General features: G+C 42.5%; 7 protein-coding genes, 2 long non-coding RNA genes and 3 pseudogenes across 29 annotated transcripts in view; 6 read left to right on the top strand and 6 right to left on the bottom strand.

Moving 5' to 3' along the window:
- LOC106578934 (C-X-C chemokine receptor type 3) overlaps nucleotides 1-2,304 on the top strand; it is a 5,377-nt gene extending 3,073 nt beyond the window's left edge. Inside the window, exons 2-3 of the mRNA XM_014158215.2 lie at nucleotides 1,288-1,671; nucleotides 1,846-2,304. Of these exons, the coding sequence (XP_014013690.2) occupies nucleotides 1,288-1,671; nucleotides 1,846-2,022 (561 nt within the window). The 3' untranslated portion in view covers nucleotides 2,023-2,304. The remainder of the gene's footprint in view (nucleotides 1-1,287; nucleotides 1,672-1,845) is intronic.
- Nucleotides 2,305-5,954: 3,650 nt separating this feature from the next.
- LOC106578808 (C-X-C chemokine receptor type 3) lies at nucleotides 5,955-9,106 on the bottom strand. 5 transcript variants are annotated; one of them, XM_014157995.2, is made up of 4 exons: nucleotides 8,907-9,104; nucleotides 8,523-8,598; nucleotides 7,417-7,776; nucleotides 5,955-7,105 (listed from the first exon to the last, which is right to left on the bottom strand). In XM_014157995.2, the coding sequence occupies exons 2-4, from the start codon at nucleotides 8,532-8,534 to the stop codon at nucleotides 6,329-6,331; spliced, it is 1,149 nt and encodes a 382-aa protein (XP_014013470.1). In that variant the 5' UTR covers nucleotides 8,535-8,598; nucleotides 8,907-9,104; the 3' UTR covers nucleotides 5,955-6,328. The 5 variants fall into 5 exon arrangements, with proteins under 5 accessions (XP_014013470.1, XP_014013489.1, XP_014013510.1 ...); XM_014158014.2 differs by having other exon boundaries at nucleotides 8,815-8,911; XM_014158035.2 differs by lacking the exon at nucleotides 8,523-8,598 and having other exon boundaries at nucleotides 7,417-7,772; nucleotides 8,907-9,106.
- Nucleotides 9,107-21,436: 12,330 nt separating this feature from the next.
- Nucleotides 21,437-25,984, bottom strand: LOC106578794 (C-X-C chemokine receptor type 3-2). The gene is made up of 2 exons (XM_014157958.2): nucleotides 25,533-25,984; nucleotides 21,437-24,555 (listed from the first exon to the last, which is right to left on the bottom strand). The coding sequence occupies exons 1-2, from the start codon at nucleotides 25,563-25,565 to the stop codon at nucleotides 23,446-23,448; spliced, it is 1,143 nt and encodes a 380-aa protein (XP_014013433.1). The 5' UTR covers nucleotides 25,566-25,984; the 3' UTR covers nucleotides 21,437-23,445.
- Nucleotides 25,985-51,747: 25,763 nt separating this feature from the next.
- LOC106578661 (toll-like receptor 13) lies at nucleotides 51,748-66,001 on the top strand (annotated as a pseudogene).
- Nucleotides 66,002-66,267: 266 nt separating this feature from the next.
- Nucleotides 66,268-71,837, bottom strand: prr19 (proline rich 19). 2 transcript variants are annotated; one of them, XM_045700752.1, is made up of 4 exons: nucleotides 71,736-71,837; nucleotides 69,331-70,773; nucleotides 68,904-69,055; nucleotides 66,268-68,626 (listed from the first exon to the last, which is right to left on the bottom strand). In XM_045700752.1, exons 2-4 carry the CDS (start codon nucleotides 70,760-70,762, stop codon nucleotides 67,937-67,939), a joined length of 2,274 nt encoding a protein of 757 aa, XP_045556708.1. In that variant the 5' UTR covers nucleotides 70,763-70,773; nucleotides 71,736-71,837; the 3' UTR covers nucleotides 66,268-67,936. The 2 variants fall into 2 exon arrangements, with proteins under 2 accessions (XP_045556708.1, XP_014013356.2); XM_014157881.2 differs by having other exon boundaries at nucleotides 71,092-71,774.
- Nucleotides 71,249-75,862, top strand: LOC106578751 (platelet-activating factor acetylhydrolase IB subunit alpha1). 6 transcript variants are annotated; one of them, XM_014157889.2, is made up of 7 exons: nucleotides 71,908-71,930; nucleotides 72,143-72,236; nucleotides 72,631-72,723; nucleotides 72,891-72,980; nucleotides 73,175-73,291; nucleotides 73,514-73,636; nucleotides 74,413-75,862. In XM_014157889.2, the coding sequence occupies exons 1-7, from the start codon at nucleotides 71,923-71,925 to the stop codon at nucleotides 74,671-74,673; spliced, it is 786 nt and encodes a 261-aa protein (XP_014013364.1). In that variant the 5' UTR covers nucleotides 71,908-71,922; the 3' UTR covers nucleotides 74,674-75,862. The 6 variants fall into 6 exon arrangements, with proteins under 6 accessions (XP_014013401.1, XP_014013364.1, XP_014013410.1 ...); XM_014157935.2 differs by having other exon boundaries at nucleotides 71,911-71,930; nucleotides 72,143-72,172; XM_014157926.2 differs by lacking the exons at nucleotides 71,908-71,930; nucleotides 72,143-72,236 and adding an exon at nucleotides 71,249-71,275.
- Nucleotides 75,863-90,973: 15,111 nt separating this feature from the next.
- Nucleotides 90,974-94,940, bottom strand: LOC106578929 (uncharacterized). 2 transcript variants are annotated; one of them, XM_045700749.1, is made up of 4 exons: nucleotides 94,722-94,940; nucleotides 92,021-92,140; nucleotides 91,733-91,810; nucleotides 90,974-91,591 (listed from the first exon to the last, which is right to left on the bottom strand). In XM_045700749.1, the coding sequence occupies exons 1-4, from the start codon at nucleotides 94,777-94,779 to the stop codon at nucleotides 91,473-91,475; spliced, it is 375 nt and encodes a 124-aa protein (XP_045556705.1). In that variant the 5' UTR covers nucleotides 94,780-94,940; the 3' UTR covers nucleotides 90,974-91,472. The 2 variants fall into 2 exon arrangements, with proteins under 2 accessions (XP_045556705.1, XP_014013678.1); XM_014158203.2 differs by having other exon boundaries at nucleotides 91,322-91,591; nucleotides 92,015-92,140.
- A 1,414-nt stretch (nucleotides 94,941-96,354) lies between these two features.
- LOC106578657 (platelet-activating factor acetylhydrolase IB subunit alpha1-like) lies at nucleotides 96,355-98,412 on the bottom strand (annotated as a pseudogene).
- Nucleotides 98,413-118,885: 20,473 nt separating this feature from the next.
- On the top strand, nucleotides 118,886-119,803 carry LOC123728695 (uncharacterized). Its single transcript, XR_006760315.1, has 2 exons — nucleotides 118,886-119,055; nucleotides 119,278-119,803. It is a non-coding gene; the product is annotated as an uncharacterized lncRNA (long non-coding RNA).
- A 307-nt stretch (nucleotides 119,804-120,110) lies between these two features.
- LOC106578736 (platelet-activating factor acetylhydrolase IB subunit alpha2-like) lies at nucleotides 120,111-120,874 on the top strand (annotated as a pseudogene).
- A 5,564-nt stretch (nucleotides 120,875-126,438) lies between these two features.
- LOC106578730 (uncharacterized) lies at nucleotides 126,439-127,040 on the top strand. Its single transcript, XR_001322513.2, has 3 exons — nucleotides 126,439-126,518; nucleotides 126,688-126,765; nucleotides 126,903-127,040. It is a non-coding gene; the product is annotated as an uncharacterized lncRNA (long non-coding RNA).
- A 750-nt stretch (nucleotides 127,041-127,790) lies between these two features.
- Nucleotides 127,791-142,476, bottom strand: ceacam1 (CEA cell adhesion molecule 1). 10 transcript variants are annotated; one of them, XM_045700711.1, is made up of 23 exons: nucleotides 142,182-142,476; nucleotides 141,474-141,773; nucleotides 140,454-140,735; nucleotides 139,911-140,186; nucleotides 139,508-139,783; nucleotides 137,483-137,734; nucleotides 137,094-137,369; nucleotides 136,596-136,847; nucleotides 136,156-136,431; nucleotides 135,443-135,694; nucleotides 135,054-135,329; nucleotides 134,556-134,807; nucleotides 134,167-134,442; nucleotides 133,669-133,920; nucleotides 133,229-133,504; nucleotides 132,516-132,767; nucleotides 132,127-132,402; nucleotides 131,629-131,880; nucleotides 131,189-131,464; nucleotides 130,474-130,725; nucleotides 129,638-129,916; nucleotides 129,081-129,338; nucleotides 127,791-128,600 (listed from the first exon to the last, which is right to left on the bottom strand). In XM_045700711.1, exons 1-23 carry the CDS (start codon nucleotides 142,234-142,236, stop codon nucleotides 128,521-128,523), a joined length of 5,754 nt encoding a protein of 1,917 aa, XP_045556667.1. In that variant the 5' UTR covers nucleotides 142,237-142,476; the 3' UTR covers nucleotides 127,791-128,520. The 10 variants fall into 10 exon arrangements, with proteins under 10 accessions (XP_045556667.1, XP_045556683.1, XP_045556689.1 ...); XM_045700727.1 differs by lacking the exon at nucleotides 131,189-131,464 and having other exon boundaries at nucleotides 130,474-130,619; nucleotides 131,775-131,880; XM_045700733.1 differs by lacking the exon at nucleotides 131,189-131,464 and having other exon boundaries at nucleotides 130,474-130,672; nucleotides 131,828-131,880.
- Nucleotides 142,477-143,690: the final 1,214 nt, after the last annotated feature.

Below are 143,690 nucleotides of genomic sequence, written 5' to 3'. Positions count from 1 at the left end.
CGTTACCTGTATAAAAGACACCTGGGAGCCAGAAATCTTTCTGATTGATAGGGGGTCAAATACTTATTTCCCTCATTAAAATGCAAATCAATTTCTAACATTTTTGACATGCATTTTTCTGGATTTTTTGTTGTTGTTATTCTGTCTCTCACTGTTCAAATAAACCTACCATTAAAATTATAGACTGATCATTTCTTTGTCAGTGGGCAAACGTACAAAATCAACAGGGGGTCAAATACTTATTTCCTTCATTAAAATGCAAATCAATTTATAACATTTTTGACATGCATTTTTCTGGATTTTTTTGTTGTTATTCTGTCTCTCACTGTTCAAATAAACCTACCATTAAAATTATAGACTGATCATTTCTTTGTCAGTGGGCAAACGTACAACATCAGCAGGGGATCAAATACTTTTTTCCCTCACTGTAGCACTACCTAGCCTGCTTGCTAGCACCAACATGAGGGGCGAAGCTAGCATGGTTATCCAAATGATTGTGTTATGTGTAAATTCACTGTAAGACCTAGATTCTATCAGATCAAGAGTTAACCAGACATAACCGACACCCGCATAGCTGTTGTTTTGGCTTCATAATTCATAAAGGTCATGTTAACTGCCTGATATTATCACAGAGAGCAAAACATATAAAATCTCCTAAGCCTGTGTTAACCTCAGACCTAATTTTCAGCGTTTATCCCTAAACCCCATTCTTTCTCCATTCATTTCCCCAATAGAGCCCCACAGTGGAGGTGTCATAATACCCATAAAACCTAGCGGTCAAACAGGGAAATGATTCCAATAGTTTTTAAACCATACATTTTTCCCATAGGGAATTTTAGAAACCCTTAAAATAAGGGCTGTGTTTCGCTTAGGCTTACCCTAGCGTAACAGTCACCTTGTCCTAGAGAGATTTACACAGTTATCAAAACATCATACTGTGGTAGTCTATAGGAATGGCTGAACGACACCAACTCCTTTCAGGTCTTTAGGACTACAAACTGGTGAGCTCTATTACCTCTGTGTCAGTGAGTAGACAGCGCCCCCTTGGGTGCACAATAGAGCAGTCTGTATGATCAATTGGCATAAGGATATCATCATCTGAATTACAATCCGTCATCTGAAAATCAACCATTCAAAATGTAAAATAGCCACATATATCACACATAGAAATCATACAGGTGAAAAACACTACATTTTCCACTTTTTTTGCCATTGCATTTTACTCACACACTGTGATGCATTATTATGCTTAAATGTCAAAGACAATTAGTTCTGTTTCACTTACAGGATTCCCTCATGGCCGGCGGTGAAAAGTTAACATTTACCGAAGTTGACCTCTCTGGTGATTATGATGGGGATTATAATGAGACCTACAGTGACATGTGCTGTTCTACTGCTGGTGTGTGCAGCATGGAGGGCATGCGTTTTGACGCTGTGTTCCTCCCCATATTCTACTCCCTGACACTGGTTCTTGGGCTGCTGGGCAATGGGCTGGTACTTTTGGTTCTGGTACAGAGGAGACGGAGCTGGAGCGTGACAGACACCTTCATCCTGCACCTGGGCATGGCCGACACTCTGCTGCTGCTTACGCTGCCCCTCTGGGCTGTTCAGGCCGCTGGGGAATGGAGCTTCGGGACCCCCCTCTGCAAGATCACTGGAGCCATGTTCACAGTAAGGACTATACACATTAAATAAATAAACTGTTGGGTTTAGTTTACATTTCTGAGGAATACAATAGCGAATGGAATACAATTGTCGTCAATATGTTTTACCCAATTACAAACTTACTCTTTGTCAACTTTGTAGCAGTTTTATAACAGTCTGATTTTCTCTAACTCTCCTCAGATCAACTTTTACTGTGGCATCTTCCTGCTGGCCTGCATCAGTCTGGACCGCTACCTGTCCGTGGTCCACGCGGTCCAGATGTACTCTCGCAGGAAGCCCTGGATGGTGCAGGCCAGCTGCATGTCTGTGTGGCTCCTCTCACTCCTCCGCTCCATCCCCGACTGGCACTTCCTGTAGTCTGTGAGGGACGCCAGACGAGACAAAGTGGAGTGTGTCCACAACTACCCGTCCCTCTCCCAGTCTGGGTTTGACTGGCGCCTGGCCTCCCGCCTGCTCTACCACACGGTGGGCTTCCTCCTCCCATCTGCAGTGCTACTCTTCTGCTACTCCTGCATCCTGCTGCAGCTGCAACGCGGCTCCCAGAGCCTCCAGAAGCAGAGGGCCGTCCGGGTCATCCTGGCCCTGGTGCTGGTCTTCTTCCTCTGCTGGACGCCCTACAACATCACCCTCATGGTGGACACCCTCTACTCCAACAACACCCTGGTGGACACCTGCGGGAGCCATAAAGCCCTGGACATCTCCCTGACGACCACCTCCTCTCTGGGCTACCTGCACTGCAGCCTCAACCCCGTGCTCTACGCCTTCGTGGGGGTGAAGTTCCGGCGCCACCTGCTGGACAAGCTGAAATCCCGGGACTGCAAGCTGAAGAGTGGAGTCAGGCTGCAGACTGCCAGACGGAGGAGCTCCATGTGGTCTGAGTCTGGAGACACCTCCCACACCTCTGCCATCTATTAAGGACTTTTCTCTCTATCCCAAGATTTCCAAAACTAGGTCCTAAACTAGGTCCTAAGGACCCCAAAGGGTGCATGTTTTGTTTTTTGCCCTAGCAATACACATCTTACACAAATAATCTGCTAATTGTCAAGCTTTGATAATGTGAATCAGCTGTGCAGTGTTAGGGCAATAACCAAAACATGCACCCCTTGGTGTCCCGAGGACCGAGTTCAGGAAACACTGCTCTATCCTGTTGCTCTTGAGTTGTCGTTGACTCAATAAGTGGAATATCAATGTGACCTTTAGTCCACTCTAGCTTCCCCTCCAGTAGATTTGAGCTGGAGGAAAGGTTGTTAGAGCCGTCGTGTTTCACCATCATCTTTTCCCAATAGAGCGCGTAGAATTATTTCCTATTAAAGAAACTTTTTGTAAAGAATGGAGCCTATAATGAAGTTACACATAAGTAAATCAATCAGTTGTACATACTTAACCTCTCTAGGGTAGGTGGCACCAAATCGTCCCACCTACGTAACAGCCAGTGTAATCCCGTGGCGCGTTATTCAAAAACCTAAAAAATGCAAAAACTTACATTTTTCAAACATATGACTATTTTACACCATTTTAAAGACAAGACTCTCGTTAATCTAACCACACTGTCCGATTTCAAAAAGGCTTTACAACGAAAGCAAAACATTAGATTATGTCAGCAGAGTACCCAGCCAGAAATAATCAGACACCCATTTTTCAAGCTAGCATATAATGTCACATAAACCCAAACCACAGCTAAATGCAGCACTAACCTTTGATGATCTTCATCAGATGACAACCCTAGGACATTATGTTATACAATACATGCATGTTTTGTTCAATCAAGTTCATATTTATATCAAAAACCAGCTTTTTACATTAGCATGTGACTAGCATGTGACTAGCATTCCCACCGAACACTGCCGGTGAATTTACTAAATTACTCACGATAAACGTTCACAAAAAGCATAACAATTATTTTAAGAATTATAGATACAGAACTCCTCTATGCACTCGATATGTCCGATTTTAAAATAGCTTTTCGGTGAAAGCACATTTTGCAATATTCTCAGTAGATAGCCCGGCATCACAGGGCTAGCTATTTAGACACCCAGCAAGTTTAGCACTCACCAAAGTCAGATTTACTATAAGAAAAATGTTATTACCTTTGCTGTCTTCGTCAGAATGCACTCCCAGGACTTCTACTTCAATAACAAATGTTGGTTTGGTTCAAAATAATCCATAGTTATATCCAAACAGCGGCGTTTTGTTCGTGCGTTCAAGACAATATCCGAAAGGGTAAATAAGGGTGACGAGCATGGCGCAATTCATGACAAAACAATTCTAAATATTCCATTACCGTACTTCGAAGCATGTCAACCGCTGTTTAAAATCAATTTTTATGCAATTTTTCTCATAAAAAAGCGATAATATTCCGACCGGGAATCTGCGTTTAGGTAAACAGACGAAAGAAAATAAAGCATTCGGTCGACTCGGGCACGCGCCTAAGCCCATAGTATTCTGATCGGCCACTTGCCAAAAGCGATAATGTGTTTCAGCCAGAGGCTGCCTCGATATCGTTCAGCTTTTTCCCGGGCTCTGAGAGCCTATGGGAGCCGTAGGAAGTGTCACGTTAGAGCAAAGATCCTCAGTCTTCAATAAAAAGAGCCAAGATGAAACACAACTTGTCAGACAGGCCACTTCCTGCATGGAATCTTCTCAGGTTTTGGCCTGCCATTTGAGTTCTGTTATACTCACAGACACCATTCAAACAGTTTTAGAAACTTTAGGGTGTTTTCTATCCAAAGCCAATAATTATATGCATATTCTAGTTACTGGGCAGGAGTAGTAACCAGATTAAATCGGGTACGTTTTTTATCCGGCCGTGTCAATACTGCCCCCTAGCCCTAACAGGTAAAAAAATAATATTAACGTGATTACAAAATTATATTTCCACTATAATTTTTTTAAAATCTAAAACAGTTCTGAGTATGAAAATATCTTTTTAAATTTTAAGTTTGTAATTTATCATTTTACTTACCTGCTTCAGGTTTTGTTAAATGATAACTGGCATATGTGCTCTGTTATAGTTAATGCATTTGGTATTACTGACACATGCAATAATTTGAGATATATTTTGTTCATAACAAAAATGCACAGTATCCTATGACAGGTTTGCATTTCAAGGAACCATAGGGAAATACTGAATAAAGTTATATTTTTTATACTATCGTTCAGAATCTCTGTCTTTTAATGGTTGGTTAATAGATGCTTGTACACCAAAAATGAAAACCCCTAGAGGCAGCAAGACTCAGATCAGCATAAGTGATGTAGACACACCGCCACCAAAGGCCTTTTCAGGATGATTCAATATCACAGAACAATCATAGACATGTATTGATATCTATGATTGTCTGGCATGTAGAATGGCGAATTGTGTCAGCTCTATACATCACATTTTTATCTGCAAACATTCCGAACATTCCACCTCACTGAACACAACATGGTAGGCCTGCTGGTAGCCTAGCGGTTAATAGTGTTGCACAGGTAACCTGAAAGTCGCTGGTTTGAAGGTACATTTTTTGGGGGCAGATGTGCCCTTGAGCAAGGCACATAATTGCTCTGGATAAGAGTGTCCGCAAAAAGATAACATAATTACCCAAGTTCTCTGTGGTTTCAGCTGAAAAATACATACTTTTACTGTGGCAGGAAGCCAAGTAAAGCTTACCAACATGGGGTGACAAAGCTTTGCACCAAAGGGCTTTGCACACAAAAAACGTTTTTTGATTTTTTAAAAATATAACACAGGAGTGAAGAGCGATATGAGAAGTCCCCACCCAAGATGACGATGAGACAGTCTGCCTCTCTTCCTGTCCCTTCTCTGCTTTACTACAGCATATATGCACCTAAAGGTTTATTCTAGAAGGACATACAGCAGCAACAAAAACTTTCTCTAATCTTTCTCTCATTACTTGTTCCATTCAAGAGCTTCATAAGCACTTCAGCCTTGAGTTAGCTTTACTTAATCATCAATAATGTTGAGTGACAAGACTTAATGGACAGCATCACTCAGTCCAACTGAACAGCTTGCCTCTACCACCTTTTAGCAAGAAGAGAAAAGTATAATCCACTTTAGCTGAAACAGGAAGAGAAACAGGAAGCAGGTCATATCTTGAGTTTGGTGTGTTGCTGCTACTGACACATGATTTCTCTGTCCTCCATATCTCATAGAAAACAAAAGGTGAAATATCACACAGTGAAACAAAACCAAAACAAGTATGTTCATGAGCAAAAACAGGAAGGAGGAAAAGTGGTTAACCAAAATACAAATAGGGTCAAGTTCTGGCATGAATATTCCAGGTCAGTTCTTCCATTCCATTCCATGTCACATTTATTCCAAATCACAAATATATATAGATGTAGGTTTGAATAATGAATGCATGATTCTTTCCAACAGATTCTACAGAGCCGGACGACATTGATAGGTAAAACGTGAAGAGCAGACAACCCGCTGACTTTATACAAATATATAAATATACATTTAGTCTGAGAGTTTTCCATGAAAGTGCAATTCAAAGAAAGCAGTCCTCATAAGGGGCTTTCTACTATGCATGTCTTCCTCTCATGACCCAGTTTACAGTCATCCACCAGTCCCCAGACCCAAACCCATGACCCATACATCAACTTCCCCTCAAGACAGGAAGACATACTATATTAATCATTAGGATCCTCTTCCTACCCATCAGCTCTGGGTGGACTGTACCTGTCCCATGGTTGTCATTGGGTTCAACGTCCCCTTCTCCTCTGCTTGGTCAGGTGAGTCTTCAACCACACCTGAATCCCACAGTGAGAGTTTCGGATCGTCCTGCACCCCCTCAACACACCTCACCATATCCAGCACGCGTCGCCGGAAGTTTCTACACAGGCCGAGATGGAGCACTGGGTTGAGGCAAGCGTGCAGGCAGGCTAGAGCGAACGTGACAATCAGACTTTTCTCCACAGCTGTCCTCCCGTTCTCACAGGAAACAGAAACAGGCTCCCCAGGTCTCCCCTGAAAAGTGTCCACCATGAGGGTGATGTTGTAGGGCGTCCAGCAGAGGAAGAAGACCAGCACCAGGGCCAGGATGACTCGGACGGCCCTCTGCTTCTGGAGGCCCTGGGAGCCACGTTGCAGCTGCAGCAGGATGCAGGAGTAGCAGAAGAGTAGCACTGCAGAGGGGAGGAGGAAGCCCACCGTGTGATAGAGCAGGCGGGAGGCCAGGCGCCAGTCAAACCCAGACTGGGAGAGGGACAAGTAGTTGTGGACACACTCCACTTTGTCTCGTCTGGCGTCCCTCACAGACTCCAAGAAATGCCAGTCGGGGATGGAAAGGAGGAGGGAGAGGAGCCACACGGACAGGCAGCTGGCCTGCACCATCCAGGTCTTCCTGAGAGAGTACATCTGGACCTCGTGGACCACGGACAGGTAGCGGTCCAGACTGATGCAGGCCAGCAGGAAGATGCTACAGTAAAAGTTGATCTGAGGAGAGAGAGAGCGAGAGACAGAGAGACAGAGAGATATAAACTTGAGAAACCTCTTGGCTGGAATGAACATTAAGTTGACACAACTGTGTTCCTCTTTTGTACTTCCTCTTTTCCCAGAAATGTTGAGAGTTTATTAATGGACTCAGAGGAAGAGCCCATTAAGAGTACCCCCCATCATATACCACACCACTCCACACTAGTCCAAATCCTTTTCATTTACCCTCTCTCCCCATCCCCAACCCCCAGTTTACGTTTTCATACAAGTATATACACTTGCTTGACCAGTCCCGTCTCCCCAGTCCTTACTGTGAACATGGCTCCAGTGATCTTGCAGAGGGGGGTCCCGAAGCTCCATTCCCCAGTGGCCTGAACAGCCCAGAGGGGCAGCGTAAGCAGCAGCAGAGTGTCAGCCAAGCCCAGGTGCAGGATGAAGGTGTCCGTCACCCTCCAGCTCCGCCTCTTCTGGACCAGAACCACCAGGACCAGCCCATTACCCACTAGCCCCAGGACCAGTGTCAGAGAGTAGAGCATCGGGAGGAACACAGTGCCAAAACGCACCCCAACGCCATCTTCAGGGGAGCATTCCTCTTTATAAACATAGTCCTCATCGTAGTTATAGGTGCTATTCTCTAGAAATATCCCTCCCAGGTCCAAATCCATGTCTGTCTGTGGAGAAGTCAAGAATCAGTTGATCATTTGGGTAATACAGGCCAATCTATTGGGTTTAAGATAAAAACAATGCAGGCAGAATGTGTGTTGGCGAGAACAACAATTTCCTCTTTCACCAAGTTATACCTAGAGAGATCTGTCTTTAGTCTCCGGTCCTCTGCTCTAACACGGACAAGTTGTGTGGGTGTGAGAAAGAGAGGTATCCCCTGAAGTGTCTCATCTGACAAGGGCCAGATCAGGTTATATTCACGCTGCTCACATGATTCCGATGTCACCAGATGAGGCAACACCACACACAGCATAGTAAGAGCGGAAAGTACTGTTCTCCTTACGGGGGCTGTCCACTGCACTGCAGACCATCTGACTTGTGCCATTGACACACTATGGGAGCTTGTCTCGTTGTGCTCTAACCACACTCTCTAACCTCTTTGTAGGTATTCTATACTTATCTGATTTTCTGTTAAACCAGAAAGACTGGTGGGAGTCGGCAAGAGAGAGGGGGAGACAGAGAGAAAGAGAAAGAGAGAGAGAGAGAGAGAGAGAGAGAGAGAGAGAGCATATCCTGGGAAATATGGGCGTATGGATGCACGGACATATGCATACAAACACACACAAAGGAATTCGAACAGCATGAAAGACTTAAGCGGAGTAAAGACAACTTGTGTAGGACAAAGACCACAGACGAGGAGAAAAGAGAAAACACATAGACAGTAGAAGGGGTTTGAAATGAGAAATGTACTTACCACATTAGCCATGTTCTATAACCAATAATTTAGTAGTCCCAGTAGCATTGGAGACAAACACTGCTGTTTGCTTACACTATAAATAAGACAGGAGAGAACAGGCTGTTTGTTTGAATGGCTTCATCCCCTGAGCACTTAAAGAAGCAGAACAGAAAAGAGCTTAAAGGAAGAGGGGAAAGAGAGACAACAATTTCAACTAACAGTTCACACAAAACAAAAGTGAAGGAGGTCATAGGGATGATGCAGGACTTTTAGAAGAGAGGAAGTATAGTAATTTCAGTCCTCTACTCACAACGTGAGCAGAGTTGTACAGTACACACGTCACACACCCAGAGAACCAGCGCCTGTATTTTGGGAGCTTTGCAGAAGAGAGGTAACACCTACCGCAGCTGCCGATTGTTGGTCAATAACATGTACTTGGCAGGGCTTGCGCTCACTAAAGCTGTGCTGTGCGCAGTGTGAACATAGTCGCATCTGGCGAGAGTGGAATTGTTGGAAGTGTTGTTTTGATGTTGCAGCCTGGTCTCATAGACAAGACACAACATAGTAAATGTAAATCCGGATCCGTGAAACAAAAATGTGTATGATATGTTACGTTTGGTATGGTTAGATAAGACAGACGGTTACTTAAGGAAAAACAAAAGTATGGTGGTTGGTTGGGTTTGGCATATAACGTGAAAGTCTAGCCACCCAAAGGTTGTGAATTCAAATCTCATCATGGACAAATTTAGCCTTTTAGCTAATTAGCAACTTTTCAACTGCTTACTACTTTTGAGCTACTTTGCAACGACTTAGCATGTTAGCTAACCCTAACCTTTGCCCTTTTAGCTAACCCCTCCCCTAACCTTAACCCTTTAATCTAACTCCTAACCCTAACCTGTAGCCTAGCTAACGTTGCAATTGGTAACATATCATAAGAAATGGGTGATGGACATCCACAAATGAATACATACCATACGAAACGTAACGTACAGTATCATCCGGCTGTGATTGGGAGTCCCATAGGGCTGCGCACAATTGGCCCAGCATTGTCCGGGTTTGGCTGAGGTAGCCGTCATTGTAAATAAGAATTTGTTCTTAACTGACTTGCCTAGTTACATGGTTAAATAAAAATAAAATAAATAAAAATCATAATAAATAGAGTGCTTCGGTACATACAGAATAATACGAAATGCTCTGAGACCAGGTTGGCAGATATAGTGCTGGTATGAGCAGCTGTGGTTACTTCGAGGGAAACTTTTATCCACTTCTGTATTGGTAGGTGCCGCTGCTATACATATGAGCTCCAAGGTCCAAACATGAAGTGTTGGAGACAGTTCTAGTTTGCATGCATATCTTAGGCTTCAACCGCAGTAGTTGTGCTACATCGGGGCCTGACAAAATAGTGCTTCAGTTATATTAAATTCGTGGTGCAAGTCCATCTCAATAGTTTAGACTAACAACACCTCCTGCCCTAATCTCATCTCATATCCTCTCCTCCTTCACTGATCTGAAGACACAAGATTACCCTACTAAAAGCACTAGGGTTATGCATACATACATTACATTTCCTAAGTTGGCAAACAAACACACACTGGGCCACGAACGATGTGTTTACAATACCGCATTGGTGAAAATAGACCAACGACTCATTGTTGAATTTGCAATTTCCAACTTGTTGTGTAATCTTTATGTCCAATGGCCGATGAGCACTGATACATTTTATCTATAATTTCTCTTAATTATTTATCTTTATATGACAAGGATTAAAAGGATTTGCCAGTAGATTGTCGACTTGATTCATGATGATGACTGCTTGTAAGACTTTGAAAGTAAGATGTTAACATGAGCAGTCCAATCAAAGCTACTGTACATATAACGTGATTTGACATGATTTTTTAAACTTTTTATTTGACCTTTATTTAATCAGGAATTTGGTTTATCTGTGGCCTATGACCTTGAGCCTTCTTGGAAGGGCACTTGTAATATAACTCTATGGCAGGACCCAAAGGGCTGAAATTTTGGATGTCTACCCTTACTAAGGACTTAAACTTGGTGATGACGTACTGTCCCCATGAGTGACAGAACACTGAGCCAATCATGGCACAATGCTCCTATTTTCTGCTGGCTCGCCCCACCACCACAGAAAGCACTGAGCTAGGCTGAAACACCTGCATTTTGGAGCTGCCTTACTCAAGAAAACAAAAAAGAGACCGTGTGTATGCAGCTTTATTAACTGAATGACATATATATATTTTTACATTGTTTGCAAACTGATATGCGACACGTATTAATGCCAAAATAAAATTCAAAACAGGCAAGCCCCACCCCCCAATTATTTTTATATACACACTACTGTTAAAAAGTTTGGGGTCAATTTCCTTGTTTTTGAAAGAAAATCACATTTTTTGTCTATTAAAATAACATCAAATTGATAAGAAATACAGTGTAGACATTGTTAATGTTGTAAATGACTATTGTAGCTGGAAACTGCAGTTTTCTTTTGAATATCTTCATAGGCGTACAGATGCCCATGATCAGCAACCATCACTCTTGCGTTCCAATGGCACGTTGTGTTAGCTAATCCAAGTTTATCATTTTAAAAGGCTAATTGATCATTAGAAAACCCTTTTACAATTATGTTAGCACAGCTGAAAACTGATGTTCTGATTAAATAAGCAATTAAACTGGCCTTCTTTAAACTAGTTGAGTATCTGGAGCATCAGCATTTGTGGGTTCGATTACAGGCTCAAAATGGCCAGAAATAAAGAACTTTCTTCTGAAACTCGTCAATCTATTCTTGTTCTGAGAAATGAAGGCTATTCCGTGCGAGAAATTGCCAAGAAACTGAAGATCTCGTACAACGCTGTGTTCTACTCCCTTCACAGAACAGAGCAAACTGGCTCTAACCAGAATAGAAAGAGGAGTGGGAGGCTCCGGTGCACAACTGAGCAAGAGGACAAGTACATTAAAGTGTCTAGTTTGAGAAACAGATGCCTCACAAGTCCTCAACTGGCAGCTTCATTAACTAGTACCCGCAAAACACCAGTCTCAACATCAACAGTGAAGAGGCGACTCCGGGATGCTGGCCTTCTAGACAGAGTTGCAAAGAAAAAGCCACATCTCAGACTGGCCAATAAAAATAAAAGATTAAGATGGGCAAAAGAACACAGACACTGGACAGAGGAAGATTGGAATAAAGTGTTATGGACAGACAAATCTAAGTTTGAGGTGTTCAGATCACAAAGAAGAACATTTGTGAGACGCAGAGAAAATTAAAAAGTGCTGGAAGAGTGCTTGACGACATCTGTTAATCATGGTGGAGGCAATGTGATGGTCTGGGGGTTCTTTGGTGGTGGTAAAGTGGGAGATTTGTACAGGGTAAAAGGGATCTTGAAGAAGGAAGGCTATCACTCCATTTTGCAACACCATACCCTGTTGACGGTACTTAATTGGAGCCAATTTCCTCCTACAACAGGACAATGACCCAAAGCACAGCTCCAAACTATGCAATAACTATTTAGGAAAGAAGCAGTCAGCTGGTATTCTGTCTATAATGGAGTGGTCTGCACAGTCACCGGATCTCAATCCTATTGAGCTGTTGTGGGAGCCGATTGACCGTATGGTATGTAAGAAGTGCCCATCAAGCCAATCCAACTTGTGGGAGGTGCTTCAGGAAGCATGGGTGAAATCTCTTCAGATTACCTCAACAAATTGCTGATTTTGTACGTTTGCCCACTTACAAATCAATGATCAGTCTATAATTTTAATAGTAGGTTTATTTGAACAGTGAGAGACAGAATAACAACAAAAAAATCCTGAAAAACGCATGTCAAAAATTTTATAAAATGATTTGCATTTTAATGAGGGAAATAAGTATTTGACCCCTCTGCAAAACATGACTTAGTACTTGGTGGCAAAACCCTTGTTGGCAATCACAGAGGTCAGACGTTTCTTGTAGTTGGCCACCAGGCTTGCACACATCTCAGGAGGGATTTTGTCCCACTCTTCTTTGCAGATCTTCTCCAAGTCATTAAGGTTTCGAGGCTGACGTTTGGCAACTCGAACCTTCAGCTCCCTCCACAGATTTTCTATGGGATTAAGGTCTGGAGACTGGCTAGGCCACTCCAGGACCTTAATGTGCTTCTTCTTGAGCCACTCCTTTGTTGCCTTGGCCGTGTGTTTGGGTCATTGTCATGCTGGAATACCCATCCACGACCCATTTTCAATGCCCTGGCTGAGAGAAGGAGGTTGTCACCCAAGATTTGACGGTACATGGCCCTGTCCATCGTCCCTTTGATGCGGTGAAGTTGTCCTGTCCCCTTAGCAGAAAAACACCCCCAAAGCATAATGTTTCCACCTCCATGTTTGACGGTGGAGATGGTGTTCTTAGGGTCATAGGTAGCATTCCTCCTGCTCCAAACACAGCGAGTTGAGTTGATGTCAAAGAGCTCCATCTGACCACAACACTTTCACCAGTTGTCCTCTGAGTCATTCAGATGTTCATTGGCAAACTTCAGACGGGCATGTATATGTATTCTTGAGCAGGGGGACCTTGCGGGCGCTGCAGGATTTCAGTCCTTCACGGCGTAGTGTGTTACCAATTGTTTTCTTGGTGACTATGGTCCCAGCTGCCTTGAGATCATTGACAAGATCCTCCCGTGTAGTTCTGGGCTGATTCCTCACTCTTCTCATGATCATTGCAACTCCACGAGGTGAGATCTTGCATGGAGCCCCAGGCCGAGGGATATTGACAGTTATTTTGTATTTCTTCCATTTGCGAATAATCACACCAAATGTTGTCACCTTCTCACCAAGCTGCTTGGTGATGGTCTTGTAGCCCATTCCAGCCTTGTGTAGGTCTACAATCTTGTCCCTGACACCCTTGGAGAGCTCTTTGGTCTTGGCCATGGTGGAGAGTTTGGAATCCGATTGATTGATTGCTTCTGTGGACAGGTGTCTTTTTTACAGGTAACAAGCTGCAGTTAGGAGCACTCCCTTTAAGAGTGTGGTCCTAATCTCAGCTTGTTACCTGTATAAAAGACACCTGGGAGCCAGAAATCTTTCTGATTGAGAGGGTTTAAATACTTATTTCCCTCATTAAAATGCAAATCAATTTATAACATTTTTGACATTTGTTTTTCTGGATATTTTTGTTGTTATTCTGTCTCTCACTGTTCAAATAAACCTACCATTAAAATTATAGACTGATCCTTTCTTTATCAGTGGGCAAACGTACAAATACTTTTTTCCCCCACTGTATATATATATATATATTTTTTTTTTTGCTGCCCCACCTGCACTGAATGACAGGTCGCCACTGAGTATGGTATTTATGAATTTGTGGATGTCCATCTCCCATTTTGTATGATATGTTACGAATCACAATTCCTATTATATGTTACGAATTTGCAAAATGTAAAGTAAGCTATGATATGTTACGAATTCTAGCTAGGTGGCTAATGTAAGCTTGCTTTCAAATGTTAGCTAGGTTAGGGGTTAGTGTTTGGGTTAAGGTTAGACTTAAGTTTAAGTTTAGGAGTTAGGTTAAAGGGTTAAGGTTAGGGGAACAGTTAGCTAGCATGCTAAGTAATTGCAAAGTAGCTAAAAAGTAGTTGAAAAGTTGCTTATTAGCTAAAATGCTAAAGTTGGCCATGATGAGATACAAACTCGCAACTTTTGGTTGCTAGACATTTGCGTTATTCATAGTTACAAAGTAGCTAAAAAGTAGTATGTCGTTGAAAAATTGCTAATTAACCCTCCTGCTGTGTTCCGGTCGAATTGGACCGATTTACAAGTTCGCTCTGAAAAATGTAGCTCATTTAATCTGATTGTCATAAGGTTCCATGACTTTGTCCACACAGGGCATCTGAACACAGAAAATACATGTTGATGATTTTCATTACATTATGGGTGTTTTATTTAACTTTTGTACACCTGTGGTGTTCCCGGTCAAAAATAACCGGTCACTAGAAATGAATGGGTGAGACTACAATTAGTGTATAAAATTGAGTTCAGGCACATGCCCATTCATCAGATGGACACATTTCCTCTCCCAGACCCCCACAAGCATTGTGTTTGAGCACACACACAAACACACACACACACACACACACACACACACACACACACACACACACACACACACACACACACACACACACACACACACACACACACACACACACACACACACACACACACACACACCTCACTCCCCTTCTTGGCTTCCATGGCAAACCCCACAGGAACCTTTTCCCAATAGAATCTTTCCCCCACCAGAACCACACCTGTTGGCATTCTCACAAACAATTGCAACATAGTTTCAATAATATATAGAACTTTTCTTGCAGCTCTGGTATATGAAGCTTTTTTGAGGCCTTGCTCACAATTCATTCTTTGGCACCACAATGACCAAACGATATACTGTATGTGAGGCTCTTGATCATATCTTTGATCATGACGCTGGTGAGGAGGAGAGAGTCTGTTAAACTTTGACACAAAGTAGTCTATGATAAATAGAGTATTTGTTATAGTCAAAAGAATCCATACATTATGCTTTTTTTTACTCAAAAATTAGTTATATGAGCTCAGGCCAATGAGGCCTACAGGCCATAAATAGCAAATAGAAGTTCAAAACTTGTAATGTTCACAAGAACTTAAGTTGATAGAAAGATCTAACACAACATTAGGCGATAATATATGTATTACTATGGATTTATAATCAGATACAATGGGCGGTCTTTTGGACAGGGAACACAGAATGAATTAACATGAAACGAACACAAAAGGAGGGTTAACTAAAATACTAAAGTTGTCTGTGATGAATTTCGAACTCGCTCACCCATCCACCCTGACCAACCACCCTAAAGTTACCATCTGTCTTATGTACCCATCAGTTGCGGTCGGTGCCGTTTAAGATGAGGGAGGACAATTTTTACTTTTCATGGGAATAGCTTATTAATATTACAGTACATTGGATGACTGCCATTCATAGTCCATTCATCCAGTTCAATGTGACAGTGATAGGTTTAGGCTACTACATGATTCTCGAATTTTCACTATACCAATCATGGGGTTGCTCAACCTAGCCTATGAATGAAAGTTTACAACATAGGTGCACACAGGTCGGAGATATTTTTTTATAGGTGTCAGACAGTGACACATGGACAGACAGTGACACATTCAATATCGCCTTGCACACTCTTCTTGCCTGCATCTTGCTGATCTAGGGTGTAATCATTAGTCCAACAGTTGCAAACAGCAGTTTCTAAGACAAATTCAGGTATGTTTATCCCCGTTTTGTTCCTTTTGCTTTCGTTTAATAAACTTTTTTTCCACAGAATCGGCAGAATGAATACACCCCCAGATCACAAGGTTAACAAGGTTAACTTTTATAGCAGCCACTTTGTATTCCTTTTCGCATCTAAGCGCTCCCCACCTCTCACTGTTTCCCTTCCCTTATGGACTTCAATGCACTACACATCAGCTGTATGTGACCAGGTGAAAAAACCTTTACAAGCCAAACAATTTCATAACCCTTACATACAGCCTACATCCTTGTCACCATATTGGCTAAAATAACGTCATAGTCAGCGTAGGTAATACTAGAACTAACACATTAAACCTGCTACAAAGCAGTTTAGCACTTATACCAGCAAACCCCAGTGGCAATAAATTAGTAAAACCAAAAGCTTACCTTGACTTGGAAGAGTTCCAGTGTTGTGTTGGATAGTCATTGCCAGCTAGCTAACATAGGATCTCTCTATTTGAACAGGGTGATTGAGTAGGCTAAACTAGCTAGCTGCATTTTCTAGCTAAGTAAGTGAAACAGAAAATGAAAAAAAAACATATGGAAATCTATCTTTCTCTTGCTTCTCCTCCATTTTCATTTTTGAAGATCGGAAGAAATATTATATAAAGTGGTACCAGCAGATGTGTTGTAACACTTTTTGCTTAATGCTATATTTGAGACAAGCTACTGATATTGTTGCAGTGAACAACATACTTGTTATGTATGTCATGTACTGTTAAAATTGTGTTATAACTTTGTAATTATATTATTTCATTGAGCATATATATACAGTTACTACCTATCTTGATTTATAATGCTATTTACTTTCCTCATGAGAATGGAGACAGACTATACCATATAGACATACTGACAAGCTGAATGTGCTTTGTACATTAAGTTATACCAGCTCCGGTAAAGAGATCAGAGACTCGGGTGACTTCTATGTCATCTTTACTAAACAACATAACATAATTAACAATTGAAACAATTAGCACAGCATACAAAAACAAGGTTTGACCACTCCTCAAAAATGGCTTCACTCCTGCTCCTCAAAAGAGATAAAGACAGTAATTGTCTTGTTGTCAACTGCCTCCAAATAGAACATCTCATAATCTCTCTGTAACTGGAACATGAATGGTTCCTTGAGGAGAATATTGATCCAGTCCATCATACAACCGTAGTTCTTTAAGGGTTGTAATGCGTCTTCCCCCTCCATCTCAATTACACTAGGGAGGGAAACAGTGCCTTTAAATGTTTGGAGTTCACACCACCTTGCTGCCTCTAGGGTGTCCCTTAGAAGAACATCTGCATCCTTGAAGAAAAAATAAGAATACATATTAAGAGTAGTGCCTCATTGGGTGATCAAGTCAAATTACACCCCACTTTCACAACACCACCATGCAAACGAAAGCCACTATTACTAAAGGGGTTTTCAGTGATATCTATCACTACTCAACAAGTCATCACAACTATTATATATTGCCATGCATCAAGTCATCAGCATTACACAGTAGACTACATACCCAGTTCACTGCTCCCAGTTCACCATGCATCAAGCCTTCAGCATTACACACAGTAGACTACATACCCAGTTCACAGCTCCCAGTTCGCCGTGCATTTTGTTTTCAGTATCGTCTAGAACGACAACAGATTGTGGTCATTAAGTAATGTAAGGGAACCTCTAGGGATGTGTGTACAAGAATGCACCTTATTTTAGCTAATAGCCTACACAGCACCTGATCCTGCAGAGCTGGATGCAGATGTGGCATGCTGTGACTTCTTGGGGGGGAAGTTTTCTACGTCCTGAAATATATTGGAGAGGGGGGGTTTAAGTCTTTAAACATTGGCTTAAGACTATACCACTCATCATATGAGAGGGGGGGTTAAGTCTTTAAACATTGGCTTAAGACTATACCACTCATCATATGAGAGGGGGGTTAAGTCTTTAAACATTGGTTTAAGACTATACCACTCATCATATGAGAGGGGGGTTAAGTCTTTAAACATTGGCTTAAGACCATACCACTCATCATACATTTTGACCTACCTGTAGTGTGTTTTGTTTTCGCTGCCTTTTTCAATCTTTCAACCTCTCTTCTTCAGACCTTAGTGAGTGAACAACATACACTACATACATACAATATGAAGATATACTCAGGTCAGTCTGGCTACAGTAAAACAAGTGATTTTAAGGATGCAAATAAAAAGTTTTCATAATGTTCAAGACTTACGGCATGGGAAAGTTCTGCAGGAGAACCAGCACCACCATCGCCTGATTTGCTGCATGTTTTCTTTTGAAAAAGAAAATCACACAATCGGATGGGTATCCCCAAAAACTTTATATCCACTAGTGATGAGAATTTCATACATACCTCAGTAAAATCACACTGTGCTTCCATTGCAAATGTACAGAGCGTACTGTAAGTTAAGAAATAGTAGGTTGTTAAGTTTGATAGTTATGATAATATTAAATAATAATACCTCCCCAGGAATATATTTCAGGATGTAGAAGACGTCCCCCCCAAGAAGTCACAGCATGTCGCATCAACATCCAGCTCTGTATGAATAGTGTATGTAGTGTAAAAACTGTAGGAAACAGGTCCCAAAAAGTGTCAAGAATAATAAACAAGAAAAAGTATGAGCAATAACAATAGTGTGCTTTGCATGTTGCAAGTATAGAAATAATAATAACTTTTCATATGTTATAACAGAAAGTAGGACTAATATATATACTGAATAGCCAGCATCTTAGCATCAAAACAAACACCCCACAGTTTGAGAAACCTTGCTCTGTGGTGTGAACAAGGTTCAATTTTCAATAAAGGAATGACAATGAAATGGTACAGTTCAGTGGAATAATTTAATGGAATATCTAACCTGACCATCATCCACACCAAAAGTCCTCCAAGGTCCAGGGGACAAGATCCGAGCAATGTTTCTGTGAACACAGTGTAAGTGAAAATAAAGAAAATGTACAATTCAACAGCTTTTTATACTCCAGCATGCATAACAGTTATGAACACAGTTGGAACTGAAGTTGCCCAAGTATTTTTCACAACATGTATGGGTGTTGCTGGACCAGAAAATGTATTTCGACTGCAAACACACCATTTCTCACATCAGTGCACTCACATGCCAAAAATCTTTCCTTGGACACTGTTTCAAAGCAATGTGTATGCTTTCTTCGTAAATGTGTTTAGAAGTTTTTCTTATTTAACTTCAGTTTGCAGTGTGGACAAGTTACAATGACTTTTCTTGACTTGCTATGTATGTTGGGACCAGGTGATTTCATTATTGTATAAACTATGTGTAGACTGTGTAGACTCGCTATGTGTAACTTACAGGCTGACTACACCGCTCGCGTTGCAAAATACATTTCGAAATCTATATTATTCAATTATTGCACCCACACTGTTTGCGCGCGCCAACGAGCGTCTGCGTTGCCAAGGGCTAAAATAGAAATCAGTTCTATTTGTGAAGCAGATCGCGCTGCAAGTCCTGCCTCTCCCATCTCCTTATTGGTTTATAGAAGCAGGTACCCACGTGCCATCTCCTCATTGGTTATACCCACGTGTGACTGAAAGACGAACGAGGTCAGTGGCGGTAATGCACCTAATTTATGAAAGTTGCCAATCGCAATATAAAGTCAAGAGAAGAAAAAGCCTAGAAGGACGAGAGATGACTAGAAACGATTCGGTTGACCGTTTTATGTGTGGATTAATTGTCGGAGTAGAGGACCTTGTGCATTTCAGGTAAAATAACAACTCAATGTTTATATACCAGGACAAATTAGTTAGCAACAGAAAGCTAGCTAAATAGGACAAATTAGCTAGCAAGTGCAAGCTAGCTAGCTAAATTGCCATAAATGTTTAAAGCTTTTACATTACATTTTAGTCATTTAGCAGACACTCTTATCCAGAGCGACTTACAGTAGTGAATACATACATTTCATACAATTTCATATTTTTTATTATTATTTTTTCTGTGCTGGCCCCCTGTGGGAATCAAACCCACAACCCTGGTGCTGCAAACACCATGCTCTACCAACTGAGCTACAGGGAAGGCCTAAACCTGTCCCCAAATTAATGAAATTGGTTCAGAGTTTGTTTTGATATTTTAACCTGCAAGTCATGATCGCGTTTGGTGTGGGGGGGACAAAATAAATGTATGCACGATGGCGTACTCGTTAACCTAGGCTTACTGCTCATGTAGGCAAATTTGTCCAAACAAGATTCCCTCATTGTGAGCAATTAGCTAGCTCACGTGCAAATGGGTGCTAATTAACGCTATGCTAATATCAGTGTGGTAGTTGGTCATATAAAAATATACCACTGCACTGGTATACATGAATATTACAAAGTACATTATGTATAATGACAGTCTCACTTACTTCCATGGTTTATAATTTTATCCATGTTGGTTAGGTTCGATTAAGGTTCGCTTTCGTTGACGTTGATACCGTCGACCGACGTTTACCTCAACTTGGGTGACCTTGATGGAGACAGGAAGGTTTCAGGTTAAATGTGTTTGACTCCGCCCACATTGAGCCCGGCCCCGAACTGCACACTGCAGTTAGGGGCTTCTCATTCATGCAGCAAGAGCTCTGATAGGTTGGAGGACGTCCTCCATTAGTTGTCATGATTACTGTGTAAGTCTATGGAAGACGGAAGCTCGCTGTCCTCCGGCTACACGATGGTGCTACCCTACAGAGTGCTGTTGAGGATACTGTAGACCTTCATTGCAAAAGTGTGTTTTAATAAATTATTTGGTGACGTGAATATATTTAGTATAGTTTTATCTAAAAAGGACAATTTTTGAAATGTTTTATTTGTATGAAATTCACTGCGGAGGATGCTCCCCCCCTTCCTCCTCTGAGGAGCCTCCACTGGTACCCATACCAAACATAACATACTAAATGGAGTGTCTCTGATTTACATACAGAATACATCTAAATGCTCTGAGACCAGGTTAAATAGCCTGGGAATTTGTTTTCACCTGCCAGGTTGTTTCAAAGTAGAGATAAAGTATCCTACTGTCACGTCCTGACCAGTAAAGGGGTTATTTGTAATTAGAGTTTGGTCAGGACGTGGCAGGGGGTATTTGTTTTATATGGTTTTGAGTGTGTGTTTATGTAGAGGGGCGTTTGATTTATGTTTCCGGGGTTTTTGGTTTAGTTCTATGTCTGTTTCTAGGGTGTTTATTTCTGTTTAGTAATTGGGATTGGGGCCTTCAATTAGAGGCAGCTGATTATCGTTGCCTCTGATTGAAGGTCCTATAATTAGGAGTATGTTTGTTTTGGGTATTGTGGGAGGTTGTTTTGCACTGCTAGGGTTAGCCTGAAAACTGTTATGTTGTCCGTTTGCTTGTTTTTGTGAAGTGTTTGTGGTTATTTAAAATAAACATGAAATTGAGCACTCAACCCACTGCGCCTTGGTCCAATTCATACGACGGCCGTTACACCTACAGATTAAGAGAATAAGGAAAGGAATAAAACACATTTTTTATACATTGTCTACCAGATGGCAAGCTTGGCCTTTTTTTGTAAGTGCTTCTTGAATGTTTCCTGATACTGGCTACATTAATGCAGATAAATTAACCTTGAAATGTTGTATTGACAAAAATATCTAGAGACGTAACAAGATATTTGCACATCATTTATTGATATATCAAAAGTGTTTTATTCTACTTCCTCAAATTTCTACAACATAGAAATACATGTATACAATCCCATGTACATATCTGTTGTGCTGACTGATGTATAACAATCTCATCTAAAGAAGTAAATTACAAAATGTTGAATAACAGTCTGGTACCAAAGGACACGTGGACATTTGCAATAGGTAAAGCTGCATGAGTCTGTCATGATTTAACATCTTTGTTTCCCCTCTTCAACAAGTGACAAAATGAAGCAATCAACCAAAGAAAAAACAATTGCTGCGAGGATTTGAAATGTATAAGTATTTGCTGCCTTCAAAAACACAAGGCAACATATGAGTAACACATATAGTGATGACTTGGCCCTTTTGAGAAAGTGGGTTTCATACATTTAAAAAATATATATTTTGCAAGAGATTATCCAGTTCCTTGAAATTATAGTCATCAATTTATCAGGAAACCAAACAGCTTGAGAAACTCGTCACTGCTCAACTTCATATTATGCAGTCTTTGCTGCTCACACTAGAGGCAGATGGGGTTAACATGGTCACACTACTAGAGGCAGATGGGGTTTTAACTTGGAAGGCTATGCGATTGGATGGACAGTAGAATCTCATGAACAAAAATTACAAGATAGAGAAAATAGGCTACTATATGAAAAATGCCCTCCCTGAGAATGTGTTGTCTTTAAAAGCACCATAATTTTGAGCTATTACAGTAGGACCAGGGCCACTATCAGGAAGCACCAGAGGAACGAATCACAACAAACTAACATACATTTTTTCCTCACTTTGACACAATGTGCACATCTGTATTTCTTCCCCATTTTGTCATTTTCACAATCAACAATTTGTGTTCCCTCTTTTCAGCACCCACTTGTTCATGATTTCCTGTCCCCCTTTTGTCTTGTATTCTCTCTTCCTCTCTCTTTTTCTGTCACTCTCTCTCCCTCCCTCTCTCCAGGCTCTCACCGGGGCCGTGACGCACAGACCTTTCACGATCGTCACTAGTTACCAGAGCCACAGTCATAATTATGGCTAGACCCCGCCTATTTCTACAATTTCTCTTCAAGTCTGATTTTAAACCTAACCTTACCCCTAACCACACTGCTAACCTTATGCCTAACCCTAACCTTAAATTAAGACAAAAGCGAATATTTGTTTTCATGAATTTTTACATTAGAGACAATTTTGACTTTGTGGCTGTGGTAACTAGTGACAACCACCTTAAAAAAAATGATATCTCTAAATGTATAACATTTACCTGCCTTTGTAGGGATAAAAAAATATATATATTTCTGCAACAACACAATCACTCATCAAAAATTGTAAGCACGCTAGTTACAGTGCCTCCTAAACACATGATTGACATCGGATAAAGAGGATAGGCTATCAGCTGATCATTGTGTTGATGATTGATGTAAACCTGATAGTTAACTAGCATTTTTTGAGATTTCTCTTCAATGCTCTTAAATAATAACTTCATTATATACAATAATATTCATACTCTTCTAACTCATGCTACAGTATATGGTTGGCTGGCTGGTGGCTTGTGTGGTTAGCTAAAGTCTAGACTACCTGTGTTGCTGCTGCCCTGACACACATGTGCAACACCCGACTGATGAAGTGATGGAGTTGGGTCAGAGGGTCGTAGAGCATGAATGCAGCTGCTCCTCTCTATGTCTTCTGCCTCTCTGCTGCGCAAAGGCTATGTAGGCCAAACCAAATATTGATGATGTAGATCAAATGTTATGCTGCTGTGGCAGTACTGTTGATATTTAAACTAGGTAGCTTGCTACACAGACTCGACTGGTGACTGCATCTCAAGCCATGCATGTTTGGATACCGGGCACACGCAAGCTCTGTACAGGGCAGACCAATGGGATGGGGTGCGGGGGGTGGTGAACTTGACGACTTTATGATGACTTGTGGGTTCAGAACAACAACAAAAAGGTGCTCGGGCACAGGTAGACCCCTATCTGTGCACTTGGCTTGCTCAAGCCATGACAGAGAAGTGGGAGGTGTTCTCGCTCTCTGCTGAGCTGAAGGACCCAGTGGGCCTCCGTGTTCTCCTCTGTCCTCCCCATCCCTTCATCCCTGGATAGAACCTCTGTCCCAGCAGCCCCTTACACATTCTGGTCAGCTCACTCCTAAATTTCACCCCCACAAAGCCGTACAGCAGCGGGTTTAGGGCACAGTGTGACAGCCCCATGCTCTCAGACACCAGGATCCCGATGTCCACCGTGCGGCCAAACTGGCAGCCTCCACTAATCACTCCCAGCTTCTTCAGGCTTTCGGCCAATTGGAAGGAGTTGTAGGGCGCCCAGCAGAGCACAAACATGGACACCAGGGAGACGATGAGGTGAAGGGACTTCCTCTTCTGGCGGCGCGAGGCGTTGCAAAGGGAGCGGAAGATACGGATGTAGCAGTAGAGCATGACCAGCAGGGGCAGCCCAAAACCCAGCACCAAGTTGACTAGCGGCATCCCCACCTGCCACTGCACTGAGCTGTGGGTGAACACCGCCTGGCACACCAGCAGGCCCTGATGATCCCCCGAGCGCCCCACTTCCACCACCTGTCTAAAGGCGATGTCCACCCCACTCAGGCCCAAGCACACTGTCCAGATCAGGGCGCAGGCAATCTGGGCATGGCAGGTGTTGCGTTTCCAGCTGGTGCTGACGGCGTGGACAATGGCCAGGTAGCGGTCGAAGCTGATGCAGGCCAGGAACAGGATGCCGCTGTAGCGGTTCAGAGAGAACAGGGCTCCGGAAATCTTGCAGGCGGCCACGCCGAACACCCACTGGCGGGCCCACTGGACGGCGAACAGGGGCAGCGTGAGGGCCAGCAGGAGGTCGGACACGGCCAGGTGGAGCAGGAAGGTGTCGGTGAGGGAGAAGGAGCAGGCCCCGCCTGTCTGAGAGGTGCGGTAGCGCATCAGCACACACAGCACCAGGATGTTACCCACCAGCGCCAGCACAAACACCAGGCTGTAGACCACAGGGGAGTAGCTCTGGGTGAAGTCCATGATGCCATCCTTATAGCAGGGCACACTGGATTGGCTACTGCCTGTTTCAGAAGAAGAGCTGTTGTAGATGTCTTCATAGATCTGGAGACATAGAAGAGGAAAAGAGAGTGAGAGGAAGGAAAATTAGCTAACTACAACAATGTTCTGGGTCCTTATGCATAAAGCATTCCCCCCTGCCCATATAATCTTTTTCATTATGATCTAAAAGGTAAGACTGATCCTAGATCAGCACTGCTACTCTGAGACACTTTATGGATACAGGCCCTAGATTCGCCTCATAGCACAGAATGCATTTGTATTACATTTAAGTCATTTAGCAGATGCTCTTATCCAGAGCGACTTACAGTAGTGAGTGCATACATTTCATTTCATGCATTTTTTATTTGGTACTGGCCCCCCGTGGGAATTGAACCCACAACCCTGGCGTTGCACACACCATGCTCTCCCAACTGAGCCACAGGGAAGGTATCTCTAAGTAATCTCAAGATGATGCAGTGCTAAATTCATCCAGATGTGTGTACCTGTTACAGATCTTAATTTGACCTATATGGTCACAGCAAAATAGTCCTGAAGAGATCGGATATGAACATTTAGTCCATAATGTTGCTTGATCGGTGGTTAGGCTATTAGCTGGACAAAAGAAGTCTACATGAAAAGTAATGTTAATATAACCGTTTGTTAGTGTAAGTTCAGTGAATTTATGTAAATTCAAAAGCTTATCTGCATTTCCTGTGGTACAGGAAAATTCTCAGCAACAAAAGCATGATCAAATTAAGATCCTACGCTTGTAGCTTCTATGATTTTGAACAATATTTTAAATGGCCTCAGACTCTCTAATCATTGTTTTAAAATTAAAGTATTCATGTACAGATTGTTTTTCATTGTGATTTATTTTTTTATTCTGTTAATTTCTTGACTAACCATGTTGTAAAATATAATTTCTTATTTGACAATTTTTTTTGTCTGCTACTCCCAATTATTTCTTGCAGCATCTATAGCTCTTGTAGTCATAAAGAACTACATTCATCAGTATGTGGCATAACAAGACCGTTACTCACATAGTAATCTGTGGTTGCATTGACGTGATCCATTGTTACCAACGAAACAGCGGAACACCTGAAACACCTTCACAGACTCAGGACACTCTCCTCGTAGTCTCACCCGCGTTCCTCTCTTCTTTTGCCACTCTGAACCAAATAAAAAGGAGAAGTTAGCAATTCAGGAACTGAATCCTCTCATATTTTAGGCCAAGCACATCTATTCAAAGACAGCTGTTAGGAACCGGTGACTGTGTCCAAAGGGGATTGTGACATATCGAAGGTAAAAAACTAAATGTATGTGGCTGACTCAGAGATAGACAGTGCATAACCAGAAAAACATTTCTCTGTCTAACTGTTATTCCTGGCTTATATTGGCGATACATTGCACACGTACAGTACATACAGTGCATACGGAAAGTATTCAGACCCCTTAACTTTAACATTTTGTTAAGTTACAGCCTTATTCTAAAATGGATTTTAAAAAAATCCTCAGCAATCTACACACAATACCCCATAATGACAATGCAAAAACAGGTTTTTAGAAATGTTTGCAAATGAATACAAAATAACAAATAGAAATACCTTATTTGCATAAGTATTCAGACCCTTTTCTATGAGACTTGAAATTGAGCTCAGGTGCATCCTGTTTCCATTGATGATCCTTGAGATGTTTCTACAACTTGGAGTCCACCTGTGGTAAATTCAATTGATTTGACATGATTTGGAAAGGCACACACCTATCTATATAAGGTCCCACAGTTGACAGTGCATGTCAGAGCAAAAGACAGGATTGTATCGAGGCACAGATCTGGGGAAGGGTACCAAAACATTTCTGCAGCATTGAAGGTCCCCAGGAACACAGTGGGCTCTACCAAACTTCTTCCACCAAGACTCTTCCTAGAGCTGGCCGATCTGGCCAAACTGAGCAATTGGGGGAGAAGGGCCTTGGTCAGAACACGATGGTCACTCTGACAGAGCTCCAGAGTTCCTCTGTGGAGATGGGAGAACCTTCCAGAAGGACAACCATCTCTGCAGCACTCCACCAATCAGGCCTTTATGGTAGAGTGACCAGATGGAAGCCACACTTAAGTAAAAGGTACAGTGGGGGAAAAAAGTATTTGATCCCCTGCTGATTTTGTACGTTTGCCCACTGATAAAGAAAGGATCAGTCTATAATTTTAATGGTAGGTTTATTTGAACAGTGAGAGACAGAATAACAACAAAAATATCCAGAAAAATGCATGTCAAAAATTGTATAAATTGATTTGCATTTTAATGAGGGAAATAAATATTTGACCCCCTCTCAATCAGAAAGATTTCTGGCTCCCAGGTGTCTTTTATACAGGTAACGAGCTGAGATTAGGAGCACACTCTTAAAGGGAGTGTTTCTAACCGCAGCTTGTTACCTGTAAAAAAGACACATGTCCACAGAAGCAATCAATCAATCAGTTTCAATCTCTCCACCATGGCCAAGACCAAAGATTGTAGACCTACACAATGCTGGAATGGGCTACAAGACCATCGCCAAGCAGCTTGGTGAGAAGGTGACAACATTTGGTGCGATTATTCGCAAATGGAAGAAACACAAAAGAACTGTCAATATCCCTCGGCCTGGGGCTCCATGCAGGATCTCACCTCGTGGGGTTGCAATGATCATGAGAGCGGTGAGGAATCAGCCCAGAACTACACGGGAGGATCTTGTCAATGATCTCAAGGCAGCTGGGACCATTGTCACCAAGAAAACAATTGGTAACACACTACGCCGTGAAGGACTGAAATCCTGCAGCGCCCGTAAGGTCCCCCTGCTCAAGAATACATATACATGCCCGTCTGAAGTTTGCCAATGAACATCTGAATGATTCAGAGGACAACTGGTGAAAGTGTTGTGGTTAGATGAGACCAAAATGGAACTCTTTTTCATCAACTCAACTCGCTGTGTTTGGAGGAGGAGGAATGCCTATGACCCCAAGAACACCATCTCCACCGTCAAACATGGAGGTGGAAACATTATGCTTTGGGGTTGTTTTTCTGCTAAGGGGACAGGACAACTTCACCGCATCATTTGACGGGGCCATGTACTGTCAAATCGTGGGTGAGAACCTCCTTCCCTCAGCCAGGGCCTTGAAAATGGGTCATGGATGGGTATTCCAGCCTGACAATGACCCAAAACCCACGGCCAAGGCAACAAAGGAGTGGCTCAAGAAGAAGCACATTAAGGTCCTGGAGTGGCCTAGCCAGTCTCTAGATCTTAATCCCATAGAAAATCTGTGGAGGGAGCTGAAGGTTCGAGTTGCCAAACATCAGCCTCGAAACCTTAATGACTTGGAGAAGATCTGCAAAGAGGAGTGGGACAAAATCCCTCCTGAGATGTGTGCAAACCTGGTGGCCAACTACAAGAAACGTCTGACCTCTGTGATTGCCAACAAGGGTTTTGCCATCAAGTACTAAGTCATGTTTTGCAGAAGGGTCAAATACTTATTTCCCTCATTAACCTGTTATGGATAGGCGGCAGTATTTTCACGGCCGGATAAAAAACGTACCCGATTTAATCTGATTATTACTCCTGCCCAGAAACTAGAATATGCATATAATTATTAGCTTTGGATAGAAAACACTCCAAAGTTTCTAGAACTGTTTGAATGGTATCTGTTAGTATAACAGAACTCATTTGGCAGGCCAAAACCTGAGAAGATTCCTTACAGGAAGTACCCTGTCTGACCATTTCTTGGCCTTCTTGATCATCTCTAACCAAAACAGGGGATCTCTGCTGTAACGTGACACTTCCTACGGCTCCCATAGGCTCTCAGAAGGCGGCAAAAAGCTGAATGGTGGCTTTGCAGGCCCTGGCTGAAAAACACTAGCGCATTTAGATAGTGGTCGATCAGAGAACAGAGACTGGAGGCGCGTGCACGAGGCGACCCCATGTTTTTATTCTTTCGTCTTTGAACGAAAACAACGACTCCCGGTCAGAATATTATCGCTTTTTTTACGTGAAAAATAGCATAAAAATAGATTTTAAACAGCGGTTGACATGCTTCGAAGTACGGTAATGGAATATTTAGAATTTTTTTGACACAAACGCGTCGGGCGCGTAACCCTTCGTCACCCTTGGATAGTGTCTTGAACGCACGAACAAAACGCCGCTATTTGGATATAACTATGGATTATTTTGAACCAAACCAACATTTGTTATTGAAGTAGAAGTCCTGGGAGTGCATTCTGACGAAGAACAGCAAAGGTAATCCAATTTTTCGGAACACCTGCTCCAATATCCAATGATGGGCGTGGCGCGAAATACAAAGTCCTCAAAAATCCGAAAACTTCCATTTTTCAAACATATGACTATTTTACACCATTTTAAAGACAAGACTCTCCTTTATCTAACCACACTGTCCGATTTCAAAAAGGATTTACAGCGAAAGCAAAACATTAGATTATGTCAGCACAGTACCAAGCCAGAAATAATCAGACACCCATTTTTCAAGCTAGCATATAATGTCACAAAAAACAAAACCACAGCTAAATGCAGCACTAACCTTTGATGATCTTCATCAGATGACACTCCTAGGACATTATGTTATGCAATACATGCATGTTTTGTTCAATGAAGTTCATATTTATATAAAAAAACAGCTTTTTACATTAGCATGTGACGTTCAGAACTAGCCTACCCACCGAAACTTCCGGTGAATTTACTAAATTACTCACGATAAACGTTCACAAAAAACATAACAATTATTTTAAGAATTATAGATACAGAACTCCTTTATGCAATCGCTATGTCCGATTTTAAAATAGCTTTTCGGTGAAAGCACATTTTGCAATATTCTGAGTAGATAGCTCGCCATCACGGGCTAGCTATTTTGACACCCACCAAGTTTAGCCCTCACCAAACTCAGATTTACTATAAGAAAAATTGGATTACCTTTGCTGTTCTTCGTCAGAATGCACTCCCGGGACTTCTACTTCAATAACAAATGTTGGTTTGGTTCCAAATAATCCATAGTTATATCCAAATAGCGGCGTTTTGTTGTGACACTATCCGAAGGGTAAAGAAGGGTGATGCGCCCGACGTGTTTCGGGACAAAAAAATTCAAAATATTCTATTACCGTACTTCGAAGCATGTCAAACGCTTTTTAAAATCAATTTTTATGCGATTTTTCTCGTAAAAAAGCGATAATATTCCGACCGGGAGTCGTTGTTTTCATTCAAAGTCAGAAAATAAAAACATGGAGTCTCCTCGTGCACGCGCCCCCAGTCTCATTGTTCTCAGATCGATCATGTTTTTCAGCCATGGGCTACAAAGGCATCATTCAACGTTTTGACGCCTTCTGAGAGCCTATGGGAGCCGTAGGAAGTGTCACGTTACAGCAGAGATCCTCAGTTTTCAATAAAGAGAGTGTAGAAGGCCAAGGAATGGTCAGAGAGGGCACTTCCTGTAAGGAATCTTCTCAGGTTTTGGCCTGCCAAATGAGTTCTGTTATACTCACAGACACCATTCAAACAGTTTTAGAAACTTTGGAGTGTTTTCTATCCAAAGCTAATAATTATATGCATATTCTAGTTTCTGGGCAGGAGTAATAATCAGATTAAATCGGGTACGTTTTTTATCCGGCCGTGAAAATACTGCCCCCTAGCCATAACAGGTTAAACTCCATCATCATTATCAGTTATACAAATGTCCTTAAAATTAGTATTACAAATGACCTTAAATTCACTATCCAAATGGCTTTTCAATGAGGCTGATCAGACCGCAAAGGAAAAGTCACCAGAGTGGTCAAAAGTCATACCACCCTTTCAGAACTGTGTTTCTTACTACATTAGACAAATGAAAGCTAAGAACTTTATCTACATTTTGTATCCTGGGTTCCCAGAACATTCCCTATCAAAAGAATTTCACGTGTTTAATTAAAACTCAGAAAACAATACTTAAACGATTCCATGTGTGTATAACTTCTAAGATTCCATATGTGTGTATAACTTCTAAGATTCCATATGTGTGTATACCCCTTTAAGATATCGTGGCTTCTAGGTGTACAGAAGGAACACTATTAGCTCTCCAATTTAGCTTCTTGCGATACCTATCGGTTGAGGGACTGTGTTGATCTCCACTAATCGTGTCTACCCAGTCTGTGATTTTCCTCCCCTGTGACACCCACTGGCCCATGTCCTCCCACCTTTCTGAGGGCTCCCTGGTGAGAGATACATAGGGGCTCCACCTTTCTCTGAACAATGTCGGGTTCTGTGGAAGTAGCTCCACTTCCACAGCAACATGAGTGCTGTCATAGCGTAACCACTTTAACCCTATAGTTTTCTCTGGGGTTTTAAGTAATGCTTCCTCATAGACAGGATCTGGACCTGGGTGTTTGTTATACCAGAGAGTACAGTGTAAGTCATCGGGAGACATTTTAACGAGTCTTGGTACTAGTTGTTCTGAGAGTTCCATCAAGGTTTTAGGAATATCTGTTATTCCCCCCCCCTCAGCAAATCCTGACTGTACCAATAACATGGTTCCCCGTCCCCACAGACGACCATATTTAGTTTCGTCATCACATTTACATTTACATTTAAGTCATTTAGCAGACGCTCTTATCCAGAGCGACTTACAAAATGGTGCATTCACCTTATGATATCCAGTGGAACAACCACTTTACAATAGTGCATCTAAATCTTTTAAGGGGGGGGGTTAGAAGGATTACTTTATCCTATCCTAGGTATTCCTTAAAGAGGTGGGGTTTCAGGTGTCTCCGGAAGGTGGTGATTGACTCCGCTGTCCTGGCGTCGTGAGGGAGCTTGTTCCACCATTGGGGTGCCAGAGCAGCGAACAGTTTTGACTGGGCTGAGCGGGAACTGTGCTTCCTCAGAGGTAGGAGGGCCAGCAGGCCAGTGGTGGATGAACGCAGTGCCCTTGTTTGGGTGTAGGGCCTGATCAGAGCCTGAAGGTATGGAGGTGCCGTTCCCTTCACAGCTCCGTAGGCAATCACCATGGTCTTGTAGCGGATGCGAGCTTCAACTGGAAGCCAGTGGAGAGAGCGGAGGAGCGGGGTGACGTGAGAGAACTTGGGAAGGTTGAACACCAGACGGGCTGCGGCGTTCTGGATGAGTTGTAGGGGTTTAATGGCACAGGCAGGGAGCCCAGCCAACAGCGAGTTGCAGTAATCCAGACGGGAGATGACAAGTGCCTGGATTAGGACCTGCGCCGCTTCCTGTGTGAGGCAGGGTCGTACTCTGCGAATGTTGTAGAGCATGAACCTACAGGATCGGGTCACCGCCTTGATGTTAGTGGAGAACGACAGGGTGTTGTCCAGGATCACGCCAAGGTTCTTAGCACTCTGGGAGGAGGACACAAGGGAGTTGTCAACCGTGATGGCGAGATCATGGAAGGGGCAGTCCTTCCCCGGGAGGAAGAGCAGCTCCGTCTTGCCGAGGTTCAGCTTGAGCTGGTGATCCGTCATCCACACTGATATGTCTGACAGACATGCAGAGATGCGATTCGCCGCCTGGTTATCAGAAGGGGGAAAGGAGAAGATTAATTGTGTGTCGTCTGCATAGCAATGATAGGAGAGACCATGTGAGGATATGACAGAGCCAAGTGACTTGGTGTATAGCGAGAATAGGAGAGGGCCTAGAACAGAGCCCTGGGGGACACCAGTGGTGAGAGCGCATGGTGCGGAGACAGATTCTCGCCACGCCACCTGGTAGGAGCGACCTGTCAGGTAGGATGCAATCCAAGCGTGGGCCGCGCCGGAGATGCCCAACTCGGAGAGGGTGGAGAGGAGGATCTGATGGTTCACATCTCTGCCCAACAAGTTTACTGGGCATAGTTTAGATATTAGAACAGGGACAGTGGCTTCTCCCCCAGATGACTCATGTTTCAGGGTTATAGGAGCAGATAATGTTCCATGTATTGATGTCCTGATGCTGACCGTACTATTATCTGTTCCCCATTACTTTTTATCCCTTTGGGAGCCTCGTCTGCACAGATTGCTGTGCGACATGCCCCAGTATCACACAGACATTTGATTATCTTTCCCATTACTATTAGTGTCAAATAGGGTTTCTGTTCCTGTTGTAATGCCAAATCAATCGTAGCCAATTCAAAAACTTCACAATCACTGTTTATAACTAAATCCTGAAAATCCTCCTTTGAGTCTGGCTGTGGGCGCCTGACCTTCTTCTCTCTGTATTTGTCTCAACCCCCTCTCTGGCCTCTCTTGTCTCTGTTATTATTACAATCTTTATGAGAATGGCCTCCCTCCTTGCAGTGGGTATATGGTGATTTACAATTTCTAGCAAAATGTCCTATCTTGTGACAATTGAAACATTTGTATTCCTCTTTCTCTCCTGTCCTGCTTTTCCGTTCTTTTCTGTCACCTCTACCCTTCCCTGCAATCTCTCCTAGAGTGGTCATCAAATAATCCGCTCAATACCGTTCCTTCTTTTCTTTCTCACTTTTCTTATACTGCTCATAGTGAACTGCATATCTCTTCACTTCTCTCAGCTCTGCTAGCCCCCACCCTACGAGGTTCTGTTTGATGGCACGACTTATCTCGGGACGCATTCCACTGAGGAAAGCAATTGTTAATGGCTGATAATACGGGGCATCAAATCCATCCACTACCGGGGGTTCTATTAACCCACTTTTTGCGTTGAACACGTCCTTTAATCTCTATAGGTATTGGCTTATAGTCTCACTGTCTTCTTGTTTGCACTTATGAACCTTAGAGAAATCTGCATGTCGGTGATAGTGGTCCCTCAGATTATTACACAGCTGTGTGATTTTCTCGACATGCTGTCCATCTATTGCCCAGGGCACTACTGTCAAATCACCATGTCCTGGTACCCAATTTCCCCCTTTCTTTTGACTGTCTATCCACTTTTCTCAATAAAGTTGCTAAATTCTGTCCTCCTTTCTGTGTCTCTTTTTATTTTGTATTTTATTTTTTAAACTCTGATTCAATTACAATCTGTGTCTACTTGCTATTAATCTTTATGTGTATGCTATTTACCGTTGTTAATCTAGAATTGAAGAATAATTATTCGTATGGACCCTGACACATTGCTTATATCTCACGCGTAGACGAACCTGTCTTTTCTCGCGACTGTTGACTGAACAATATATTCACCTCTCACGCAACCAATTATCTTCCAATTCTATGTGTGTGTTTTTAAGTCAATTTAAAACTTCTATATGTATCATTACCCGATGTATTCCCTTCTCACAATATAGAATTTTGTTTTTAGAATGATCATTCATACGGACCCTGACACACTGTTTATATCTCACGCATAGAGGAACCTGTCTTTCCCCGCGACTGTTGACTGAACAATATATTCACCTCACACGCGACCAATCATCCCAGCATAATCATTCTATCTCTCTCGAAACTTTTTCTATAGAGTTGTTTGATCGGACATTAGGTCGCATAGGTATGCAATTATAAGCTACTTTCCAGGGGCCGTAAAGCCCTAGTTAATGGCCTATTTATCTATTGCTCCCTTATAACAATAATATCTCTTATCTCACTCCGCCATATTAGGTTTCCCTTCTCCCATGGATATCAGACTTAAATGGACTCCCCCTTAAAGATCTGACTATCACCTTATAGTCTGTTGACCCTTTTTTACGTTATCAGGTTTCACCATAAGCGCTAGTTTAGTTTTATGCAGTGGCCACAGTTGCCCAGGGTCATTACGGACCCTGTTTCGCCGTTTTTGAATTTACAACTAATTCCTGTCTTCCATTCGCACAGAATACTTGGTTGCCTTTAAAACATTTTTCTCTATGCGAACTCATAAAGACAGGTCACCAGCTATAAACTTCCCCGATTTCAGCGTCTATCACCCAGAGTACATTAAAATCCTCTAATCGCTCCTGCCTTTCACTCTCACATCAATCGCTTTTGCCTTTCACTCTCACATCAATCGTTTCATCATTTAATGCCAACATACAGGTGTACTACTCATTTCATCATGTAATGCAGACATACAGGTGTATTGCTCATTTCATCATATAATGCAGACATACAGGTGCTAGCACTCATTTATCATTTAATGTAATCATACAGGTGCTATTCCCCAAAACAATGAATAAAGCGCACTGACCTTGTTATTTGCAGCTGAGGTTTTAATGTTGGTAAAATCTCGTCACCGCCTCTGTCGCATACCAGTTTGCCACCGGCCTGTAAAGAACCCTCAGCAAGGGGCCAGGTCTTTGATCTACGGATATTTCATCCGCCCGTGCACGGTTTCGGTGTCTTCCTGGACCGACAGGGGCAGATATTGAGATCCGAGCTCGAAGGACCAATTGTTAACGGAATTTTATATCTTAATGATAATAATTAGCAATCAATAAGCCTTGACTAATCCCCAGGGTTTGTAAGACACTGGGTTTAAGAATAATTAGGCAAGGACTCAGCTTTCTGCAAAAGGTCCATTCGGCTTTATTCAGAGAACGTTCTGAGGTCCAAATAACAAAACATCATTATATACCAGGCTCCTCATTTACGCACACTCCTCCACACACAAACAGTAGATAACCTACGCACATACATACACACAAATATTAGATGTATGATTCACTCCCCGGATTTCTCACAACCGTTAATCACTATCCAGCGCTGCCCGTTCCTTTCCCCCGAGATTAGAGAAACCTTGGAGATACCTCCCTGCTAAAAACACACACACATTTTGTCCTGGCCTTCTACTAGACCTTATGGGACTAACCATTCAGTACATGAATTATTCATTATCCATGCTACATAACTACTAATGAATAATGGATTATTGATTAATTTACCTTTATTAGATAATTATCTTATCAATAATGTACAAAGTATGTTTTGGTAAACTATTAAAGGTATATGGGGAAATAACTTTCTTATTAAATTCATGTGTCACGTAGTTTGGTCAGGACGTGGCAGAGGGTATTTTGTTTATGTGGTTCGGGGTGGTGATTTTTGTAGTAGGGTGTTTGATGTATTATTTCTGGGTTTTGGTCTATGTTCTATGTTTTGTATTTCTATGTTCTTTCTGGTTTGTGGTATTTCTATGTGTAGGTTAATGGGGGGTTGGACTCTCAATTGGAGGCAGGTGCTTTCTCGTTGCCTCTGATTGAGAGTCCTATATATGGGTAAATGTTTGGTGTAGTGTTGTGGGAGAATGTTTCAAGACTGTTTTGTTGTTCGTGTGTTCGTTATTTTGGTGTTCTCTTTATTTAAAAATAAATAACAAGATGAGCATTCACATCCCGCTTGCATTTTGGTCTCATGTTGACGACAATCGTTACATCATGGGTAATTAGTTGGTGTTAGTCATAAGTAAAGTTTTTAAAAGGGATTATGTAAATATTGTTTGAAAATCTTTAAAGCTCTCAGACTGGGTGTTTCTTTTCTATCCAATTGAGGGAAACCTTTTCGCTTGATCTAATAGTGTATCACTACTATCACTACTATTACTATTTGTTTAAGGAAACCAACCGGAAAGCAACTACATTGCACACACAAGAGTGTAAGATTTCACATCCTTAATAACCTCTTACATCTAGACGTTCCGCTAGCGGAACACCTGCTCCAGTATCCAATGATAGGCGTGGCGCGAATTACAAATTCCTCAAAAATACAAAAACTTCAATTTTTCAAACATATGACTATTTCACAGCATTTTAAAGACAAGACTCTCCTTTATCTAACCACACTGTCCGATTTCAAAAAGGCTTTACAGCGAAAGCAAAACATTAGATTATGTCAGCAGAGCACCCAGCCAGAAATAATCAGACACCCATTTTTCAAGCTAGCATATAATGTCACAAAAACCCAGAAGACAGCTAAATGCAGCACTAACCTTTGATGATCTTCATCAGATGACACACCTAGGACATTATGTTATACAATACAAGTTCATATTTATATAAAAAAAACAAGTTTAGCCTTCACCAAAATCAGATTTACTATAACAAAAATGTTATTACCTTTGTTGTCTTCGTCAGAATGCACTCCCAGGACTTGTACTTCAATAACAAATGTTGGTTTGGTTCAAAATAATCCATCGTTATATCCAAATAGCGGTGTTTTGTTCGTGCGTTCTAGACACTATCCGAAATGGTAAATCAGGGTTACAAGCATGGCGCAATTCATGACAAAAAAAATCGAAATATTCCATTACCGTACTTCGAAGCATGTCAACCGCTGTTTAAAATCAATTTTTATGCAATTTATCTCGTAAAAAAGCGATAATATTCCGACCGGGAATCTCCTTTTCGGTAAACAGAGGAAAAAACTGAAAGACGGGGGCAGCCAGTGCACGTGCCTAAGCCCACTGTCCCTTGATCGGCCACTTGAGAAAGGCGATAATGTGTTTCAGCCTGGGGCTGGAATGACGACATTCAGGTTTTTCCCGGGCTCTGAGAGCCTATTGGAGCCGTGGGAAGTGTCACGTTACCGCAGAGATCCTAAGTTTTGGAATGAGATGTCAAAGAAAGACAATAAATGGTCAGACAGGCCACTTCCTGTAAAGGAATCTCTCAGGTTTTGACCTGCCATTTGAGTTCTGTTATACTCACAGACACCATTCAAACAGTTTTAGAAACTTTGGAGTGTTTTATATCCAAAGCCAATAATTATATGCATATTCTAGTTACTGGGCAGGAGTAGAAACCAGATTAAATCGGGTACGTTTTTTTATCCGGCCGTGTCAATACTGCCCCCTAGCCCTAACAGGTTAACTTTTTCCAAACTTAACTTAGATGAAGCAAAGCTCTCAGGTTAATTGAAAGTTAATTCCCAGATAGCCTATACAGGTTTGATTTATCATAAATAGATTAATCAGTAAAATCTGCTTTAGCAAAGCACATTCAGTAAAACCCATTACTGACGGGGGTGAATCCCATGTGGCTTCGGCCCCAGGGAGGAGTGTACCCTAGTGGTGAAGGTTCCCAACATTTGACCTACGGTTTACACTTATGATATCCAATCAATGGAGATTGTATGGATTATCGTCTCATTCAATTAATAAGTTAAATTGTCGAACATACCTTTCTATGTTCTTCCAATTCAACGAGACAACTTAAACTTTACATATTAACCTGGATGAAGCAACCTCTCAGGTAATTCAAGTTTAATACCCAGATAGCCTACCCAGGTAGGACTAATCATTGGCATTGATTAATTCAATTTGCTTTTGCAAATTCATTCACGTCCAACTTCCACAGTACTGTATAGTACTGATAGTTCATTAACGTCTATAAATAGATTAAAATCGTCTTTGCAGCTCCCAACATTCCAAAACCAAATTTTGGAAAATTAGGAAAAACATTTTTCCTTTCAAATGTTCTAATAATGTGCAAGCTATCAGAGGGGGTGGTCCCCACTCCCCCACTAATTAGTGAACCTCCACCCGTAAATGGATTGATCTCTGACCTCAGCAGCGAGAACAATCCTAATTATGCCATTAGTGGAAAAGCAGACAACAATGCTTTCCAAAATCAACCATCGGGAGCAGGCCTCGTAAAGGTTCTCTCCAGTCTAGCTCTGATGTCTTGCCATCCGAGATTGGCATCTGTCCAATACCACAGTGCACAGCTGAAGCACGAGCAGGTAACGGTAGACATAAAGGGACAGGTGGAGAGAACCGGGAAACCAATGACAAATGCAGAAAAGGGAAAATTTCTGCTAGCTATGGAACTGCGTTTGAAAACTGAACAATTAAATGTAATTGCAAAAACGTATGACGATGAACAAGCACAAGCTCTTCAACAAAATCGTTTTCTACAGGAGCAAAATCATATGCTACAGGAACAACTCGATTTAGCCAAAACTAAATACGATGATGTCCACGCCAAACTAGATAAATCTGAAGAGTTATCTACAAACAGGAGCGCTCAACTTGACAACATGCATGCTGTTTTGTTGAATGTTACTCAAAATAACACGGTTCGCCTCAAAGCGCTGCAGACCAAAGACGATCAGTTAATGAACACAATGACAAAGTTGGATGACAAATCAGCAGAACTTATTGAAGTCGCTGACCAAATGAATGATGAGAGAACTCAGGTGATGAGGTTGGAAATATTGATTTCTAAGCAAGGAGAGGAAATCTCATCACTGAATCTCTCCCTCCGTACTCAAGACCTCTATCTGCAAACCATGACAGATAAGTAAGAGACCGAAAGGAGCAGGTGTGACACTCACGTGTCCAAAATCAGTACTCTAAGTGCTCAAGTGGACTCTGCAAGGCAGCAGAATACCACCCTTAGGTACCATCTGGAGGAAATCCAGAATGGTCACGCTCTACAGTGCGACTACCCATCCAAGCAACCGGAGCCCTGTACTCACAGGAGTGAAGACAATAGGTTTCAGACCTTGCCTCCCTCATGTGTCCCTCAGTCTTCTCCTCTTGGCCCTTCGGCACTGAGTAATATGGTGCCTCTTGGCCAACAACAACAAGGCTTGGCTTCTTCTCTTGGCCTTTCGGCCCCAATCTCTCCACAGGATGAAGCCAACCCTCTCCGCCCGCTTGGCGCGGAATACCTTGACAAACTCATCAACAATTTCCCCACCTTTGACCCTGTTCCAGGTCAACCAAACGATACTGAGACGTTCCTAGCTGACATAGAGGACGCGTTGGATGGCTACCCGAACGCTACGGGTTCTGACAGGGTTTACCTGTTGAAGCGAACGTCGAATAGACACGTGACGAGGTTCATTCGTCTACAACAGCAACACGTGCTAAATGACTACGCTAAACTTGCCACAGCTTTGAAATTAGAATTCAGTGGTTCAGCGACTCGCAAACATGATAGCTCACTGGCTAACACCGTCAAACAAGCTCGGAACGAACACCCACAAGCTTACTATCATAGGCTTCGTTCAGCTTACTTTGGCCTACTCACTGAAACAGGAATGGAAGAGCTGTTACCATTCAAACAAATGTTTCTGTCGAACATGTATCCCACCTTCATTACCTACTTGGGCCCTGCCGCCCACGTTGGCTTGCCTATCTTACAACTCAGAGAGCTTGCAAGCACAGCTTTTGAGGCATCAAAAGTTCACAACGCTAAGAGCCCTGACCACTCGGTTTTGAAGTTTGACCAGGAGCACTCACTCCAGTTAGAGGGTGCATTATCAGGTATTGGAGCGTCGAGAGATGACGCACAACAACAGTTTCTACCACGAAACCGGGGAATTACCGGACACCAGGTCCGCAAAAATTAACACCCATAGCAAGGACGTTAAAGTTCAAATTTCTCCCGCTCTCATTCAAGACCCTATCCAGGGCCCGCTTGATCAAGAAACAAGCCCCCGGGCTTTGTCTATAGACTCTGATACAACGGTTGCGAAGAAAAATGTCAAACGCTTTGAGTATACTCTGCTTCCGATGATACACCTTCCGCTGTGTTGGGGACTGTCACCCCTTACAATGACACTAATGGCGTCAGTCCAGCAACTGACCCGATGACTCCCACTGGTGAAACACTTTGCGATATCACAGACCGATATCCTCGTCTCAGTTCACAGGTACTGAAGAGGTTGCCACACGTGGACGCGGTGGTGACTGACATGCCTCGACAGCCACCGAGCGTTTTGAAACACAAACACCAGGAGATTTGGTTGAAAGGTTACAGCCATTCTCATAGAAACGCGGCCGCTGACAACTCGTACATAGGGTCCGATCTTTTCGTTTGCGCATCGGACACCAACACCACCCGCTGGTGGGGGGGTCCCGAGACACAAAGGGGGGGAATAGTAGCCCAGACCCATGATGAGCCTCATCGAGGCCGGTGGGGGGGTCGAGACTATGGACAACACCGTACGAGGCCGCCAGAGCATAACTCAAATCTAGTTGTAAACTCCCCTATGAGAACAGTGAGGAGCAGACAGGCCCCTAGATGGGGTTTATCTTAGAATACATCTAAGATAGTACTGAGGTGTACCACACTGGTCATAAAGGAAGTCCAGTGGACTTGTCCACCTCCAAAACAAATGGCATCAATAATCATTCTTTGCCATGTGTAGGTTCAACTACAATACAACTAGTAAAATGCTCCAATCATGTGTTCCGGTAGATAATATTTCAGAATAAATCGGTAGGATAACTGGTCCCCTTGAGTACCAGTACCAATACTAGCAACAGTCAGTCCAGCTACAATCAGTAAGAAGGTTAGAGACCTAACCAATCAAATTACCATTGACAACAGTGACATAGGAGTCACTCAGAGTGCAACACGTGGAGGGGAATCTCCAGTGCACTCTTCCAATGGTTAACACACATGTCACTAATAAATAGGACCCTGCATTCAGGAGGAAAATTATTAGAAGTCATGAACCATGATCACACCACGTACGACTGGTCCAATACTTAAAGAGTACTTCCGTCATGAGTTTAGCTCCTCCGTGGATAACATAGCTATGAAATAGACTTCATACCTATCGCTACTACAATAGTGGAAGACACAGTGACTTGTAGAAAAACTACTACAGACTCCCTTGACACCAATTCTGACTGACCTCCAGGCATTGACCTGAAAATTACCTGACTACGTCAGACTCATTCTGAACAAGTTGTAATCTGCCAGGATACTTGGTTTTCTTCCCTTGACTTATGCGATTGTGTTAGCATAAATGCATATGCACAACGGAACATCCAATTAGGATTTATGCTAGGACCACTTAAGGGCCCAAGCAATATACCAGCCTTAGTAAAGTTGAACATTTACTTCTAGGCCTTTGACTCTACAGCACTCACCAGTTTTCTTCCCAGAAGTCCATAGGTAATCCCTGTAGACTGCCCAAAACTAGTGCATTACAGCTGTGGACTTATCATATAGTTATCAACTTAGGATAGTGCCTAAGCAACACACCAAGTAGGAAAACCCTAGATATGGCATTAGAGATAATGCCATGATAATCATTTTGCCAGAACATTGGACAGAATACAGTCCAATTAGATGATTTTTGTGTGAGAACTATATTTTGTATATCTTTTGTTTATGCTTTCATTCCTTTTCGGTTCAGTTCCTTTGACACTTAGGAAGTGATAGAGCCATAAACAAAGTCCCCATACAACCATCACTTAGTGCCACAACACCGCTCATTGGGGAATGAATGTAATTATATATATTTCATGAGTGTGTGTGCGTTGTTAACATCTGCCTAAGTTACTGCCCAGATCTTCCAGTCTGGACGACAGGTCCGGAACGGCGACCCCAAATCCGGACACCCAAGGCCTATCCTTGTGGCGGCATGCCCGCTGTGAGAGAGCCTACCAAGGTAAACCACCAGAGGGGGGGACCGCAACAGCGATCACCGACCAGGACATTCCCTGGCCCTTCCTGGGGTACTTTGCAGCTTCCAGGGAACCTACCAAGGTACACCACTAGCGGGGACCGCAACAGCGACCACCAACCGGACATCACTGCCCATCCTTGTGGTGGACTGCTTCGCTTTCAGAGAGCATACCAAGTTCAACCACCAGAGGGGACTGCAACGATGATCTTCAAACGGGATTTTATGTTGATTTGTAACTTGCAGGATAAACAAGATCCAAACCACCAGGGGGGGTATGTCATGACGTTGCCCTCTGGGTTTTCTATGCACCATCCCCCGACCTCTATACTTCTGACACGGCTGTGTGAAGGCGGTCATAAAATTCCAAAGGAGAATGTCCTGCCTCATGGCCCCAGTATAAAGAGACAGAGTGGTTTCATGGAGAGAACAAAGGATTCTTCCACCTCACAGAATTGGAGAACCAAACGGCATTTATGTTCTGGAGAAGGTATAAAAGATCGGTGAAGAATCCAGCTACGAACTGGTCCGCTTGGTACAATTTTGTGAGGCTCATTAGAGACAATATGGCCATATTACCATACTAAGGTTTATATACTAGCCTCAGCGATGAGACTTACATCTAATGGTTGTATAAAATGATTTAATAAGATAAAAGCTATTTGGAATATGTTGCGATGCTATTTACTGCTGTTAATGTGAGAGAATTGTATTTCTGTACAAAGCTTATCTCAGTCATCGGCACGCCCCCAGGGACACAGACAGGACAAGGTGTCATGTGACAGCTTTTCTATGTTCAGCACAAAACCCCCACCCAGAATTTCTTTCTTCAGACCAGCTTACCTCAGAAGAGAGAGCCAAGGTTTGACCATGCATCCCTCTACTGAACTTTAACCATACGACGTGGTTAAACTTTTAGACTATCGATACCGACAGAATAATAACAAGTCTTTGATATTAGCTACTAGTCTGCAGCTAGAAATTCGGTATCATTGAACGCGAAGACCGACAAAACATCCATCCATTTGTTGGTTTGTATGTCAAAGCTTCGCAACAATGTTGCTACTAATCCATGCGATCCATAACCGGCGCGGTCCCAAACGATAACACCCACGACCTAGAGCGGTCACACCGATGATTGAGTTAAATACTTTATAAACTTCCCATGCTGAATGTAAACAAGGACATCTGCAGCATAGAGCACACAATCAAACTGTCGCGCCAACCAAGAGCTCCTCCCCTAGAGAGCTTTTAAAAAAATGTATTTTGTATTATGAACACAACAAATACAACAACAAAAAAACAGAAATATACAAACAAGAGTACATAAACCTAACAGACAGAGGTATTACATGTCAAGATTCATTTTCAATTTGTTAAATACTTTTATGGTGCGTATTGCTTTTTTGTTTTTACATTTACTGATCATTTCAAAATAATATTTCAATTCTATCTTAAATAATGTGAAAAGGGGTTTGTACTCTGCCCACTTCATTTTATGGACAAAGAATCTTCCATGAAAGATTAACAAATTAACAATGAAAGTTAAATCAGGGTCCATATCATTTGGATCAAAATAAAGCATAATATCAGAGTCTTTCAAATGAACATTAATAGTTGTTTCTTTTAAAATAAAATCTTATAACTCACACCAAAATCTTCTGACATAAGAGCAGTCGCAAAATAAATGGTCAAGAGTCTCTGGGTCACAATCACAAAATACACATTTGTTATCAATAGCAATATATATGTTATTACATTTATAGTTTAAAATGTAAATTCCTTCTAATTGTATTGAGGCTACAAAGTCCTCAACAGCTGCACTTGGAGTATTGTTATATTCTCCTAAAAGAAGAATAGCACCTTTAGGAACATCTCTAACAACAATATGATACTCCTCAGGAGTGAATGTAACATTGTGTGTTCTAATAAATTCTGGATAATCATATAGTTGTCCATCATTGTTCAGTAATTGTTTAACCCAAATAATGTTGTTGTCAAACCAGTTCTGGAAAAACAAAGACTTGTTTTTGTATTTCTTGTCTTTATTATTCCAGATTGTATACCTATGAGGGGCAAAATTGTGTTTGTACACGAGGTTCCAAGTTAGAAGTACTTGTTTATGAAAGCTTAATAGGGATTTTACCCTTATCAAAGTTGGTCATAATGACCATCGTTATGTTTGGAGGAAAAAGGGGGAGGCTTGCAAGCCGAAGAACACCATCCCAACCGTGAAGAACGGGGGTGGCAGTATCATGTTGTGTGGGTGCTTTGATGCAGGAGGGATTGGTGCACTTCACAAAAATAGATGGCATCATAAGGGAGGAAAATTATGTGGATATATTGAAGCAACATCTCAAGACATCAGTCAGGAAGTTAAAGCTTGGTTGCAAATGGGTCTTACAAATGGACAATGACCCCAAGAATACTTACAAATTGTGGCAAAATGACTACCAATTTGTTGGAATATTAAATTAGGTATGATATTCCAGATGCAATCCTTATTTCTTAAATAGTTTTGCATCCATTTAATTTAAAATATTATATTAGAGGTTTTAAAATCCAGAGCATTGGGCCCTCACCTTGGGTGCTACATATTACTGCTTTTCTTAAATAATGTGTTTTATTCCTCCATATGAAGTTAAATAATTTGGTATCAACCATTTTAGTTACTGACAGAGGAACATCCAAGGCAAGGGACGTATAAACTAATCTGGACAGATCTTCAGATTTTGATAAAAGTACACGTCCAGATAAAGAAAGTTAAATCTCAGGAGTTAAATCTCTTTCCAATTTTCTCTACAATAGGAGAGAAATTTAAGTTGGCCCTTTCTTTTTGATCTTTGCTAACTGTAATACCAAGATATGTGATCACATCTTTTACAGGGATATTACATACTGAGTTTAAGTCACATCTTTTCCTGTGGTCCCGTGTGGCTCAGTTGGTAGAGCATGGTGTTTGCAACACCAGGGTTGTGGGTTCAATTCCCACGGGGGACCAGTACGGAGAAAAAATGTAGCAAATGTATGCATTCACTAGTGTAAGTCGCTCTGGATAAGAGTGTCTGCTAAATGACTAAAATGCAAATCTTCTCAATGCAAATAATTCACATTTCCTAATATTCAGAGAGAAACCTGATACATGTGTGAAGGCATTAATACACTCAATAGCTTTCTTGACTTCATTATGATATTTCAAAATAATGGTGGTGTCGTCAGCTAATTGAGAGCTGAAAGAGCTGTCTTTAATTCCTCCTTTCTTACTGCTGATGCGCTCTTAAAGTGGCAGTGCACAGTGAAGGCTCCGTGCAGGATTTCGCCTCAAGTTTTAAGAAAAATAGAGTTAAGATAATATTTACTAAATAAACTAAAGTAACACATATAAAACAACAATAACGAGGCTACAGTATATACAGTGGGTACAGGTACCGAGTCAATGTGCTGGGGAACAGGTTCGTCGAGGTAATTGAGGTAATATGTACATGTAGGAAAGGGTAAAGGGGCAAAGCAGACGGCACCATTTTCTTGTTTTTAAAATGTATGGATAGCCAGGGCCACACTATAACACTCAGACATTATTTACAAAAGATGCATTTGTGTTTAGTGAGTCCGCCAGAGGCAGTAGGGATTTCTACATGGTCTCTTGATAAGTGCATGAATTTGACAATTTTCCTGTCCTGCTAAGCATTCAAATGTAACGACTACTTTTGGTTGTCATGGAAAATGTATGGAGTAAAAGGTACAATATTTTCTTTAGGAATGTAGTGAATTAAAAATAAAAATTGTCCAAGATATAAATAGTAAAGTACAGAAAACCCCCCAAAAATTACTTAAGCATTACTTTAAAGTATTTTTACTTAAGTACTTTACACCACTGAATATCTGTGATAAAAATGTCAATTATGGGCAATGTTTTTATTCAAATCAATTATAGCAGTTGCAAGCTTACCACTGGTCCTCCTTCTCGTCTCCACACTCTCCCTCTCAGAAGGCCTAATCCACACACAGATACATAATGTGTGGGACAAATACTAAATTATTTTCAGAAGAAGCCTTTGACTCGCCTCCTGAAGTGCCACCGTACACAGCACAGTCGTTGGTTAGGCAGCACAAAAGGGTTCACATCAGCAAGAGCAGGGCAGGCCGGGGCTCATGATTGGGAACGCCTATCCATTGCAGTGTGTAATACATGATAAAAGAGACATGCCATACAACATTTTATCTGGAATGACAAAAAGTCTCATTAAACTCTATTCACAATATTTCTATACATAAATGAACTGCCTCCAGCCTGCCTAACTTTAATACTCAAATTATATTTAAAAAATGTTTCCCTAGACATGTCTTTGAAGTAAAAAAAAAAAAAAAAGTCTGGCATTTTCAGTATCTGCACCTGTATAAATTTGAAAGTACAGTCACACTTTGGGTACAGTAGCCAAAATATGTCATATGAAAATTATAATGCTGCAATAGCATACACAAAATAACGCAGAGCAAGTACTGCTTTGTTTTCCACCACCAAGTAGAAACGTGTTGAAGAATGGACTGAGCCAATACTCGCAACATAGGGAGTTAGAGGTCCTGTGGTGACATCAGATGGTGTGGAAGTCTCCTTAAATTAATAAAAAACAATATATTATAAAATTGAATGAAAAAGAATGTAGCATACACCAATACATTAAATACCGTAAATAGTCACTTAATGAAAACTCCCAAGGAGATGGGGAAGCATCAGGAGTCTAGCTATAAAACTCCTTCACAAACAGTGTGCTGTCTTCCCCAAGGAGATGGGGAAGCATCAGGATGCCAGCAATTGTATGGTGGCGTGTTACCATCCAACTTGTGTCGTTATGTCTTCATCCAGGACAATGTTTATTCTCTCCACAATGTCTTTGAGGACTGCTTGCTTTGAATTGTTCCTTAGCTGTTGGTTGCACTCCATTCTTTCTATTTTGGCTCAATCCATATCCAATAACTTCACCGCCGGAGTGCCAGCATGTCTGTGAAAGTATCTGAGAGTATTTGTTGAGTTAGTGAGTAGCTCAAAGTCTTGAACAAAAAGGGATGTTCCTCCAGTATTTCATCTTTATTTTCACATGTTAAGTAACTCTCTCCATTGTGTGAATGTTTCCTCAAGAATACTTTCTAGCTTGTTCAAATCCCTCTCAAATCAAATCAAATTGTATTGGTCACATACACATGGTTAGCAGACATACACATGGTTAATGCGAGTGTAGCGAAATGCTTGTGCTTCTAGTTCCGACCATGCAGTAATATCTAACAAGTAATCTAACAATTTCACAACAACTACCTTATACACACAAGTGTAAAGGAATGAATAAGAATATGTACATATAAATATATGGATCAGTGATAGCCGAACGGCATAGGCAAGATGCAGTAGATGGTATAGAGTACAGTATATACATATGAGATGAGTAATTTAGGGTATGTAAACATTATATAAAGTGGCATTGTTTATAGTGACTAGTGATACATTTACTGCATACAATTTTTTATTATTAAGTGGCTAGAGATTTGAGTCAGTATGTTGGCAGCAGCCCCTCAATGTTAGTGATGGCTGTTTAACAGTCTGATGGCCTTGAGATAGAAAGAAGCTCTTTTTCAGTTTCTCGGTCCCAGCTTTGATGCACCTGTACTGGCCTCGCCTTCTGAATGATAGTGGGGTGAACAGGCAGTGGCTTGGGTGGTTGTTGTCCTTGATGATCTTTTTGGCCTTCCTGTGACATCGGGTGGTGTAGGTGTCCTGGAGGGCAGGTAGTTTGCCCCCGGTGATGCATTGTGTAGACCTCACTACTCTCTGGAGAGCCTTACGGTTGTGGGCGGAGCAGTTGCCGTACCAGGCGGTGATACAGCCCGACAGGATGCTCTCGATTGTGCATCTGTAAAAGTTTGTGAGGGTTTTTGGTGACAAGCCACATTTTTTCAGCCTCCTGAGGTTGAAGAGGCGCTGTTACGCCTTCTTCACCACACTATCTGTGTGGGTGGACCATTTCAGTTTGTCCGTGATGTGTTTACCGAGGAACTTAACACTTTCCACCTTCTCCACTACTGTCCCGTCGATGTGGATAGGGGGGTGCTCCCTCTGCTGTTTCCTGAAGTCCACAATCATCTCCTTTGTTTTGTTAACGTTGAGCGTGAGGTTATTTTCCTGACACCACACTCCGAGGGCCCTCACTAACTCCCTGTAGGCCGTCTCGTCATTGTTGGTAATCAAGCCTACCACTGTAGTGTCGCCTGCAAACTTGATGATTGAGTTGGAGGCGTGCATGGCCACGCAGTCATGGGTGAACAAGGAGTACAGGAGAGGGCTGAGAACGCACCCTTGTGGGGCTCCAGTATTGAGGATCAGTGGAGATGTTGTTTCCTACCCTCACCACCTGTGGGCGTCCCGTCAGAAAGTCCAGGACCCAGTTGCACAGGGCGGGGTCGGGACCCAGGGTCTCAAGCTTAATGACGAGTTTGGAGGGTACTATGGTGTTAAATGCTGAGCTTTAGTCGATGAACAGCATTCTTACATAGGTATTCCTCTTGTCCAGATGGGTTAGGGCAATGTGCAGTGTGATTGCGATTGCGTCGTCTGTGGACCTATAGGGGAGGTAAGCAAATTGGAGTGGGTCTAGGGTGTCAGGTAGTGTGGAGGTGATATGGTCCTTGACTAGTCTCTCAAAGCACTTCATGATGACGGAAGTGAGTGCTTTGGGGCGATAGTCGTTTAGCTCAGTTACCTTAGCTTTCTTGGGAACAGGAACAATGGTGGCCCTCTTGAAGCATGTGGGAACAGCAGACTGGGATAGGGATTGATTGAATATGTCCGTAAACACACCAGCCAGCTGGTCTGCGCATGCTCTGAGGATGCGGCTAGGGATGCCGTCTAGGCCAGCAGCCTTGCGAGGGTTAACATGTTTAAATGTTTTACTCACGTTGGCTGCGGTGAAGGAGAGCCCGCAGGTTTTGGTAGCGGGCTGTGTCGGTGGCACTGTACTGTCCTCAAAGCAAGCAAAGAAGCTGTTTAGTTTGTCTGGGAGCAAGACATCGGGGTCTGTGACGGGGCTGGTTTTCTTTTTGTAGTCCGTGATTGACTGTAGACCCTGCCACATACCTCTCGTGTCTGAGCCGTTGAATTGCGACTCTACTTTGTCTCTATACTGACGCTTAGCTTGTTTGATTGCCTTGCAGAGGGAATAGGTACACTGTTTGTATTCGGTCATGTTTCCGGTCGCCTTGCCCTGATTAACCTCTCTGGGAAATGTGGGACGCTAGCGTCCCACCCGCGGGACACACTATTCAACAGCCAGTGAAATAGCAGGGCGCCTAATTTAAAACAACAAAAATCTCATAATTCAAATTTCTCAAACATACACTTCTCGTTAATCCAACCACATTGTCTGATTACAAAAAGGCTTTACGGCGAAAGCATAACATTAGATTATGTTAGGACAGCGCCGAGACAAGAAAACCCCACAGCCATTTTCCAAGCAAGGAGAGGCGTCACAAAAACCAGAAATACAGCTAAAATGAATCACTAACCTTTGATGATCTTCATCAGATGACACTCATAGGACTACATGTTACACAATACATGTATGTTTTGCTCGATAAAGTTCATATTTATATCCAAAAACCCCATTTTACATTGGCGTGTAATGTTCAGAAATGTTTTGCCTCCCAAAACTCCCGGTGAATGAGCACATCAATTTACAGAAATACTCATCATAAACGTTGATAAAATATTAAACTGTCATTCAAAGAATTATAGATACACTTCTCCTTAATGCAACCGCTGTGTCAGATTTCAAAAAAACTTTACAGCGAAAGCACACTTTACAATAATCTGAGTACAGCGCTCAGACAACAACAAGCAATACAGATACCCGCCATTTTGGAGTCAATTAAAATCAGAAATAGCATTATAAATATTCACTTACCTTAGATGATCTTCATCAGAATGCACTCCCAGGAATCCCAGTTCCACAATAAATGTTTGTTTTGTTCGATAAAGTCCATAATTTATGTCCAAATACCTCCTTTTTGTTCGCGCATTTAGTCCACTACTCCAAATGCAGGATTCTCAGGTTTTTGCCTGCCATATGAGTTCTGTTATACTCACATACATCATTCAAACAGTTTTAGAAACTTCAGAGTGTTTTCTATCCAAATCTAATAATATGCATATCCTACCTTCTGGGCCCGAGTAGCAGGCAGTTTAATTTGTGCACATTATTCATCTGAATTTCCGAATACTGCCCCCTGTTACCAAAAAGTTAAAAGCAGTGGTTTGCGCTTTCAGTTTTGCGCGAATGCAGCCATCAATCCACGGTTTCTGGTTGGGGAAGGTTTTAATAGTCGCCGTGGGTACAACATCACCGATGTACTTGCTAATAAACTCACTCACCGAATCAGCGTATACATCAATGTTGTTGTTCAATGCTATCTGCAACATATCCCAGTCCATGTGATCGAAGCAATCTTGAAGCGTGGAATCAGATTGGTCGGACCAGCTTTGAACAGACCTGAGCATGAGCGTTTCCTGTTTTAGTTTCTGTCTATAGGCTGGGAGCAACAAAATGGAGTCATGGTCAGATTTGCCAAAAGGAGTGTGAGGGAGGGCTTTGTATGTGTCGCGGAAGTTAGAGTAACAATGATCCAGGATTTTGCCAACCTGGGTCGCGCATTCGATATGCTGATAAAATTTAGGGAGCCTTGTTTTCAGATTAGCCTTGTTAAAATCCCCAGCTACAATAAATGCAGCCTCGGGATATGTGGTTTCCAGTTTACATAGAGTCCAATGAAGTACTTTCAGGGCCATCGAGGTGTCTGCTTGGGGGGGATATACAAGACTGTGATTATAATCGAAGAGAATTCTCTTGGTAGATAATGCGGTCGGCATTTGATTGTAAGGGATTCTAGGTCAGGTGAACAAAAGGACTTGAGTTCCTGTATGTTGTTATGATCACACCCCGATTAGTTAATCATAAGGCATACACCCCCGCCCTTCTTCTTACCAGAGAGATGTTTGTTTCTGTCGGCGCGATATGTGAAGAAACCAGGTGGCTGTACCGACTCTGATAAAGTATCCCGAGTGAGCCATGTTTCCGTGAAGCAGAGAATGTTGCAATCTCTGAAAGGCAACCCTTGCTCGGATTTTGTCTACCTTGTTGTCAAGAGACTGGACATTGGCAAGTAGTATACTTGGGAGCGGTGGGCGATGTGCCCATCTACTGAGCCTGACCAGAAGACCGCGGCCCCTTCTGCGGCGCCGTTGTTTTGGGTCGCCTACTGGGATCCAATCCATTGTCCTGGGTGGTGGACCAAACTGAGGATCCGCTTCGGGAAAGTCATATTCCTGGTGATAATGTTGGTGAGTTGACGTTGCTCTTATATCCAATAGTTCCTCCCGACTGCATGTAATAAGACTTAAGATTTCCTGGGGTAACAGTGTAAGAAATAATACATAAAAAAATACTGCATAGTTTCCTAAGAACGCGGCCATCTCTGTCGCCGTCCTCTATCTTCCTAATTTCTTCTTTCATTAGTAATACTTCATCTGATGGGATCTGGCATGGCGGTAGCTCCAAGTTCACACTGGTTGGAGTGTCAGTCCTCCTTTTTGCTTTTGATGTCTGGGACTCTCCCTCACCCCCTGCTGCTCTCCTAAAATGTGGGACTATGCCCCACCGTCTGTGCATTTTAGCTAGGTAGCCTAGGACAACAAAATCTAAAAGCGTGTACTGTATGACAAAGTCATAGACCTTTTTGTCAACATGAAAGAGAGGAGGATGGCACTGGCGTTTGTGAAAATTGTGGGAAAATATAACAGCTCTGTATCTAAATCTTTTTAGATTTTTTTGTGTAGAATATTTATAAAAAATCAGTATCAATCAATAGTTAGCTGTAAACTATTTGTATTTTAAATAATAACTCACTGATTATGCTCCCTCTCCACTTATTTTCTCCATGCTCTACAATCATATTACGGCAGAACTACCAGAACAACTTCTCTGTGGTGGCAGAATCTGTGACTCACTTGCAGAAGCTGACAAAACTAGACCTGTGCAATAACAATCTAACATCCCTCCATCATTCTAACCATACAGACCTACCAGAGTCCCTCGCCACCCTCTATCTCTGTAAAAACAATCTGGTCATTTTAGCATGTGAATGGGGCTTCCTCAGCCATGTACTACTGCTGGATCTCTCCTACAATGACCAGATCCCTTCAAGGGCTTTCCAAGGTGTTGACTTGCGGAAGCTAAACTACATGCGTTTGCGTTCAACCAATGTCACAGTGCCAGAGCTTTTGAATGTCAGCAATGTTACAGATGGGAACATAAACGTATCTGGTATGGGGTTGAAGACTGACAATCTGCTCATGGAGTTATGCAGCCTTTTGAGTACAAAGATCACATTTTAAAAAATCTGTGTCTGGAAACCATTGGGATACCGTCATTGCGGAAGAACACACTTTCCAACTGTCCACCAATCCAAGGTTTATTGGACCTTTTCTTCAACAAGTTGAGGAAGGTAAGGCCTCCAGGATCAAATCAAGAAATTCACAGCAGAGAAAAAACACCTCACCTCCATAATGTCCTGCAACAGACAGAACCTTTCTTTCCCAAATCTAACAGATCTGAGCTACCGTTACAATCGCATACTCAATGTCAACTCTTTTGCTTTCCACCACACACCAAATGCGAAGACCCTACAACTCGCAGCAGACACTTTTGACAATCTGACCAACTTGACTTTCCTCTCCTTGGACCAGTCCTGTGCCTGGGTGATGCAGCTGCAGCCAGGCGTCTTCAAAAACCTGCGGAAATTGAGCAAGGAACATTGGCATTCAGTCCTGCTCAAAGGAGGTTTTCGGGAATCTGACAAAGCTGCAGATCTTGCCTCTCAACCAATACGTAATGCAATCCTTAGATGTGAATGTGCTGGAGGCTCTCCCTAAACTGCGCAACATTCCTCTTAGTTGCACCTGCCTCAACAGTGACCTGCAGAACTGGACTTTGACAAACCAGATAGTCCAGTTAGTCTTACTCTAATGTCCACAGTGCCCAGAAAAAACCTCCAACCTCCAACCTTTGACACCAAACCTCCAACCTCCAACCTTTGACACCAAAGTTTTCTACCTGGACCTGGGAGAGTACCTTTTAGCCACCACTGTGATTTTACTGCTGACTATAATCCCGCTTAGTAGACCAGCTACTTCCCAACCTGGAGGGCAACGGAGCCTCTGCCCGGCTGTGCCTACACCAGCGTAAACATCATGGACAACATCGTCTCCTCCGTGTACAGCAGCCGCAAGACCATCTGCGTGGTTAGTAAGCACTTCCTGTGCAGCGAGTGGTGCTCCCTGGAGATCCAGCTGGCCAGCTACAGGCTCTTCCACAAGCTCCAGGATGTGCTCCTGCTCTACTTCCTGGAACCCATCCCTGAAAGGCAGCTGTATGAGAAAGGTAATGTTGAAAAAGACCTACCTGCAGTGGCCGGGGTCAGACTGCATGGACCCGGTCAAGGCTCAGGAACTGTTTTGGAACCATCTGAGGAGGACGCTGAGGAGCGGGAGCAGCAGGTTTGAAGAGGAAGATGAGGAAGAGGGGAGGGAAGAATACTTAATTCAGCCACCGACCGATGATGCTAACTATTACATAGCCTCCCTGTGGCTCAGTTGGTAGAGCATGGTGTTTGCAATGGTGTTTGCAATGCCAGGGTTGTGGGTTTGATTCCCACGGGGGGCCAGTACGAGAAAAAAAAAATGTATGAAATGAATTGAAATGTATGCATTCACTACTGTAAGTCGCTCTGGATAAGAGCGTCTGCTAAATGACTAAAATGTTTAAAAAAAAGAAAGTCTTTAGCAAAGGGTTAGAGGACACGCTTTGCCCTGGCAACAGCCTGATTCCTGGATATGAAACAAAGTTCAATGTTGTAAAAGTACTAAAATGAGGCACACATATGCTGAGAGAGGAACTGAGTATTTTGTAAATGTGCCCTCGGTACAATGATGTTCTACTTGCTTTGATCGATTGCTATAATAAACTAGTCATAATTTGTTTCCTTTTTTAATTTGCTTTCATGGAAAACAAACTTAATCCTGTTGTGATCAGTACTAAATAATATTGTAATACTGTATGTACATTTAAAAGATGTAGAGGGAAATGGAAATAGATATACCCTGACAAATCATGTTGCAAAGTTAATATAAATATTCAATAATAATTATTGTTGGTAAATACACCGAGAGATGAGACCTATTATTTAATGACGTAAGGAAATGGTTAGAGGACACACTTTGCCCTGGCAACAGCCTGATTCCAGGATATGAAACTAAGTTCAATGTAGAAAAGTACTGAAATTATGCCTACCCACACACATAGAAAGACAGAGAGGAACTGAATCTCTTGTAAAAGTTCCTTCATTACCATAACGTTCTACTTGATTGAAATCCAGCATTGTTTATGCTTTGATCGACTGCAATAATAAGCAAGTCATCAATTGTTTGCTTTTGTAATTTTCTGTCATGGAAAAAACTAACTTAATCCTGTTGTGATCAAATCAAATGTATTAATATAGCCCTTCTTACATCAGCTGATATCTCAAAGTGCTGTACAGAAACCCAGCCTAAAACCCCAACCAGCAAGCAATGCAGGTGTAGAAGCACGGTGGCTAGGAAAAACTCCCTAGAAAGGCCAAAACCTAGGAAGAAACCTAGAGAGGAACCAGGCTATGAGGGGTGGCCAGTCCTCTTCTGGCTCTGCCGGGTGGAGATTATAACAGAACATAGCCAAGATGTTCAAATGTTCATAAATGACCAGCATGGTCAAATAATAATAATCACAGTAGTTGTCGAGGGTGCAACAAGTCAGCACCTCAAGAGTAAATGTCAGTTGGCTTTTCATAGCCGATCATTGAGAGTATCTCTACCACGCCTGCTGTCTCTAGAGAGTTGAAAACAGCAGGTCTGGGACAGGTAGCACGTCCGGTGAAAAGGTCAGGGTTCCATAGCCGCAGGCAGAACAGTTGAAACTGGAGCAGCAGCACGGCCAGGTGGACTGGAGACAGCATGGAGTCATCATGCCAGGTAGTCCTGAGGCATGGTTCTAGGGCTCAGGTCCTCCAAGAGAGAGAAAGAAAGAAAGAGAGAAAGAGAGAATTAGAGAGAGCATACTTAAATTCACACAGGACACCGGATAAGACAGGAGAAATACTCCAGATATAACAGACTGACCCTAGCCCCCCGACACATAAACTACTGCAGCATAAATACTGGAGGCTGAGACAGGAGGGGTCAGGAGACACTGTGCCCCCATCCGATGATACCCCCGGACAGGGCCAACCAGGAAGGATATAACCCCACCCACTTTGCCAAAGCACAGCCTACACACCACTCGAGGGATATCTTCAACCCCCAACTTACCATCCTGAGACAAGACCGAGTATAGCCCACAAAGATCTCCGCCACGGCACAACCCAAGGGGGGGCGCTAACCCAGACAGGAAGACCACGTCAGTAACTCAACCCACTCAAGTGACGGACCCCTCCTAGGGACGGCATGGAAGAACACCAGTAAGTCATTGACTCAGCCCCTGTAATAGGGTTAGAGGCAGAGAATCCCAGTGGAGAGAGGGGAACCGGCCAGGCAGAGACAGCAAGGGTGGTTCGTTGTTCCAGAGCCTTTCCGTTCACCTTCACACTCCTGGGCCAGACTACACTCAATCATAGGACCTACTGAAGAGATGAGTCTTCAGTAGACTTAAAGGTTGAGACCGAGTCTGCATCTCTCACATGGGTAGGCAGACCATTCCATATGGAGCTCTTTAGGAGAAAGCCCTGCCTCCAGCTGTTTGCTTAGAAATTCTAGGGACATTAGGAGGCCTGCGTCTTGTGACCATAGCGTACGTGTAGGTATGTACGGCAGGACCAAATCAGAAAGATAGGTAGGAGCAAGCCCATGTAATGCTTTGGAGGTTTGCAGTAAAACCTTGAAATCAGCCCTTGCCTTAACAGGAAGCCAGTGTAGGGAGGCTAGCACTGGAGTAATATGATCAAATTTTTTGGTTCTAGTCAGGATTCTAGCAGCCATATTTAACACTAACTGCAGTTTATTTAGTGCTTTATCCGGGTAGCCGGAAAGTAGAGCATTGCAGTAGTCCAACCTAGAAGTAACAAAAGCATGGATACATTTTTCTGCATCATTTCTGGACAGAAAGTTTCTGATTTTGCAATGTTACGTAGATGGAAAAAAGCTGTCCTTGAAACGGTCTTGATATGTTCGTCAAAAGAGAGATCAGGGTCCAGAGTAATGCCGAGGTCCTTCACAGTTTTATTTGAGACGACTGTACAACCATCAAGATTAATTGTCAGATTCAACAGAAGATCTCTTTGTTTCTTGGGACCTAGAACAAGCATCTCTGTTTTGTCCGAGTTTAAAAGTAGAAAGTTTGCAGCCATCCACTTCCTTATGTCTGAAACACAGGCTTCTAGCGAAGGCAATTTTGGGGCTTCACCATGTTTCATTGAAATGTACAGCTGTGTGTCATCCGCATAGCAGTGAAGTTTAACATTATGTTTTCGAATGACATCCCCAAGAGGTAAAATATATAGTGAAAACAATAGTGGTCCTAAAACGGAACCTTTAGGAACACCGAAATTTACAGCTGATTTGTCAGAGGACAAACCATTCACAGAGACAAACTGATATTTACATTTACATTTACGTCATTTAGCAGACGCTCTTATCCAGAGCGACTTACAAATTGGTGCATTCACCTTAAGATATCCAGTGTAAGAATATCTTTCCGACAGATAAGATCTAAACCAGGCCAGAACTTGTCCGTGTAGACCAATTTGGGTTTCCAATCTCTCCAAAAGAATGTGGTGATCGATGATCAAAATATCTTTCAGTAAAACCTTGCAGTAAAACCTTGAAAGACCACTAAGATCTAGGATCACGAGGACAGATGCAGAGCCTCGGTCTGACACCATTAAAAAGTAATTTACCACCTTCACAAGTGCAGTCTCAGTGCTATGATGGGGTCTAAAACCAGACTGAAGCATTTCGTATACATTGTTTGTCTTCAGGAAGGCAGTGAGTTGCTGTGCAACAGCTTTTTGTTAACTTTTTGAGAGAAATGGAAGATTCGATATAGGCCGATCATTTTTTGTATTTTCTGGGTCAAGATTCGGCTTTTTCAAGAGAGGCTTTATTACTGCCACTTTTAGTGAGCTTGGTACACATCCGGTGGATAGAGAGCCGTTTATGTTCAACATAGGAGGGTCAAGCACAGGAAGCAGCTCTTTCAGTAGTTTAGTTGGAATAGGGTCCAGTATGCAGCTTGAAGGTTTAGAGGCCATGATTATTTTCATCATTGTGGCAAGAGATATAGTACTAAAACTCTTGAGTGTCTCCCTTGATCCTAGGTCCTGGCAGAGTTGTGCAGACTCAGGACAATGGAGCTTTGGAGGAATACGCAGATTTAAAGAGGAGTCCGTAATTTGCTTTCTAATGATCATGATCTTTTCCTCAAAGAAGTTCATGAATTTATTACTGCTGAAGTGAAAGCCATCCTCTCTTGGGGAATGCTGCTTTTTAGTTAGCTTTGCGACAGTATCAAAAATAAATTTCGTATTGTTCTTATTTTCCTCAATTAGGTTGGAAAAATAGGATGATCGAGCAGCAGTGAGGGCTCTTCGATACTGCACGGTACTGTCTTTCCAAGCTAGTCGGAAGACTTCCAGTTTGGTATGGCGCCATTACTTAATAATAGTGTAATACTGTATGAACATTTAAAAGATGCAGAGTAAAATGGAAATGGACATGGGAAATAAGATGATCAGATAAATCATGTTGCAAAGTTAATTTACATATTCTATAAGTATACTTCTTGTTGGTAAATATCACTTTCTCAATTAGGAATGCACAAAATAAAACAAATACATTAATGATCTATTATTAGATTTTAATATAAAACAGTGCGTTACTATGCACAGTATTATTTTCACAGGTTTCATTTTATTTGGTCCATCTTCAATGGGGAGAATCTCAATTACATACTCACATCCTCTCTCCTCCTCAAAACCCAGAGGAAAAGGTCAGAGGGGAGGGACCTCTGAAGGGAAGATGTGAGTATGAAATTGAGATCTTCCCATGGACAGCAGACAATCCTCTGCATAATGCATTCATGCTGATTTATGTCTTTGATCATCTGTGCTAAAGAATTCTGCTTGTCAAACAGCATACTGTATAAGTTATGCAATGCATTTTATTTTATAGTGCTTCTATGTTTTTGCATGCACATGTTTCAATTAGAAGTATTCATGCAATAAAAAATACATTCTGCTGCTGTTACTTTTCCACAGCATTATTGTGTTTTCATTGTCCAGGCTCTAAGTAGTTTTAGAGTATGGAAAAAATATGAAAGAAAATATTTAAAAATATTTGTAAAAATGCAAACAACATTTCCAGGCTGGCACTTTGTATTCCTGCCCATCATATGGCCTTACAATATTCAACAGAGAAATAAAACATCAGTCAGTTGTAATTGTAAACAATTAGACTTGATGGCATGCATTTGGAAAATACTCAACAACATAGCATTGTGCTTATGCATGTCTCTACTACACAAAGGATCAGTACAGTCTCATCCGGGGGAAAGACCAGCGTTCAGGGCTGGGGAAAGCAGGTAGGGACCCATAGGGCATAGGAGGGGACAGGCCACTCTCCAGCATGTGGGAGGGGGGATAGTAGGCCATGTCAGGAAGGTGGGACCTGGAGATTACAGGGCTGGTTGGGGGGCGACGGTTGAAGTGATAGAAAGGGTGGAGCTGATGACTGTCTAGTAGATAGTGGGTAGGAGCAGATGAGGATGAGGAAAATGGCTCCTTTAAATGTCATATGGATCTTGCCGCTGTGGCAAGTGTCTGTCTCTGTGTCTTCACCCTCCTTTATAGACTTCCTTTATCTTCGGGCCAGGAAATTTCCCGACAACATGACCTGACCAAGAAAATTCTGACTTTATTTATAGCCTAAAACTGCAGACTGGCTGAGATGTCCCTCTTTAAGGTCACTTAGTCAAGAAAAAGTCAAGGCCCTACCTGTAAGTGTTTTCATAGTGTGTGATGTCATGATTCATGTTAACCTGTTTGTTTTTACCCAGGGTTCCGTGCGTGATGACTAGGTAGCAGTGGTGTTAAGTACTTAAGTAAAAATACTTTAAAGTACTACTTAAGTAGTTGTTTAGGGTATCTGTATTTTACTATTTATATTTTTACTTCACTACATTCCTAAAGAAAATATTGTACTTTTTACTCCATACATTTTTACCCAAAGTACCCATTACATTTTGAATGCTAAGCAGGACTGGAAAATTGTGAAATTCATGCAGTTATCAAGAGAACACATGGTCATCCCTACTGCCTATGGTCTGGCGGACTCACTAAACACAAATGCATATTTTGTAAATAATGTTGGAGTGTGCCCCTGGCTATCCGTACATTTTAAAAACATGAAATTGGTGCAGTTTGCTTTGCATAATATAAGGAATTTGAAATGATTTATACTTTCACTTCTACTTTTGATACTTAAGTATATTTAAAACAAATACTTTGACTTTTACTCAAGTACTATTTTACTGTGTGACTTTCACTTTTACTTGAGTAACTTTCTATTAAGGTATCTATAATTTTTCTCAAGTACTGTATGACAACTGGATACTTCTTCCAACACTGCTGGGTTGTCATGGCCTGCCTGACTGCAGAATCTGTCAGATGGCCTGTTTACAGTTTACTCATATGATGTACTTTATATAGTGTTGTTTTATATCATGACTCAATTAAGTAATGTGTGTATTTGCTTGTCTGAAAATTACCTGATTACCTGAGTGAATAAAGCTTCTACCAAAGTTTCTTTTGGCAATTATTTCTTTGTTAAAGTTTGCTTAAGGTTCATGGTCCCCCAGACTACCCGCCACACCCTCTTCAGCCAACTACCTTGGTGTGGTGGACACAATTAATCCAACCAACTACAAAAGCACAAACAGGAATTACGTTAAAAAATATATAGATATAAAAAAAACATTTTAGAAATACGACAAACGAAACTTGAATTGTCATATAAGTGGTGACCAGGAACACCTTTCCTTTTTATATGAAATAAGACCCATCCCTCTCAATGCGTTATTTGGTCCTACTTATCAGTAAAATATTGAGACCTCCCACTTTCTTTTGCAATCAATCCTTCTAGTGTATAATAGTGTTTCAGTTATTTTGAAATTACTCAATACACAAATATCTGTTTTGAGTTTTAAAAATGAAAACCTTCCCCCAGCAGAATAAAGAGATTGTATATAGTGTTGCATCTGTGTATTTTGTGTTTGGCACATTGCTGACTGGAGTACCTGGGTTTTCCTCTCCCTCGCCATGTACATGAAGAACAATAAATGGAGAACAACTTTCATTTGATCGTGCACCATGACTCCATGTCCGTTGTCCCTTTCCTTCCTCTTTCTGTACAACCAAAGAGAGGCAGTCATTAAACAGGGATTAAGAGACAAGCTTTCATAATGTAGCAGAAAGGACATGATACAGGCATGTTACAGCCCCCAGAACTGAGGTGAGGCTGGACTCGAGGCTTTTAATTAAAGATCAAATGGGACTTGAGATATGATTTTGCTTTATTTGAATGTGATTTGTAAAATAACTCTTGAAACGTGTTTGATAACCCATTATAAAATTATGTTATGATGGATTATGATAGGTAAATGAAAGATGTAGAATTTGCTATGGATTATGATGAGTGAAATGAAATTGAACAACTCATTTGTCAGATTAGGAAAATTGCTGCATGCAGCAGTACAAAAGTCAATGCTTTGATTTCTCACAGTGGTTGAGGGTCTTTCTATAAACTAGAGTACAAGCTGTTTAATTAGCCTACATTTTGATATTTTCCCACATCATCAGGAAGAACATTTCTGAATGATAGTCAAGTGACGAGCAACTGTTGCGATAGCGCATGCAGTGTTCACAAGTTACAGTGCCTTCGGAAAGTATACTGACCCCTTGACTTTTTCCACATTTTGTTAGGTTACAGACTTATTCTAAAATTGTTTAATACTTTTTTCCTCAATCTATACACAATTCCCCATAATGATGAAGCAAAAACAGGTTTAGAAATGTTTAGAAGTATTCAGACCCTTTACTCAGTACTTTGTTGAAGCACCTTTGGCAGCAATTACAGTCTCCAGTCTTCCTGGGTATGACACTACAAGCTTGGCACACCTGTATTTGGGGAGTTTCTCCCATTCTTCTCTGCAGATCCTCCCAAGCTCTGTCAGGTTGGATGGGGAGCGTTGCTGCTCGGCTATTTTCAGGTCTCTCCAGAGATGTTCGATCAGGTTTAAGTCTGGCTGGACATTGAGACTTGTCCCGAAGCCACTCCTGCGTTGTCTTGGCTGTGTGCTTAAGGCCGTTGTCCTGTTGGAAGGTGACCCTTCACCCCAGTCTGAGGTCCCGAGAGCTCTGGAGCAGGTTTTCATCAAGGATCATGATTATGCCACCACCATGCTTCACCGTAGGGATGGTGCCAGGTTTCCTCCAATCTTGGTTTCATCAGACTAGAGAATCTTGTTTCTCATGGTCTGAGAGTCTTTACTGTAGGTGCCTTTTTGCAAACTCCAAGCAGGCTGTCATATGTCTTATTGAGGAGTGGCTTCCGTCTGGCCACTACCATAAAGGCCTGATTGGTGGAGTGCTGCAGAGATGGTTGTCCTTCTGGAAGATTCTCCCATCTCCACAGAGGAACTCTGGAGCTCTGTCAGAGTGACCATCGGGATTTTGGTCAACTCCGTGACCAAGGCCCTTCTCCCCCGATTGCTCAGTTTTGCGGGGCGGTCAGCTCTAGGAACAGTTGGTGATTCCAAACATCTTCCATTTAAGAATGATGGAGGCCTCTGTATTCTTGGGGAACTTCAATAAACATTTAAATAAATAAGTATTTAGACCCCTTGACTAAAGTGTACCAACATTTTTTTGTACCCTTCCCCAGATCTGTGCCTCGACACAATCCTGTCTTGGCACTCTACGGACAATTCCTTCGACCTCGTGGCTTGGTTTTTGCTCTGACATGCACTATCAATTGTGGGACCTTATATAAAACAGGTGTGTGCCTTTCCAAATCATATCCAATCAATAGAATTTATCACAGGTGGACTCCAATCAAGTTGTAGAAACATCTCAAGGATGATCAATAGAAACAGGATGCACCTGAGCTCAATTCCAAGTCTCATAGCAAATGGTCTGAATACTTACGTAAATAAGGTATGTTTATTATTTGTAATATATTAGCAACATTTCAAAAAACCTGTTTTCGCTTTGTCATGGGGTATTGCTGAGGATTTTAAACATTTTATTTAATCATTTTTACAATAACTCTAACGTAACAAAATGTGGGAAAAAGTCAAGGGGTCTAAATACTTTCCGAAGGCACTGTATGTCCAGAATATTTATTTTTATTTAATTTAACTAGGCAAGTCAGTTAAGAACAAATTCTTTTATACAATGACGGCCTACCAAAAGGCCTCCTGCAGGGACGGGGGCTGGGATATATATATATATATATATATATATACACTGCTCAAAAAAATAAAGGGATCACTAAAATAACACATCCTAGATCTGAATGAATGAAATAATCTTATTGAATACTTTTTTCTTTACATAGTTGAATGTGCTGACAACAAAACAACATAAAGATAATCAATGGAAATCCAATTTATCAACCCATGGAGGTCTGGATTTGGAGTCACACTCAATATTAAAGTGGAAAACCACACTACAGGCTGATCCAACTTTGATGTAATGTCCTTAAAACAAGTCAAAATGAGGCTCAGTAGTGTGTGTGGCCTCCACGTGCCTGTATGACCTCCCTACAACACCTGGGCATGCTCCTGATGAGGTGGCGGATGGTCTCCTGAGGGATCTCCTCCCAGACCTGGACTAAAGCATCCGCCAACTCCTGGACAGTCTGTGGTGCAACGTGGCGTTGGTGGATGGAGCGAGACATGATGTCCCAGATGTGCTCAATTGGATTCAGGTCTGGGGAACGGGCGGGCCAGTCCATAGCATCAATGCCTTCCTCTTGCAGGAACTGCTGACACACTCCAGCCACATGAGGTCTAGCATTGTTTGCATTAGGAGGAACCCAGGGCCAACCGCACCAGCATATGGTCTCACAAGGGGTCTGAGGATCTCATCTTGGTACCTAATGGCAGTCAGGCTACCTCTGGCATGCACATGGAGGGCTGTGCGGCCCCCCAAAGAAATGCCACCCCACACCATGACTGACCCACCACCAAACCGGTCATGCTGGAGGATGTTGCAGGCAGCAGAACGTTCTCCACGGCGTCTCCAGACTCTGTCACGTCTGTCACATGTGCTCAGTGTGAACCTGCTTCATCTGTGAAGAGCACAGGGCACCAGTAGCGAATTTGCCAATCTTGGTGTTCTCTGGCAAATGCCAAACGTCCTGCACGGTGTTGGGCTGTAAGCACAACCCCCACCTGTGGACTTCGGGCCCTCATACCACCCTCATGGAGTCTGTTTCTGACCGTTTGAGCAGACACATGCACATTTGTGGCCTGCTGGAGGTCATTTTGCAGGGCTCTGGCAGTGCTCTTCCTGCTCCTCCTTGCACAAAGGCGGAGGTAGCGGTCCTGCTGCTGGGCTGTTGCCCTCCTACGGCCTCCTCCACATCTCCTGATGTACTGGCCTGTCTCCTGGTAGTGCCTCCATGCTCTGGACACTACGCTGACAGACACAGCAAACCTTCTTGCCATAGCTCACATTGATGTGCCATCCTGGATGAGCTGCACTACCTGAGCCACTTGTGTGGGTTGTAGACTCCGTCTCATGCTACCACTAGAGTGAAAGCACCGCCAGCATTCAAAAGTGACCAAAACATCAGCCAGGAAGCATAGGAACTGAGAAGTGGTCTGTGGTCACCACCTGCCGAACCACTCCTTTATTGGGGGTGTCTTGCTAATTGCCTATAATTTCCAACTGTTGTCTATTCCATTTGCACAACAGCATGTGACATTTATTGTCAATCAGTGTTGCTTCCTTAGTGGACAGTTTGATTTCACAGAAGTGCGATTGACTTGGAGTTACATTGTGTTGTTTAAGTGTTCCCTTTATTTTTTTGAGCAGTATATGTATATATATATATATATATATATATATATATATGAAGAGATTGAGATAAAACTGTCCAGTTTGAGTGTTTGTTAGTCAAGGGGTCCTGCAACAGACAGAACCTCTCTTTCCCAAATCTGACAGATCTGAGCTACCGTTACAATCGCATACTCATTGTCAACTCTTTTGCTTTCCACCACACACCAAATGTGAAGACCCTACAACTCAACATAATCGCCCATATTGACCATAAGGCTTTCAGTGGACTGCCTAATCTTGTCACACTGCGTCTGGACAACAACCTCCTGACCGATCTGTACAAGGATAGCTTTGAAGATCTGCAGAGCCTGGAAATACTTAACCTACGTAACAATCAGATAGCTGCTATTTTCAACAAGACTTTCCATTCACTCAAACACCTGCACATTTTGGATCTTGGAGGGAACAAAATCACTCATTTTAAAGAGTTAGCCTTGTGGGGCTCGATAACCTGGCCAATTTTTACCTCGATGGAAACAATCTCAAACAGATTGACAGCTCCAAGTTTAAACCATTCCACGCCACACTTGAAGTTCTTGATCTACATGGGAATCAGGTTAGCTTCTCCTCTAAACGTACCAACTCTCCTTTTGTGAATCTAACAAAACTTCGCAACCTCAAACTAGATGCGCAGATGCCCCACGGCCTCAACGTGCTGCCTTATGCCTTTTTCCGTGGTCTCAACTCCGTCCAATCGCTCTACCTCACCGACAATCACATCTTCAGCTTCGCAGCAGACACTTTTGACGATCTGACCAACTTCACTTTCCTCTCCTTGGACAACTCCTGTGCCGGGGTGATGCAGCTGCAGCCAGGCGTCTTCAAAAACCTGCGGAAATTGAGCAAGCTCAGTGCAAGGAACATGGGCATCCAGTCCTTCTCAAAGGAGGTTTTTGGGAATCTGACAGAGCTGCAGATCTTGCTTCTCCACAAAAACATAATGCAATCCTTAGATGTGAATGTGCTGGAGGCTCTCCCTAAACTGCGCTACCTGGACCTGTGCAACATTCCTCTTAGTTGCACCTGCCTCAACAGTGACCTGCAGAACTGGACTTTGACTAACCAGAGTCCAGTTTGTAGACTGTATAGTAAGACTGTGCCAAGATAAAAAACTCCAAAAAAGCTTCCACAACTTTGACACCAATGTTTGCTACCTGGACCTGGGAGAGTACCTTTTAGCTACCACAACCACTGTGATTTTACTGCTGACTATAGTCCCGCTTCTCTACAACAAGCTGTATTGGAAACTGAAGTATAGCTATTATGTGTTCCGCTCCTGGTTCGGCCAACACTGGCGCAGGCTGAGGGAGAAAGAGGAGCGCTGCAAATACGATGCTTTCATCTCCTATAACTCGGCGGACGAGCCCTGGGTACTAGACCAGCTGCTTCCCAACCTGGAGGGCAACGGAGCCTCTTTCAGGCTGTGCCTGCACCACCGTGAATTTGAGCTGGGCCGCAACATCGTGGACAACATCGTCTCCGCCGTGTACAGCAGCCGCAAGACCATCTGCATGGTTAGTAGGCACTTCCTGTGCAGCGAGTGGTGTTCCCTGGAGCTCCAGCTGGCCAGCTACAGGCTCTTCCATGAGCTCCGGGATGGGCTCCTGCTCATCTTCCTGGAACCCATCCCTGAAAGACAGCTGTCGGCTTACCACCGTATGAGAAAGGTCATGGTGAAGAAGACCTACCTTCAGTGGCCGGGGTCAGACTGCATGGACCTGGTCAAGGCTCAGGAACTGTTTTGGAACTATCTGAGGAGGGCGCTGAGGAGTGGGAGCAGCAGGTTTGAAGAGGAGGATGTGGGGAGGGAGGAATACTTCAATCAGCCACCAACAGATGATGATAACTATTACTTAATGCCTTCAGGAAAGGGTTATAGGACACACTTTGCCCTAGCAGCAGTCTGATTCCTGGATACAAAACAAAGGTCAATGTAGTAAAAGTACAGAAATTATGCACACACACAGACACATACAAAGACAGAGAGAGGAACTGAATCTCTTGTAAATGTGCCCTCCGTGCCATGATTTCTACTTGCTTGAAATCTAGCATTGTCTATGCTTTGATTGAGAGCTATAATAAGCTTAATTCATTTGGGGGGGGGGCTTTTGTAATAAAAACAAATTTAATCCTGTTCTCTACTAAATAATATTGTAATACTGTTTGTACATTTAAAAGATGAAAAGGAAAATGGAAAAAAGATGACCAGACATACCCTGACAAATCATGTTGCAAAGTTAATTTTAATACTCTTTAAGTATACATCTTGTTGGTAAATATCACTGTCTCAAATCAGCAATACATCGACAGATGAGACCTATTACTTAATGACTTAAGGAAAGGGTTAGAGGACACGCTTTTCCCTGGCAGCAGCCTGTTTCCAGGACATTAAACAAAGTTCAATGTAGTAAAAGTACTGAAATTATGCACACCCACACACATAGAAACAGAGAGAGGAACTGAATCTCTTGTAAATGTGCCCTCCGTGTCATGACTCTGTCCGGTACCCTCTGTATATAGCCTCGCTATTGTTATTTTACTGCTGCTCTTTAATTATTTGTTACTTTTATTTTTAAGGGCTTTGTTGGTTAAGGGCTTGTAAATAAACATTTCACAGTAAGGTTAAAGGACACGCTTTGCCCTGGCAGCAGCCTGTTTCCAGGACATTAAACAAAGTTCAATGTAGTAAAAGTACTGAAATGATGCACACCTGTTGTATTCGGCGCATGTGAGAAATAACATTTTATTTGATGTTCTACTTTCTTGAAATCCAGCATTGTTTATGCTTTGATTGACTGCTATAAGCTAAAGCCATCATTTGTTTGCTTTTGTAATTTGCTCTCATGGAAAAAACGAACTCAATCCTGTTGTGATCAGTACTTAATAATATTGTAATACTGTATGTGCATTTAAAAGATGCAAAATGGAAATAAGATGATCAGACGTACCTTGACAAATCATGTTGCAAAGTGAATTTAAATATTGTATAAGTATACTTCTTGTTGTAAAATATCACTGTCTCAATCAGTAGTACACAAACTAAAACAAGTAAATTAATGATCTATTATTAGATTTTAATATAAGATACAGTGTGTGACTATGTACAGTATTTTACTCACAGGTTCATTTTATTCAGTCCATCTTACAGGGGGAGAATTGTATACTCCTCGTGTCCTCGCTCCTTCTCAAAACCAATTGGAGAAAAAGGTCAGAGGGGAGGGACCTCTGGCTTTCTCATCCAATGGGTTTTGAGAAGGAGACGAGGCGAGGAATATGCAATTGGGATCTACCCATGGACAGCAGACAATCCTCTGCATAATGCATTCGTGCTGATTCATGTCTTTGATAATCTGTGCTAAAGCATTCTGCTTGTCAAAAATAATGAAGTATAGTTTAAGTAGGCCCATTGGCCCCCAAAAAAAACAAGGGCCACATTCTTGGATATTTTGTACTGCCATAGTTGACAACATACTGCATAAGTTCCGCAATGCATTTTCTCTTACAGTGTTTCTGTATGTTTTTGCATGCACATGTTTCAATTAGAAGTATTCATGCAATAAAAAAATACATTTTGCTGCTGTTACCTTTCTACAGCATAATTGTGTTTTTACTGTCCAGGCTGTAAGTAGTTTTAGAGAATGTGAAATGTATGAAAGAACACATTTTAAAAATAGTAATGTTTTCTCACACATTTAACTTATATTTGTAAATATACAAACAACATTTCCTGGATGGCACTTTGTCTTCCTGCCCATCATATGATGGTATTCAATAACAATAAATAAATAAATCAAGTCAGTTGTAATTGTAAACAATTAGACTTGATGGTATGCATTTGGAAAATATTCAACAACATAGCATTGTGCTTATGCATGTCTCTACTACACAAAGGATCAGTACAGTCTCATCCGGGGGAAAGACCAGCATTCAGGGCTGGGGAAAGCAGGTAGGGACCCAGGGGGCATAGGAGGGGACAGGCCACTCTCCAGCATGTGGGAGGGGGGATAGTAGGCCATGTCAGGAAGGTGGGACCTGGAGATTACAGGGCTGGTTGGGGGGCGGCGGTTGAAGCGATAGAAAGGGTGGAGCTGATGACTGTCTAGTGGATAGTGGGTAAGAGCAGAAAAGGATGAGGAAGAACCACCAAAATGGCTTCTTTCAATGTCGTATGGATCTTGCTGCTGTGGCAAGTGTCTGTCTCTGTGTCCCTCTGGTGGCCCTGTGGGATACTGTAGGAAACACTGCATACTCTTCTCATGATAGAAAGGCCCACTGATCCGCTCTCTCACTGTTTCTGTCTGGTTTAGAAAACTCAAATCTGGGTCATCCCTCCAGTTCTCAAAGTGATCCACCCTGGTTGACTCTCTCATGCTTCCCCTGTCGAATACGTCATCCCAGGACTGACGCAGACCGGATTGAGCTGCCCAAGGTGAGGCAGGAGGGGGGGCAAAGACGTGGTGGCGAGAGGGGGAACCAGAGGGCTGGAGGTCCATGAGGAAGTGCGAGGAGGAAGCGGGCCTAAGTAGTTCTCCGATCAGTTCCCCAACCTGCTCCACACTGGGGTTGGGGTTCCATGCAGCAGCCTAAAGAGAAGCAAGTGTGGCAGCAATTGGTTTGTTATCATACAGTATATCTAAGTATTGCAAAGAAGACTGTCATTTAGAACATTCTGTGACAATTTCACTAACAAAATGTACTGTAGCATTATAGTAGCACGTTCTACTGCAAATTTGTTTAGGAAATCCTATCTCAATAAACCTACAATTACCAATTATATATTAGACGTAAATTCACAATTTTTATTTACTATTACGCTATATGGCTGATGATGACTGATAGTTCAATGTCTTATGCTCGTACCGTGTCCAGGCTGTTTTGCGACCCAATGAGGGGCTGAGGGGTCATTCTGTTGGGGCATAGCTGCTTCCTCCTCCTCTTGCTGGGGGCTGACCTCTGGGAGTCCAGGCACGGATGTTCCACCATGCTGTCTTCAAAACCACCATCCAATGGAGCTGTGATAGGAAGACATAGTTGGCAAATCATTCAACTACACTACACCACTGAAGATATTTTCGAAGTCCCCACTTTGGTGTACAATAGTATCGATATCCAAATGCAGTTAGGCTACAATAAAACATTTGACAAATAATACAGATAGGCCAACATTACAATCAATATGATCTGATTAGTTACAGTATGATTATATGATCAAGAGTACAGAGGATTCCATTTCTTATTGCGGTCCTCAACCCAACACTCACAACCGCAAGCACATTATATACCGTACCTGCAGGCCAGCCTCCATATGCATCCACGCCGGCCAGGATTGTGCTCTGCCCCAGGCCGGCCCTGGTTGTGGTGGGTCCTGTACTGAAGCTGAGACGTCGCTGCACGTTGAGTAGGTTCTCCTGCAGCTGGAGCCCGTGCCTCTCCCGTAGGGCCTGCAGCAGCACCTCCCTACTTTCCGCCACCAGGTGTCTCCTGTGGAGCAGTGGCAGCTGCAGAGACCTGCACAGACGCGCAGCTACCACACTGACAGGGTTGGTGACAGTTTGCTGCATCTGATTGTCTGAGCTCTCACTGCTTCCACCTCTTGCTGGGAAGGAAGACACTGTGATGTTTGGACTGGGCCTGAATGGCTGTGTGTGTGGGAGAATAGGTCCATGGTTTTTGGGGGTCTGCTCCAAGGTAAGGACAACAGGCTTAACCTCAGCCCTTGTGTCAGGTGGTCTCTTATTTTCATTCTTTCCACTGGGTGACAACAGTGTTTCACAGACTACAGGCCTGGGCCCCTTGCTCTTGTTTCGTACCACACGTGAGGGACTCTCTGTGGATAATAGGGTAACTATGCCGCCCTCTGATGATGTCAGACCGCTGTGATGTGTCTGTCCTGGTGTGATACCAGACTCCTGGCTGTTAGAGTGACTGGCTACATTCTTCTCCAGAGAAACCTGAATAGATGTGAATTTTCTTCTGAAATCCTCTTGTGTATCCCCATGAGAACACTTAAAAAGTCTGCTTTCTGAATTAGACCTATACTCATAACGCTTGTTGGCCTTAGTACTACTCTTTGCTACTACTCTTTCTACTCTCCCTTTATCTGGATCCTCCTCAACATTGTCAGGAACAGCAACTTCACCCACATCTGAATCAGGCCCAGGAGAGGAGAAAGGAAGAGAAGATGAGGGTGGAAGGGGAGGAAGAGTAGCAGTGGTTTTGCCTCGCCCCCCGCGCTGCCCAAGCTTCTCCAACTTCCTCTGCTCACTCAGCAGGCGCTCGATGTCGATGGACTTCACCTCATGGTTGAACAGGCCATGGTGGCCGATGAGACGGTTGTTTGTGATGTTTGTGATGCTGGGCTCTTGCCCAGCGGGGAAGACGCGGGCTAATGGGGCATCTCTCCGTGGAGGAGGGCGAGAGCTACTTTGGCAGCAACCATGACAGTGGTCTTTCTCTTTGCTGCTTTGGTGCTGGTGGGATCTGCTAATAGATCCTCCTCTGCTTACCTGGCTCCTCTCCTTGCGTGTTTTCAGTCGTTTAGTCTTGTTCGTCTGGCTGTTTTGTGCTTCTGTGTTCTTGGTATGGCTTGAAGAGCAGCAGTGTGGAGTGGATCTGTTGGTTGGGCTACAGGTTTTATCTGTAGACTTGAAGTGCTTGCTAAAAACATGCAGGACATTCTGCTTCTCTGTTAAGGCTCTGCCATGTAGATGGCTCATCATGAGGTGGAATGCTAGGGGCACAAAAGAGACTCAATAATTAAAAAAAAAATCTAAATGGCTGTTGGGTCACATGCAGAAGTATTATTTGAAACAGAACACTTTTGATCATTAACACAAATTAATGAAACCTGGAACATTTGCTAACGTTGTCAGAAAAAGAACTCCATCTAGCAAACCTAGTAGCTAGATCTGGCCAACATTATCAAGCTAGCAAGACAAAACAGTTCACAATAACAAAAAGTGCTCAATCAGCACACATGAGCAAAATAATGTTGTTGATTAGCTAGCTAGCTTACGTTAGCTAACGTTAGTAAACTGCAGTCACTCACCAGCAATTTTTGTTCTGGATAAATTAGGCACACGTGCAGGAAATCAAGGCGAAATTTAATAAAGACAAGAAAGATACCCTGATACAGTATTGCATGTACCAGTGATATTATGTAACGTAAGCTAGCAAGACACAGAAAACGTGTAATCTACAATTTCGCAAACTATCCAAAAATGGAAGTTGGGGTAAACATTCTAGTTTTGAAAATGTTTGGTTGCCCAGCAACGTTCCGTACGAGCCGCCAATATCACATCGGAAAGGTGATGTGCTATCAATGTAGCTGCGCGTGTTTGCGTAGGGTATATTCAACAATATCACCAAACTGAGTAAAACTGCACATTTCATTTGCATCATTTCCTCATCATGTGGCAAATGCAGTTTTAGCTGGCTGGTGCGAACTAACTGTAATATACAGAGTAACGTAATAGATAACTAAACTTTCCTAAACAATTTTTCAATTTACGTCAAGTTCAATGAAACAACCGTAGACCTTTGTGAAATTGGCGAGACGTAAAACGAACATAACTTGATTAATGACATGACGCGGGAGAGTTCGGCAATAATCGCAGTCTTTTGTAAAGTTATACGTTTGAATGAAGAAACTGAGAAGCTCTTGTGGTATGTAAGTTAGTTGGTCCCGTGTACCTCAGTTGGTAACGCATGGCGCTTACAACGCCAAGGTTGTTGGTTCGATTCCCGGGGGGGGTATGAAAATTTAAGCAATCTATTGCTCTGGATAACAGCGTCTGCTAAATGACTAAAATGTAAAATTTGCGCAACGGCGGCGCGCCTTTCCCTAATGAACAAACACCGGACGATTCCAAAGCTAGAAATGAGGAGGTAGGTTATATTTATCCGCAACTATAATTCCCTTTGGCAGTCACTTTGATAGCCTTTAATATAGTGAAAATAGGTGTTTTATGAAAGTATTCCTACACATTACTACTTGTATACATATCACTAGACTGGGGAAAAAACAATATTTTATTTAAGTTGCTCACCTATGAGTGGTCAATGGTACATCCTATAGTGACTTGAAATTTTACTTTCAGGAACTATCAGGCAGCCGAACCACAATTACGGTATTGTAAAACAATAATACCTGTTAGCTGTTCAGCAACCTCACCTATTAATCTGAAAAAGTCTGTACGTTGATGCACCACATTGCTAATGCATCATTGGTTCGTAGCACTTTATGCTAATCTTATGATTAGCTAGCTAGCTACTGTATAGCTAGCTGACTATTCCTGTAGCCTGGCTTGACATATGACTAACGAATCCTCGTGTTTTTGGTGTATTTGTGTTAAAGTATTAGTTACTGCAATCGTTATTATTATTAGGCCCCATAATATGTGCCAGTGCACGCCCATTTGTGAATAGGGTTACACATTTCACTTGGAATTGTTTTGCACTACTCTACTGTAGTGACCCAGCTAGCTACCCGTGGTTAGTTGCTTTTTGATTCACACACAGTAAGCATCCAACCATCTGCTCTAATCTACCAAGCCTTGATTTTCACTTTGTTTCTTTCTGACACTAGACAGACAAAGTGATGAGCTCAGGAGACTCCAACCCCGCCGCCACACCCACACCTTGTGTGGACATCCAGGGAGATGGCCGATGGATGTCTTTGGTGTGTATCCTGCTGCCATTTCAGAATAACAGTAGCATATATTGTCAATTTCCTCTCGTGTCCTGATTCAGAGGGGTTGGGTTAAATGCGGAAGACACATTTCGGTTGAATGCTTTCAGTTGTGCAACTGACTAGGTATCCCCTTTCCTCTCTCCTTCTGCCTACAGCATAACCACTTTGTGTCTAACAGCAAGGACAAGGAACCAGATGTCCTGTTTGTAGGAGACTCTCTTGTCCAGCTCTTGCACCAGTTTGAGGTAATCTCTCTATCCTGACAGCTGTAATGGGACTGCAAACATTGGTATCATTTGTTGGTTGGAACTTTAGCCAACATAATTTGCCACATTTGAAAATGTTCTGATTACAAGTCTTGTCATTTCAGAAGAAGACATGCTAGCTACTAAGTTATGCAAGTTGACATACTGGTATTGTGTTCATTTGTTTTTGTCAGGTGTGGCGAGAGCTGTTCTCCCCTCTCCACGCTCTCAACTTTGGGGTGGGTGGTGACGAAACACAGCATGTCTTGTGGAGATTGAGCAATGGAGAGTTGGCCCACATCAGCCCAAAGGTATGTATACACAAAGACAACATGTTAGTACATTACATTAGAGTTGATCATACACTACTCATTGTTCAGATTTAAACCCTAATGTCTGCACAGACCCATGGTCCCAAGCTTGTTCTCGGGCCAAAAAGCACTTTCAGAATCAATCATTGAAAATGCTTTTAAATCAAGTGGTATGAATGAAACTGCCCACCAAGCTGATGTTTGTGCCTCTGCCTCCACCAGGTTGTGGTGCTGTGGGTGGGCACCCATAATCACGGTCACACTGCAGAACAGATCTGTGGAGGCATTATGGCCATAGTCCAACTCATCAAGGACAAGCTGCCGAAGGCTTACACTCTTGTACTGGTGGGTTTTTCTTCGTCTTTTCTACCACGTGACTTAAACCATTGTAATGGGAAAGGTTTGATTAATAATTTTCCTGTATTTGATTTACTGTTACTAAGTACTGATGTTCCTTCCTTTGACCTGTTTAACTGCCAGAATCAAATGTCTGCCAGTGTTGAATGTTATGGTTAAAGTTTGCTGAAAGACTTTGCAGAGGACACACTGATAATGTATCTGTGACACTGTGATTCTGTAGCAGCTGATGTTGTGACTTCCTACAAGCCTCTCGGGCTGTTGTTTACTCAACACTCGGTGCAGTGGGATTAATATATAAGTTCCCTCTCAGAGAAGCCCGTTAGACATTTCTCTTGGCTTCTGCTCTGGAGATGTTCTCCCTGAATTCTTGTAATAAACTGAAATAATTTAAATTAATGTGATTGACTGCTCTCCCTTTTATTCACCTGGAAAATCCCCTTTACAACCATTAACCTTCATGATAACCCAAACCTAAATGATGAACTGCATGCTTTATGGACTCCATTATCATTGCAAACTATATTGGCACGTTTGTCCTTTCTAGCATGACAACAATGTGACTATCATGCACAGGAGGTTGGTGGGACCTTAATTGGGGAGAATGGGCTCGTGGTAATGGCTGAAGCTGAATCAGTTGAATGGTATCAAACACATGGTTTTCAGGTGTTTGATGCCATTCCATTTGCTCCATTCCGAACGTTATTATGAACCGTTCTCCCCTCAGCAGCCTCCTGTGCTATCATGTATGTTTCCAACCACAGGGAGTGCTGCCCAGGGGTAAGATGCCCAACCCCCTGCGGGAGAGGAACGCCCAGGTCAACAAGCTGGTCAAGGAGGCCGTGTCCTCTCTCCCCCACGCCTCTCTCCTCAACGTGGACCCTGGCTTTGTGCACTCGGACGGCAGCATCTCCCACCAGGACCTGTATGACTTCCTCCACCTCACCCCTCAGGGCTACCAGGCTGTGTGCCAGCCGCTACACGCCCACCTCAAGGGCCTGCTGGAGAAACAGGCTGAAAACTGAAGACCAACAGATGGAGAACTGATGGCCAATGACCCAATGACCCAATGACCCTCACTACATCAGAGGTAAAAACCCTGGTCCTGGAGAGCCACAAGAGTACAGGCTTTTAGCACATTCACTGCTTTTAGAACACTTTTTAGTATTTTAGTACAGACTTTTGTTCCAACCCATGATTCAAATAATGATCTAGTCATGATTAGTTGAATAACATTGAATGTTTTGAATGCTGGGCTGGAAGAAAAGCCTGAACTTAAAAGGCTTTCCAGAACCAGGGTTGGTAACCACTGCACTACTCTATTCTATGGGACCATACTGTAACTTACCACCAAAATGGCTGCGTAGAGGACCGCTAAGCACTAATGGGATCAAATATCTGTGTTAGTAGTCAGATTGGACCACTTATCACCATTTGAGATTTGATTGAGCTGTTTTGAGAGAGTGTCCTTCTCTTCAGTTTCATTCTGTATTATGGATATGATGCACCAATATGTCAGGATCTGTCTTTTCTGGCTGATAGATACTTTATAAGAGCTTCCCCACAGAAAGGTTAGGATAATCTGAAAAGCCACCATACTAAAAGTTTGTTTTGTTTCCTCTCAAAATATCAACATTTCCTGTCTTTTTCTCCTCACTTTGAAAACATCTACAGTCCTATTGATCTGATTGGTTACTAATAATATCATTTAAAATCCCTCAAATGGTGTCCCATATGTGTTTAGACACAGAGACCATTTAAGGTGATGATGCAAGAAGGCATCACTTGGCCAGTCGGCTCCACTGTTAAAGCATTACTTGTTTCCGGTATCTGTTTACCACCGTTGCTTTTTGTTACTTGTGAAGATTTAGGCTGAATATGTCTTATTTTGGCTGTAGAAATATGGAGAATGAAGGGGAAGGTTATGGTGTATTTGGAGTGAACGATGAGGGCATTTCAAAGTAGCGCTGAGACTGGTGGGTATTTGGCTTGGATATGATACTGAGTCAGTGTGTATGGATGTGGTGTACCTAGCTTATACTTGTCTTGCACTCTTTATTCAAAGGCAGTCACCCCACGAGACCCAAGACTCCCTTTGACTGTTTGTATATACCACATATATAGTCCTAACTGCCTCTATCTTGAATGTTGATTGTGGAAAAACTGAATATGTGATGTCAAAATGCAATGCATTAAAACCGATGAAAGCTTGGACATTGCTTCTTTGTTTGCAGCTTCCAACCACTGAAGTGTGTCTGCATGACGGCTCTGCAAAGAAACGTTTTTAAACCAAAATTATAACATCATTGACCTTTAGCTGTATCTTGTCAAAATATCCAGTGTGTGTGTTCCAGTGTGTGTTTGATTGCTTAATGTACTCAAACTAATGGGTGCAGCGAGAGTACACATGGAACACAATGGCGAGATTTATTGTATTGGGATGACCAAACAGTTTTATACCTGCATGTGATGTTGTGAGCACATCCAAGATACTGTACCTGTATGTGTTGAGTTATGCCTGAGCAGAGAACCACAAGAGAGCTGTCTAGTGACACACAGTGCTGTGATGAGACGTTGGACCCACTCTTTTGTATGGTTAGTTGGCAGTGTCAGTTGTCGAGAAGTGTTTGTTTACTAGTTCCACCTTACAGCTTCTAACATGCCCGAAAATGGAAGCTCAAGAGACCAAGTGTAAATATCTGTTTTTAAGTTGGTCTTCAGAGATATCATCGACATGGGGATGAATGATCCAGCCAATCCAGCATAGCGGTGTGGAGCCCAATACCATGACTGATTAATGGAATCCAGCAAGCATCAAACCATTATGCCGTGAAAGAATGTTCATGTCCTGTGATAGTCGATGTGAGATTTGACTCTGTGCAAACAGAACTTCTCTAACCCTTTCACATAAACTGTCATTTATTTTGCTCTAATCTTTTGAATGACGATCTGGGCAGCATATTGACCTATCAGATCAATGACGCTTTTAATTCCTCATTGTTTTGATCATTGTCATGAAAGCTGGTGGTTCCTTTTAACATGAGTCTTCAATATTCCCAGGTAAGAAGTTTTAGGTTGTAGTTATTATAGGAGTTATAGGACTATTTCTCTCTATACGATTTGTATTTCATATACATTTGACTATTGGATGTTCTTATAGGCACTTTAGTATTGCCAGTGTAACAGTATAGCTTCTGTCCCTCTCCTCGCTCCAACCTGGGCTTGAACCAGGAACACATCGACAACAGCCACCCTCGAAGCTGCGTTACTCATGCAGAGCAAGGGGAACAACCACTCCCAAGTCTCAGAGCGAGTGACGTTTGAAATGCTATTAGCGCTAACTAGCTAGCCATTTCACATCGCTTACACCAGCCTAATCTTGGGAGTTGACAGTTTTGAAGCGTACCCCACAGTCCAGCTGCTGCTCTGCAACTGAGTCTGCCGGAGACAGGATCAAGGTCACCGTGTTGCCCCCACAGCCGGGTTCTCAGAGGAATGCACCTTCTCAGTACTGAAGCTCAGCACACCTGGAGAAGAGTGGAAAGATGGGTCTTTAGCATCCAGTGGTCAACAATCCTGGTCCTGGAACACAACCGGCTGTACCCACTTTTGTTCGTCTTCCAGCTAAACAGTTGCTGATTAAGAAATACATTAGTTGAATTCACAGTTTTAGTTGTTTTTGAAGTGATATTATCACAGTCAAATATGAACTTGAGGTCACTAGTCTTTAACATGCAATATTATGGGGCCATTTGTTAGAGTCTACCTGGTAAATACAATGTCATTTCTTAGGTAATGATATAATACAAATACAATATAATACAAATACAATAAACAGGTACTCAATCAAAAAAAGTTTCACAAACTATCTAGTCTAAAATTATATCCAGTTTAGTACAAGTTGTAATGACTAAATTCACATTTTGCTTTCAATGTCTCTATTTTACACTCACTTCTCCATCTTTTGGACTATCACAGGGGGTTTAACTCAATATTAAGAAGGTTTGGTTATGATTTCCATGGGATAATTTCACTTTAACCTACCTCTTCCACAAAAGTGTACAGTAGACAGGGTAGACAGGGAAGAGGTAAGGTGGCAGGGGATGTTTATGAGGGGGAACACAGAAGGAGAAGGAAGTGTGCGACATTAAAAAGGGCACTTACACCAACAAAAGGAATGTACACTAATATCAGGCATGGGAAATGTTCAGATTTTGTGTAATCATATGACACTTGTTACATGAACAGGCAGCACATTTAGGCTCTGAATAGAGCTTAGTACAATATCCCAGTGTTCAACTCAGCTCTAATGGTGTGATGGTGTTATCAGATGGTGCCTGTTCTCTCCCTCAGGGCTTTATGTTGATTAAAATGACCTCTTACCCTCAACCTGAGAGCTTTGTAATACAGCATGTGGGTACTTATGATGGTTTCATAGAATAGCTGAGTGTCTTCGCATGACCAGTTTGTTCCTCTATTCATGCTCCATGGTTGGACAGTTATATAACATCAGGCAGTGGTCTATGGCACTATCTCAGTGCAAGAGGTGTCATTAAAGTCCCTGGTTCGAATCCAGGCTGTATCACATCCGGCCGTGATTGGAAGTCCCATAGGGCGGTGCACAATTGGCCCAGCATCGTCCGGTTTTGGCCGGGTAGCCCGTCATTGTAAATAAGAATTTGTTCTTAACTGATTTGCCTGGTTAAATAAAGGTTAAAAAAAATACATTTAAAAAATACCTTTTCCTCCACTGTTCATCAATCAAACCTGATCTGGCATAGACACACATAGATGTGCTCAGGTGTTCCCTGATAGGGACCTGTCACTAAGAGAGCCTGTTTCTGCTGTTAGACTGGTGGCCAAAAACACAGGCAACTTAGTGGAGTTCAATGGAACTGCTGAGCCTCTACATCTCAATATTAGCTGTGAGTATGTCAAGCTTTGACTGACTCTTTAAAGTGATTTGGGAGTGACACAATAACATGGCTACAATCATATGGCCAATGATGCATGATTTATCATGATCAATTGATTTTGCTCAAAAACACATAGGCTCCCTGTCACGTCTGCTCCCACCTGGACTCACTCATCACCTGTTTTTACCTCCCCTATATTTGTCAGTTCCCCAGCTCTGTTCCCCACTTCTGTGTTGATTGTATTTTGTTTGTGTTACCTGTTTGCTGATGCTGTTCCTGTCTCGTTCCTTGTCCGTTATTTATTAAATGTTTTATTCCCCGTACCTGCTTCGTCTCTCCAGCGTCATTCCATGTGACACTCCCTGAATATCCCTTCAAGCGTCTGGTTCCTCTCTACCACCAGGCCCCATTGGGTATCTACTACATTTCCATAGTAGATACACTATATATACAAAAGTATGTGGACACCCATTCAAATTAGTGGATTCGGCTATTTCAGCCGCACTCATTGCTGACAGGTGTTTTAAATCGAGCACACAGCCATGAAATCTCCATAGACAAACATTGGCAGTATAATGGCCTTACTGAAGTGCTCAGTGACTTTCAACGTGGCACCGTCATAGGATGCCACTTTTCCAACAAAGTCAGTTGGTCAGTTGTCCTGCTAGAGCTGCCCCGGTCAACTGTAAGGGCTGTTATTGTGAATTGGAAACGTCCAGGAGCAACAATGGCTCAGTTGCGTAGTGGTACTGTAGGCCACACAAGAATGGGACCGCCGGGTGCGGAAGCTCGTAGTGCTAAAATATCATCTGTCCTCGGTTGCAACACTCACTCAATTTAAAGGGGTTGGGTTAAATGCGGAAAACACATTTCAGTTGAAGGCATTCAGTTGTACAACTGACTAGGTACCCATTTTCCCTATCCCTTCATCTGCTGTGGTGTAAAAGTCAATGCATCACACTTTGTGTGTAAAGGTGACTTTGTGTGTGTCGAGGTGTGTTACTCTCTCTCAGGTGGGTTGTGGGTTCTAGTCCCAGATACAATACAACAAATCTGTTGTGTTTGACACCAGTGTTGCAACCCTGTTCATCTCTCCTAACCATGATGGTATTTGACCTTAGAAGAGTTACAGCTGGACCATGTAGATACAGTAAACAGTGACTAGAGTGATGTGTGTGGAGGTAGAACCTGTGGTTAGTTGGTTTGTATAATAATGGGTAAACAGAGAGACAGACAGATTCATGTCTCTATTAAATCCCAGTCAATATCACTGAGTGTGAAGCAGTCCATGACCAAACATGCAATAATAAAGGGACAGCAAAAAGCTTTGATGTAGATGGCATATAAACTCTTAGACAAAAGGGTTCCCAAAGGGTTCTTTGCTAAGTGTCACGTGTGCTCTCTCTCTCTTTTCGGCCACTCGGTCACCAGGCTGCTTGTTATGGTGCACAATTGACACCATCGTTACACGCACCTGCGCATCATCACTCACCTGGACTCTATCACTTCCTTGATTACCTGCCCTTTATAGGTCACTCATTTTGGCTCCGTCATTGTTTCTGTTTCCTGTCTGTGCGTTGTTTGTGTATCTTGTTTTGTATTGTTTAATTTATTTATTAAAACACTAACTCCTTGAACTTGCTTTCCGACTCTCAGTGCACATCATTACACTAAGGAAGGTTCTGTCCAAGAACTGTTTTCATCTGAAGAACCCATTTTTGGTTATTGTTTATTTAATTTGCTAGTCCCACGAAGTACTGTACAAACCAGATGGGATGGCGTATCGCTGCAGAATGCTGTGGGCCTTGAATACTAAATAAATCACAGACAGTGTCAACAGAAATGCACCCCCACACCATCACACCTCTTTCTCCATGCTTCACGGTGGGAACCACACATGCAGAGATCATCCTTTCACCTACAGTCGTGGCCAAAAGTTTTGAGAACGACACGAATATTAATATTCACAAAGTCTGCTGCCTGAGTTTGTATGATGGCAATTTGCATGTACTCCAGAATGTTATGAAGAGTGATCAGATGAATTGCAATTAATTGCAAAGTCCATCTTTGCTATGCAAAGGAACTGAATTCCCCAAAAACATTTCCACTGCATTTCAGCCCTGCCACAAAAGGACCAGCTGACATCATGTCAGTGATTCTCTCGTTAACACAGGTGTGAGTGTTGACGAGGACAAGGCTGGAGATCACTTTGTCATACTGATTGAGTTCGAATAACAGACTGGAAGCTTCAAAAGGAGGGTGGTGCTTGGAATCATTGTTCTTCCTCTGTCAACCATGGTTACCTGCAAGGAAACACGTGCCGTCATCATTACTTTGCACAAAAAGGACTTAACAGGCAAGGAGTAAGATTGCACCTAAATCAACCATTTATCGGATCATCAAGAACTTCAAGGAGAGCGGTTCAATTGTTGTGAAGAAGGCTTTAGGGTGCCCAAGAAAGTCCAGCAAGCGCCAGGGCCATCTCCTAAAGTTGATTCAGCTGCGGGATCGGGGCACCACCAGTACAGAGCTTGCTCAGGAATGGCAGCAGGCAGGTGTGAGTGCATCTGCACGCACAGTGAGGCAAAGACTTTTGGAGGATGGCCTGGTGTCAAGAAGGGGAGCAAAGAAGCCACTTCTCTCCAGGAAAAACATCAGGGACAGACTGCTATTCTGCAAAAGGTACAGGGATTGGACTGCTGAAGACTGGGGTAAAGTCATTTTCTCTGATGAATCCCCTTTCTGATCATTTGGGGCATCTGGAAAAAAGCTTGTCCGGAGAAGACAAGGTGAGCGCTACCGTCAGTCCTGTGTCATGCCAACAGTAAAGCATCCTGAGACCATTCATGTGTGGGGTTGCTTCTCAGCCAAGGGAGTGGGCTGACTCACAATTTTGGCTAAGAACACAGCCATGAATAAAGAATGGTACCAACACATCCTCCGAGAGCAACTTCTCCCAACCATCCAGGAACAGTTTGGTGACAAACAATGCCTTTTCCAGCATGATGGAGCACCTTGCCATAAGGCAAAAGTGATAACTAAGTGGCTCGGGGAAGAAAACATCGATATTTTGGGTCCATGGCCAGGAAACTCCCCAGACCTTAATCCCATTGAGAACTTGTGCTCAATCCTCAAGAGGCGGGGGGGACTGTAACGCCCTGGCCATAGAGAGGGGTTTTTTGTTCTTTATTTTGGTTAGGCCAGGGTGTTACATTGGGTGGGCGTTCTATGTTCTTTTTCTAGGTTTTTTGTATTTCTTTGTTTTGGGCCGTGTGGCTCCCAATCAGGCACAGCTGAAGTTCATTGTTGTTGATTGGGAGTCACACATAAGGAGCATGTTTTTCCTTTGGGTTTTGTGGGGGATTGTTTTCTGTGGTGTTAATTTTGGGACCAGACAGGACTGTTTGCTGTCGTTTCTTTTCGTGTTTATGTTCATTAAACTCTTTAATAATGAATACACATCCTCCACTGCACCTTGGTCTAATTCTAACGACAGGCGTTATAGGGACAAACAAAACCCCACAAATTCTGACAAACTCCAAGCATTGATTATGCAAGAATGGGCTGCCATCAGTCAGGATGTAGCCCAGAAGTTAATTGACAGCATGCCAGGGCGGATTGCAGAGGTCTTGAAAAAGAAGGGTCAACACTGCAAATATTGACTCTTTGCATCAACTTCATGTAATTGTCAATAAAAGCCTTTGAAAAACTTTGGGCCACGACTGTACTCTGCGTCTCACAAAGGCACAGCGGTTGGAATCAAAAATCACAAATATGGACTCATCAGACCAAAGGACAGATTTCCACCGGTCTAATGTCCATTGCTTGTGTTTCTTGGCCCATGCAAGTCTCTTCTTATTATTTGTGTCCTTGAGTAGTGGTTTCTTTGCAAATCGACCACAAAGGCCTGATTCAAACAGTCTCCTCTGAACAGTTGATATTGAGATGTATCTGTTACTTGAACTCTGAAGCATTTACTTGGGCTGCAATTTCTGAGGCTTGTAACTCTAATGAACTTATCCTCTGCAGCAGAGGCGACTGGGTCTTCCTTTTCTGTGGTGGTCCTCATGAGAGCCAGTTTCATCATAGAGCTTGATGGTTTTTGCGACTGCACTTGAAGAAACTTTCAAAGTTCTTGACATTTTCTGGATTGACTGACCTTCATGTCTTAAAGTTGTGTTTCTCTTTGTTTATTTGAGCTGTTTTTGCCAAAATATGGACTTGGTATTTTACCAAATAGGGTTGTCTTCTGTATACCACCTCTACCTTGTCACAACACAACTGATCGGCTCAAATGCATTAAGAAAGAAAGAAATTCCACAAATCAACATTTAACAAGGCACACCTGTTCATTGAAATGTATTCCGAGTGACTACCTCATGAGGCTGGTTGAGAGAATGCCAACAGTGTACAAAACTGTCATCAAGGCTAAGGGTGGCAACTTTGAAGAATCTCAAATACAAAATATATCTTGATTTGGGTAACACTTTTTTGGTTACTACATGATTCTATATGTGTTATTTCATAGTTTTGATGTCTTCACTACTAATCTACAATATAGAAAATAGTAAAAATAAATAAAAACCGTTGAATGAGTAGGTGTGTCAACTTTTGACTGTTACTGTGTGTGTGTGTATATACAATTGAAGTCGGAAGTTTACATACACCTTAGCCAAATACATTTATACTCAGTTTTTCACAATTCTTGACATTTAATCCTAGTCAAAACTCACTGTCTTAGGTCAGTTAGGATCACCACTTAATTTTAAGAATGTGAAATGCCAGAATAATAGTAGAGAGAATAATTTATTTCAGCTTTTATTCCTTTCATCACATTCCCAGTGGGTTAGAAGTTTACATACACTCAATTAGTACTTGGTAGCATTGCCTTTATATTGTTTAACTTGGGTCAAACGTTTTGGGTAGCATTCCACAAGCTGAATTTTGTCCCATTCCTCCTGACAGAGCTGGTGTATCTGAGTCAGGTTTGCAGGCCTCGTTGCTCGCACAAACTTTTTCAGTTCTGCCCACAAATTTTCTATAGGATTGAGGTCAGGACTTTGTGATGGCCACTCCAATACCTTTACGTTGTTGTCCTTAAGCCATTTTGCCAAATCTTCGGAAGTATGCTTGGGGTCATTATCCATTTGGAAGACCCATTTGCGACCAAACTTTAACTTCCTGACTGATGTCTTGAGATGTTGCTTCAATATATCCACATAATTTTCCTCCCTCATGATGCCATCTATTTTGTGAAGTGTACCAGTCCCTCCTGCAGCAAAGCACCCTCACAACATGATGATGCCACCCCCGTGCTTCACGGTTGGGATGGTGTTCTTCAGCTTGAAAGCCTCCCCCTTTTTCCTCCAAACATAACGATGGTCATTATTGTCAAACAGTTCTATTTTTGTTTCATCAGACCAGAGGATATTTCTCCAAAAAGTACGATCTTTGTCCCCATGTGCAGTTACAAAACGTAATCTGGCTTTTTTATGGAGGTTTTGGAGCAGTGGCTTCTTCCTTGCTGAGTGGCCTTTCAGGTTATGTTGATATAGGACTCGTTTTACTGTGGATATAGATACTTTTGTACCCGTATCCTTCAGCATCTTCACAAGGTCCTTTGCTGTTGTTCTGGGATTGATTTGCACTTTTCGCACCAAAGTACGTTCATCTCTAGGAGACAAAACGCGTCTCCTTCCTGAGCGGTATGACGGCTGCGTGGTCCCATGGTGTTTATACTTGCGTATTATTGTTTGTACAGATGAACGTGGTACCTTCAGGCGTTTGGAAATTGCTCCCAAGGATGAACCAGACTTGTGGAGGTCTACAATGTTTTTTCTGAGGTCTTGGCTGATTTCTTTTGATTTTCACATGATCTCAAGCAAAGAGGCACTGAGTTTGAAGGTAGGCCTTGAAATACATCCACAGTACACCTCCAATGGACTCAAATGATGTCCATTAGCCTATCAGAAACTTCTAAAGCCATGACATAATTTAAAAAATTTTTCCAAGCTATTTAAAGGCACAGTCAACTTAGTGTATGTAAACTTCTTACCCACATGAATTGTGATACATTGAATTATAAGTGAAATAATTGGTCTGTAAACAATTGTTTGAAAAATTACTTGTGTCATGCACAAAATAGATGTCCTAACCGACTTGCCACAACTATAGTTTGTTAACAAGACATTTGTGGAGTGATTGAAAAACGAGTTTTAATGACTCCAACCTACAGTTGATGTCGGAAGTATACATACGCCTTAGCCAAATACATTAAACTCAGTTTTTCACATTTCCTGACATTTAATCCTTGTAAATGTTCCCTGTCTTAGGTCAGTTAGGGTCACCACATCATTTTAAAAATGTGAAATGTCAGAATTATAGTAGCGAGAATTATATTTTCCAGCTTTTATTTATTTAACTAACATTCCCAGTGGGTCTGACGTTTACATACACTCAATTAGCATTTGGTAGCATTGCCTTTAAATTGTTTAACTTGAGTCAAACATTTCGGGTAGCCTTCCACAAGCTTCCCGCAATAAGTTAGGTGAATTTTGGCCCATTCCTCCTGACAGAGCAGGTGTAACTGAGTCAGGTTTGCAGGCCTTCTTGCTCGCACACACTTTTTCAGTTCTGCCCACACATTTTCTATGGGATTGAGGTCAGGGCTTTGTGATGGCCACTCCAATACATTGACTTTGTTGTCCTTAAGCCACATCTTTGGAAGTATGCTTGGGCTCATTGTCCATTTGGAAGACCCATTTGCGACCAAGCATCAACTTCCTGACTGATGTCTTGAGATGTTTCTTCAATATAGCCACGTCATTTTCCTGCCTCATGATGCCATCTATTTTGTGAAATGCACCAGTCCCTCCTGCAGCAAAGCACCCCCACAACATTTACATTTTTGCATTTTAGTCATTTAGCAGACGCTCTTATCCAGAGCGACTTACAGTAGTGAATGCATACATTTTCTTATCTCCATACTGGTCCCCCGTGGGAATCAAACCCACAACCCTGGCGTTGCAAACACCATGCTCTACCAACTGAGCCACATGGGACCGCAACATGATGCTGCCACCCCCGTGCTTCACGGTTGGGATGGTGTTCTTCGGCTTGCAAGCCTCCCCCTTTTTCCTCCAAACATAACGATTGACATTATGGCCAAACAGTTCTGTTTTTGTTTCATCAGACCAGAGGATATTTCGCCAAAAAGTACGATCTTTGTCCCCATGTGCATTTGCCAACCGTTGTCTGGCTTTTTTATGGAGTTTTTGGAGCAGTGGCTTCTTCCATGCTAAGCGGCCTTTCAGGTTTTGTCGATATAGGACTCGTTTTACTGTGGATATAGATACTTTTGTACCTGTTTCCTCCAGCATCTTCACAAGGTCCTTTGCTGTTGTTCTGGGATTGATTTGTACTTTTCGCACCAAAGTACGTTCATCTCTAGGAGACAGAACACGTCTCCTTCCTGAGCGGTATGACGGCTGCGTGGTCCCATGGTGTTTATAATTGCGTACTATTGTTTGTACAGATGAACGTGGTACCTTCAGGCGTTTGGAAATTGCTCCCAGGGATGAACCAGACTTGTGGAGGTCTACAATTTTTCTTCTGAGGTCTTGGCTGATTTCTTTTGATTTTCACATGATGTCAAGCTAAGAGGCACTGAGTTTGAAGGTAGGCCTTGAAATTCATCCACAGGTACACCTCCAATGGACTCAAATGATGTCAATTAGCCTATCAGAAGCTTCTAAAGCCATGACATAATTTTCAGAAGTTTTCCAAGCTGTTTAAAGGCACAGTCAACTTAGTGTATGGATGCTTCTGACCCACTGGAATTTTGATACTGTGAATTATAAGTGAAATAATCTGTCGGTAAACAATTGTTGGAAAAATTACTTGTGTCATGCACAAAGTAGATGTCCTAACCGATTAGTCAAAACTATAGTTTGTTAAGTGTATGTAAACTTCCAACTTCAACTGTATATATGTATATATACACACTGCTCAAAAAAATAAAGGGAACACTAAAATAACACGTCCTAGATCTGAATGAATGAAATAATCTTATTAAATACTTTTTTCTTTACATAGTTGAATGTGCTGACAACACAATCACACAAAAATAATCAATGGAAATCCAATTTATCAACCCATGGAGGTCTGGATTTGGAGTCACACTCAAAATTAAAGTGGAAAACCACACTACAGGCTGATCCAACTTTGATGTAATGTCCTTAAAACAAGTCAAAATGAGGCTTAGTAGTGTGTGTGGCCTCCACGTGCCTGTATGACCTCCCTACAACGCCTGGGCATACTCCTGATGAGGTGGCGGATGGTCTCCTGAGGGATCTCCTCCCAGACCTGGACTAAAGCATCCGCCAACTCCTGGACAGTCTGTGGTGCAACGTGGCGTTGGTGGATGGAGCGAGACATGATGTCTCAGATGTGATCAATTGGATTCAGGTCTGGGGAACGGGCGGGCCAGTCCATAGCATCAATGCCTTCCTCTTGCAGGAACTGCTGACACACTCCAGCCACATAGGTCTAGCATTGTCTTGCATTAGGAGGAACCCAGGGTCAACCGCACCAGCATATGGTCTCACAAGGGGTCTGATGATCTCATCTCAGTACCTAATGGCAGTCAGGCTACCTCTGGCGAGCACATGGAGGGCTGTGCGGCCCCCCAAAGAAATGCCACCCCACACCATGACTGACCCACCTCCAAACCGGTCATGCTGGAGGATGTTGCAGGCAGCAGAACGTTCTCCACGGCGTCTCCAGACTCTGTCATGTCTGTCACATGTGCTCAGTGTGAACCTGCTTTCATATGTGAAGAGCACAGGGCGCCAGTGGCGAATTTGCCAATCTTGGTGTTCTCTGGCAAATGCCAAACGTCCTGCACGGTGTTGGGCTGTAAGCACAACCCCCACCTGTGGACGTCGGGCCCTCATACCACCCTCATGGAGTCTGTTTCTGATCATTTGAGCAGACACATGCACATTTGTGGTCTGCTGGAGATCATTTTGTAGGGCTCTGGCAGTGCTCCTCCTGCTCCTCCTTGCACAAAGGCGGAGGTAGCGGTCCTGCTGCTGGGCTGTTGCCCTCCTACGGCCTCCGCCCCTGATGTACTGGCCTGTCTCCTGGTAGCGCCTCCATGCTCTGGACACTACGCTGACAGACACAGCAAACCTTCTTGCCACAGCTCGCATTGATGTGCCATCCTGGATGAGCTGCACTACCTGAGCCATTTGTGTAGGTTGTAGACTGCGTCTCATGCTACCACTAGAGTGAAAGCACCGCCAGCATTCAAAAGTGACCAAAACATCAGCCAGGGAGCATAGGAACTGAGAAATGGTCTGTGGTCACCACCTGCAGAACCACTCCTTTATTGGGGGTGTCTTGCTAATTGCCTATAATTTCCACCTGTTGTCTATTCCATTTGCACAACAGCATGTGAAATTTATTGTCAATCAGTGTTGCTTCCTAAGTGGACAGTTTATTTTGCAGAAGTGTGATTGACTTGGAGTTACATTGTGTTGTTTAAGTGTTCCCTTTATTTTTTTGAGCAGTATATATATATACATATAAGGTAGGGGTGGAATACACATCTCATATGTATATAAATATATCATCTTTGTCATGCGAATGGTGTATAAAAAAGTACCATTTACAATGCATTTGGATTCAGACCCCTTCACTGTTTCCACATTTTGTTACGTTACCGCCTTATTCTAAAATGGATAAATAAAAAATATATATATATCATATATTAATACCCCACAACGAGAAAGCAAAAAATAGTTTTTAGAATTTTTAGCCCAATTATTAAAAATAAAAACGGAAATATCACATTTATGTAAGTATTCAGATGCTTTACTCAGTACTTTGTAGAAGCACCTTTGGCAGAAATTACAGCCTCGAGTCTTCTTGGGTATGATGGTACAATTTTGACAGAAGATTTTTCTCCCATTATTCTCTGCAGATCCTCTCAAGCTCTGTCAGGTTGGATTTGGAATGTCGCTGCACGGCTAATTTCAGGTATCTCCAGAGATGTTCGATTGGGTTCATGTCCGGGCTCTGGCTGGGCCACTCAAGGACATTCAGAGACTCTGGAGCTCTGTCAGAGTGACTATCGGGTTCTTGGTCACCTCCCAGTTTGACCGGGCGGCCAGCTCTAGGAAGAGTCTTGGTAGTTCCAAACTTCTTCCATTTAAGAATGATTGAGGGCATTGTGTTCTTGGGGACCTTCAATTCTGCAGATATGTTTTGGTACCCTTCCCCAGATCTGTCCCTCAACACAATCCTGTCTCGGAGCTTTACGAACAATTCCTTCGACCTCATGGCTTGGTTTTTACTCTGACACGCACTGTCCAATTCATGTCCAATCACCTGAATCTACCACAGGTGGACTGTTTTATATATCTATTGCATTGCTGGAACTAACCATTTGATCAAATTACATATATTGATACTGTACATAAAGCAATACTCATCCTCTCTCCTCACAGAGGCTATAACGTTGGTGATGGTGAAACGAAACAGATTACCAATAGCATCTGACAACCTAACCCTGACCTGTGATGTCACCGGGCGCTATGACACCATCTACTGGATGAAGGACAACCTGTCTCTGGTCCTGAACAACACCTTGAACTCTGACATCACCATCTCTAACAACTCTCTGCACTTCAGTCCAGTCAAGGTGTCTAACGATGGAAACTATCAGTGCGTTGCCACCAACCTCTTTGGTCCAAACACCAGCCCTAAATACCAGCTACTGGTGAACTGTAAGTACTGGTGTTTTAATCTGTTGGTAAAATATTTTAAAAGATATGCATTTGGTGTTATATTATGTAGAAAGTCAGAAACCCACCACTATTATGACAGTTAGTGCTATCTGGGTTCTTTGGGACATCCCTACCCTAAATCTTAACCTTAACCATAACGCTTACCTAACCCTAACCTTAACCATTTTATATTTCAAATTCAATGGGGTGATATCAGAGTTGGATGTCCCAAGGATTCCGTTTAGACTTTCCCTATTATGACCCCACTTCTCTGAACCTCTCTTGTAGCCCTCTGAGTGTGAACATCTCTGGCCCAGGCTTAGTGGTGATTGGCTCAGTAATTACTGCCAATCTGAAGTGCTCAGCCGACTCCTGGCCAACCAGTGAGTACTGGTGGAAATACATCAACCAATCATTGCCGGCGACTGGTCCTTTGATGGCGGTAGGCGTCTCCTTGAAAAATGCAGGGATATACACCTGTTTGGCCAAGAACCCTCTAACTAACATCTCAATGTCCAAGACCATTAGTCTGGATGTCACTGGTAAGTGGGTAGGTTGTTATAGTAAGACCTAGGTGGTATATAATGAGTAATTAAATGTCACAATATTGTTTTTATTATGTAGAATTTAATTTGGTTCTAGTTTGCGTACGTGTTTGTGTAAAGATCATTTTCATGCATCAGGGAAATGCAATACAGACATTTTCTGAACTGGGGGGTACAGACAGGAATCAAGAAGATACACTGTATATTTATTTTTAACATCCTCACTCACTCACTCTCCTTCCCTGCCTCCCCTCCTCTCCCATTCCCTATGTCCCCTCCTTTCCCATTCCCTATGTCCCCTCCTTTCCCATTCCCTATGTCCCCTCCTCTCCCATTCTTTGTTCCCCTCCTCTCACATTCTCTTTGTCCCCCTCCTCTCCCATTATCTTTGTCCTCCTCCTCTCCCATTCTTTATCCCCCCCTCTCCCATTCTCTTTGTCCCCCTCCTCTCCCTTTCTCCTTTCTCTCCCAGGCCATTCACCTGCCCCTCCATTCCAGTCCAGAGTTGGTCTGATGCTGACAGCCCTGCTAGCTCTCTCTCTCTGCCTCTGATCAACCACTGAGACCACCACAGTAAGCACACTGCATGTCTGCTGGTTGGCAGCCAATCACCCCCTTCCCTCTACCCTCACTGACTCCCCTCCCAGATCTGAAAAAGGACTGGATAGGAATAAGTGGTATTGTCGATATTGTAATTGCCCCATCTTGCCACCATAGGGCTGGGTTTAGTATGCTCAGCTCCTTTCCAATGCTTTTAGATTGTGAGGAGAGTCAACAAGAGGTCAGATGGGAGGGGTCTATCCCCTTAGAATAGAACCCACCTCACAATGTGTTTTTATGTCAATCATCTCTATAAACTGATATTCTTTAAAAAAATACAAATCTTGAAAACTGGTCGACAAACATGGTAATTCAAGGGGCAAACATCCACTGCTCAACTGAGCTGCCTATTTCTGTTTTGAATTCAATGTTCTTAGATATTCACTGCCCTTGTGACTGTAAATATTGCCTGGAAGTCCATTCACTGAGTGCCTTTCTGTGTTCTGCATTTGATCATGTATACAAACTCTGTAGTTCAAGTACAAATTCAGGTTTATTTACCTTATAAATACCTTAAAGGTAAAATGTTTCAAAACGATAATACATTTAGCTGGCGTTTATGTAAAACAAGGGTTGTGTCTTATGTTTATTTTTCCTCTTCATTAATTATTGTCTTAAATTAATCTTTGTCTTTCACCCATGTCCTACTGAATGGTGCAATCTTGGGTGATTTCTTTATCGGCAAAATCGCTGTGAAGAAATGTTTGATTTAATGAAGCAGTAACAGGGGGATTTCGAGTGGCACAAAACACGCAAAAGGAAATATTAAATCTAATGATAAAATGATAAAATAATACACTGGAAATTAATCCACACACATAGTGAAACTTGTTATAAAAATGTGTATTTCAAAGGAGTATAATTATATAATATTTTTTTATAAAAAAAAACGAGTCATGGTTCTTGAGCGAGCAACATGAGATTACAAAACATGGTCACAAGGTTTATAAAGAAGTTATTAAATGTCAACTCTTTAAATTGGAATACTCATGAAGTTTTTGCCTAAGTCACCCTTTGACCTTTCTACCCTTTCCATGATCTTCTGGCATTTCCACTGATTCTGGAATCCTTTCCTTCGGCACATTGCCACAACTGGATTTTGTATAAGTCAGAGAGGATGGGATGGGAGAGAGATACACAGATTGGTGACTTTGAGAGATTCCACTGTAACAAGCATTGTAGTAACTCTTCAATGTACTGCTGTTAGTGTTACAGAAACACAGGGCTACTTACAGGCCTTCCTGGGCTTGCGGTAGGATTTGGCAGACTCCTGGCAGAGGCAGCCTCCACTCAAACCCTCTCTCCTCCTCCCTGAGTGACACAAAGCAAACTGCTGTATTAGCCTGAGTGCCATTCAGTTTCTGCCAACTATTTGACATCCAAAAATATTACTATCATGGGCTGTCAGAAACAGACTGACAAGTAGGCTACAATTGTAAAAAATAAAATCACAAACTACTGTATCCCCTAAAATATACATACTGGACAAATAGCAATGACTTCGTAATCACTCACCCTTACAGTCACACAGTCTGTCATGGTGTCTGTGGGGGTTGATCTGGTCTTCAACTCTCCCTGGGTCCTCCACTGTACCTGTAGCTTCACTGACACCTGAACGTTGTACATCAGTTTCAGGAATCGCTTTGTAGAGAGAATGAGAGAGAGAGGTTGATCCTAATGGATATGTACAGTAAGTATGATGGATATTTTTAAATGATTGATGAATCTGTATGATGGATGTGTATCTAATCAAATCAAATTGGTCACATACACGTGTTTAGCAGATATTATTGCAGGTGTTGCGAAATTCTTGTGCTTCTAGCTCCGACAGTGCAGTAATATCTAACAAGTAATATCTAACGATTTCACAACATTTACCCGATACACACAAATCTAAGTAAAGGGAATTAAGAATATATAAATATATGGATGAGCAACGTCAGCGCGGCATAGAAAAATATATAATAGAAAAGTATAGAATACAGTACATACATAGAAGATGAGTAATGCAAGATATGTAAACTAAAAGTGACTAGTGTTACATTTATTAAAGTGGCCAGTGATTTCAAGTCTGTGTATATAGGCAGCAGCCTCTCTGTGCTAGTGATGGCTATTTAATAGTCTGATGGCCTTGAGATAGAAGCTGTTTTTCAGTCTCTCGGTCACCAGCTAGGATGCACCTGTACTGACCTCGACTTCTGGATGATAGCGGGGTGAACAGGCAATGGCTCGGGTGGTTGTTGTCCTTGATTATCTTTTTGGCCTTCCTGACAGGTGCTGTAGGTGTGCTGGAGGGCAGGTAGTTTGACCCCGGTGATGCGTTGTGCAGACCGCACCACCCTCTGGAGAGCCTTGCAGTTATGGGCGGTGCAGTTGCCGTACCAGGGAGTGATACAGTCCGACAGGATGCTCTCAATTGTGCATCTGTAAAAGTTTGTGAGGGTTTTAGGTGACAAGCCAAATTTCTTCAGCCTCCTGAGGTTGAAGAGGCGCTGTTGCGCCTTCTTCAGAACCACACCGTCTGTGTGGGTGGACCATTTCAGTTTGCCAGTGATGTGTACGCCGAGGAACTTGAAACTTTCCACCTTTTCCACTGTGGTCCCGTCGATGTGGATAGGGGGGTGCTCCCTCTGCTGTTTCCTGAAGTCCACGATCATCTCCTTTGTTTTGTTGATGTTGAGTGAGAGGGTATTTTCCTGGCACCACACTCCCAGAGCCCTCAACTCCTCCCTCTAGGCTGTTTCATCATTGTTGGTAATCAAGCCTACTACTTTTGTGATGTCTGCAAACTTGATGATTGAGTTGGAGGCGTAATTGGCCACGCAGTCATGGGTAAATAGGGACTACAGGAGGAGGCTGAGCACGCATCATTATGGGGCCCCAGTGTTGAGAATCAGCATAGTGGAGGTGTTGTTTCCTACCTTCACCACCTGGGGATGGCCCGTCAGGAAATCCAGGGCCCAATTGCACAGGGCAGGGTTCAGACCCAGGGCCTCGAGCTTAATGATGAGCTTGGAGGGTACTATGGTGTTTAATGCTGAGCTGTAGTCAATGAACAGCATTCTTATATAGACATTCCTCTTGTCCATATGGGATAGGGCAATGTGCAGTGTGATGGCGATTGCATCATCTGTGGACCTATTGGGGTGGTAAGCAAATTGAAATGGGTCTAGGGTGGCAGGTAAGGTAGATGTGATAAGATTCTTGACTAGTCTCTCAAAGCACTTCATGATGATAGAAGTGAGTGCTACGGGGGATCGTCATTTTGTTCAGTTACCTTTGCATTCTTGGGCACAGGAACAATAGTGGCCATCTTGAAGAATGTGGGGAAAGCAGACTGGGATAGGGAGAGATTGAATATGTCCGTAAACACACCAGCCAGCTGGTCTGCGCAAGCTCTGAGGACGCGGCTAGGGATGCCGTCTGAGCCAGCAGCCTTGCGAGGGTTTAAACGTTTTAATGTCTTATTCACGTCGGCCACGGAGAAGGAGAACCTACAGTCCTTGTTAGCAGGCACTGTGTTATCCTCAAAGTGGACAAAGAAGGGGTTTAGCTTGTCTGGAAGCAAAACGTCAACGTCGGCGACGTGGATGGTTTTCCTTTTGTAGTCTGTGATTGTCTGTAGACCCTGCGACATACGTCTCGTGTCTGAGCCGTTGAATTGCGACTCCACTTTGTCTCTATACTGACATGTTGCCTGTTTGATTGCCTTGTGGAGGAAATGACTGCTTGTTTTCTGCCATGTTCCCAGTCACCTTGCCATGGTTTGCGCTTTCAGTTTTACACGAATGCTGCCATCTATCCATGGTTTCTGGTTAGGGTAGGTTTTAATAGTCACAGTGGGTACAACATCTCCTGTACAGTTCCTGATAAACTCAGGCACCGTCTCGGTGTATTCGTCGATATTATTCTCAGAAGCTACGATGCATATTTCTGTATGATGGATGTGTCTGTATGATGGATGTCTGTATGCAACTACTATGAGATGGCTATCTCTGTCTGCAACGCTTCATGAAACGCTCAAAACATCAGAAAGAAACATTCAAATGCAGATGTCTATAAGTCTCCATATGAGTTAAGAGCTAAATGTAGTTCTTTCACAGACACCTCACATGATGCACACCAGTAGCAGTTGTAATAAGTGTAACCTGCTATAACTCACTGTACATTATGAAGCCAAATACATTCAACAGTAAATCAAACAGAATGTTCAATACTTTACCTTGCCCTTGGCCAGTGAATGCCAATACACAGAACAGCAAAAGCATCTTTATTCCCATTCCCCTGGCCACAATATCCTTGTGAATGTGCAATATAATCTCTACAGCTATGACTGAATGAACAACTAACCTCCGCAGTTACTTCAGCCCTTTATATAGACGTGTGACTCAATCTGAGATAAAATGGGCCATGTTCTATGAAGCGTGTGCCCCTACCTACACCTGCCTTGTGGATTCTGTTATATCTGCCAAGCGTTTTGAAAAAAGTGGACGTTGGCCAAAACAACACCTCATAGTGTTATTTATGAGTGAAGTCAGCCTGACAGGTGGATGAGAGTCCTTCATGATACTGACTTGTTATAATGTCTATGGAAAAACACTCTTCTGCCTTCATGGCTTATGTTCAATAAATATACTTTCTTTCAGAGCAAACTAACAAATAACGTTCATTAAGTAGAATGCTCACCTGAAGACTTGAAGGCCACTTGAAACTGTCAGCCAGACACTGTGATTGTGTTTCATTGGCAAACATTAAGACAATGATCAAAACAATGAGGAATTAAAAGCGTCATTGATCTGATAGGTCAATATGCTGCCCAGATCGTCATTCAAAAGATTAGAGCAAAATAAATGACAGTTTATGTGAAAGGGTTAGAGAAGTTCTGTTTGCACAGAGTCAAATCTCACATCGACTATCACAGGACATGAACATTCTTTCACGGCATAATGGTTTGATGCTTGCTGGATTCCATTAATCAGTCATGGTATTGGGCTCCACACCGCTATGCTGGATTGGCTGGATCATTCATCCTCATGTCGATGATATCTCTGAAGACCAACTTAAAAACAGATATTTACACTTGGTCTCTTGAGCTTCCATTTTCGGGCATGTTAGAAGCTGTAAGGTGGAACTAGTAAACAAACACTTCTCGACAACTGACACTGCCAACTAACCATACAAAAGAGTGGGTCCAACGTCTCATCACAGCGCTGTGTGTCACTAGACAGCTCTCTTGTGGTTCTCTGCTCAGGCATAACTCAACACATACAGGTACAGTATCTTGGATGTGCTCACAACATCACATGCAGGTATAAAACGGTTTGGTCATCCCAATACAATAAATCTCGCCATTGTTGTGTTCCATGTGTACTCTCGCTGCACCCATTAGTTTGAGTACATTAAGCAATCAAACACACACTGGAACACACACACTGGATATTTTGACAAGATACAGCTAAAGGTCAATGATGTTATAATTTTGGTTTAAAAACGTTTCTTTGCAGAGCTGTCATGCAGACACACTTCAGTGGTTGGAAGCTGCAAACAAAGCAATGTCCACACATACTGTAAGCATTTATTGGTTTTAATGCATTGCATTTTGACACAATCAACATTCAACATCAACAACACAACCATGGTCAAGTACGGAGGCTGGTAGGCCTACACATGCAGTATATACAAACAGTCAAAGCAGCCTTTTATAGGGAGTCTTGGGTCTCGTGGGGTGGCTGCCTTTTGAATATAGAGTACAGGACAAGTATAAGCTAGTTACACCACATCCATACACACTGACTCAGTATCATATCCAAGCCAAATACCCACCAGTCTCAGCGCTACTTTGAAATGCCCTCATCGTTCACTCCAGAGACACCATACCCTTCCCCTTCATTCTCCATATTTCTACAGCCAAAATAAGACATATTCAGCCTAAATCTTCACAAGTAACAAAAAGCAACGGTGGTAAACAGATACCGGAAACAAGTAATGCTTTAACAGTGGAGCCGACTGGCCAAGTGATGCCTTCTTGCATCATCACCTTAAATGGTCTCTGTGTCTAAACACATATGGGACACCATTTGAGGGATTTTAAATGATATTATTAGTAACCAATCAGATCAATAGGACTGTAGATGTTTTCAAAGTGAGGAGAAAAAGACAGGAAATGTTGATATTTTGAGAGGAAACAAAACAAACCTTTAGTATGGTGGCTTTTCAGATTATCCTAACCTTTCTGTGGGGAAGCTCTTATAAAGTATCTATCAGCCAGAAAAGACAGATCCTGACATATTGGTGCATCATATCCATAATACAGAATGAAACTGAAGAGAAGGACAATCTCTCAAAACAGCTCAATCAAATCTCAAATGGTGATAAGTGGTCAAATCTGACTACTAACACAGATATTTGATCCCATTAGTGCTTAGCGGTCCTCTACGCAGCCATTTTGGTGGTAAGTTACAGTATGGTCCCATAGAATCGAGTAGTGCAGTGGTTACCAACCCTGGTTCTGGAAAGCCTTTTAAGTTCAGGCTTTTCTTCCAGCCCAGCATTCAAAACATTCAATGTTATTCAACTAATCATGACTAGATCATTATTTGAATCATGGGTTGGAACAAAAGTCTGTACTAAAATACTAAAAAGTGTTCTAAAAGCAGTGAATGTGCTAAAAGCCTGTACTCTTGTGGCTCTCCAGGACCAGGGTTTTTACCTCTGATGTAGTGAGTGGGTCATTGGGTCATTGGCCATCAGTTCTCCATCAGTTGGTCTTCAGTTTTCAGCCTGTTTCTCCAGCAGGCCATTGAGGTGGGCGTGTAGCGGCTGGCACACAGCCTGGTAGCCCTGAGGGGTGAGGTGGAGGAAGTCATACAGGTCCTGGTGGGAGATGCTGCCGTCCGAGTGCACAAAGCCAGGGTCCTTGTTGATTAGGGAGGCATTGGGGGGAGGACACGTCCTCCTGGACCAGCTTGTTGACCTGGGCGTTTCTCTCCCGAAGGGGGTTGGGCATCTTACCCCTGGGCAGCATACATGATAGCACAGGAAGTTTCTGAGGGGTGAAGAGCTCACAATAACGTCCGGAATGGCATCAAACACCTGAAAACCATGTGTTTGATACCATTCAACTGATTCAGCTTCAACAATTACCACAAGCCCATTCTCCCCAATTAAGGTCCCACCAACCTCATGTGCATGATAGTCACATTGTTGTCATGCTAGAAAGGACAAACGTGCCAATATAGTTAGCAATGATAATGGAGTCCATAAAGCATGCAGTTCATCATTTAGGTTTGGGTTATCATAAAGATTAATGGTTGTAAAGGGGATTTTCCAAGTGAATAAAAGGGAGAGCAGTCAATCACATTAATTTAAATTATTTCAGTTTATTACAAGAATTCAGGGAGAACATCTCCAGAGCAGAAGCCAAGAGAAATGTCTAACAGACTTCTCTGAGAGGGAACTTATATATTAGTCCCACAGCACCGAGTGTTGAGTAAACACCAGCCCGAGAGGCTTGTAGGAAGTCACAACATCAGCTGCTACAGAATCACAGTGTCACAGATACATTATCAGTGTGTCCTCTGCAAAGTCTTTCAGCAAACTTTAACCATAACATTCAACACTGGCAGACATTTGATTCTGGCAGTTAAACAGGTCAAAGGAAGGAACATCAGTACTTAGTAACAGTAAATCAAATACAGGAAAATGATTAATCAAACCTTTCCCATTACAATGGTTTAAGTCACATGTGGTAGAAAAGAGGAAGAAAAACCCATCAGTACAAGAGTGTAAGCCTTCGGCAGCTTGTCCTTGATGAGTTGGACTATGGCCATAATGCCTCCACAGATCTGTTCTGCAGTGTGACCGTGATTATGGGTGCCCACCCACAGCACCACAACCTGGTGGAGGCAGAGGCACAAACATCAGCTTGGTGGGCAGTTTCATTCATACCACTTGATTTAAAAGCATTTTCAATGATTGATACTGAAAGTGATTTTTGGCTTGGGAACAGGCTTGGGACCATGGGTCTGTGCAGACATTAGGGTTTAAATCTGAACAATGAGTAGTGTATGATCACATCAACACAACATCAGTATGTCAGCTAGAATAACATAGCAGCTGTTATTCAGTTGTGCAACTGGTTACCACCAGTGGTAAAGGCGCCACAGTCAGGCAGAAAAATCTGAATGTTCTATCAGTGAGAACAGTTAGTTTCCCTGGCTGATATTGCTGCTACTTAGAAATACATGCCATTCTATAAATGCTATACGTACATCTCTTTATGAAAAGGCCTCCACTGGTCTGCCAACAAACTCAATGTATGACAAACACTAGTGGTAATCAGATGATCCAAATAATATAGGCAGCCTAGTAAACAATGCCCCCCTCTGGTATGTCCTATTCAAGCAGTGGTTCCCAAACTTTTTATTGTCCCGTACCCCTTTATCATTCAACCTCCAGCTGCGTACCCCCTCCAGCACAAGGGTCAGTTCACTCTCAAATGTTGTTTTTTTTGCGTTTATTGTAAGCCTGACACACACACACACACACACACTATACAGTACGATACATTTATTAAACATAAGAATGAGTGTGAGTTTTTGTCACAACAAAGTAGGACGTGACAAAGAGCTATTATAGGACCAGGGCACAAGTAATAATATACTGCTCAAAAAAATAAAGGGAACACTTAAACAACACATCCTAGATCTGAATGATAGAAATAATCTAATTAAATACTTTTTTCTTTACATAGTTGAATGTGCTGACAACAAAATCACACAAAAATAATCAATGGAAATCCAATTTATCAACCAATGGAGGTCTGGATTTGGAGTCACACTCAAAATTAAAGTGGAAAACCACACTACAGGCTGATCCAACTTTGATGTAATGTCCTTAAAACAAGTCAAAATGAGGCTCAGTAGTGTGTGTGGCCTCCACGTGCCTGTATGACCTCCCTACAATGCCTGGGCATGCTCCTGATGAGGTGGCGGATGGTCTCCTGAGGGATCTCCTCCCAGACCTGGACTAAAGCATCCGCCAACTCCTGGACAGTCTGTGGATGGAGCGAGACATGATGTCCCAGATGTGCTCAATTGGATTCAGGTCTGGGGAACGGGCGGGCCAGTCCATAGCATCAATGCCTTCCTCTTGCAGGAACTGCTGACACACTCCAGCCACATGAGGTCTAGCATTGTCTTGCATTAGGAGGAACCCAGGGCCAACCGCACCAGCATATGGTCTCACAAGGGGTCTGAGGATCTCATCTCGGTACCTAATGGCAGTCAGGCTACCTCTGGCGAGCACATGGAGGGCTGTGCGGCCCCCCAAAGAAATGCCACCCCACACCATGACTGACCCACCGCCAAACCGGTCATGCTGGAGGATGTTGCAGGCAGCAGAACGTTCTCCACGGCGTCTCCAGACTCTGTCACGTCTGTCACATGTGCTCAGTGTGAACCTGCTTTCATCTGTGAAGAGCACAGGGCGCCAGTGGCGAATTTGCCAATCTTGGTGTTCTCTGGCAAATGCCAAACGTCCTGCACGGTGTTGGGCTGTAAGCACAACTCCCACCTCTGGACGTCGGGCCCTCATACCACCCTCATGGAGTCTGTTTCTGACCGTTTGAGCAGACACATGCACATTTGTGGCCTGCTGGAGGTCATTTTGCAGGGCTCTGGCAGAGCTTCTCCTGCTCCTCCTTGCACAAAGGCGGAGGTAGTGGTCCTGCTGCTGGGTTGTTGCCCTCCTACGGCCTCCTCCACGTCTCCTGATGTACTGGCCTGTCTCCTGGTAGCGCCTCCATGCTCTGGACACTACGCTGACAGACACAGCAAACCTTCTTGCCACAGCTCGCATTGATGTGCCATCCTGGATGAGCTGCACTACCTGACCCACTTGTGTGGGTTGTAGACTCCGTCTCATGCTACCACAAGAGTGAAAGCACCGCCAGCATTAAAAAGTGACCATAACATCAGCCACGAAGCATAGGAACTGAGAAGTGGTCTGTGGTCCCCACCTGCAGAACCACTCCTTTATTGGGGGTGTCTTGCTAATTGCCTATAATTTCCACCTGTTGTCTATACCATTTGCACAACAGCATGTGGAATTTATTGTCAATCAGTGTTGCTTCCTAAGTGGACAGTTTGATTTCACAGAAGTGTGATTGACTTGGAGTTACATTGTGTTGTTTAAGTGTTCCCTTTATTTTTTTGAGCAGTGTATAATAATAATCAACAATTTTGCTCTTTATTTAACCATCTTACATATAAAACCTTATTTCTTCATCTAAAATTGTGAATAACTCACCACAGGTTAATGAGGAGGGTGTGCTTGAAAGGATGCACATAACTCTGCAATTTTGGGTTGTATTGGAGAGAGTCTCAGTCTTAAATCATTTCCCACACACAGTCTGTGCCTGTATTTAGTTTTCATGCTAGTGAGGGCCGAGAATCCACTCTCACATAGGTACGTGGTTGCAAAGGGCATCAGTTTCTTAACAGCGTGATTTTCCAAGGCAGGATACTCTGAGCGCAGCCCAATCCAGAAATCTGGCAGTGGCTTCTGATTAAATTACATTTTCACAGAACCACTTGTTGCAATTTCGATGAGGCTCTCTTGTTCAGATATCGGTAAGTGGACTGGAGGCAGGGCATGAAAGGGATAACGAATCCAGTTGTTTGTGTTATCCGTTTTGGGAACGTACCTGCGTAATTGCGCACTCAACTCACTCAGGTGCTTTGCTATATCGCATTTGGCATTGTCTCTAAGCTTGAGTTAATTTACACACAAAAAAATCATACAATGATGGAAACACCTGTGTGTTGTCCTTGTTAATGCAGACAGAGAAGAGCTCCAACTTCTTAATCATAGCCTCAATTTTGTCCCGCACATTGAATATAGTTGCGGAGAGTCCCTTTAATCCTAGATTCAGATCATTCAGGCGAAAAAAAACATCACCCAGATAGGCCAGTATTGTGAGAAATTCGTCATCAGACAAGTAAAAATGATGGTCAGTAAAGAAAACTTGAAGCTCGTCTCTCAATTAATAAAAATGTATCAATACTTTGCCCCTTGATAACCAGCACACTTCTGTATGTTGTAAAAGCGTTACATGGTTGCTGCCCATATCATTGCATAGTGCAGAAAATACACGAGAGTTCAGGGGCCTTGCTTTAACAAAGTTAACCATTTTCACTGTAGTGTCCAAAATGTCTTTCAAGCTGTCAGGCATTCCTGTGGCAGCAAGAGCCTCTCGGTGGATGCTGCAGTGTACCCAAGTGGCATTGGGAGCAACTGCTTGCATGCGCGTTACCACTCCACTATGTCTCCCTGTCATGGCTTTTGCGCCATCAGTACAGATACCAACACATCTTGACCACCAAAGTCCATTTGATGTAACAAAGCTGTCCTGTTATCCAGTAGCATGGGGCTTGCCTTTCCTAGCCTCTTGGTAGCTCACCATATGAGACGCTTCTAGCCCCTTCTTATTAATGGTATCTGTTGCTTTTATACATGTCTTACTACTCAAAAGTCGTCTTAATTCTCACTCAAAAAACTCCTGTGGCTTATTTTTCAAATTGGCATGTTTTGTTTCTAAATGTCTGCGCAAGAGTGGAGGTTTCATCGAGTTGTGAGATAGTACTTTTGCACATATAACACACTGTGGCTGAGGAAAGGCACTACTCCCAATGTAAGTGAACCCCAAATCAGTGTAGGGGGCAGTAGCTCTTCTGCTGCATCAGATTCACAACTGTCAGTGTCCATGCTAGCTGGGCTAATGACAAATGTAGAATTACTGATGCTAGCATTGGATGTGCTCGTGAAAGCAGAACATCTTGTGTCGTCGACAGGTGCAGGTGTAGTACTGCTGGTATTAGCAGTACTACCAGTAGAGCTGGTATGTGTCTCTGTGGACGTGGGCCTTACTTTTTTTTAACCATTTATCAATTTTCGAGTAAACGGAATGAGCAGCAGCTAAGTTTGGCTACATACGGACCGTTAGTGTAATTCCCGCGAGAGAGTAACGGTTAACGTGATTGGATGTTAATTAATTGACTAGGCTACCTGTATTTGACATTGTGTTGTTATTTCGCTGAACACTAGATGAATTTTATTTTTGGCAGTGAAACAAGCCTACTTAGGCGAGAAAGAAATCTCACCCAAATGTATAGCCCTGTTGGAAAATATAAATGGAGTATTTGAAAATGTGAAGAAAAAATGTATTATTATAATAATAAAAAAAATAAATGTGAATCACATTTTTACTTGGAATACCCTCGACGACAGTTTGGGAATACCTGTTCTATTGCAAACTGTCTGGGATTCATTGTTGTTTACCTGTTTATACCCAAATACACTCAAAGACATTTTACTTACTAAGTCAAAGACTAAATTAACTGCAATACACTGGTCTCAAATGTATTAGCATAACTAGCCTACACAGAACCATGGCCGACCCATTGTACAATTATATATTTGTATAATATTAAAATGTGTCCCAGTCCAACATGCCTAGTTCTGCCCATTGGGGCGTGGCTTACGGAGTGCTCTTTGAAATAAGTGCTCCTAGCATCTTCGTATTCCTCCGGATCAAGTTACAGTAGCTCACCACACCTTCTTCTATGATATCATGGTGGTCCGCAAACAAACGTTTAAAGTGCATGGCGCCACTTACTGTGCTGGAATGTACGATCAATCATACCGCACACATACATCTACTATGCCCCCCCCCCCCATGGCCTAGCCCTAGGTACCCTACTTTGGGTGGAGTCTCCTCCTTCTCGCTAAACATGGTATTTTTATTGCTAGGCAGGAAACTAAGTGATACGGCAATACACTTTTCTTTCTCCCTTAACGTGACCTGACCTGACCTCAACCCCCTTCATCACTAATCCATGGCTCTCTCCCCTTATCAATACCTGCCACGTGATCGCTTTCTCTACACTCAGTACATTCCAAGCTTAATGGCACCCACCATATACCTTCCCCCTACAATTAACCATTAACCTCTGATGTAGCACCCCTCAGGGCTCTATTATAACTAATTATTAATAACATTTAAAGTTCAGAAATCCAAATCCATCACAGGTAAAAACTCAGACTCAAAACTCAAAAGGACTGACCGTGACTCCTCTGTTTCACCACTCTCACCATTGAGTCTGCGTCGCACCAAACGGCAGGCGTCACAAACACCAGGAATCTTCAACTTCAATTGCTCCACCTGCACACTTAACACTACCCCAGAAATCACCCCTTTCAATGGTGCCCTATTCATTAGCGCAAAGCAAGAAACAGATCTTGACCCAAGTTGCGTGACACGGAGCTTCCGCTCCCTCAGGTCCGAAGAAACACAAACAAATATCACAAAAAAGATGGCGGAAGCGGACGCTGATGGTGATCTTGAATCTAACAGTGGTGGAATCAAGGAGAATTGGACTAATGTCCAAAAAATTGGAAAACGGAGAAAAGTAGCATACAAACACAAACAAACTTCTTTCCAACCTACCCTGAAACCACAAATGGATCCTCCAAAAGGCAAAGATCCATTTTCTCCAAAAGAGTCACTCCTACTGGACCAGATTCTTTTTTATCATGTCCATCAATGCCAGGCTCAGGCTCTGAGCTCTTCCCCACACCTTCCACCTCACATAACTCGTCCTCGTTCATTTCCATTTCACCTCCAGAACTGGGTCTGGAGCACGGTTCACTCTGTTTGCACTTGACACCAATCTTCTTTGACGACCTATCTCTACTTTTATCGCCATTTTCCTCAAATTCAAATCCAACCTCTACTTTCCTCACTCTTTTCAACCTCTTCTTCCTCTTTTTACCCCTCTATTCCTCCTCAGAAATCCACCTTTCTGTGTCCCTGTCCCAATATTCCTCTTCTACCCACATTGCTTCAACACCATGCGTGTCATCTTCCCCTGATCGTTCCTGAAAGTTACATTTACTACAGAACATAGCATTGATTACTCATAGGTGAGCTACTTCAGTAAAATATAGTTTTTTTTCAGTCTAGCATTGGAGGCTGGTGAGAGGAGCTATAGGAGGATGGGCTCGTTGTGATGGCTGGAAAGGAATCAATGGAACGGAGGTTTCCATATGTTTGATCTGTTTGATACCATTCCACTGATTCCATTCCAGACATTACAATGAGCCCGTCCTACTACAGCTCCTTCCACCAGCCTCCACTACAGTCTAGTGATATGTATGTGATTTGTATGAATACTTCCCTAAAACATGTATTTTCTCTGCAAATTAAGGCTACCAAAGTGACTACCAAAGGGGATTATAAAATGTAGCGTACTTCCTCATTTCTAGCTTTGGAATTGTCCAGTGTTTGTTCATGAGGAAAAGGCATAACGCCAATGTGCAGATAACAGAGCAAGTCACTGATACAAACCATGATAGCTGCTCAGCTTCTTCAAATGAATACAGACTATTGTCGGGTCACGTCAATTCGAATCTGGTATTAGAACAAATTATTTAGCAAAGAGTAACTCAAGTTTTCTTTCTTCTTTAATTATTGCAAACACTGGAATGGTAAATATGTTGTTCGTATATACGGTCTCACTGTGACACCACGCAGGGCAGACAGAGAAGAGAGCGTCACATCCTTTTGTTCTCCCTTATATACTCTGACAGAGATAGTTCCCGCTCAATGCTGGCCTGTTAGAGGGAGGATGAGCGTGGTTTAAATTTGCTCATCCTAACATCGGCGTGCAGGCTGGTCCCAGCCTCATGACGCACTTCCTGTCGCCGGGTGTAGTTCTTGTCTTCAGCAGTTGACTTATCTGTAGTTTATATACTTAATGTTGTAGCATAGCTTCCCCGATATATTATATAGGTTATGCAAACAAATAGCCAGTTCAACCCTAACAATCCCCCTTTTCACACCCCTTGGGGTGTGAACATACTCCAATAAGAAATTTCTGAGAAATTTAGGATTCCCCCTGTTGACACCCCCTAGGGTGTCACTCAACACAATTTGTATATCTCCATTTTAATGATTAGATAATTAGTTAAAAACCCTCACATCCTTCCGGCTACACCTAACTTGTACTAGGTTGACTACCAGTCACCCAGGAACTTCAAACCCTCACATTAGGAAAGACAAATTTTACACAGGATAAATTCAAAACATTTTACTTAAAAAACGTATAAAAAGAAGACCTTCTTGCGACAGTGGCTACACCTAACATTTGTGGGACAGACACTTTGTCCCAGTACTTTAAACCTTCACATCCACCTGCCACTACATTCAATACATATGAGAACATTTTGGATAAGCTTTATTCAACCACTTCCTCAACAGCAACCCAAGGATCGTCCTCGGACAGACACATCTTTTGCCCAGAGCTGGATTTAGTGTTCTCCGGGGTCAATTCCATCAAAGGCATCATTCCGGTTCCTCTGACAACTTCTGTAAGAGACTTTCTTAAGCATGGGATTATACAGGCAGCACAACACATCAATAACAGGAACACAAGCACTAGGGTTAGAAATCCAGTATCCAGTATCCACCATAGATTTGTACTTGCCAAAAAAGATATTCATCCAATTCCCCTCGCCTACCCCTGCTACACCCTTGATTTCAGCAGATAGCTTGTCAAGTCTCAGTAGGGCTTAAAATCATACAATTTCCATTACAATCCACCCGATTGGCTAAATATTTCACATACTTTATAACACCTCTATTTTTATTGGATTCAGAAATGTCACACAAAATCAAACTAATTCATGAATCTCTAAAGATGGTCTCATCTAACATGGGCTCCTCATAATGAATGAATGAATGAATCCTCCACCTGGCTCGGCGGTAGGTACTTGTCGTCCCATTGGTCTGAACTTTGACTCGGTCCGTATCTCACCATCTGCTCCGTTATCGATCTTTCTAGAGTTCTGGTGATTAAACCTCATACAGGTGAAAGCAGCCCATAATACAGCTCTTACAACACTTTTCCATTTCCCAACCATGAGCTGTGTTATCAGGAATGTACGTACAGCAATGAACCTAATCCTTCTACCTACACCATCCCCTTTTGCCAATAACATATCGAGTCAGTCTATTTTACCAGGTCATGAGGGAGGTGGCGGATAATTGGTCAGAGAACCTCTTTACTGCATCCCCGGTTCATTCATGAATCTCTGTTGATTATAAAAGATGTCATTAATTCAATCCACATTTTTATTTATTGTCAACTACCAATATAATGTAGAGTTAAAGCCTTCACATATTTGATTCATAGCTTTGTATTCATCTGGAACTTCCCTGAGGATGCCAATAGCATCCATCTAGACAAAGCTACTCCCATCCTGGTCAAAACTCCTCCTGTGCCTACTTTAGCCTCCTATTACTGGCCTCTGATAACTCATTCGAACTGGTTGGACCAATAACCCCAGGCGCAAGTTCCTAACCACCCTTTGTGGTAATTTCTGTCGTATGCGTCCTTTGCTGGTACTAGCCCACCCTACATCAGTTATAGGTGCTTGTGAGGTTTAGAATTTTCTCCTGTGCTTTCAAACCTAAGTCAGTCACATTAACGACTACCTTTCAGCCATTAAAATCATCTAAGTTCTCGGTGCCATTCTTATATCTATAACACTGGTATTCATCCGGAGTTAAGGTGAACCGAGGTGTGTTGGCTGAGTACTTCAATTTGGCCAACCCCAATTCCTCTACAGTTTTCTGCTTCACCAGGAAATTGTTTAATGTTTACCTTAAATCCTACATCTTGATCTTCTTTGACTCCTTATTCTGTAAGTCACTCATCAGTGTATTATATAGTTTATCTTCTACTTCTTCTCTATGACAACGGTATCTTATGATTAGTACCAGAAGGTGGTGGATCTGAATGTATCAGAAAGATTAGACTATGATGCAGCTCAGAGTTTCTACTCTTCCCAAAAACCGCCAACCCTCTCCTGCCCTCAGTCTCTCTGCTTGGTACCACCCCATACTCACACCTCTAGGAGCACACACAGTGATGAACGGTCGGGATAGGAAATCTTCGTTAAGGAGGTATCCCCCGGACCCTGTTGGTACTCGGTTCTTCTCCTAACTCTGTGTGTGATCAGCAGTGCTCATATGTGTACATACCTTCTTGCAGTGGATAACGTGGACCCAAGTGACTCTCTCAGCTTTTCTAATGGCAAAGGCAATGGTTTAACAGCACCTGGTATGGGCCTTCCCAACGGGACTGCTTCCAGTTTTTTCTCCTCAGGGACTGGATCCACACCCAGTCTCCTGGTTGGATCGAGTGAATCACCTTCTCCTGTAATTCACCTGTTGGACACAAAATCTTGGACATACGGGTTTGGTTAACAAACAGTCTTCTCATGTGTTCTGCTAGTATTTCTTCAACTTCTATGTCTACCTGTTCTGGTATCCCTATTCTCCCTAACTCTGGCATTCTATAGGCTCTACCTGATTAGCTAAAATGTCATCCATCATTTAAAGAGATAGATTCCAGTACCCCAACCCTAGGGATAATATCTTGTCCTAATATTCTAGCTACCATAATCATGTCCACCAAGTAACTACCCATTTGCTATACTTATCTGTTATTGTTAAACACCCCTTCTTCCCCTCAATTCGGAATAGTTCAATAAGTCCATTTCCAAATGTTGGAATGGAAATTCTACAAAAAATGTTTTTGTTTAAGTAACATCCTATCCTGTTCTATCGTCTGCTCTACCATACTCCCCCTATTTATACATGGCTCAAGCCATGTATCAATTTTGCTGCATATCTAAACAATGTCTTTGATAAGATCAGTAAATTATCCTTATGTCAGCCCTTCTCTTGTAGGATTGCCTCCTTTCATTTTCCACATGTCCAACTCTCCCTGGGGCCTTCATCCTTAGTTACCCTGTAACAATTCTCTGACAAGTGTCTTATTTAAGATTTATCTGTGCTGCTTTGTGTGTTTTAAATGCCTATGTGCTTGTCTGTGTAAATAGTCATATCTCTTCTTAGAGAATTTACCAAACATAAACTTAAAATCAAAACTAAAATACATGCCAATGGAGCTGATAGTCCCTCCATGTATTAATATCCTAACTAAACGAACCAAACAAAATTATCTTCCTATCTTCTATTCTTATCTCTTTTCTGTCTGTCCCAGTGTTATTTCTGTCCTCACCTGTTTATAATTTAACTATGCTGGTCTTCACTCACTAACCGTTATCTAATTCTTCTGTGTCACTTTTATCTTCTCTTTCTGGCTTATGCTCTCCTCCTGCTACTTCCAACCCACCAAGGTCTCAGTAGTGCAGGGGAGGACTTCTCCATCTGCCCTTCCTTCCATCTGTCTGTCGCTCTTTCTCCTAACTGTCAATATCAAATATGGTTTGTTTCCAAATATTGACTAAATATCTCATGGTCTCCCCTGTTGCACTTCTGAATTTTTTGAAAAAATCAACCTGTCTAGGTATTGCCTATCTAGACAGGTTCGTTTAATTCGTTTAATTTTATCTCGATACCCTGAATGATCCTGGATCACCTACAAATGTCATACCTCTGTCTTGTTGACACAAGTCTACCATCACTAAACTTATTCACAACAAAATATAATAATACTGTTATGTCAATTCCACAGCCTTGTTGCATTAAATCTCTTACACTGCTTACAACCACAGTTGACTTCCTTGGGAAAATACTTATCTAGATAATGTAAAAAATACCCCTGCTTATCAAAAAGATATTCAAATAACATAATCAGATCAAAATGACTAATCTGAACTACTCCACAAAGAAAAATTATTGTACCCTTTTCTTCCTTCTGTCTTCTCATTGGCTCAAATTATCAATTGTGTCTAAGAACTTTAACTCCATTATAATTATTAGTTCTACAAATTTCCTTAACCTCTTACATCTAGACGTTCCGCTAGCGGAACACCTGCTCCAATATCCAATGATAGGCGTGGCGCGAATTTCAAATTCCTCAAAAATACAAAAACTTCAATTTTTCAAACATATGACTATTTTACAGCATTTTAAAGACAAGACTCTCCTTTATCTAACCACACTGTCCGATTTCAAAAAGGCTTTACAGCGAAAGCAAAACATTAGATTATGTCAGCAGAGTACCCAGCCAGGAATAATCAGACACCCATTTTTCAAGCTAGCATATAATGTCACAAAAAACAAAACCACAGCTAAATGCAGCACTAACCTTTGATGATCTTCATCAGATGACACACCTAGGACATTATGTTATACAATAGATGCATGTTTTGTTCAATCAAGTTCATATTTATATCAAAAGCCAGCTTTTTACATTAGCATGTGACGTTCAGAACTAGCATACCCCCTGCAAACCTCCGGTGAATTTACTAAATTACTCACGATAAACGTTCACAAAAAACATAACAATTATTTAAAGAATTATAGATACAGAACTCCTTTGTGCAATCGAGGTGTCCGATTTTAAAATAGCTTTTTGGTGAAAGCACATTTTACAATATTCTGAGTAGATAGCCCAGCCATCACGGCTAGCTATTTAGACACCCACCAAGTTTAGCCCTGACCAAACTCCGATTTACTATTAGAAAAGTTTGATTACCTTTGGTGTTCTTCGTCAGAATGCACTCCCAGGACTGCTACTTCAATAACAAATTTTGGTTTGGTTCAAAATAATCCATTGTTATATCCAAATAACGGCGTTTTGTTCGTGCGTTCAAGACACTATCCGCGTTTAGGTAAACAGACGAAAGAAAATAAAGCATGGGGTCGACTCGGGCACGAGCCTGAGTCTCACAGTACTGTAACCAGCCACTATCCAAACGCGCTACTTTTTTTCAGCCAGAGCCTGCAAAGCCACGATTCAGCTTTTTGCCGCCTTCTGAGAGCCCATGGGAGCCGTAGGAAGTGTCACGTAACAGCAGAGATCCCCTGTAATGGATAGAGATAATCAAGAAGGCCAAGAAATTGTCAGACAGGGCACTTCCTGCATGGAATCTTCTCAGGTTTTGGCCTGCCAAATGAGTTCTGTTATACTCACAGACACCATTCAAACAATTCTAGAAACTTTGGAGTGTTTTCTATCCAAAGCTAATAATTATATGCATATTCTAGTTTCTGGGCAGGAGTAATAATCAGATTAAATTGGGTACGTTTTTTATCCGGCCGTGAAAATACTGCCCCCTAGCCATAACAGGTTAAAATCAATATCACCAATGACCTTAAATTCACCATCCAAATGGCTTTTCATTGCAGCTGATCAGACCACAAAGGGAAAGTCACCAGCAGGGTCAAAAGTCATACCCCCTTTTCAGAACCATTTTTCTTACTACATTAGACAAATGAAAGCTAAGAACTTTATCTACATTTTGTATCTCAAGTTCCCAGAACATTCCCTATCAAAATAATTTCACGTGCTTAATTCAAACTCAGAAAACAAAACTTGCAAAATGCCATGTGTATACCCCTTTAAGATATCCTGTCCCCAGGAATTTTTCCCAAAGAGATCTAAGCGCTCCTTTTTCCATAAAATAACCACTTGGTCAGCATTTCATCATACTACACCGATTCAAAAACCCAAAAGTTAACTACAAACAAAACCTAATAATAACTCCCCTGTACTTCCTCAAATCATTAATCATTCGTTTTAAACTTCCTCGATGGTTCTGTGTACTTTAATTGAACATACACTACCCTTGGATAAAATATTTTACTTCCAATCTATGAAACCCCATATTTTAATGTACTATTTGACTAATTTGACCCAAGATTGCTTAAAACCTTAAAACCCCTTCAGTTTGTCTGCAAACCGGCCCATTCTGTTTGCTAGGAATACCCTGCCATTATACACAACTGTGTTTAATGTGCACCGTCCCTGTAAAAATAAAATTAACTCCACCTGTAATTCACTTTAATGACTTGATATTTTTCCATGCAATGTTCAATTCACTGGTATTACTAAACAATCAATACCACGAATCAATAACCAGAATTTATCACAGAACTTTTACGATGTAACGGCTGTCGTCGCAAGAAAACCAAGATGCAGCGGAGGTTTTGGATTCATTATAAATATTTAATAAAATGAACCACTAATAACAAAACATCAAACAGCAACGAAAGCTAACAGTCCTGTCTGGTCAAAACGAACGAGACAGAAAACAATCCCCCACAAAACCCAAAGGAAAAACTTGCTCCTTATGTGTGACTCCCAATCAACAACAACGAACTTCAGCTGTGCCAGATTGGACAGTCACACGGCCCAAAACAAAGAAATACAAAAAACCTAGAAAAAGAACATAGAACGCCCACCCAATGTAACACCCTGGCCTAACCAAAATAAAGAACAAAAAACCCCTCTCTATGGCCAGGGCGTTACATACGATTCCATTATTCAGACCAGAATCGCTTCCAGCCACATACTCATAGGAAAAAGTATTACCTCTTTTCAAACAGCGTTCTGCCTTTCCTCTATCGCAAGATTAAAACCAATGCTGTATCTCTCTTTCGGCTTCACACTTATGAAATGTCTATGACCTTATATGTACCATGTAAATCGCCAAATTTATAAAATACTTAATACAACTTAATACAACTCCCTTCAAACCTATCCGCTCATTATAATTCATTAGATTTTGGTAACTGTCTCTTCAATTTAAACTAAACAAGCCATCAAAACGTTCGGTTTATATCTTAAACAACCACTAACAACCGTTTGGTTCCAGTCAAAACATAACAATATTTACATTTTAGTCCCATGGTGCACAGGCTGGGATCCGAACCCAGGTCCCCCGCATGGCAGGCAAGAATTCTACCACTGAACCACAATGCTATTGCTTAGAGCTGCAATTTCGGTGGTTGTGTCCTAATTGGTCACAATGTTTACAGGGTGTTTTACAGTTTCTGGCGAGATGTCCCGTTCTATCGCAGTTAAAACACTGCTTCTCTCCGTCTTTGTCAGCGCGTCTCCCTGTTTTTCCCCTTCTGTCTACGGAGTCTCTGCTCCTCCCCGCTATTTCTCCTAGGGTTGCTATCAGGTACTCTGTTACCCCGACAGTTACTGTTAGATGCTCTATCTCAACCGATTCACTCTTTTTACGGTTTCGACAAATTTAATTGCAGTGTTTACACAGAACCTCTCATTCTCTAGCAAAATGATCCGGTTTGTTACAGTTAAAGCATCCATCTCCCCCTTTCTTTTGTCTATTCCTATCCGGACTTTGGTTATGGGAAACGAGTCTACTGAGGGCTCTGGTTTGTGCAGCACCACCAACACGCTCTCGACCCCTAGTTCTCATCTTTATATCTCCCTCCATTTCTATCCACTTTTTCAATAAAGTGGCTAAATCCTGTCCTCCTCCCTGTGTCTCTTCCTCTCTATCTCCCTCGGTTCCCTGAGGACCAGCATATGGGGGAGGGGGTAACGGTACGGGCGGCACTTGATGTGGTTGCCTCCGTCTCACTACCACCACCTCGTTATCTGGGTTCTCCCGCCACCCCTGGTCAGCCAGGGAGGGGTATAATTTGGGTTTAGATGGTGTCTCTGTGGGAGCCATGGGAGTCCTCTCTGTCTTTTCCTGTTCCTCCTCTTTACTTTGTTTTTCTTTCCCCATTTTCTTAAGTTTCTCCATCATTGTCAGTCCTATTCTCTCCTTCTGTCTGGCTTTCTCCATTGCTTCCTTGATTTTACCTTTTCTGGGTTCTCCCTCTTTCTTCCATTCCCCCTCTGCTTTCTGAGTTTTCCGCTTCAATGCTCACAGTATTCTACCTGGTTCGCCTCCTGTGGGAACTCCATCGGGGGACAATACCCAACCATCCTCTATCCATTCCATATAGAGTTTCTCTCCTCGTCTCTTCCATTCCTTCCCTCCATTAATTTCGAGCATGGATTTAACGCAACCTCTTGATGATATCCTAGGATAGGGGGCGCTACAGCGAATTTTGAAAAAAATACGTGCCCATTTTAAACGGCCTCCTACTCAAACTCAGAAGCTAGGATATGCATATAATTAGTAGATGTGGATAGAAAACACCCTAAAGTTTCTAAAACTGTTTGAATGGTGTCTGTGAGTATAACAGAACTCATATGGCAGTCAACACCCCGAGACAGATCCTAACAGGAAGTGGAAATCTGATTTGTGGACTCACCTTCAGCACTTTGCCTATAAAACACACCGTGAGTTAGGATTCATTGAGCACTTCCTAAGGCTTCCACTAGATGTCACCAGGCTTTACAAAGTGGTTTGAGTCTTCTATGGTACAAACTGACCGAAAGAGAGGCTTTGGAAGTTGGTCACAGGGGGAGGGCCATTACCATTATGACGCGGGCGCCCCTGGCTACCCTCCCCTTTCGAAATGTTTAGAAAGACAATGCAATCGTCCCCCTTGAATATTATTGAAGCTCTGATTGAAAAAGGCCCTAAAGATTTATGTTATACAACGTTTGACATGTTTGAACGAACTTAAATATATATTTTTTGCATATTCGTGACGACAAGTCCCGCGCACTACGGTACATTTTGAGTAGCCTTCGGAACGCGCTAACAAGAAGAAGCTATTGGGACATAAATTATTACCTTTTTCGAACAAAACTACATTTGTTGTGGACCTGGGATTCCTGGAAGTGCCTTCTGATGAAGATAATCAAAGGTAAGGGAATATTTACAATAGTATGCAAGAGTATATTTGATATTAGATTGTTCCAAGATGGCGCTAACCTGTATCGCCTAGCCTATTATTCTGAGCATAGCATCCCCTTTTATTGCAAAGTGTGATTTCCCAGTAAAGTTATTTTTAAATCTGGCAATGCGGGTGCATTCACGAGATGTTAATCTATAATTCTTTGAATGACAATATTCAATTTAAAAAATGTTTTCGAATAGTAATTTAGTAAATTGTAGCGCTGATTCACCGGATGAATTTGAGGGAAAATATTTTATCAACTTCACGCGCCGATGTAAAATGCTGTTTTTATATATAAATATGAACTTTATCGAACAAAAGAATGCATGTATTGTGTAACATGATGTCCTAGGAGTGTCATCTGATGAAGATTGTCAAAGGTTAGTGCTGCATTTAGCTGTGTTTTGGTTATTTGTCATGCATGTGGTTGGTTGGAAAATGGCGATGTGGCTATTTTGACGATGTACTCTCCTAACATAATGTAATGTTTTGCTTTTGCTGTAAAGCCTTTTTGAAATCGGACAACGTGGTTCGATTCAGGAGAGATGTATCTATAAAACGATGTAAAATAGTCCTATGTTTGAGAAAAAAATGTATAAAATTCTGTAATGGTGCGGTTATGAATATGGCGATATGATTTTTCGCTGGATATTGATCCCGCATACGGGACGAGCGCTTTAAGAGGTAATAATAGGAATAATGATGAGCCACTTGATGAGATGATGCCAATTAAATGTGCTTTTTTACTCAGTTTGCTGCTATTATTGAATAGCTACACATGTAGCTTCATTGATTAGTGTTCACCCCAACTCCATTTTTGGATAGTTTGCGACATTGTAGATTACACTTTTTATTTTGCTAATGTGTGCTGATTCAAGACTCCTCTTCTTGTTATTGTCAAATGTTTTGTCCTTGTCTTACTTCTTGCTACACTATATATACAAAACTAGGTTGACACCCCTTCAAATTAGTGTATGCGGCCACACCCGTTTCTGACAGGTGTATAAAATCGAGCACTGTCACGTTGGCGTGAAGGATCGGGAGACAGGCGCAGGAATGCGTAATAGGATTTTTTATTATACCCCAAATTACGGCGTGCCATGTAAGGGCACGGGACGAAGACCAAACAAACACGTAACAAAACACACAGGGTAGAAACCCCAAACAAAAGAGCGAGGAGTACCTCGATTAAATAACACACACGCACAATGATTATCACATGGGACGAGACCTGTAATCATCTGCGCAATCCACAAGAGCACAAAAGCCCAAAACACACAGCACAGGTACTCACACACACCAACGGACATTGTAACAATAATCGACACCCCAATGGAAACCAAAGGGCACATATATACAAATACTAATCAGTGGGAATAAGGGACTGGTGTGCGTGATAAAAGTTCCGGAGGGATCCGTGACAAGCACAGAGACATGCAGTGCCCATGTACAAACATTAGCAGTAGAATGGCCTTACTGAAGAGCTCAGAGACTTTCAACATGGCACCGTTATAGGATGCCACCTTTCCAACAAGTCAGTTAGTCAAATTTGTGCGCTGCTAGAGCTGCCCCGGTCAACTGTAAGGGCTGTTATTTTGAAGTGGAAATGTCTAGGAGCAACCACAGCTCGGCCGCGAACTGGTAGGCCACACAAGCTCACAGAACGGCACCATAGCTTGTAAAGATGGTCTGTCCTCGGATGCAACACTCACTACCGAGTTCCAAACTGCCTCTGGAAGCAACGTCAGCACAAGAACTGTTTGTCAGGATCTTCATAGAATAAAAAAGATGAGTTGGCGCACACCCAGAAAAATTATTTTGTGTGGAGGTGCTGACTAACGGCAAATAAACTATAAACTATCAAAATAAAGAGTCGCACACTCCATATATAAACTCCCAGTAATTTATTGGGAATTTACCAACGTTTTGGCATCATTGTGCCTTCTTCAGGGTAATGTCATGAATTCTTGAACCAGGTTATGTAGACAAATAGTGCAAGCAATGACAATAGTGAGGGGTGTGTCATATAAGTTAATTAGAATGAATTAGTGAAACTGTTAAAAAAAACAATTTTATGGCATATTAAATATATTAGGCTATTGTTATCATATAGAAACATAATTAAATATTGTACATAATATTAGCATTAACATACAGTATTGTTTAATTGAATTTCATATATTTAATAGTTTTGTATTTCATTTCATATTTGTTACATGTCATCTTTTGGTTCAACCTTAATGCATAATAAGCATCATCAACAGGGGAACATCTTAGGTGTTCGCTAATGAGCTGTAGAAAGGATATATCAAATCATAAAACTTGTTCATAAAAGAAAAATGAGAAATTGTTCCTAAGAAGGACCTGAGATCAAAGTCAATATTCAGACCAGTAGGGGTCAATATTTTTAGAGAAGGATATCCAGTAACCGTCCCATTTTTTTGTACCTTTATTAACTAGGCAAGTCAGTTAAGAACCAATTCTTATTTTCAATGACATCTTAGGAACAGTGGGTTAACTGCCTTGTTCAGGGGCAGAACAACAGATTTTTACCTTGTCAGCTGGGGGATTTGATCTTGCAACCTTTCAGTTACTAGTCCAACACTCTAACCACTAGGATATTTTCATAATTGCAGCATCAAGAGTTTTGTCCTTGTAGCCTCTCATTTTTAATTTATCTGTCATTTTTTTTAGCATCGCTGTCAAAATCTGTCTGGTGGCCACAGATTCGTTGAACCCTGCATAACTGGCTATATGGTAGACCATTCTTGAGGGGAAGGGGATGCATACTATCCACACATAGCAAGGTATTGTGTCTGTGGGCTTTGTGTGTAAGTCTGTGTGTAATGCATCATTCTCTTTGATGATCCATAAGTTCAGGTAGTTTACTTTTCTCTCATCAGTCTGCATGGTGAATTTGAGCTATTCAGAGCTCTCGTTTACTAGAGTTTGGAATTCATTTAGTTCCTGCTGACTTCCTTCCCAGAGCACAAAGACATCATCTATGTATCTCTTCCATAGGAGGATTTTAGAAAGTAGGGGTGTGTCTCTGTTTTGTAAAGGAGTGCTTCCTCAAATTGTCCCATATATATGTTTGCATAGTTGGGGGGGAAAGGGGAGCCCATGGCTACACCCTGAATTTGAAGGAAAAGGTCTGGCTCAAAGACAAAGTAGTTATTGGATAATATCAGTTCAGTAAGTTGTAAGATGCAATCATTGGATGGAGCAAGAGTAGAGTCTCTATGCTGAAGGAAATGTTGCAGCGCCTGCAAGCCTCCGGTGTGTGGGATGTTAGTGTACAAGCTCTCCACATCAAAAGTGGCCAGCAGGGTGCCCTCTGGTATCCTTCCTAAGCCCTCTATCAATGAGATCATGTGACTAGTGTCTTCGACATAAGATGGGAGATTCTCAACCATTGGTTTAATGTGGTAATCCACAAACGTAGAAATGTTGGATGTCAGAGAGTCGATTGCTGCTACAATGGCACTTGTTTGTGTATTTTAGCGGCTGTATAAAAAGTTGGTATCTTAGGAAATTTGACACATAGAAATTCCACTTCTCTTTTGGTGATTTGTCCTGATTTCAAACAACTTTCCACTGTGGATGTGATATTAATGTATGCAGGAATTCTAGGGTAGGGTCATAATTCAGTTTGCGATAGAAGTTACCTTTACATGGTTGTCGGCGACATTCATTCACATAGTAACATTTGTTTTGTATACAAAATGACACCCATTCCAAATGGGAACTACAAATGTGGCTCATGCGCACAGTGCAATAGCACTATACAGAAATCCTTCTTCAGACACCCACATACAGGTAGATAAATCCCTGTTAGGGGTATCATCTCATGCAAGACCAAGGGAGTAATCTATCTCATCACCTGTTCATGTGGAAACGCAGTGTTGAAATGTTGAAATGGTTGTTGACAAGCTGAACAATCCTAAGGATGGAGTATTTCAGCGTGATATAGATCAAGTTTAATGTGGTCGGGGGATTGGGGAGGTGTTTTTTGGGAGGGGGGTTGTGGTAGAAGTTAGTACAGATTGTTTGGGTATTTTATTTTAATGGTAGTACAGAATTGGGCAGAACATGCAGCCTGATTGATCGTACATTCCAGCACAGTAAGTGGCACCATGCACTTTAAACGTTTGTTTGAAGAACGCCATGATACCATAGAAGAAGGTGTTGTGATATATTGTAAATCGATCTGGAGGAATACGAAGATGCGAGGAGAATTTATTTCAAAGAGCGCTCCATGAACCACGCCCCAATGGGCAGAGCTAGGCATGTTGGAATGGGACAAGTTATAAAATTATAAAAATATATAATTGTACAATGGGTCGTCCTTGGGTTCTGTGTAGCCTAGTTATGCTAATATATTTGAGACCAGTGTATTGCAGTTAATTTAGTCTTTGATTTAGTAAGTCAAATATTTTTGAGTGTATTTGAGTATTAACAGGTAAACAACAATGAGTCCCAGACAGTTTGCAATAGGACATACCATCGTTTACTAAGGTGCCTATATTATTGGGATCATCTGGTTACCACAAGTTTTAGTAATACATTGAGTTGGTTGACCAGTGGACGCCTTTTCATAAGGAGATGTATTTAGAGCATTCATGTATTTGTTAGTAGCAGCTATATCAGCCAGGGAAACTAATTGTTCTCACTTTGATAGAACATTCAGATTTTTTGCCTGACTGTGGCGCTCTTTACCACTGGTGGTAACCAGTTGCACGACTGAGTAACAGCTGCTATTTTATTCTAGCTGACATACTGATGTTGTGTTGATGTGTCTTTGTCAGATGTTCTCCACACTCTCAACTTTGGGGTGGGTGGTGACGAAACACAGCATGTCTTGTGGAGATTGAGCAATGGAGAGTTGGCCCACATCAGCCCAAAAGTATGTATACACAAAGACAACACGTTAGTACATTACATTAGAGTTGATCATACACTACTCATTGTTCAGATATAAACCCTAATGTCTGCACAGACCCATGGTCCCAAGCTTGTTCTCAGGCCAAAAATCACTTTCACAATCAATCATTGAAAATGCTTTTAAATCAAGTGGTATGAATGAAACTGCCCACCAAGTTGATGTTTGTGCCTCTGCCTCAACCAGGTTGTGGTGCTGTGGGTGGGCACCCATAATCACGGTCACACTGCAGAACAGATCTGTGGAGGCATTATGGCCATAGTCCAACTCATCAAGGACAAGCTGCCGAAGGCTTACACTCTTTTCTTTTTCTTCCTCTTTTCTACCACATGTGACTTAAACCATTGTAATGGGAAATGTTTGATTAATCATTTTCCTGTATTTCATTTACTGTTACTAAGTACTGATGTTCCTTCCTTTGACCTGTTTAACTGCCTGAATCAAATGTCTGCCAGTGTTGAATGTTATAGTTAAAGTTTGCTGAAAGACTTTGCAGAGGACACACTGATAATGTATCTGTGACACTGTGATTCTGTAGCAGCTGATGTTGTGACTTCCTACAAGCCTCTCGGGCTGTTGTTTACTCAACACTCGGTGCAGTGGGATTAATATATAAGTTCCCTCTCAGAGAAGCCCGTTAGACATTTCTCTTGGCTTCTGCTCTGGAGATGTTCTCCCTGAATTCTTGTAATAAACTGAAATAATTTAAATTGTGATTGACTGCTCTCCCTTTTGTTCACCTGGAAAATCCCCTTTACAACCATTAACCTTCATGATAACCCAAACCTAAATGATGAACTGCATACTTTATGGACTCCATTGTCATTGCTAACTATATTGGCACGTTTGTCCTTTCTAGCAAGGCCATCTAGTGACTATCATGCACAGGAGGTTGGTGGGACCTTAATTGGGGAGAATGGGCTTGTGGTAAAAGCTGGGGCTGAATCAGTTGAATTGTATCAAACACATGGTTTTCAGGTGTTTGATGCCATTCCATTTGCTCCATTCCGAACGTTATTATGAACCGTTCTCCCCTCAGCAGCCTCCTGTGCTATCATGTATGTTTCCAACCACAAGGAGTGCTGCCCAGGGGTAAGATGCCCAACCTCCTGAAGGGAGAGGAATGCCCAGGTCAACAAGCTGGTCAAGGAGGCAGTGTCCTCTCTCCCCCACGCCTCCCTCCTCAATGTAGAACCCGGCTTTGTGCACTCGGATTGCAGCATCTCCCAACAGGACCTGTTTGACTACCTCCACCTCACCCCTCAGGGCTACCAGGCTGTGTGCCAGCCGCTACACGCCCACCTCAAGGGCCTGCTGGAGAAACAGGCTGAAAACTGAAGACCAACAGATGGAGAACTGATGGCCAATGACCCAATGACCCACTCACTACATCAGAGGTAAAATCCCTGGTCCTGGAGAGCCACAAGAGTACAGGCTTTTAGCACATTCACTGCTTTTAGAACACTTTTTAGTATTTTAGTAGAGACTTTTGTTCCAACCCATGATTCAAATAATGATCTAGTCATGATTAGTTGAATAACATTGAATGTTTTGAATGCTGGGCTGGAAGAAAAGCCTGAACTTAAAAGGCTTTCCAGAACCAGGGTTGGTAACCACTGCACTACTCTATTCTATGGGACCGTACTGTAACTTACCACCAAAATGGCTGCGTAGAGGACCGCTAAGCACTAATGGGATCAAATATCTGTGTTAGTAGTCAGATTGGACCACTTATCACCCTTTGAGATTTGATTGAGCTGATTTGAGAGATTATCCTTCTCTTTAGTTTAATTTACCCCCACAAACCGATGCTGGCACTAAGACTACACTCAATGAGCTGTATAAGGCTATAAGCAAACAATAAAATGCTCATCCAGAAGCGCCGCTCCTAGTGGCCGGGGACTTTAATGCAGGCAAACTTTAATCCGTTTTACCTCATTTTTACCAGCATGTCACATGTGCAACCAGAGGAAAATAATGATATCCTCCCGATTCCTGCTCACAAGCAAAAACTATAGCAGGAAGTACCAGTGACTCGCTCAATACGGAAGTGGTCATATGACACGGATGCTATGCTACAGGACTGTTTTGCTAGCACAGACTGGAATATGTTCCGGGATTCAGCCAAAGGCATTGAGGAGTAGACCACCTCAGTCACCAGCTTTGTCAATAAGTGCATTGACGACGTTGTCCCCACAGTGATAGTACGCACATTTTCCAACCAGAGGCCATGGATTACAGGCAACATTCGCACCGAGCTAAAGGAGAGAGCTGCCACTTTCAAGGAGCGGGACACTAATCCGGACACTTATAAGAAATCCCGCTATACCCTCAGATGAACCATCAAACAGGCAAAGCATCAATACAGGACCAAGATTGAATCCTACTACACAGGCTCTGACACTCGTCAGATGTGGCAGGGTTTGAAAAATATTACAGACTACAAAGAGAATCCCAGCCATGAGCTGCCCAGTGATGCGAGCCTACCAGACGAGCTAAATGCCTTTCATGCTCACTTCGAGGCAAGCAACACTGAAGCATGCATGAGTGCACCAGCTGTTCTCGATGAATGTGTGATCATGCTCTCCATAGCCAATGTGAGCAAGACCTTAAAACAGGTCAACATTCACAAAGCTGCGTGGCCAGATGGATTACCAGGACGTGTACTCAAAGCATGCGCTGACCAACTGGAAAGTGTCTTCACTGACATTTTTAATCTCTCCGTGACCGAGTCTGTAATACCTACATGTTTTAAACAGACCACCATAGTCCCTTTGCCCAAGAAAGCGAAAGTAACCTGCCTAAATGCTTACCGCTCCGTAGCACTCACGTCGGTAGCCATGAAGTACTTTGAAAGGCTGGTCATGGCTCAGATCAACACCATCATCCCGGAAACCCTAGACCCATTCCAATTTGCCTACTGCCCCAACATATTCACAGATGATGCAATCTCAATCGCACTCCACACTACCCTTTCCCACCTGGACAAAAGGAACACCTATGTGAGAATGCTGTTCATTGACTACAGCTCAGCGTTCAACATCATAGTGCCCACAAAGCTCATCACTAAGCAAAGGATCCTGGGACTAAACACACCTCCCTCTGCAACTGGATCCTGGACTTCCTGACGGGCCGGCCCATGTGGTAAGGGTAGGCTACAACACATCTGCCACTCTGATCCTCAATACTGGGGCCCCTCAGGGGTGCGTGCTTAGTCCCCTCCTGTACTCCCCGTACAGCCACGAATGCGTGGCCATGAACGAATCCAACACCATCATTAAGTTTCCTGACAACACAACAGTGGTAGGCCTGATCACTGACAATGATGAGACAGCCTATAGGGGGGAGGTCAGAGACCTGGCAGTGTGGTGCAAGGAAAACAACCTCTCCCTCAATGTGAGCAAGACAAAGGAGTTGATCATGGACTATAGGAAAAGGAGGGCCGAACAAGCCCCGAGTAACATCGACTGGGCTGAAGAGGAGCAGGTCGAGAGTCTCAAGTTCCTTGGTGTCCACATCTCCAACGAACTATCCTTGGTCCAAACACACCAAGACAGTTGTGAAGAGGGCACGACAACACCTTTTCCCCCTCAGGAGACAGAAAAGATTTGGCATGTGTCCCCAGATCCTCAAAAAGTTATACAACTGCATCATCGAGAGCATCCTGACCGGTTGCATCACCGCCTGGTATGGCAACTGCTCGGCATCTGACCGTGAGGCGCTACAGAGGGTCGTGCGTATGGCCCCGTACATTACAGGAACTATATACTAGGCGGTGACAGAGGAAGGCCCAAAAAATTCTCAAAGATTCCGGTCACCCATGTCATAGACTGTTCTCTCTGCAACCGCACAGCAAGTGGTACCGGAGAAGCCAAGTCTAAGACCAAAAGGCTCCTTAACAGCTTCTACCATCAAGCCATAAGACTATTGAACAATTAATCAAAAGGCCACCCGGACTATTTACATTGACCCCCCCCCCCTTGTTTTTACACTGCTGCTACTCGCTGTTAATTATCCATGCATAGTCCCTTTACAAATTACCTCGACAAACCTGTAAACCAGCACATTTACTCAGTACTGGTACCCTCTGTATAGAGCTTCGTTATTGTTACGTCATTTTCACGTGTTACTTTTTGATATACAGTGAGGGAAAAAAGTATTTGATCCCCTGCTGATTTTGTACGTTTGCCCACTGACATGCGTTTTTCTGGATTTTTTTGTTGCTATTCTGTCTCTCACTGTTCAAATAAAACTACCATTAAAATTATAGATTGATCATTTCTTTGTCAGTGGGCAAATGTACAAAATCAGCAGGGGATCAAAAACTTTTTTCCCTCACTGTATATATTTTTTTTAGTTTAGTTTATTTAGTAAATATTTTCTTAACTCTATTTCTTGAAGTACAGTGTCTTGCGAACGTATTCACCCCCTTGGTATTTTTCCTATTTGGTTGCTTTACAACCTGGAATTAAAATAGATTTTTTGGGTGGGGTTGTATCATTTGATTTAGACAACATACCTTCCACTTTGAAGATGCAAAATATTTTTTATTGTGAAACAAATAAGAAATAAGACAAAAAACCGGAAAACTTGAGCGTGCATAACAAAGTCAATACTTTGTAGAGACACCTTTTGTAGCAATTACAGCTGCAAGTATCTTGGGGTATGTCTCTATAAGCTTGACACATCTAGCCACTGGGATTTCTTCCCATTCTTCAAGGCAAAACTGCTTGAGCTCTTTCAAGTTGGATGGGTTCCGCTGGTGTACAGCAATCTTTAAGTCATACCACAGATTCTCAATTGGATTGAGGTCTGGGCTTTGACTAAGCCATTCCAAGACATTTAAATGTTTTCCCTTAAACCATTGTTGCTTCAGTAGTATGCTTAGGGGACGAAGTTCTCGAGGTGATGTGAGGTGTTGGGTTTGCGCCAGACATAGCGTTTTCCTTAATGGCCAAAAAGCTCAATTTTAGTCTCATCTGACCAGAGTACCTTCTTCCATATGTTTGGGGAGTCTCACACATGCCTTTTGACAAACACCAAATGTGTTTGCTTATTTCTTTCTTTAAGCAATGGCTTTTTTTTCTGGCCACACTTCCGTAAAGCCCAGCTCAGTGGAGTGTACGGCTTAAACTGGTCCTATGGACAGATACTCCAATCTCCGCTGTGGAGCTTTGCAGCTCCTTCAGGTTTATCTTTGGTCTCCTTGTTGCCTGTCTGATTAATGCCCTCCTTGCCTGGTCCATGAGATTTGGTGGGCGGCCCTCTCATAGCAGTTTTTTTTTGGGGTGCCATATTCTTTCCATTTTTTAATAATGGATTTAATGGTGCTCCGTGGGATGTTCAAAGTTTCTGATATTTTTTTATAACCCAACTCTGATCTGTACTTCTCCACAACTTTGTCCCTGACCTATTTGGAGAGCTCCTTGGTCTTCATGGTGTCGCTTGCTTGGTGGTACCCCTTGCTTTGTGTTGTTGCAGACTCTGGGGCCTTTCAAAACAGGTGTATATATACTGAGATCATGTGACAGATCATGTGACACTTAAATAAAGTACACCTCTGTGCAATCTAACTAATTATGTGACTTCTGAAGGTAATTGGTTGCACCAGATCTTATTTAGGGGCTTCATCGCAAAGGGGGTGAATACACATGCACGCACCACTTTTCCGTTTTTTATTTTTGTAATTTATTTGAAACAAGTAATTTTTTTAAATTTCACTTCACCAATTTGGACTATTTTGTGTATGTCCATTACATGAAATCCAAATAAAAATCTATTTAAATTACAGGTTGTAATGCAACAAAATAGGAAAAATGTCAAGGGGGATGAATACTTTTGCAAGGCACTGTATATTGTTGGCCTGTAAGTAAGCATTTCATGGTAAGGTCTACACCTGTTGTTTTTGGCATGTGACAAATTTGATTTGATTTGTTCCCATTGATCATCCTTGAGATGTTTCTACAACTTGATTGGAGTCCACCTGTGGTAAATTCAATTGATTGGACATGATTTGGAAAGGCACACACCAGTCTATATAAGGTCCCACAGTTGACACTGCATATCAGAGCAAAAACCAAGCCATGAGGTTGAAATAATTGTCCATAGAGCTCGGAGACAGGATTGTGTCAAAGCACAGATCTGGGGAAGGGTACCAAAAAATGTCTGCAGCATTGAAGGTCCCCAAGAACACAGTGGCCTCCATCATTGTTAAATTGAAGAAGTTTGGAACCACCAAGACTAAGCAATCAGGGGAAAGGGCCTTGGTCAGGGAGGTGACCAGAACCCGATGGTCACTCTGACAGAGCTCCAGAGTTCCTCTGTGGAGATGGGAGAACCTTCCAGAAGGACAAACATCTCTGCAGCACTCCACCAATCAGGCTCATATGGTAGTGGCCAGATGGAAGCCACTCCTCAGTAAAAGGCACATGACAGCCCACTTGGAGTTTGCCAAAAAGCACCTAAAGGACATTCAGACCATGAGAAACAAGATTCTCTGCTCTCATGAATCCAAGATTGAAATCTTTGGGCTGAATGCCTAGTGTCACATGTGGAGGAAACCTGGCACCATCCCTACGGTAAAGCATGGTGGTGCAGCATCATGCTTTGGGGATGTTTTTCAGTGGCAGGGACTGGGAGACTAGTCAGGATCAAGGGAAAGATGAACGGAGCAAAGTACAGAGAGATCCTTGATGAAAACCTGCTCCAGAGTGCTCAGGACCTTACACTGGGGCAAAGGTTCACCTTCCAACCGGACAACGACCCTAAGCACACAGCCAAGATAATGTCGAAGTTGCTTCGGGACAAGTCTCTGAATGTCCCTGAGTGGCCCAGCCAGAGCCCGGACTTGAACCTGATCAAACATCTCTGGAGAGTCCTGAAAATAGCTGTGCAGTGACACTCCCCGTCCAACCTGACAGAGCTTGAGGATCTGCAGAAAAGAATGGGAGAAACTCCCCACATACAGCTGTGCCAAGCTTGCAGCGTCATACCCAACAAGACTCAAGGTTGCAATCGCTGCCAAACATGCTTCAACAAATGACTGTGTAAATGGTTTGAATACTGATGTAAATGTGAGATTTAAAAAAATATATATATACATTTGCAAACAATTCTAAAAAAACTGTTTTGTCATTATGGGGTATTGTGTGCAGATTGATGAGGGGAAATAATATTTAATCCATTTTAGAATATGGCTGTAACATAACAAAATGTCGAAAAAGTCAGGGGGTCTTAATACTTTCCAAGTGCACTGTACATATCCATTCTGATCAACCTTTCTCTCTCTCTTATCCTCTCTACCAAGGGGTTCCTGAACTGATGTACACAGTTCAGGTGTCAGTGCCACTACAGTGGAGGACCCAGGGAGAGTTGGAGACCAGATCAACCCCCCCACAGACACCATGACAGACTGTGTGACTGTAAGGGTGTGTGATTAGGAAGTCATTGCTATTTGTCCAGTAAGTGGGCACAAGCCAAGCCCGCTTGTCAGTCTGTTTCTGGCAGCCCATGATAGTAATATTTTTGGATGTCAAATAGTTGGCAGAAACTGAATGGCACTCAGGCTAATACAGCAGTTTGCTTTGTGTCACTCAGGGAGGAGGAGAGAGGGTTTGAGTGGAGGCTGCCTCTGCCAGGAGTCTGCCAAATCCTACCGCAAGCCCAGGAAGGCCTGTGAGTAGTCCTGTGTTTCTGTAACACTAACAGCAGTATATTGAAGAGTTTCTACAATACTTGTTACAGTGGACTCTCCCAAAGTCACCAATCTGTGTATCTCCCATCCCATCCTCTCTGACCTATACACAATCCAGTTGTGGCAATGTGCCGAAGGAAAGGATTCCAGAATCAGTGGAAATGCCAGAAGATCATGGAAAGGGTAGAAAGGTCAAAGGGTGACTTAGGCAAAAACTTCATGAGTATTCCAGTTTAAAGAGTTGACATTTAATAACTTCTTTATAAACCTTGTGACCATGTTTTGTAATCTCATGTTGCTCGCTCAAGAACCATGACTCGTTTTTTAATAAAAATGTATTATATAATTATACTCCTTTGTAATACACATTTTTTATAAACAGTTTCAATATGTGTGTGGAGTGATATCCAATGTATTATTTCAGTGTTTTATTCATTAAATTTTATATTTCCTTTTACGTGTTTTGTGCCACTCTAAATCCCTCTGTTGCTACTTTACTAGATCCACATATTTTTTGCATTTTACCCCTTTTCAATCTTCTCTCATCGTTGCAATTCCCCAGAGGGCTCGGGAGGCAACGTTCGAGTCATGCGTCCTCCGAAACATGACCTGCCAGATCGCGCTTCTTAACACCCGCCCGCTTAACCCGGATGCCAGCCGCAGCAATATGTCAGAGGTAACACACATTTCACCTGACAACCAAGGTCAGACTGCAGGCGCCCGGCTCGCACAGGGAGTCGCTAGAGCGCGATGAGTCAAGTAAAGCCCCCCCTCTGGCCAAACCCTCCCCTAACCCGGACGACACTGGGACAATTGTGCACTGCCCTATGGGACTCCCGATCCCTGCCGGTTGTGATACAGCCCGGGATCGAACCTGGGTCTGTGGTGATGCCTCTAGCACCTGCGATGCAGTGCCTTAGACTGCTGCGCCACTTGGGAGGCCCAAGAACCACATTTCTTCACACCATTTCTTCACCCAAGATTGCACCATTCAGTAATACAGGTGTGAAAAGACAGCACTTTATTTAATTAAGACAATAATTAATGAAGAGGAAATATAAACGTAAGACAACAGCACAAGCCTGCATCTCCTCTGAGGATTCACAAGCTTATAAATTTAATATGTGAAAAACAACCCATGCTTTACATAAACACCAGCTAAATGTATTATCGTTTGAAACATTTTACCTTTAAGGTATTTATAAGTTAAATAAACCTGAATTTGTACTTGAACAGAGTTTACATACATGATGAAACACAGAAAGGGACTGAGTGAATGGACTCCAGGGCAATAGTCACAGTCATAAGTGCAGTGAATATCTAAGAACATTTAATTAGAAACAGAAATAGGCAGCGCAGCTGAGCAGTGGATCTTTGCCCCTTCAATGACCATGTTGAAAACCAGTTTTCAAGATTTTGGTTTTTATTTATAGAGATGATTGACATATAAATACACTGTAGAGGTGGGTTCTATTCTAAGGGGATAGACCCCTCCCATCTGACCTCTTGTTGACTCTCCTCACAATCTAAAAGCATTGGAAAGGAGCTGAGCATACTAAACCCAGCCCTATGGTGGCAAGATGGGGCAATTACAATATCGACAATACCACTTGTTCCTATCCAGTCCTTTTTCATATCTGCGAGGAGAGTCAGTGAGGGTAGAGGGAAGGGGGTGATTGGCTGCCAACCAGCAGACATACATGCAGTGTGCTTACTGTGGTGGTCTCAGTGGTTGATCAAAGGCAGAGAGAGAGAGCTAGCAGGGCTGTCAGCATCAGACCACCTCTGGACTGGAATGGAGGGGCAAGTGAATGGCCTGAGAGAGAAAGAAGAATGGGAGAGAATGGGGACAAAGAGAATGGGAGAGGAGGGGGATAAAGAATGGGAGAGGAGGGGGCATAGGGAATGGGAGAGGAGGGGGATAAAGAGAATGGGAGAGGAGGGGGACAAAGAATGGTAGAGGAGGGGGACAAAGAATGGGAGACGAGGGGACAAAGATAATGGGACAGGAGGGGGACAAAGAATGGGAGAGAAGGGGGACAAAGAGAATGGGAGAGGAGGGGGACAAAGTGAATGAGTGAGGAAGTTTAAAAAAAATACAGTTTTTATTCCTGTCTGTACCCCCCAGTTCACCAGATGTCTTTATTGCATTTCCATGATGCATGAAAATGATCCTTGCACAAACAAGTACACAAACTAGAACCAAATTAAATTAAACATAATAAAAACAACTTTGTGACATTTAATTACTCAGTACGTCCCTCCTAGGTCTTACTGCAACAGCCCACCCACTTACCAGTGACATCCAGACTAATGGTATTGGACATTGAGATGTTGGTCACAGGGTTCTTGGCCACACAAGTGTAGTCCCCTGCATTCTCCAATGAGGCGATAACAGCCATCATAGGACCAGTCCCAAGAACTGATTGGTTGTTGAATTTCCACCCATACTCGCTGGTTGGCCGGGAGTCGGCAGAGCACTTCAGTGTAACTGTGATTACTGAGCCAATCACCACTGAGACTGGGCCAGAGATATTCACACTCTTAGGGCCATCTACAGAAAGAGGTTTAGAAAGGGGGGTCATAATTGGGAAAAGTCTAAATGGGATACTTGGGACATTCAACTCTTACGTCACCCCATTGAAGTTGAAATGTAAAACGGTTAAGGTAAGGGTTAAGGTTAGGGCTAGGTAAAGGTTAAGGTAGGGGTAGGGATTAAGGTTAGGGTTTAAGCTAGGGACATCCCAAGTATCCTGGATAGCACTAACCATCATACCAGTGGTGGGTTTCTGACTGTTTCTATATTATATAAACGTGTATCTTTTAAAATATTACTAAAACACCAGTACTTACAGTTCACCAGTAGCTGGTATTTAGGGCTGGTGTTTGGACCAAAGAGGTTGGTGGCAACACACTGATAGTTTCCATCGTTAGACACCTTGACTGGACTGAAGTGCAGAGAGTTGTTAGAGATGGTTATGTCAGAGTTCAAGGTGTTGTTCAGGACCAGAGACAGGTTGTCCTTCATCCAGTAGATGGTGTCATAGCGCCCGGTGACATCACAGGTCAGGGTTAGGTTGTCAGATGCTATTGGTAATCTGTTTCGTTTCACCGTCACCGACGTTATAGCCTCTGTGAGGAGAGAGCATGAGTATTGCTTTATGTACAGTATCAAGATTTTTCATTTGATCAAATGGTTAGTTCCAGCGACGCAATAGATATATAAAACAAACGGTTGTACGATCTGATTGATTGGAAATTACTGTTTTATGTTACTGTTTTATATATTTCCTGTTTTATATCATTATATCCTGTTAGTATGAATAGATGGTTTTTACATCTTTAGAGATTGAAAGTAGTGTTAGGTTCAAACTCTGTGTATGAGAAGAGTTTAATTATTTAGTGGACTGCAGTGGACTGTAGGAAAGTGTAATCCCAAGCCCTCTCCTGACTGAGGAGCACAGAAAAATCCAGGCTGATGGAAAAGTACATATTTGTGGAAGGAGGAGGTGAGAACTCAAGGTATAAGTGAACACTGCACTGTATTGCATTGATGTATTTAGCTGTATATCTGCACTGAGTAAAGATTTGAAGTGTTTGGGCTCTTTTGTAAGATAAGTATGTCTATTGTAATTCTTACTAGATTGTAAATAAACACAACAGAGCAAAGAATCAGAGGTCTGATTTACCAATGATGGTGAGCATCTTGGAGACAGTGCTGTTTCTGACAGTGACGTTGTTGAAGGCCACACAGGTGTACTCCCCATGACTGGCTAAGGTCAGTGGGCCAGTCTCATACACTGAGCCACTCGCCACCTGGGAGCCATTGAAGAACCAGCTGAACTGGCTGGGAGGCTGAGAGGAGGCAGAGCAGTTGAAGGTCACGATGTGTCCTGTTTCTCCAAATGCTGGTCCTGTTATAACAGGCATCTCGGGTCCATCTATAATACAAAAAACAATCAGCTAGAGCCAACATCTGACTGTCACTCAATAGAGGTTATTGGCAAGAAGTTCAAAGGTCATCAAAACATGTTAATTGTGTTAGAGGTGGGATTGAAACATTTTCATTGACTTTACTACAATATTTATAAGGACGTTCTCATAGATTCCACATTAAGCTGTGGGGTTAAAGTTGAACTTTATAGCATTTGTGAACTACACTCTTAGAAAAAAAGGTGCTATCTAAAACCAAAAAAAAAGGGTTCTTTGGCTGTTCCTATAGAAGAACCCTTTGAAGAAACCCTTTTGGTTCTAGGTAGAATTGTTTTGGGTTCCATGTAGAACCCTTTCCAGAGAGGGTTCTACATGGAACCCAAAAGAGTTCTACCTGGAACCAAAAAGGGTTATCCTATGGGGACAGCCGCAGAACCCTTTTGGAACCCTATTTTCTATAAGTGTACTCACAGTTGACGATCAGTCTGTAGTTTGGGCTGGTCATGTTGCTGAGGGGGTTGGAAGCAGAACATTGATAGTCTCCGATGTCAGAATGCTGGACATAGTTGAAGGTCAGTGTATTGTTGTCCATAGAGAAGTCTGTTCTGTTGTCAGCATACAGAGGCCCGCCGTTCCTCATCCAGTGTATGGAGTAAACCGTTCCAGCGGTGCCACAGGTCAGAGAGAATCTCTCGTTCAGTATTGGCTGGGATCCAATGACTTTAACCATGGTCATGGTCACAGGTGCTGTGGATAGCAGATCAAATGTTTTTTCAGCACTTTAAATGTCAACTTCCATCTCATTATACTGTAGGTTCAACAGCACTTAGGCTGTGTCTAAAACCAAATGAACACAAACAAAGTAAAGCAAGTTTTAGTCCCTTGATTTTAAGAAGCAGTTACTGACTCACCAATGATGGTGAGCATCTTGGAGACAGTGCTGTTTCTGACAGTGATGTTGTTGAAGGCCACACAGGTGTACTCCCCATGACTGGCTAAGGTCAGTGGGCCAGTCTCATACACTGAGCCACTCGCCACCTGGGAGCCATTGAAGAACCAGCTGAACTGGCTGGGAGGCTGAGAGGAGGCAGAGCAGTTGAAGATCACAATGTGTCCTGTCATCGCTATATCCGGACTCATGATAACAGGTCTCTCTGGACCATCTGGGAAACACAAGATAATGAAGATATTGAATGACATTAGCTATTGGAACTTCCATTAGTGCATTTACCTTGGTTTGACCCCTGCAACACCCAAGCATCCCCTTGCATTTATTACATTGGTGCCAGAAGTGGGATCAAAACCTATCCCTATTCCATTATTATAAATTCCATCCTTCCTTCATTATTGCTCAAAATTAGAATTACATTTGCAGATACGTTTGGTTTTGGGCCATAATAACTACTCACAGTTGACGATCAGTCTGTATTCTGGGCTGGTCATGTTGCTGAGGGGGTTGTAGGCAGAACACTGATAGTCTCCGTTGTCAGAATCCTCGACAGAGTTGAAGGTTAGTGTATTGTTGTCCATAGAGAAGTCTGTTCTGTTATCAGCATACAGAGGCCAGCCGTTCTTCATCCAGTGAATGGAGTAAATGGTTCCAGCGGTGTCACAGGTCAGAGTAAACAAGTAGTCTGCTATTGGCTGGGCACCCATGACTTTCACCATGGCCATGGTTACAGGTTCTGTGAAAAAAACATCAGTGTCACAATAATATTGACTACAATCACAATCACTGTATGTTGAATGGCCTATATCTACATGTACAAGTTACGTTTGGATGACTCTTCAGTCTTACCAACAACCGTGAGCATCTTGGAGACAGTGCTGTTTCTGACAGTGACGTTGTTGAAGGCCACACAGGTGTACTCCCCATGACTGGCTAAGGTCAGTGGGCCAGTCTCATACACTGAGCCACTCGCCACCTGGGAGCCATTGAAGAACCAGCTGAACTGGCTGGGAGGCTGAGAGGACGCAGAGCAGTTGAAGGTCACGATGTGTCCTGTTTCTCCAAATGCTGGTCCTGTTATAACAGGCATCTCTGGTCCATCTATAATACAAAAAACAATCAGCTAGAGCCAACATCTGACTGTCACTCAATAGAGGTTATTGGCAAGAAGTTCAAAGGTCATCAAAAAATGTTTATAGTGTTAGAGGTGGGATTGAAACATTTACATTGACTTTACTACAATATTTATAAAGGAAGTTCTCAAACATTCCACATCAAGCTGTGGGGTTAAAGTTGAACTTTATAGCATTTGTGAACTATACTCTTAGAAAGAAAGGTGCTATTTAGAACCAAAAAAGTGTTCTTTGGCTGTTCCTATAGAAGAACCCTTTGAAGAAACCCTTTTGGTTCTAGGTAGAACCGTTTTGGGTTCCATGTAGAACCCTTTCCAGAGAGGGTTCTACATGGAACCCAAAAGAGTTCTACCTGGAACAAAAAAGGGTTATCCTATGGGGACAGCCGCAGAACCCTTTTGAAACCCTTTTTTCTATGAGTGTACTCACAGTTGACGATCAGTCTGTAGTTTGGGCTGGTCATGTTGCTGAGGGGGTTGGAAGCAGAACATTGATAGTCTCCGATGTCAGAATGCTGGACATAGTTGAAGGTCAGTGTATTGTTGTCCATAGAGAAGTCTGTTCTGTTGTCAGCATACAGAGGCCCGCCGTTCCTCATCCAGTGTATGGAGTAAACCGTTCCAGCGGTGCCACAGGTCAGAGAGAATCTCTCGTTCAGTATTGGCTGGGCTCCAATGACTTTCACCATGGTCATGGTCACAGGTGCTGTGGATAGCAGATCAAATGTTTTTTCAGCACTTTATATGTCAACTTCCATCTCATTATACTGTAGGTTCAACAGCACTTAGGCTGTGTCTAAAATCAAATGAACACAAACGAAGTAAAGCAAGTTTTAGTCCCTTGATTTTAAGAAGCAGTTACTGACTCACCAATGATGGTGAGCATCTTGGAGACAGTGCTGTTTCTGACAGTGACGTTGTTGAAGGCCACACAGGTGTACTCCCCATGACTGGCTAAGGTCAGTGGGCCAGTCTCATACACTGAGCCACTCGCCACCTGGGAGCCATTGAAGAACCAGCTGAACTGGCTGGGAGGCTGAGAGGAGGCAGAGCAGTTGAAGATCACAATGTGTCCTGTCATCGCTATATCCGGACTCATGATAACAGGTCTCTCTGGACCATCTGGGAAACACAAGATAATGAAGATATTGAATGACATTAGCTATTGGAACTTCCATTAGTGCATTTACCTTGGTTTGACCCCTGCAACACCCAAGCATCCCCTTGCATTTATTACATTGGTGCCAGAAGTGGGATCAAAACCTATCCCTATTCCATTATTATAAATTCCATCCTTCCTTCATTATTGCTCAAAATTAGAATTACATTTGCAGATACGTTTGGTTTTGGGCCATAATAACTACTCACAGTTGACGATCAGTCTGTATTCTGGGCTGGTCATGTTGCTGAGGGGGTTGTAGGCAGAACACTGATAGTCTCCGTTGTCAGAATCCTCGACAGAGTTGAAGGTTAGTGTATTGTTGTCCATAGAGAAGTCTGTTCTGTTATCAGCATACAGAGGCCAGCCGTTCTTCATCCAGTGAATGGAGTAAATGGTTCCAGCGGTGTCACAGGTCAGAGTAAACAAGTAGTCTGCTATTGGCTGGGCACCCATGACTTTCACCATGGCCATGGTTACAGGTTCTGTGAAAAAAACATCAGTGTCACAATAATATTGACTACAATCACAATCACTGTATGTTGAATGGCCTATATCTACATGTACAAGTTACGTTTGGATGACTCTTCAGTCTTACCAACAACAGTGAGCATCTTGGAGACAGTGCTGTTTCTGACAGTGACGTTGTTGAAGGCCACACAGGTGTACTCCCCATGACTGGCTAAGGTCAGTGGGCCAGTCTCATACACTGAGCCACTCGCCACCTGGGAGCCATTGAAGAACCAGCTGAACTGGCTGGGAGGCTGAGAGGAGGCAGAGCAGTTGAAGATCACAATGTGTCCTGTCATCGCTATATCCGGACTCATGATAACAGGTCTCTCTGGACCATCTGGGAAACACAAGATAATGAAGATATTGAATGACATTAGCTATTGGAACTTCCATTAGTGCATTTACCTTGGTTTGACCCCTGCAACACCCAAGCATCCCCTTGCATTTATTACATTGGTGCCAGAAGTGGGATCAAAACCTATCCCTCTTCCATTATTATAAATTCCATCCTTCCTTCATTATTGCTCAAAATTAGAATTACATTTGCAGATACGTTTGGTTTTGGGCCATAATAACTACTCACAGTTGACGATCAGTCTGTATTCTGGGCTGGTCATGTTGCTGAGGGGGTTGTAGGCAGAACACTGATAGTCTCCGTTGTCAGAATCCTCGACAGAGTTGAAGGTTAGTGTATTGTTGTCCATAGAGAAGTCTGTTCTGTTATCAGCATACAGAGGCCAGCCGTTCTTCATCCAGTGAATGGAGTAAATGGTTCCAGCGGTGTCACAGGTCAGAGTAAACAAGTAGTCTGCTATTGGCTGGGCACCCATGACTTTCACCATGGCCATGGTTACAGGTTCTGTGAAAAAAACATCAGTGTCACAATAATACTGACTACAATCACAATCACTGTATGTTGAATGGCCTATATCTACATGTACAAGTTATGTTTGGATGACTCTTCAGTCTTACCAACAACAGTGAGCATCTTGGAGACAGTGCTGTTTCTGACAGTGACGTTGTTGAAGGCCACACAGGTGTACTCCCCATGACTGGCTAAGGTCAGTGGGCCAGTCTCATACACTGAGCCACTCGCCACCTGGGAGCCATTGAAGAACCAGCTGAACTGGCTGGGAGGCTGAGAGGACGCAGAGCAGTTGAAGGTCACGATGTGTCCTGTTTCTCCAAATGCTGGTCCTGTTATAACAGGCATCTCTGGTCCATCTATAATACAAAAAACAATCAGCTAGAGCCAACATCTGACTGTCACTCAATAGAGGTTATTGGCAAGAAGTTCAAAGGTCATCAAAATATGTTTATAGTGTTAGAGGTGGGATTGAAACATTTACATTGACTTTACTACAATATTTATAAAGGAAGTTCTCAAACATTCCACATCAAGCTGTGGGGTTAAAGTTGAACTTTATAGCATTTGTGAACTATACTCTTAGAAAGAAAGGTGCTATTTAGAACCAAAAAAGTGTTCTTTGGCTGTTCCTATAGAAGAACCCTTTGAAGAAACCCTTTTGGTTCTAGGTAGAACCGTTTTGGGTTCCATGTAGAACCCTTTCCAGAGAGGGTTCTACATGGAACCCAAAAGAGTTCTACCTGGAACAAAAAAGGGTTATCCTATGGGGACAGCCGCAGAACCCTTTTGAAACCCTTTTTTCTATGAGTGTACTCACAGTTGACGATCAGTCTGTAGTTTGGGCTGGTCATGTTGCTGAGGGGGTTGGAAGCAGAACATTGATAGTCTCCGATGTCAGAATGCTGGACATAGTTGAAGGTCAGTGTATTGTTGTCCATAGAGAAGTCTGTTCTGTTGTCAGCATACAGAGGCCCGCCGTTCCTCATCCAGTGTATGGAGTAAACCGTTCCAGCGGTGCCACAGGTCAGAGAGAATCTCTCGTTCAGTATTGGCTGGGATCCAATGACTTTCACCATGGTCATGGTCACAGGTGCTGTGGATAGCAGATCAAATGTTTTTTCAGCACTTTATATGTCAACTTCCATCTCATTATACTGTAGGTTCAACAGCACTTAGGCTGTGTCTAAAATCAAATGAACACAAACGAAGTAAAGCAAGTTTTAGTCCATTGATTTTAAGAAGCAGTTACTGACTCACCAATGATGGTGAGCATCTTGGAGACAGTGCTGTTTCTGACAGTGACGTTGTTGAAGGCCACACAGGTGTACTCCCCATGACTGGCTAAGGTCAGTGGGCCAGTCTCATACACTGAGCCACTCGCCACCTGGGAGCCATTGAAGAACCAGCTGAACTGGCTGGGAGGCTGAGAGGAGGCAGAGCAGTTGAAGGTCACGATGTGTCCTGTCATCGCTATATCCGGACTCATGATAACAGGTCTCTCTGGACCGTCTGGGAAACCCAAGATAATGAAGATATTGAATGACATTAGCTATTGGAACTGCCATTAGTGCATTTACCTTGGTTTGACCGCTGCAACACCCAAGCATCCCCTTGCATTTATTACATTGGTGCCAGAAGTGGGATCAAAACCTATCCCTATTCCATTATTATAAATTCCATCCTTCCTTCATTATTGCTCAAAATTAGAATTACATTTGCAGATAGATTTGGTTTTGGGCAATAATAACTACTCACAGTTGACGATCAGTCTGTATTCTGGGCTGGTCATGTTGCTGAGGGGGTTGTAGGCAGAACACTGATAGTCTCCGTTGTCAGAATCCTCGACAGAGTTGAAGGTTAGTGTATTGTTGTCCATAGAGAAGTCTGTTCTGTTATCAGCATACAGAGGCCAGCCGTTCTTCATCCAGTGAATGGAGTAAATGGTTCCAGTGGTCTCACAGGTCAGAGTAAACAGGTAGTCTGTTATTGGCTGGGCACCCATGACTTTCACCATGGCCATGGTTACAGGTTCTGTGAAAAAAACATCAGTGTCACAATAATACTGACTACAATCACAATCACTGTATGTTGAATGGCCTATATCTACATGTACAAGTTACGTTTGGATGACTCTTCAGTCTTACCAACAACAGTGAGCATCTTGGAGACAGTGCTGTTTCTGACAGTGACGTTGTTGAAGGCCACACAGGTGTACTCCCCATGACTGGCTAAGGTCAGTGGGCCAGTCTCATACACTGAGCCACTCGCCACCTGGGAGCCATTGAAGAACCAGCTAAACTGGCTGGGAGGCTGAGAGGAGGCAGAGCAGTTGAAGGTCACGATGTGTCCTGTCATTGCTATAGCTGGACTAGTTACGTCAGGTCTCTCTGGTCCAACTGTTAAATACAAGACAGTATGGTTAGTCTTATGGTCTTACTATTTTGACAAAGAATGTAGCCTTACAACAGCTCATAGGTGCAAAAGCCTATCTCCTGTTTCTGTTGCGTGTTGCAGCTTGATATATAAGTACATCCCCTGGACAGGACACTAGGTTTTCACAGGCCCTTACTCCCAATTTATCTCCTCAGTGCTGAGTGCCAAGTAAAGACACATTGGGTACCATTACAGTCGTTGGTATGACTCGTCCAGGGATCAAGCTCCCAGTGGTGAAAAAAGAACCCAATTGTCATACTCAAGTAAAAGTGAAAGTCACCCAGTACAAAAACTACTTGAGTTAAAGTCTAAAAGTATTTGGTTTTAAATCTACTTAAATATCAAAAGTAAATGTAATTGCTAAAATATGCTTAAACTTCTTAGGGCTAAGCCCCTTTTTTGTCAATTTCCGCCTGAATGACATGCCCAGGGTAAACTGCCTGTTGCTCAGGCTCTGAAGCCAGGATATGCATATAATTGGTACCATTGGAAAGAAAACACTTTGAAGTTTGTAGAAATTGTAAAAATAATGTAGGAAAATATAACACAATAGATATGGTAGGAGAAAAGCCAAAGACATCCTTTTAGAATGGCAAGTAAAAGGTCATATTGAAAATTAGCTCCCTGGATGCAATTCCTATGGCTTCCACAGGGTGTCAGCAGTGTATGTTCAAGGTTTCAGGCTTGTAACTTCAAAAACAAATAAGAAATATCAGTTTTAATGCAGGAACACAATCTTGGAAATTCGTGTTTGCGCGTGCCATGAATACAGGATGCACCTGCTAAAATCGGTTTCCTATTGAACATACATCTTTCCTAAAGAAATATTATACTTTGATTACATTTTAGGGTATCTGAGGAGTAAATAGAAACATATTTTGACTTGTTGAAACAAAGTTTAGGGGTAGATTTTCGAATTCCTTTCTCTGCATGTTGAACGAGTGGATTACTCAAATCGATGGCGCCAACTAAACTGACTTTTTGGGATATAAAGAAGGATTTTATCTAACAAAACAACACTACATGTTATATCTGGGACCCTTTGGATGACAAATCAGAGGAAGATTTTCAAAAAGTAAGTGAATATTTAATCGCTATTTGTGAATTTCTGAAACCTGTGCCGTGGATTTTTTTTTGGTGTGGGGCGCTGTCCTCAAACAATTGCATGGCATGTTTTCACTGTAATAGCTACTGTAAATCGATCAGTGCAGTTAGATTAACAAGAATTTAAGCTTTCAACCGATGTAAGACACGTATATGTTAACAAACAAGACGGGACGATTTTCTTGTTTAAAAAAATTGCAGATAGCCAGGGGCAAACTCAAACATCATGTACAAACCAGGCATTTGTGCTTAGTGAGTCCGCCAGATCAGTGGCAGTAGGGATGACCAGGCATGTTCAGTTGATAAGTGCATGAATTGGACCATTTTTCTGTCCTGCTTAGCATTCAAAATGTAACAAGTACTTTTGGGTGTCAGGGAGTAAAGAGTAAGGAGTAAAAAGTACATAATTTTATTTAGGAATGTAGTGGAGTAAAAGTTGTCCAAAATATAAATAGTAAAGTAAAATACAGATACCCCAAAAAACTACTTAAGTACTACTTTAAAGTATTTTTACTTAAGTACTTTACACCTCTGCAAGCTCCCAACCTTCTAATCTCAGGGCGGACACTCTAACTACAAGGCCATTGAATTGGTTTTATCAGACAAAGACTACCAGCTCTTGTAATACTCACAGTTCACCACAAGCTTGTATGTCATGCTGGTCAAGTTGCTAACAGCATTAAAGGCCTCACAGAGATATTCTCCACTGTCAGAAAACTGGATTGGGTTGATAACCATTGTCTTGTTGTCCGTAGAGAAGAATGTTCTGTTGTTTAGGGAGATGAGCTGGCCGTTAATCAACCAATGAATGTAGACTACAGGTCCAGTCACCTCACACCGCAGAGTGAAGGACTGATCCAGTATCGGTAGCTTCCCATCACGATTCAACGACACCGCTGATATCGGCTCTATGGTAAAAAGAAGAGGAAGAGTACTTCACTCGATCGGTGGTAAAAATACCATTGTCTTCATAACCATCAATAATCAAATATTCACTACCAACTATATGACATTTCGTAACGAATGTTGCCTCACCCACGATCTTTATCATTGTGGTCATGGAGGCGTATCGGAGTGTGACATTGTTGTGGGCTAAGCATGCGTAACTTCCTGTCTGGTTCTCCCTGGTGTTCTGCAGGCTCAGCTGTGGACTTTGATCGTTGAGGAACACCCCATTAAACCTCCACTTGTAGGACACAGCGGGTTTGGACTGAGCGGAGCAGGACAGAGTGATGACAGAGCCCATCATGTAGGCTGTATGTCCTATGGTCATCTCAGGAACTACCATCATGGTGAGGTTACTTGGGCCATCTATGGGAGGAATGAATAACAATGAAGTGTTGGGTAAACATTACCTAGAATATGTTTCCGTCCTGCTCTATTGTGCAGGCTGAGGAACTAAACACAGTGTACTAATGATCCATGCAAATAATGACCTGGATCATGTGGACATAGAGTAATGGTTTGGGATGAAAATAGGCATATTACATCATTGCATAGAATGCTGGCTCTCAATGACAAGGTACAATCCATGTCTGTTGTGTATGACTCATGTGCACTGCATACTCTGATACTCACATCTAACATTGAGGCCAATGGGCTGGCTGGTGCCATTGCTGATTCCATTGATGACCTCACATCTGAATGGCCCTTCATCGTATCGTGTCACACTGACTATGGAGAGAGTGCTGTTCCCAACTCCAAGCCGAACTCTGTCACTGGCTGCAACCTCTGAGCTGCCATTCATCCAGCGGTAGGAGAGGGAGGTGCCAGAGGAGACGGAGCAGGTGAAAATGGAAGTGTCGTTTAATTCCACTAGATCAGTGGCGTTGGCCCTTAGAGTCACGTTTGAAATGGGCTCTGTGGGTGAGAGAGTAGATGGCAGTCAAGATAAGATGGATGTGTCTCAAGAAAGGTTTTTGTGTGTGTTACTGAATTACAACCATATAGTTGCTATTTCTTTCACACTGAAACACTTGTTTTGGAAATCAATCTAAATATGCTATTTTGTTTACTTATCATAAAGACCAGGTTTCAGGATTGAGCCCTGTTAAGCCCTTAGTGTCTTTGAAAACATAAAATGTATTGTGTACGTCTTATCTGAAATTGAAAAGAACAGTTTGCTCACACTCTGTGATCTGTATAAGGTATTATGAAGGTCAACTTCACTATAGGTTCAGAAAACATTGACATTTTTAAGAGTTAGCTTTCCATGTCAGGAAAATTACTTTTATTATTATGACAGAGATGAATCATTGATAGACAATGTATCTGCATCTGTGGAGGCTGCTGAGGGGAGAATGGCTCATAATAATGGCTGGAATGGAATGGTATCAAAAACATCGTTTTCATATGTTTGATACCATTCCATTCACTTCATTACACTCAATTACAGCTATTATTATTAGCTGTCCTTCCTTCATCAGCCTCCTCTGGTGTGCAAGTATGTTTGCATGTGAACCTGCGTGCAAGTAAGTATGTGAATGGGCAAGTAAGTGTGCAGGTGAGCATGTGTGCTAGGAAGTTACCGTGTGTGCCATTGAGAGATAGTCTACCATCGTAGAAAGATAAACAGACAGACAGAGGTCAGTTCCTTACCCTGGACAGACAAAGTCACCACAGCTTTCAGGACTGGCTCCATTCCCTGCACGGTATATCGTCCTGAGTCGTTGAGTTGGAGAGAGCTTATGGACAGCTCTGAGGAGGAGCGGTTGAATGAGACTCTGCCTTGATAACTTGTACTCACAATACTGCCACCAGGATAGAAAAGTACGATGGCTGTAGTTTCGTATGACCAGGTCCCTATGTTGATGGGGCTTTCGGGAACTAGGTTCAGGGTGACATTACTGCCCACAGCTAAGGGGTTCATAGAGGGAACCACCACCTGGCCAGAGACACCTAGAAGAGGATGGATTGACGAGTTTAATTCATGTTTTGAGGTATTATTAATCAGTACAAAAGTCTTTAAAGTCCTTTAAATATTTTAATTGAAATGAATCAAATCTTCAGACTAAGGAACTTTAACAGAAATACAAGCTTTTGTTTACAAATTAGTGCCTTCAAGTTGAATGCAGAATTTACAACATGACCTAGTATCTATGTCTAATGTCTACTCTAGACATTGGTTGGTTGTCAATGTCAGATAAATAGTAATCTCCATCTTTCTGACTTGATACTGTTTGACTGAAGTTCATCAACCAAACAGAGACATTTGAACAACCTGTTACTTATTTAACAAAGCGTTTGTGACATATTGCACAGATAAGCGTCAATATATTTCCAGAATGAGCTTATCGTCCACTTTACCTGTCGTGAAGTTGAGCAGCACCAGGATGAGAACCCACACCAGAGGATGGTCCATAGTTCTGCCACTTATCAAACACTGATCAGAAATGAACGGGACACTTTCCTATGAACCAAATGACTGTCCAGACTTCTTGATAATAATACCAAACATGTCGATACTGCACAGTCACAGTCTCCTCTCAATCAGCAAATATTTATTCAGGATCATGTAATGCTGCTGGAGTCAGGTGATGCCAATGTACCTACCCACCCTACCTGTCACCAGAACACACTCACACACACCTACCCAACTACCCACGCCATGTTATGCCCACATACATTTTTCCCACTGTGTTTCTTGTTGACACACAGGGGTGTTTTCATGTTGATTATGGTTTACTGTAAATCTGATCAACTCTGTCTGTCCTATACGGGTCCTGGGAGAAGGCTGGATGGTACATGGCCAATGAGGCCGGGGATAGGTCCTCTGATGCTAATCCTCATGATCCATCCACAGTGGCTAAGGCAACAGGGGCTCATGAGACACTGTTCACATTGAACCTGTCAAGAAAACACTTACAGTGCAGTGAAAAAGTATTTGCCGTCTTTCTGACTTCTATATTTTTGCATAGTTTTGACATTGAATGTTATCAGATCTTCAACTGAAACCCAATTTTAGAAAAGGGAACCTGAGTTTACAAATAACAAAATAAATTGATACTTATTTTATTTCTTTAATTTAAAAAGATATGCAGCACCCAATTCCCCTGTGTGAAAATGTAATTGCCCCTTTACACTCAATAAATAGTTGTGCCACCTTTATCTGCAATGACTCCAACCAAACACTTCCTGTAGTTGTTGATCAGTCTCTCACCTCGTTGTGGAGGAATTTTGGCCCACTCTTCCATGCAGAACTGCTTTAACTCAGAGACCTTTTGGGGTTTTCAAGCATGAACTGCTCGTTTCAAGTCCTGCCACAGCATCTCAATTGGGATTATGTCTGGACTTTGACTAGGCCATTCCAAAACATAAAATTGTGTTCTGCATCGTTGTCTTGCTACATGACCCAGCTGCTCTTCAGCTTCAGCTCACAGCCAGATGCCCTGATATTCTCCTGTAGAATTCTCTGATACGGAATTCATGATTCCCTCTGTTAAGGCAAATCGTCCAGATCCTGAGGCACCAAAGCATCTCCAAACCATCACACTACCGCTATCATGCTTGACCATTGGTATGAGGTTCTTACTGTGGAATGCAGTGTTTGGTTTTCGCCAGGCATAATGGGACCCATCTCGTCCAAAAAGGTATACATAGAACATTCTTCCAAAAGTCTTGATGATCATCCAGATGCATCCAGATGATTGTTGACAAACTTGAATCAACGTTTTGGATGACATGGGTCCCATTATGCCTGGCGAACCATCAAGACTCTTCCCAGGCAATCGGGGAAGAACGGCCTTGGTCAGTGAGGTGACCAAGAACCCGATGGTCACTCTGTCAGAGCTCCAGAGTTCCTCTGTGTAGATTGGT

The sequence above is a fragment of the Salmo salar genome, chromosome ssa02 (assembly GCF_905237065.1).
Source record: "Salmo salar chromosome ssa02, Ssal_v3.1, whole genome shotgun sequence".
Taxonomy (NCBI): domain Eukaryota; kingdom Metazoa; phylum Chordata; class Actinopteri; order Salmoniformes; family Salmonidae; genus Salmo; species Salmo salar.
Note: the sequence above shows the minus strand (reverse complement) of the source record. Positions and strands in the feature narration are given on the sequence as shown.

Bases quoted from the DNA above. Each gene is read 5' to 3' on its own strand.
- LOC106578808 (XM_014157995.2), bottom strand. The intron at 7,106-7,416 runs GTAAGGACTGGG...CTCTCTCCTCAG, and splicing joins TCACTGGAGCCATGTTCACA to ATCAACTTTTACTGTAGCAT.
- LOC106578794 (XM_014157958.2), bottom strand. From the start codon at position 25,565: ATGGATCACGTCAATGCAACCACAGATTACTAT. The intron at 24,556-25,532 runs GTGAGTAACGGT...CTATGTCTCCAG, and splicing joins ATGCAACCACAGATTACTAT to ATCTATGAAGACATCTACAA.
- prr19 (XM_045700752.1), bottom strand. From the start codon at position 70,762: ATGATGAGCCATCTACATGGCAGAGCCTTAACAGAGAAGCAGAATGTC. The intron at 69,056-69,330 runs GTACGGTATATA...TTCCTATCACAG, and splicing joins ATATGGAGGCTGGCCTGCAG to CTCCATTGGATGGTGGTTTT. The intron at 68,627-68,903 runs GTACGAGCATAA...GCTTCTCTTTAG, and splicing joins CGCAAAACAGCCTGGACACG to GCTGCTGCATGGAACCCCAA.
- LOC106578751 (XM_014157889.2), top strand. The intron at 72,237-72,630 runs GTACGTTGATGC...TTCTGACACTAG, and splicing joins CTATTAATCTGAAAAAGTCT to ACAGACAAAGTGATGAGCTC. The intron at 72,724-72,890 runs GTGTGTATCCTG...TTCTGCCTACAG, and splicing joins ATGGCCGATGGATGTCTTTG to CATAACCACTTTGTGTCTAA.
- LOC106578929 (XM_014158203.2), bottom strand. From the start codon at position 94,779: ATGGGAATAAAGATGCTTTTGCTGTTCTGTGTATTGGCATTCACTGGC. The intron at 92,141-94,721 runs GTAAAGTATTGA...CTCTCTACAAAG, and splicing joins ATTCACTGGCCAAGGGCAAG to CGATTCCTGAAACTGATGTA. The intron at 91,592-91,732 runs GTAAGTAGCCCT...TACAAAATCCAG, and splicing joins CCGCAAGCCCAGGAAGGCCT to TTGTGGCAATGTGCCGAAGG.
- ceacam1 (XM_045700711.1), bottom strand. From the start codon at position 142,236: ATGGACCATCCTCTGGTGTGGGTTCTCATCCTGGTGCTGCTCAACTTC. The intron at 139,784-139,910 runs GTGAGGCAACAT...TTTTTACCATAG, and splicing joins CACAATGATAAAGATCGTGG to AGCCGATATCAGCGGTGTCG. The intron at 129,339-129,637 runs GTAAGTACTGGT...CTCTTTCTGTAG, and splicing joins ATACCAGCTACTGGTGAACT to ATGGCCCTAAGAGTGTGAAT.